Here is a 144,179-nt window from a genome sequence, read left to right on the forward strand (position 1 = left end):
AATATTGGAGCAAGTGGACCAGACAAACCTGTAATTCATTGATGTTATGAACAACGGTCAATGCGCTGTTGTGAGTAGGCTGCGACTTTCAACATGACTACGAGATGACCACTAGTGACTAGTTGATTTGGTGATCCGGGGTTATTATACATCCTGCAGTTGAGGAACTGTGACAACAGCATGAAAACTTGTCACTCAAACACACTGACCACGAAAATTACCTCACAGATCATTTTTTTCTGATCTCAACATAGACTATTGTTATGGACTTAATCGTCTACTGTACAGGCTTATTTAAATAGTGAATCCATTCAAATCGCAATGTTTTAAGCACAGGAACCAGTTATCGCTTTAAAAGTAAAATATCGATCTACACATACGCATGTAATATATATGTCTTTAGATTTATGGTCTATGTTTTACCAACATCGCGAAATCGGGCTTCTGAGAGTGCCCATTATCCCTGTAAGCGCAAAACGTAAGTAATTCTACATCTACAAAACAAAAATAATACACTTTCCATGGCTGTTAGAAATCTGTATTGCTAAACACCAAATCTTCACTGATAGAAATGAACAAAACCTTCTAAAGAATAAGAACATTAAATCACGCGATTTGGAGATTACGCTTCGCTGGGAGCACCTGTCGACAGAGTGACCTCCCTTCATTCCAGGATTGTTTACAAATGGCGACTCACGGGGTGAATCGATGGAAGGACACTGATTTGTTTTCTTGTTTATCCCTGTGATAAGGATCAAACACCAATGTCAGCGATATAGATGGATTTAAGGTAGTTTCGGTAGGTCATTTCCATGAGGAAATCGTAAAATAGGTAATTCCTTTGCCTTATCTGATCTCGTAACCAACGAAAGTGTGTGGTTGATTGGTTTGTCCCTTCTATTTTAATGGAGTTAATGAAAGTGTTGTTTATTTTTTTTAACGATTTTTTTTTTAATTAGGATTTTGTTAAACGTATCTCCAAGTATTATGAAACTACACTCGTGAAAAATGTACAGTATTTTATAAATATGTGTACAAATTTAAAAAATGTATTTAATTTTGGATTTTAACAAATTAGGTAAGTTTGTGGTTCTGAATTCTAAAAGTAGGTTATTTTAGTAGTTAGATTTTTTTCTTTCAGTTTGTCAAAAAGTATGAATGGCATGCATAGCTAGCTAATAGTCAGTGAAATTGATGTAGGCCACAACATGAATGTAATTCATGCAGGTAAGCCTATAGTTTTCTCCACTTCGGAGTGTATGTACACAGTCATACCAGAAAGAAATAATATTTCTGATGTTGTTCTAGGACCAGAGACTGAACATTTGCTGTCATATACTCTCCAGTAAAGAACCAAATCACATCCTGGATTGAGGCTGACTTCAAAGTGTGATTGACCAACATTTCAAGATGTCGATGCGTACAAAGATCCGTGGTTTCACAGCCTGGGTGAACCTTCGCACTATGTCCAGCAACAACCTGCTGAATAATGTCCTAATGGACTTATTGACCGGCACACACATGAAGTACCTCATTGAGAGCATCACTGGCAGAGACTTCAAGAGGCTTGAGAGTTTTGATGGGTATGATACACATTGGTTCAGCTCTAGTGATTAATGCTTAGCTACAGGTGTGCATCTAGACATTTCAGAAGTGTGGTAAATAACCATTTTGGGAGCACTAGTTGTTGGTTGAAACTGAAAACTTGAAGGTCTGGTCTGTTTTTTTTTCTTGTGGGTTTACATTATTTACAAAAGTTTACAAAAATATAATGATTTTATAGTTTGAGCAGGGAAAATTAGTTTGTATCTTATTTATATTCTTGAGAAAATATGACCGCATATCCACAAAACAAGAAATAAAATCAGTCTTGCCTTATCTAATTATTTTTAGTAGAAAGTTTTTGACTGAATGGGGAGAAATAACTTATTGTAATCATCTTCTGAAACAAGCATGTCAGGTGTCTTGTTCAAAAGCTACCTGCACTACCTTGACAAATGCTTCCTGTTACTGATGTGTATATATATTCGACACATTTTTATGTCTTGGGATTCTTAGCTATTGTACAAATACTAGTGGTTACAGTGTTTGCTTGTCATGCTGAAGACCCGGGTTTGATTCTCCACATGTTCAACAATGTGTGAAGCCAGTTTCTGGTATCTGCAGCCGTGATATTGCCAGAACATTGCTAAAAGCAGGGTAAAATTAAACTCACTCACTCGCTCACTGTATTTGATCTGTTTCAGGCTGAGTCAGCAGCAGAAACAGACTCGAGTGGAGTGGGTTATGGAGGAATTGAAGAAATGTAATGTCATCCCATTTGATACCTATGTGGACTGCAGAATGTTTGCCATGAGGAGTGCAGATCATGTAAGTCAAAAATTGCTTTTATCCAGTCTTTGAATGGCATAAGCAGTGTTCCTCACTTTATTTTTCTCTTTACCCAAAGCTAAATACAGTTCTTCGCTTGTTTAAAACCATTATCAAATATGTATATATGAGCACAGTAATTATGCTGCTTTCAGATATATGTTATCTTCTTTGTCACACTATTTGAACATTTACCTCGTTTCTTGATATCAACTGTTTTGATGTGCAATGTTTGAAGCTCATTTCTAGTTTCCCCTACTGTCATATATGTGACATGAAACCTCACTTCCCCCTCCCTCCCTTCCTCACTCACTCACTCACTCACTCACTCACTTCCCCCTCCCTCACTCACTCACTTCCCCCTCCCTCCCTCCCTCACTCACTCACTCACTCACTCACTCACTCACTCCCCCCTCACTCACTCACTCACCTCCCCTTTCCTCCCTTCCTCACTCACTCACTCACTTTCCCCTCCCTCCCTCACTTACCCCTCCCTCAATTCCCCCTCACTTCCCTCACTCACTCACTTCCCCATCCCTTCCTCCCTCCCTTCCTTACTTACTCACTTCTTCCTCCCTCCCACACTCACTCACTTTCCCCTCCCTCCCTCCCTCACTTCTCCCTCCCTCACTCTCTCCGTCCTTCATTCACTCACTCAAAGTCAAATGACATGAGAGAAGATTCTATATAACATCCAAAATCATTCATCTTTCAATTTGTAAATGGTAATAAACAATGTCATCATTGTAAATAGAAATGTTAACCATCTTCTGTACAGGTGTCAGATGAGTTAGTGTTGTCATTTGATTGTGACATCATGGCCACTGGTGATGTCACAGTAACCTGGAAAGTATTGAGATACAGTTTCATGGCAGTGATATCTCCTATGAGATATAGTGAAGTATCACTTATCTGCCATCAAGTGACTTGTTAAACTTGCAAAAAGTCACCAAAGCTAAGCATAGACAGGACCCAGTCAAACCTTGTATTAACATGTCCCCAATAAAACAACCACATTGTCGGTTGGAAACAAACAAGGTTACAAAACATAGCTACATGAAGATGGACCGTATGACTAACTACCCCTGATAAACAATCCACTTTTTAATCATATTTTGAAATGCAGTGTTAACTCACTTATATCAGATCACCATATTGTCTTGTTTTTTTTTCATGTTCTGTTTTATATATTGATTTGTGTTGCACTTGCAAGCCATTCCTGTACAATAAGACAAGATACGTATCCATTTATCAGGTGTTTGAGTTGTTGTGGCGTCTATTGAGCCATGACATCTGGTTTGTGTGGGAGAGAGCTGAATACCTTCAACATGATGATAGAGACATCTTGACACAGGTGCCATTCAAAGTAAGTACAAACAGTTAGTGTATGAAATAGCGTGTGCCTGGCGGCCCGCTGCTTGCTAGTTACATGGTGCGCTTACAACTCTATTTTATAGCCAGCCCTGTGGGCCAGTCCATTTTCCATGGGTATATATTTTACCATGTCTCTGACTATAGGTGATATTTTGAAAATAGTTTACAGTTGTGTCTGTATGTATAGTTCATGATCAATCAAACTGTACCTTCCATAGATCAGCCTACCCTTTTATCTAACACTAAACGTGATTGGTCTAAAGAAAGCTCTCAGCGACCAAGTCATTTTTGTTAACTTTGCTCAATGCGCATGTTTACTTTTCACAAGGCGAGTTACAAATCCCCTGTGCTAATTGCATGAAGAAATGTAGAGACCTTTCTTGCCTAAGATACTGACCATTCTGACTTTGCCTGTTTATCTCATTCACATGGCAGTGACACTAAATGAATCAAGAGGGACCACCAAGTTATGCTTTGTAAAAATTGCTTTTGCATATGTATAAGTTTACCTCTCTATGAGTAATTCTTTGGTAAGAGTATTTTTACACCTTACCTCAGTTTCCTGTTTTCAACACAGGGCTGGTTACATGTTCACAGAGCCAGCAACATTTTTCAGTTATCGGCCCTGTGGCCTCCCTGGTATTTTTAGGAGTTTCATTCACTGACAAACATCTTCACACTTTTACTGTTAATATCACAACTGGGGTGTCTGTGTTTTTCTATGACTAACTAAAGATTGAATGGCTACTGTATGTGCAGCAACTGTTCCAGTTGCCACTTTGAATTCTACCTTATTAAAGGCCCACTCTTGAATTAATCTTCCAAGATATATTGTACCAATCACAAAGATAAATCAGAGATTTTAGCCACTCCTTAGGGTTGTAAAATTACAGATTCATTTAGAAACACTGATTTTGGGTAACGAATAATCTTTCCAAAGACAAAGATTGGTTGGCTAGTTGGTTGGTGTTTAACATTTACCCAAAATTAAAAATATTGGTAGATATGAAAAAGTATAGATAGCCACTTGAAATTGGAAATACCCTCTTAATTTCAGAAGTGTGGGTATCACTTATCTGGAGCTCTGAGGGGGATACACAGATAGTTACTTTGGACTCTTTTCACTTTAACCTGCTCAGTCCAGAAACTGTACATTCAAGAAGGTTTTTGTTTGGTTTGGTTGTTGTTTAACGCTGCACCGAGCACTATTGCAGCTACATGCTGGCAGTCTGTAAATAATTTGGAGTAAATTCCAATAACCCCTGCTCTGCTGTGATATGAGAGTGTGATGTAATTATGTTTTTTTCACAGTGGACTCCAGAGCCTCCCCCAAAGAAAAAAAAGAAGACGAAGCTGAAGAAGTCTCTTCTCACTGGGTTTGGCTCGGCATCATTTGTGGAAGAGAAGATACCAGGGGTAAGTCTGGCAGTGTAGGAGATTCCTGTGGAAACTGATGGGACACAAATTATGTAAAGTTGTTACTGACATTTCTATGGTTTAATATCATACATGCAAAATACAAGAATAGCCTGTCTGTCTGTCTGAGTGAGTGAGTGAGTGAGTGAGTGAGTGAGTGAGTGAGTGAGTGAGTGAGTGAGTGAGTGAGTGAGTGAGTGAGTGAGTGAGTGAGTGAGTGAGTGAGTGAGTCCAGTGATCAACACCATGAGCATTGATATATGCAGTTGAAACACAATGACATATGCCAGTCTCATTCAGAGATCCTGTTACGATCACCTCTTACGACAAGAATGGGTTACTGGAGGTAAATTCTAACCCTGATCTTCACAGGTCTAACATGTCAGAGGCCACACACCTAATTTGTTTTTTGGAATTTGACTGTATGTGATGGTAATTTTGCTGGTAACACCTACATTCAGACATTATGTATGTTCTTGGATAGATCGGAGCATCAGATTACCCTATCATCTGAAACAATACAAATGGCGATGCAGAGTTGTGTCCCTTTGGTACGTTAGGAAGATGTGTTCCTAGGCTTGTCAATCTCATACCCTTGCTCTTCAGTTTCACCACATTGCTAAACACCAGAGACCTGCATCACTTTGGACTTTCCTCGACCATTAAGCTCCCTTGATGTAATGTAACCATGGTAACAGGAATATTGTTTATAGTGGTGTTCACCCAGGTGACTCACTGTTGTCTTTCAGGCTGATGAACCAGATGAACAGTGGGTCAAGTATCCCAATTCCGACTTTATGAAGAACTTCAAGAGAAAGCGGACAGCTGGCAGATACCCAAACCCAGATAGATGCATTCTTGAACTTGTTAATGCTCAACTGAAAGTAAGTAACAAAAATAGTAAGCATCAATGACTCTAAATTTTTTTCATTGCATTTTCTTTTGTATAACTCTGCTTGGCGTTGTTTGTTGTACTTAGTTTGCTTTCTGATGGTGCACTGGCAAAAATATATCTGTTCACATAGGAGGTACATAGTGGAATTTCTGAACCAAAAGGTTTTGTGATCGTGTTTTTTTTAATGGGCACATATTTTATGAAATTCTGCATTCACTGCATGACAAAATATGCCCCCAAAATATTCACAAGCAGATACTGTTCTTCTTGACAGTGTAATGGGAAAGCCTCTTGAACTTGGTGTGCTTTGAGGCTGCAAGAGTTGTATTGTCCCCAGCGAGTTGAAATTGATAATACAATGTGCCATGTAAGATTGCCATTGAGCATCTGAGCTGAATATTGATGCATTATACAAACATTAGCATAATAATAGTAGTAAGATTTTCTTTACTCTGACTGATTATAGAGGCAGTGACTAATTAATACAAATTGATTCATTGTTTTTTAGGAGTCCTTATCAATGAAATGCATGCTATTGGTCATTGTGGTGAATAAAATGAAAATATATGATTTTACAAGTAACCACATAAACCCATGTGATCAGTGAAATGTGCAGTTTTTCTCTGTCGACATGAAGGAATCTTTCACTAATGATTTAAATGGATTGCACAAAATGAACTCATTATAGACCGGATCTCTATGGATTCGTGCAAGAAGGAGCAATCACCTTTAATCAGTAGGGGAGAGGGGTATCACTTGAGATCAGTGTACATGTATGTTTATGTTGGGGAACTCATGTATTTAAAAATTTATGTATGTTTAGATATACTGAGGGAAAAAATGAACTCACATGAAAGCACAAGTGTTCCTTTATTTGTTTCCAGGTTTCTTTACAAGGTATTTTCGATACATAACTTGAGAAGAAAAAACACTTGTCTTTTCATGTGATCCCTTAATTTTTTCCCTCAATATATATTTTCAAGTTACCATAATAATATCATACAAGACATATGTAAGAATTAGTTCAGTGTACCTGGGGCTATATTATTTTTAAGACACATCATAAAGACAAATGGCCTATATGCTCTAGAAATATATGTTGCCACCAGATTTAAAACTCTTTTTACTGAAAAAGAAGACAATTTTTCTTGGGAAACTTTACCAATCACTACATTCTAGTATTTTTACTCAAGTTTTCCCTTTTATTTCAGAAAAGTAAAGAAGGAAGCAATCTGTTTTGTTATGTGAGTGAATTGTAATCTTCCTGAAGATACACATACACATTATATGAAACCATTCTAAATCTTATCTAATGATTGACTCAAAAATTGTTCTAATAGAACATTATAATGAAAAAACTGTACTTTCATCAAAGTAGACACAGTTTTGTGTATGTTATTCATATGTTAAAGATGTTCATATTTTTCTTGTGACTACAGCTAATTTGTTGTGGAATGAATTATTTTTGGTGATGGATTAACTACAGCAGTGTGAAAGAAAGGTGCTATTGATTCTCTGCAGAGTGTGGATGATCTAGTCGACAGCCGAGTGCTCTGTATCCTCATCAACTCCTACGTACCCAACACCTTCACCACTGACCTGCTCCTTAACGACAGGTGAGAACAGTTTACAGTTTTAAGAATAAAATGTGAAAATAACCCCCATTTTATAAGAAATATGGCATGACACTCACTTTGAAGTGAAAGAGAAGCAAATTAATAACTTATTGAAAACTTATTTCAACTGTCCCATTGATAAGCATGGTATGTATAACAAAACTGATTAGAATAGAATAATGTTGATCTTTTCTGAATTTGTGAAGTTAAGTTTAAATAAGTCTTAAGCCTACAAATATAAACTACTTTGGTGAAGACAGTCTGAGTTGGGATAGATGTATCCTGAAATAATGAAGGCTTACTAGCATTTTTAGCTGAAATTCGTTCTTTAGCTCTGTTCATGAAAAGTGTAAAAACAAATGAAATAAATTGCAGTGACCAGGTGTGTAATGAATCAATGAATCTGTGAATTACATTACATTTGTCCTTTATGAAAACTACTGACAATATTCACTGGCTGTAATTTGCATCAAAGTTAGTTATTGACAATTTCAACAGATGTCCTTTAGTCTGTGATACATTGAGTCTCTGGTTGTCGGTTGAAGGCCTTAGCAACATCATGGAACATGTTGGTACTAAACCTGCTTCCAGCATTTTGGTGATAAACCAAGAAATAGTTGGCATGGAGCAGTGTTTGAGGATGGCTTCAGACGCAGTTTTGAATTGTGACAGCAATATCACTGCGAGTTCAAATGGCTTCTAACATTGTAACCATGCTGGAACTGAACCTTGGTCTTCAAGGGAACACTTGGAACTCTAGGCTCGGAGTAATTTGTGTCTCTGTGGGGTATAGATAATATCATCATGGACTGTGAAATGGGTGGCTTCAAGCAGTCAGTGTTGATGGCTGTACTTGGCAATATTACAGCTTCACCACTTGTTCTCAAGCAGGGAAATGAACCCGTGTCTTCAGCATGACAAGCAACAGTTTAATGACTGGGTTTGAAGTGATATGTGGGGTATAAATATTAGATTTAATAAATAATAAATATTATATCTTATTTGACATCATCATGGATTGTTTTAACTCGGTATGACAGAACAAGTGAAGATAAATGAAGGAGCTAAAGGAAAACATCATCGCAACTTTGTTTGACTGGGCTTTTGAACAGCCTTCAGCAATATTCCAGTGGTATCTATCATATAGAACACATATTTGGAGTAAGAAATAGATCCTTAAATCTGACCAATATCTCAGTCATTGTCTCAGAATTCCTTCATGTATTTGCCACAATAAGCGCCCTGGGTATTTTGTAACTTCACTAAGAGGGGTGCTTGTTAAATCCATAATCAGAATTGAAAAAGTATTATAATTAAGTCATGTCAAATTTCAGTGAAACTAAAGTTCCTTCTATATCACTTACTCCTTGATCATATACCCTTTATGTTCTGCTATTTCAGTCACAGATATGTAATATTCACAACAAACAATGGCCAGGCATATTTTTTTATCAAGGACAGTGTACATCTGAAGCTTATGGTTGGTCTGTGGGTTGATGATTTGGTTTGGGGAAGAAAGCAAATAAGATACTCTGCATTGAGCTCCTTCCATAAGTAAAACTGTATAATAATCTTAGAAGTCATTACTGAACATCTAAATCTTTTGCCTACAATATATCCACCAGCAGCTAACACAAATGAGTTTTGTTATCTTGACAGGTGGACAATCAACATAGCCCTGAGAGCTGGAGAGAAAATGTTCAAGTTTGAAACACCATTTGACTCTGAAGATTTGGTAGAGGTAATTATCGGTCCTTACAGAATTGTTGATACAGTTATTGCGTGTAGTGCATCACTTGCATCTCTATGCTGATGTAAAGACTGGGACAAGTGCAAATTGTCTACAAATTGGTCCTTATGCTACCTTGTTTAACAAACAATCATCATGTTGTCACTTGCTGGTAGAACAGCCAGGTAGCCAACAAACGTATGGTAAAAATGGGGGTCATCTCAACCATTATCTGTTTACCACTTTGAACGTTCAGTAGGATTCAGTGTTGCCGCTTCCAGAATCTGTGATTGTGCATTCAGAATTGGTGTTGTTGTTGTCCAAATCGGTGTCGCTGTTGTCAGAGTCTACACTAGTGATGACTGGCTTGATGGTGGCACAATCCAATCCACTTTGTTCTAAATAATGTCTTTCTATTTTATTGTCAACTTTCTCATCTCATTTTTGTCATGTTTCCTGATGGTGTGCACTGATTGTTGAACAATTGTCTGTGCATCCCACGGTTTAATTGTTATCCAAATATTTGAGTATTATAGGGTTTATATTGCAATGATAGTTTGGCAGTTGCAAAACTGAATGGCCATGTAGTTGTGTTTGTCATACAAGGCAACTGACAGGATCGAAGGGTCAGACTTGCTGACTTGGTTGACACATGTCCTCATTTTCCAATTGCATAGATCGATGCTCATGCTGTTAATCACTGGATTGTGTGGTTCAGGTTCTATTATGTACAGACCAGTGCCATGTAGCTGGAATATTGCTGAGTGTGGCGTTAAACAGAAAAGCATTGCAACCAACAATCACTGAAAACATATTTCTGTTTCCAGGCTGAGCCAATGGCAGTGTGTTCCTATTTCTGTACGTTCTTCATGCTGGCGTACAAATACCGCCAGTGCAAGGCCGTGATCGACAGAGTGGTGAGTAGGACCTTGTACCTCATGATACGTACAGTCATCTCTCTGTAATTAGTCCTCTTTTTATCCAACAATTGACTTTATCCGATGCTTCTGTCGGTAACAAATTGAATCACTTAATATCTTTCTATTCTGACAGTCCTGCATTCCGACTCTGACTGCCCAAATTAACAACTGACTGTTGTAATCAGTTGGCAATCAGTCCTGTTAATCTGACAGCAAGATCAGCAATGCATGTAGTTTTACTGCCAAAATATGTGACTATGATAGAAGTAAAAATATGTGAATGTGTTAAAAAATACAATAATTTGATACAGTTGCGTGCATTATTCAGTAGTGTGCTGAGATAACTGTAAAAGATATTTGCAATATGTTCACAGAACTGGATCAACCAGTTGATCCGCGAGTGTAACCATGAGCTAGAGAAATTCCCTGCCAGTGTGACCAACATGGCTGACCTACAGAAGCGGACGGGCATTAAAGCTAACATTGAGGCTCACAAGGAGGGTAAGGTTCTGTGCAGCTACCATCACTCCAGCACTGTTTATTCCAAAATAGGATAAAAAACAGAATAACAGAATACAATGTTTCCCCATAACTGTCAGTCAACCTGTTAATATTTTGATAACAATTCTTCACTCTTTGTTGTCGCATTCTTTCGTAACAGGTGACTAACAGGATCGGATAGTCAAACTGGCTGACTTAGATAACACATGTCATCGTATCCCCTTTGTCTAGATGGGTGCTCATGCTGTTGATCTCCTGGATTATCAAGTCCAGCCTCAATTATTTACAAACTGCAGCTGTGTAGCTGGAATATTGCTGAGTGCAGCTTTAAACAACAATCAATCAATCAACTGTCAATCGTCCTGTGTCGGTTTCTAATGATGGTTTCAAATTTGTTCTAAATATTCTTAAAGAGGGGACTTATAAGTTGTTTGAAATCTGTCAAGAGCTGTGATGGTAGAGTAGTAAAACATGTCTGAGGTTGAATGATTTGACTATGTGGACCATACTTGTTGTCAGTTCAATCAGTAGTGGTGAAACGATATACCGAGGTATTAGTAGACCCGCTATATTTTGACTTTAGTTCAGTATACTGTAATGCAATAACACAATTGAATATTTTCACCCATTTCATCCCATTCATCCTCACATTACTTTAAATCACAAAATTTTTGTGAGCGTGAACATTTTTCATGACGCAAATTTGAGCTCAGATCAAGATTAATGGCAACCTTTGTTTGCATATACAGTAGGTAGGACTTTCAGGTGCAGTCTGTTTTTGAGAACATTTTTGCAAGTTGCAAATATATCCTGACACTAAAACACCTGATTTGTGGTTTACAGTATGTTATTTACCAATTTCCATGTTTACCCCAGCTGTACAGAAGACACTGCGCCGCTATGACATGCAGTACTGCAAGGATCTGGTGCAGCATGTAGCCGATGTCCGCCTGCAGGTATTAGAATGCAAGATGCTTCAAGTATTTTGATTGGTATCATGTCATGCAATGTGTATGAACAATCTCATTAAATCTAGATCTTAGGTCTCTAATATAGAGTGAGCAAGGACTTATCAATGAGTGTATATCAATAATGTTTTGGTGTATTTATAATTGAAATGTTTACCTTTGCCATGCATGCAGGAGTTTTAATCTAGTTTATGAAATTATATACCATTGCACCACAAAACCACTACTGCATCATGTGCAAGCTTGTTCTATTGTCGGGGCAGTTCGCTCGTCACGCTGAAGACCCAGGTTCAATTCCCCATATGGGTACAATGTGTGAGGCCCATTTTCTAGTGCTCCCGTCGTGATATTTCTAGAATATTGCTAAAAGCGGCATAAAACCAAACTCACTCACTCACCCACCCTCTCACTCACTGTTCCATTCTCTGGCAAAGTCCTGTAAGATTACTGTAGAAACTATCGTAGGCAAGTTGTTCGTTTATTTTTCTGTTCCTATTTTTTCGTGTGGTTGGCATTTCTTCTATAGGGCTTGAATGGTTTATATTTAGTAACATCTATTTCCTAGTGCTTGGAATTGTAGTCAAACATTTTTATCCTTCTGTAATAGACTCACTCTGCCCTTGAATTTGTCTTCAGTAACCCATGCTGGCCTCAAGAGGCGACTAGGGCAGGTCAAGCTCGCTGACTTGGCTGACACTTCTCATTGTATCCCAATTGCTCATGATGTTGATCTCTGGTACAGACTCGATTATTCAGATTTAACCAGTAGAGTGCGCTACAGAGCCTGTGCCTACAGTGAATTGTTTGTAAGTGTCCTGATTCCATATATTCTTCATTTTTAGATTCACAAGGAGATACGAGAACAGATCCGTCACCGTTTTGACAAGCTCACCATCCCTCGCAACATCACCATCAATGACCTCTGTCTTTCTTATGTCATAAACCTGGTGAGATTGTAAATCTAACTGACAGATTACTTCAATGATTACATGAGTTCTTCTTGTAGCTACCATCATGTTCAAACCCACTCAGAATACAATACCATAAAGTGTCAACAAACGTTTTAAACAGATGATGGGGACACTGTGAGTATATGACATTGTTGATGCATAATTGAGACAGCTTTTATATTGAAGAAGTCACCTTCACTTTATATAAACTAAAGATAGCTCCGGATTGGCAGTTTCCACAAATTTAGTGTGCCAGAGTTCAGAACTTCTCTTGCACTCTTGGTCAGAACTAGGCTTTTCTTACCAGTGACTTACCATAACACTTTCAACAACAAATAACACCAGATTATTGTTGGGTTTTTTTTTGCACATGGCTTAAACAAGTTATATGTAGAATACATGGCAGGCAAAGGAATTCCGCGAAGGGTTTTCCTATGAATGTTTGAGGATTTCCGGCCTGGAGTGACATCTTGTGCTAAACATAAATGTCAAAATCTGTCATTCATATACTTATGAATGTCAGTTTGAACAACATTTCCTTCAATGGAAACTTTTAATTAAAAAATATTTTTTCAGTTACACTTTACATTCTGCAGTGACTAGTTCAATATTGCATGGTGCTTAACATTAGCTTTGCAGTACACACCTACTTTGAACCATTGGGATAGAGTGCTGCTCTACATTGTCTGTGTGTAGAGAAACAACAGCACAAACTCAACCAAGTTGAGTTTTCTAAAAGATGTTTAACTGGACGTTATACTGGTTTATTCATGTGTATTTCTTTAGATTTTGAAAATCTTGAGGGTTCTGTTTTTCTGCCAAGCACGATACACAAACTTTTTGTTGTAAGATTTATGACAAGGATTAAAATAGTGTTGCTGTCTCAAGAAGTGTACATACTCGTTTCCCCAGACTCTCACGAATGGTTCTGGGTTCTACATGATCGAACAGAAGGAGCTGCTTACTGAGGGGCGCAGACTGGTGCTCAGAAATAAGGAGACTGGAGATTTTATTGATGACTTCACCAGTAAAAACAAGGGTAGGTCCGGACTGCACCAGTAAACAGATGGTTAGGGTGAGATTTCACCAGTAAAAGACTAGGATAAAGATAACAGGTCTAAAACTCACAAGTAGCCATAGAGGTAGCTTGAGACTTCAACACCTTATGACCTTATTTACAAATTCATATGGACCAGCCAACCAGGACCTTATTTGTGACTTCACTCGTCAAAACAGGGTAAGACCAGTTATATCTGTTGAGCAGTTATCTTGCCTATCCTTTACCTTGACTCACCTCAATGTTTTTCAGAGTCTGTCAAGAAGTTTCTCCGTCTCCCTGATCTGAACGTGGTGGAGATTGATCCTGCCAAGTATCCCAAGTACGAGGTATGAGACCATACGTAAAGTGTGAAGACCAAAGTGTGAAGCTCTCTACACAAATTCATACAATTTTTACATTGGCTTTTCACTTCATAACACAATGAACCCTCAAAATATATCGACAATCCTGAAAGTTTTAACAAACTGAAACATCTTCCAACGTACCCTGTTTAGTAATAACGTATGAATTTGGTGCTGCCATTAGTCAGTGAATCCAGCACAACAGAATGCTCACTAGTCCCCTTGTTTTCAGGGAAAAAACAATTAGATTAAATCATCAAATTACCTGTGTGAGGAATCATTTCACAAATTAATTGTTTCAGACTATTAACTCTGAGCCAATGACATTGATTGGACACTCTCTAAGAATACCCATACAAGAAAAGTCATCAATATCCCCTGCAATGGCATTATACTCTTCATGAATATGTCTACTAGTTATGATTATGTCAGATGTTTTAGCATGTATATAGCAAAGTGGAAGGAGAATTTTACTAGCATAGCAGCTATCACAGTCAGAATCTGGAGCTGTTTGGGGCTCACCATCCTCCGTCTTATATAGATGTAAATCTGTCTCTTCATCATCTCTGACGTCCTCAGATTTCAGGGGTTGGAGAACCCTCCTCAGCCATCTGTGGTTTACTTTCAACCAATGCTGAATCACAGGGGTCACACTGTAGTTACATAGGACCTCTGAACTCTGGCACTTCAGAACTGACCAATGATGTTACTGTTTACAATTTAGATAGTTTTTTGTAATAACATGCATTTCACTATTTGTTTATGTTTTTTAGGATGACATTGTCTGTAAAATTAGCAAGTCATGATTCAGTAAACATAATCAGCTCCTGAATTATCACTAGCCATGTGAACCAGCTTCAACTTTTGACAGGCCCAAGCAAAAGGCAACTAGCATTTTGCTTGGGGGGCAGGCAGTTATTTCGAACACTGCCAAGAGGTCTATGAGGGATGCAATGTTTTGGGTTTTTTTAATGAGTTGTGATGACTCTGAGTCACATGTTTTTAGTGTCTCATTCATGAAAACTGGGGTCCTATGTAACCACTTAAGTCCATGAATAGGAACAGGACACTCTCATTTTGTAGAATTTCTGTGCTTGAAATTGAAGTTAGAGACAGAAATTGGATGTAGAAATCCTGAAATTGAATAGGAGCTATAGGAACACTGGTAAATTCTGATCTGCATGCTACAAGTGAATGAGTTCCAATGATTCAAGTAACTATTGGCCAAGTACGTAGTTCAAGAATTGTAGATGGTCTTTAGTGATGTCGTCTGCTGTGTTCCAGTTTTACCTGGAGGCCCCGAGTCGCAACAAGCAGCTGAAGGCAGGAACGGTGTTCCTGTACCAGGTGTTCCCCGGAAACACCATCGCCTGGCAAAGGATGTTCATCCGAGCTGCCAAGGACAATGAGTACAACATCGTGGAGAAGATGATCTCATTCTTCAAGGGAACGCCTTCCTTCATCAACTGTCGGGAACCAAAGACTGGGAACACAGCTCTACACTGGGCCAGTCGGAATGGCCATTATGTAAGCCGTAATTACTCTAGTGAAATCTTTAGTTCTCTACCATAACATCAAGTCAAAGATTCATTAAGGTACACCTGCAGAATATCGGATACCTACCAGCTATATTGTTAAGTATCAAGTCACCCTAACCCTATCCTTAAACCTTACCTTAATCCTAACCAAAGTTAAACTTGCTTTCAAAGATGGCAGAATCAGCTATATGGTGGTGGTCTGTAAATAATCAAATTTGGACCAGATAGTCCAGTGATCAACAGCATAAGCATCAATTTATGCATTTGGGTCATGACAAGCTTAGGAACATTCTTTATATCAGCATTGGAGGAAAGGATTTTACACCATCGAGTGTAATTTAATAGGAATTAAATTGGCAATTTCTTGTGACATATTCCTGACAAAGAGGTCTTAGCATAATGGTCATCGTAAATGTATACATGTAAAATAACAGTTATGACTGTTCTTGTGAGTGAGTGAGTGAATGAGTGAGTGAGTGAATGAGTAAGTGAGTGAATGAGTAAGTGAGTGAGTGAGTTTATATTCCAGGTATATTTGGGCAGACTCTTCTGTTGCTGAAATCATTTGGTCAAGAGAACACGGCCATGTTGAGGTGACATTTCTAAATGCAATAATATCCAACTGTTTCAGGACATTGTGTATCTTCTCCTGGAGAGTGGTGCCAATATAGATGCCAAGAACAACTTTCGATGTACACCGCTCAACTCTGCCATCGAGGGCTTGCACAGGAAAATCTCCAATGTAAGTGTTTTTTGTAAGGTTCCATACATTTAGCATATACTAGTCAGAAAGTTACCAGCTGGATTCTGAATAAGAATCTGGTATAAGGTCTTAACAGAACAGATGCGTCTTGTCACATGTGCAGAAGTACAGGTAATTGTGAAAATATTGTTTTCTGTTTCTGCTCTCTGGGCCAAGTATCAAATTCAAGTATCACTCAAGAATGAACAAACTGACTCACTCATAGACTGACACACAAATGAACAGATAAATATATAGATGGACGAATAAATGAATAAACACTTGAATAAGTGAACAAATGAAACCACTCATAAACTGACTCACTCATGAACTAACTCATGAACTAACTCATGAACTAACTCATGAACTAACTCATGAACCGATTCATGAACTAACGAATGGATGGATTGACAAACGAACAAACGAATGAAAGCCAACAAAGGAAATCACTCTCATGAAGTGACTCACAAGCAAACAAATGGGTGAACAAATGGATGGAATGAATGAGTGAGCAAACAAACAAAACCATGCACTCACAAACCCACTCACTGTCACTGTATATGATGTTGCAGCTGCTTATAGAGTGGGGCTGTGACGTCCACTGTAAGAACAGCCGAGCACAGAGCCCACTGGAATGTGCCAAGAATGATGACTTCAGGAAGTTCCTTATAGGTGAGTGTAATAAGACCCAGAAAATCTCTTCTGGCTGGCCTTGGTTTTATTGAGTTATATGACCAATAATCTTTGAGAGTCACAGCAATTTGCATATTCAAGAAAAAATGATGTTCTATGCTTGAAGATGTTCTTCCAATTCACTATCCACAAAACATGAACTTCAATATATATGTCACTGTTGAAAAGCCAGCACAACACAGTCAGTTCAGTTAGTAACATTTCTAGAGGTATTGCTGCTGTTGAGGAATATTGATATCAGACTGTACACACCCTATACACAGGACTGTATGACCACTACTCCACCATGGTTCCAAAGATCATGAACGGAGATGTACAGGCACTGGACGAGGCTATCAAACAGCATGTGACTGGCGAGAGGGAGTTTGTCAGCCTCACCAGCAGGTAAGGTTATGTCACAGAGTGTAGATTAGTGCTGGTATTGGCAAACAACCCGTGACATGACATATCACGTTGCTAAAATTTTAGTTCTCAGCAATATATTGCCAAAGTAGTTTGCACTGAAGCTGTGATACAATATGCATCCCAGTACTAAAATCTTTAATTCTAACACCAACTATAAAACACCTACAGATCAAAACAAAACCATGTTAAAGTATTTTGTCAAATTCTGTCCGTGTTGCTCAATTTTTATTCAGAAACAAGATAATTAAGTTTAAACACAGACTTTGAGAATGTTAATATCATGCGAGCGCTCTGTCTGACACAGTACTGGACGCTAGAATTTCCAAGAACACATTTACTTATGAAGGACAATGAAGAAAGCATATATTTTTATTATCAAACAAAAGATAGTCTTTTCTCTTGACAGATATTGTGATTTGGCAATATTCAAACTTAAACATCAATGTGTCATGGCATTTTTGATGTATCACCTTGGGATATATGACAATGTAAAACTTTATATCGATTGACTGTATTGGTGGCTCATGGATCGATGCATTGATGCATATCAATGAATAGTCACACCACTAGTGTGGATGTATCTATCCTTAACTCTGAAAGCTGACCAAGCTCCTATACAGCACCTGTATAATCTCTACATCAGAGTTTCATTGAACGATGCTGTTTTGTAGCCTTGACCTGCAGGGAATATTGTACAATTATATACTGGTCATGAGGTCAGTACCTGTTTTTGTGGACCTGCTAAAAGTAGTACTGACCAAGGACGAAGTCTACAGTTGTTTAATAATGCAGTTACTGAAAAAAGCTTATAAAATCCAATACATGTCCATTTAGTCAAGAAAAGTAATTTTATTGTCACTACAAACCAATAACGTTATGTCAACAATACTCTGACATGTAAACAATAGAATAACATAATAGCGTGACATCACAGAGCTCTCAAGTCTGTATGACTTTTGGTCAGACCAGGGTTGGAGTTAATATGCTTTTCTGTTGATGGTCACATGACTGCCTGTAGACCAATCAGGTAGCAGGAAAAATGTTTTTATGTCCTTATGTAGTAATGAGTTTAAATGATTGGGAGATGGTCTGTATTCAGAAGCAAATAACCAGAGACTGGTCATTTATCTTCACTACCTATATTATTGGGATAGATGACATAGGATGATTGATTTCACACGATGATCGATTTTATCCTGAGCATTCTGAACTAAGTCCAGTCGTTTCTTTTTTTATTGCAGTCTTATATGCTTGATTCTGTTTTCTTGTCAAGGATCGGATTCAAAAACCAAACTTTTTGTTCTAACTGTTACGGTTAAAAGTACATATCTCACTTTAATAATATATTGCATTGATTAACCTGTTAGTCATCTGATTATAACACATCCAGTAATTGATATGGATACCTGGGTCCAACTCATAACCTACCTGTCCCAGATATCCAAGTTACCCATCCCAGCCCTATATATTCAAGGTGCTGTGTTGATGTTATCCTGGCCAATGGATCTATTTGCTGGTTTCTTCTCCCTGGGCAACATACCGCCTACTACTTGTGAGGCACTAGAATGTCTACAGTTTCCATCTGATCCAAGCGCCTGAAAATGATGATGTCACTTCTGTTTAGATGCATCAACGGCAGCACTCTGCTGCACACCGCAGCATACTATGGCCATCAGGCTGCAATAAAGGAGCTGCTGCAGCAACGTGTGGACATCAATCTCCATGACTACAAGGGTGCCACACCCCTCCACCGTGCCAAGGATCAGGACACCATACAGGTATGTCCATCACTCCTGCAGACAAGTGTTACTATGGTTACAAACTGTTGAAAGTGAATGAGGGGCTTCAGCAGCAAATATTTCAAACTTTTGTTGAGTTGTCATTTATTTTTAGCATGTTGAGTAGTTGATTGTTCCTGGACAAGATAGTATTTAATAAAGACTGCTATAGAGCTCCTAAAGTCTCTCTTCTACATTCAGCAGGAAAGACCACTCCACCGATTGCAAATGGCAGCTAAAATGAGGGACGGTGTGATAGCCTACTGGTTATAGCATTTGTTTGTCAAACAGAAGACCCGGTTCGATCTCCTACATGGGTACAATGTTTGAAGCCCATTTCTGGTGTCCCATATTGCTGTGATATTGCTGGAATATTGCTAATAGCGATGTAAAACCAAACTCAATCACTCAACTAAACTGAGGATCAAATATGAACTTGTTTGTCATTATATACCCAGACAGGGTTGATCACTGCACTCAGCTACTGATCATTAACAGAGACTACATTCCACAGATGAAATATGGCATAAAACACCCTTTACTCACTACAAACATACCTCCAGTGCATAAGACATATGACTCTTTCAGGAAAAGGATACATGGTGGTGCAGACTCTCATCCCTTTGTTATGCAAACCAGTGATTGTGGGATTGTGTGAGTTAGTTTAGATTTACATCGCTTCTAGCAATATTCCAGCAATGTCAGGACGGGAGACACCAGACATGGGCTTCACTCATTGTACCCATGTGGGGAATTGAACTGTGATAAGCTAATGCTTTCACCACTATGCTCTGTCCTTGTGGGATTGATTCCAGCTCAGTGTTATGTTATGTTCTGAGGTGTGTCAGCACCCTCCCATTCTTTTTTTAACCAAAGTGGTACCAACTTCATGCTTTTTTCCAAGGGCGGTAGGGTAGCCTAGTGGTTAAGGTGTTTGCTTATCACACCAAACACTTGGGTTCAATTCCTTAGATGGGTACGATCTGTGAAGCCCATTTCTGGTCTCCTCCAGTAGGAATATTGCTAGAAGTGGTGTAAAACTAAACTCACTCACACACTCAACTGACGTGGCATGACACACCTGGAACACTGCTGAAACCAGCCTCACTCATTCATTTTCAGAAAATTGTTGTATAGTGTGTTGTATGAATTATGCAATAATTTGAGTGTGTGTTTCAAACTATATGATATTTAAATTTCAAAAAGGTTTGACTTCATAATGATATCAGTGCAGTGGGGTAGCATAGTGGTCAAAGGGTTTGTTCATCACAGTGAAGAACCCATTTCTGGTGTCTCCGCTGTGATATTGCTGGAATATTGTTAAAAGTAGCATAAAACCATACTCACTCACATCAAAATGATCTCTGTCACAAATGTCATGGTGTCTTGCAGCTGCTTTTGGAGCACGGAGCTATCATCAACGCCGAGGATGCAGAGGGCAACACGCCGCTGCATGTCAAATGTTACGGGGAGTCCGAGAAGCCCACTGAGCTTGGCTGTATTGAGACTCTGCTCACCAAGGAAGCCAATCAGATCAAGAGAAACAACAGGGTGAGTTGATGGAACACAGTCTGAACCACTGGTTTGTCTTTTAAAGAGTTGATTATGCCGCTATCATACAACTACCATATTGCCCAATATTTTACCTTACACATAAATTTGGTTTTCTGATTGGCAGAGCACTCTTCTGTTATTATCAGTGTACCCTGCTTACAAGCAAGTAGCCCATTTTCTGGTGTACCCCGCCGTGATATCGCTGGAATATTGCTAAAAGCGGCGTAAAACCAAACTCACTCACTCACTCACTCACTACAAGCAAGTAACATTTCAAGGTACCCCACTGGCAATTCTGAATTCATTTGGTACTCATGGTAGTAATCCTTTGTCTTGAATAACACTGATTCATGTATGATGTGTGCAAACAAAAATCAATGGTAGGGAGATAACTTTAAATCTGTTTTTCTTGTCATCTGGAAAATCTAGTGATTGCTACAAAAGGTTTTGTGCCCATGTTTCAAACAATTTTACTGAAGCAATACCTGCGAGAAAAACAGCAAGATGCAAGATTTGAATCATTTAATTCACACAGGTTGGCTGAGTGTAGATCCTTCAAACAATTCAAAATTAACATTGAGGTGTTTGGTGAGATAGATACGTTGTTCACTGGTCCTTTGGGGTCAATGGGTTGATGTTCTTCTTGTGACCACTAAACAACTTGTATTGTGCCTTGCAACAAAGGAACAAGGGGGTAGTCTAATGGTTTAGCTGTGTAAAGCTAAACTCACTCACCTATACCAGCATTTATATAAGTGCTTGTGGTTCTTACAGTCACAAAGTTGGTTACATTTTGTGTTCTGTTGTCAGGGTCTCCTGCCCATCCACTGCTGTGCTATGCAGGGACGTGTCGATGCAATGCAGATGCTGCTTCAGTTTGACACCTCAGGTCAGATCACCAACACACTCAACAGCGAGGAGGACAGGCAGCCACCCAGTCTCCTCCACCTTGCCATCGCCAACGACTTTGTGGAGTGTGCTCACTGGTGAGTGAGTGAGTGAGTGAAGATTTAATGTCACATCAGTAATGTTTCAGTCATATTGTGACAAGTGAGTGAGTGGATGGGTGCTTGCTTGAGTGAGTGAGTGAGTGAGTGGGTGGCTGGGTGAGTGAGTGAATGAATATAGTGAGTGAATGAGTGAGTGAGTGAGTGGGTACTTGCTTGCTTAAGTGACTGAGTGAGTGCTTGCAGTGAGTGCAGTGAGTGAGTGGATGAGTGAGTTTTAACTGGTATTGTAGCAGTGTTCTATCAGGAAATTTTGTTCCATCTTGTTTTGTAGTCCTTTGTTGTCTGTATGTTGTTTATCCTCCAGGCTGTTGGAAAGCGGCTTTGTATTCAAGGCAAAGGAGACAGACATCTTGATGAGGAGGATCTTGACAGAGCAGATCAAAATGTGAGTCAGTTGAAGGGGAAGGTCATTCTAGGCCATGTATTAATTATCCCTGCTATGAAGATTGCCTTGTAAGTCCAGGTCATAGTAAAAGTCTATGTACAGGTAATTTCTTGCCCTTCTGCACATGGAGACATGTTTCAAAGTATACAAAATCTGCCCATCCCCTGTTATGAGGGTGCTGCTGTACAATGTGATCTCAGGGCTAAAGTGATCGTAGCTCCTGTACCTTATGACTGTCACAGCACTGAGCCTGACACCCAGATCATTAAATGAATCCCAGATTTCATTCCATTATGACTTAGCAGATTAATTGACTTGTGCAGGTTTTTTTTCATGGAATACTGATGTAACACCAATGCAATTTATATTTATATGTGCTGTAATTTGTTGTCTGGTAGTACTTATCACGAGGCCATCTGAGCTCTGAGTTGTGACCCCTGTTCATGCAAGGATAAAATAATACTGAAAGCTATCTAAAACCAAACTCACTCATTCTCTCATGGTTGCTTCCACCTTACCCATGCTCAGTTGTAACTATCAATATTATAATATTTCAACTATGACATGTGATACTGTATGTCTGGAAGTTTTGATTTACTGGTTGATGATGACCGCAGTGATTAGGACAGTGCTATAGTGACAATTCTTCAATAGTTACAATAGACTCATCCTTTTGTTACAGTAACAGCCGAGCTGATGCTGTCAAGTTTCTCCTGGAGTGTGGTGCTGATCCCAACCCTCGATATCCGGGTGGCAACAGGTGATGGGGGTTCACATATGATACATATACATTATATAAGATGTCTGGTCTTATCTGCCAGAAAATTGGTAATCTGATCAAACTAAAATCTTCAGAAAATTATGCCTTGAGCAAAGTTCATGCCTGCCCATTAAAAAATCATTTGGACAAATTTGATTATTTGTGGGAAACAGAGAAGAATCATAGCTTTTGAGACGAGATGAAAAAAAATTCATTGTTTCAGCAATGTTTAATACTATGCATGTTTCATAGCGAACCTATTCATTCAACTGACAATTTGCTTTAAGGTTTTTCTAGTTTTTGTTGAACCAAAAAAACGTCGATATTTTTTTGGTTTGTTTCCAGAGCACAACTCGAAAACTATTCAATATCTTACAGCAAAATTTGGCAGATGTTTGTAACAGACCACAAAGTGGTGCATCTTGCTATTTACAATGTTTTGGCATTTTTATTTTTCCTGGTTTCCATGGAAACAATTCTGACTTAGTCTCAAAATGGAGGGATAGGCTTCATTTCCAGAGCACAACTCGAAGAACCATTTGATATCTTTCAACAGATCTTGGCAGATATATGGGACGGATCTTCAAGTGGTGCCTTTTGCTGTTTACAGATATATGGCATTTATATTTTACATGACTTCCATGGAAACGATTCAAACTTAATCTAAGAAAACATCAAGTAACTGTCAGATGATTTGTCCTTTCAAATATGTGGAGGCCGGGGGATATGTCATGTTCTGATAACAGTTGATGTTGCATGTTGCAGTATTAGTTTGTGTGCAATCAGGTCTAGCAGGAACTACTTTTTGTAATTGCTGTACTTAGATGTATGTTTATGTCCTCAAAGAGTATATTTGAAGTTCCATACATGATTAGATGGTGGTTTCCAGATTTGGGAGTGTGTAGTTACAATTAGCCATGGATGCAAAATGTTTGGCACTATGTCATAAAACCCATGAAGGTTCCGCTCATGTACTTCCACCAAGCTTAGTAATAGTGATTCATGATATTTACTACTCTTTGAGGTTCAAACAATCTCCCACTTGTTTTGGTATTGTGAACATGTGTGAGCTTTTCGGAAATATTGTCTAGAGTTATTGAATGACAAATGTCAACATGTTCACAACATGAAATTGGACATGCAACTTACTGTGTTTGGAATGAGAAAAAATGTATATACTGATGATGAGTTTGATTTAATATTGTTATAAGCTATTTTTTTCATATATAAATGTAAGGTATTAAAGACCACTCTTAGTTTTAAACATTTGAGACATTAATTACAAGATAGGCATTTTATTGAAAAGAAAATATCTTTCAGTGAAAGTGAACAAGATAAGTTTTATGATTTGGAAAATTTTAAATGAATTTCTGAATTCTTACTTCTTGTTCCCTTATGAAGAAAAAATATAGGCTGAATACACTTGAACTTAAACTTGTAATTGTTTGAAACATGTAAGTGTGTTTGGTGAGTGAGTGTGTTGTGGGGTCTTTTGTTGTTGTTTTGTGATTTGTTAGAAAAAAATCCTGTTTTCTTGTTGTCAAACAAAGGTCTCTTGCAAAGGACCTAATATTAATTGCATTGAAACTTTGCTGGCTAGTAAACACTATTCATCTTCCCGCCCCCAGTGCTCTGCATTATGCTGCAAGTCTCTCTGGCCCAACTGATGTCCTCGAGATGTTGCTGTCATTCGGTGCTGATGTTGACAACACTAACGATGAGGGCAGTACACCGCTGTTTTTTGCAACACAAGGCAACAACCAGTTTGCAGCCTGTGTTCTCATAGGACAAGGGGCCAACGTCCGGCAAAAAAATATACAAGGTGTGTCTCCCTGTTCCCGAGACTTACAGAAACTCATGGTTGCACTCCACATACTGCTGAGTGTGGGTGTTGTTACTGTTTAGTAATATGCCAGCTATATACTGCTGACACGCATTAGATGAGCCTGCGCAGTAAACGCGTATGTGACAAGTAGGCTGGGCAGGGAATATAGACGAATACACTCGACTGCTACAGGTACATGAGGTAGGTCGGGGACTAAGCACGTGCAATACACGCTGACGGAGGCGTGAAATCAATACCGCTACTGTTAATAATGTGTCTTCTAGAGAGATTTCGTTTAGCAAGACACGATTCGCGCGAGGAAATTGAACATTTTAGTATTTAGACGACAATTTGTTTCCCTCTTGTTTCAAATGGAATGTTCTGGAGGGCGTTCCCATATATGCAAAATGGGGTCATTTGTCAGGTGGCTCATCTAGTACTTGTCAAGCAGTAACTGAGGTTGACACCAGAAATTAGCTTTATATATATGACCCTTGTTGGAGATATAATCCAAACCCTTCATTTTCATATTCCATAACATTATTAGCATGTTTGGTATGAATTTTGTCAACTGACATGAGAATCGAATCGAATAATTTTTAATTGAAAAGTTAGATTGTTTCAGGCATAGTTTTAGCCTCAAGTCTGAACTGTATTGAATCTAGAAAACTCATTATAGAGCACACTTGCAGATCCCCATTTTTGCAAACAAATTCAAGTGCACCCCACTGTCAGTTTGTCCATGTTTTGAAATCAGGACTGTCTAGTTTTTAAACTCTAATATCATCTTGGTGTGCGTAATATTTATTTGTCTGCAATCTCTGTCCAAGGTCTGTCTGCATTTGACAACATTGTAGACTTTGAGGAGTGGATCGAGTCAGGCTACTTCACTGACGAAATCAGAGCAAGGCTTCAAGGTACGCCATGTCTTCAAGTCTTCAAGATTGTCCATCATGTTTCTCATGTTTCTCACTAGTTTTGGTATGAAGAAAAGTCATATTAACAATTCAGTGCTTGGTTACATCAGAAACATAATTATCCTGTGAAGTGAACTCTCAGTGGTTACAACATTATACAATTATAGACTGGTGATGAGGTCAACACCTGTTTTTATGGACCTGCAAAAAGCAATATTGATCATGGACAAAGTCAATACATGTATTGCTTTTCATGGGTCCATAATGTTAGGTATTGGCCAAATTCACCTGTCTGTAATTGTTTTATTATGTAGTTACTGAAAGAAACTTCTAAAAACCAAGACATGTCCATGTAGTTGGGAAAAGTAATTTTATTTTCACTACATTATCTCCACAATACTGTGACATGTAAACAATTGAATGACGTCATAGCATATTTTTAGTAACTCAAGTCAATATAAGTTTTGATCAGACCTGGCTTGAAGTCACTATTCTTTTCTGTTTATGGTCACTTGACCACCTTTAGACCAATCAATTAGCTGGAAAACCATGCTACATAATAATAATAATTACTGAACACTTCCGGGAAACACACTGTTTGATTTTCATTGGGGAAATGGTTTTTGGTTTTGAGATAATTTTTGTTTCCAAACTCCTGCATTTTTATATGAAATTGATCTACGGAAGTGTATTGAGAAGAGACAAAAGAAATAGAGATTCCTATAATGCAAAGAATGTTAAAAAACTTCAGTATATCTGTAGGTTGATAATCCTTCCATGCACTCTCTATCATTGAACCTTATACAGAGGAAGTTGTCAAAACTGGCATCTGCCCAATCCGGCAAGTTGTCAGCCTCATTCTTGGCTTGTACATTTATCACCAGCTCTACAATCCGGTACTCTGTCTAAACTGGATTATTTCTTCAGTCCTGATGAGTACTGATTTAGACAACTTCCTCTGTAACTATAAGTTGTTCTCCTATGCCAGCTGTCAATTACACAATCATGTTTTTGCAGCCTTTAGTCTGAAACATGCAAGGGACCTGATCCGAGCGATCTCCAAACGTGTGAAACCCAATCCAGTTATGATGGCCCGACAGGACCTTGCCCGGTCGGCTGCCCTGATGTCCCAAGTGTCCAGCAGTCCCATAACCTGGACACGGTCCCAAGTCTCCATCCCGTCAGCCGGGTCCCAGAGAAGTCTTCTCCCTCCCATCACACCTGCCATCACCTTCTAAACAATATGTTGGGTTCATACCGTTACCATGGTTACAAGATTCAATGATTGATGAGGAGACTGTCTTCATAAACATATATTTAAAGTTATTTACAGGATGTGAAAAAAGTAGATAGTGAGTAAATGTAAATATTTTAGCATATCATGACAAGGGTTACCAGAATCAAACCCAGGCATAAGTTGTGATGAGCCTATACTCTGCTACCCCACCATCTAACACAATCAAAGAAACTAGTTTCACACCAGAGTCCTCTGTAAACCTAGAACCTGTTGCACCTAGGAAATACTGTTATTGTTATAATATGTGTTAATATTGTTTGGAAATATGTGTGAATGTCTCTCAAATAATCTCACAGTAGTGTATTGACCTTTGTGAATAGTTGTATGATGCAGTGTTTGCAATGCTTTAATTTGCCAGTTGGTCAACAGGGCCTGCAGTTGCCTGAATGAGACCTGCAGGCCCGTTATGTTTAAGTCAAACCAATAAAAACAAAATAAACCTCACTGTTCCACAAAATCAGTTAGCAAAGCCTGTGGTGCAAAGAGACATCTTTGTTTGTAAAGACTGGTGTTGACGTTATTATGTGCAAAGTGCTGAAATACCAGGTAGTAAAACTTCAAGTTATCGTAACATGATGGATCAGGGATGACTCCAGAACGTTAATAAAGAAAAAGGGATAGAACCCAGTTGAAAAAAGACTGATGTCTGAAGGCCAAAGGGCCTGCCGATATTTATAACTGCTGTCCTGATACAATAACAACTGGCACTGGGCCTCCGGGCCGGCGAATATTTCAAACACTAGTATGTTCTTCTATCTACATGGTAACATGCTTGGGGCTCAACCAGGTTATTCTGTTCAATATGGCACCATGTCTCATGTATTATAGAGCTGATATCGTTTGTTTATAGAATTATATGCCTTTATATATAATTCTACCAGCGCAACCATAGTGGACTGATGACAGATTTCTATATGTCAAAGGCCTTGTTCCACACAACCAACACAAAGCTGTGACTGTCTGAAATCACTTATGGACGCTAACAGCTTCCATATAAGAGTACCCTTGCTATATATTGAATGTAAACAATTATTACTACATCAAAAATTGACACACGAGGTGTTGTTGGTGTTTGCCAAACTGGTTTCAATCACAAGTTGTGCAGGATATCCATAAAGATTGCTCTGTTGGGTTCACATGAAATAATTTTCCCGTAGGGGGAGCGAGTGTTGATTTCATGCTACATTGCATTAATTCATTCTAACATTTTAACTGAAGTATGTAATTCTTGAGGAATACAAAATTATACGGTACCTTCCCTAAGGGCTGATGGTATTATTGAGAGAAATGCATTTTACATTTTATGTGTAGCTGTTGTGTGACATAGTGCCTTTAAAGACAACCTGCAGCAGCGTCCTGGGACCTGTTTAACAAATCAATCTTAGCACCATTAGTAATGCAGGACAGTGTTAAAAGATGGGAGTTACAGTCATCTTAGCACTAAGATTACTTTGTGGAACAACGCCTGTATGTCATATACTTGCATGTCCGAAGTAATCACTTTGACAGGGTATGTCAGGTACATTGTGTATCCACTGCCAGCATCTCTGGATTCTGTGCAAGATCTCTTTAGCCGTGTGCTTAATGCTATATATCCAGCATTGTTATATACAACTTAATTTTGGCTAAGGATCAAGTCATCTTTAGTCATAGGTGTGATCCTCACCAAATATTATGTAATTTACTCAACTGCTGTACATTTTGCATGCACATGTATATAATTAATATGTAACCTCATGCTTTGCTCAATGTGTGTATGTATATATATAATTAATCATTGAATATTTTATCAACAAATTTACTGTGATTATCTAGGATATATATATTACAATGAAATACTGATATTTTACATATTTTAAATATATATTGAAGCAGGGCAATGTATACAAGCCCAAATACAAATATCATTCCTTCTTGCCAAATGTTGAGTCATGTATTAATTCTTTACCAAAGATTATGCATGTCTTAGAATTTTGTGTTCTGCCTAAAAGTATTTAAAGTTAAATTTGAAAATAGAATATATATTCCATCATTTTCAAAATTATTAGTTCAAGCACTGGTAACATTTCCATACCTACACAAATATTATTCGTCTTTCAGTTGCCAAAATATTTTACCATAACTAACCAGGATTTCAATGTTACCATGAAAATCCATTCAATCTGTGTATGTTTCTATATAACCAATTGTTTTAAACTGAAGCATTAACTATAATGAAAAAGTTTAACTGTGTAACTGATAATTTGTTCAGTGTGAAATGTCTACACTGTAACTACAAGATACCTTTGCCCAGCTTACTCATCTCTCTCTCTCCCACACCCACTGATGATCCTGGCTGATGGGATATGTCATTACTTTGTCGTTGAATTGTCTTACAAATTTCCTGTTCATCACACACCTAGCTGTGACTAATGGACATCATCCAACATAAAGTTTTGTAAACTGTTGAACTGATATCTCTACTCAACCTCGTGTTCATATCTGTTGTACCTTTCCAAGAGTGCCTTCAATGCACCTTCAGTATTCCTTTGAGTAATAAACTAGGTTTTTTGCCAAGCACGTTCCTTGTTTGTGGATCTGCTGAATCCTGCTCTACTACACTGCTATGTAATTGGTTAACGCTACACTCAGCAATATTCCAGTTATATGGCAGTGGTCTGTAAATAATCAAGTCCATGCCAGACAATAGCATCATAGTCCGTTTGGCTCAAAAGCGGACTCATGAATTGCAGCCTAGCTCGAAAACAAGAGAAAGACTGTGTGAATATTTTAATGATAGTTTGTTAAACAACTTTTTTGGTATTAAGACAAAACTTCTGCAAAAACCTCACACAGTTGATATGTTTTGATTATGATCAATGTTTCATTGAGTATGCTATGCTGATTAGTTTTCGAGTTACACTGCAATTCATCGGTCTGCTTTTGATCCAAACGACTATAGTATCATTTGACAATGTACTTGGGTAAATGAGCTGCCCAAGAGACTTCACATTTAATTTTTGATTAGTGTATAATACCACTAATATTAATCTTTTTAAAAGGAGACAAATCCACAGTGAGTTTAGTTTTACACTGCACTCAGCTACATGGTGGAATTCTGTACATAATCAAGTCTAGACCAGACAATCCAGTGACCAACAGAATGAGCATCGATCTGCGCAATTAGGAATCGATGACATGTGTCATCCAACTCAGCGAGCATGACCATCCAATCCTGTTAGTCACTCTTTCGACAAGCACAGTCGTCTTTTGTGGCAAGCATGGGTTACTGAAGACCTATTTTATCCTCGATCTTCATGGACCCCAAATCCACCCAGTAAAGCATACTCAGAGCTACATAACTGCCATAGCAAATAGAATGTTATTCTCAACTATCTGGGGAGTATACAACTCAAGTGGCCAGTAGAAACTCCAAGGAGTCAATGTTATAATTTAGTCTGACTTGGTCAGCTGAACACAACCATGCACATCCACAACCATGAGGACACGTATGCAAACCCTAACAATCAGGGCACTGGGGTAGCCAAATGAAGAAGGAGTTCACTCATCACACTGAAGAACTGGGTTTGATTCCCCACATGGGTACAATGTGTGAATATCTGGCATCTGCCACCATGATAAAAGAATACTGCAAAAAGCAGGACCCATCCACCAGCCTTCCCTTACAATCAACAAGCAATGTGAGAGAGTCCCCACAACAAGATTCCACTCTTGAAGTCTTCTTATGACTAATACTGGAGGAACCTGTAAACAACAGTCCCAAAAATTCCTGGAAGCACATTTTGAAACTACAATACAAATGTGCCGCAGTAAAAACAAAGACACTGATTGTTACTTTTCTTGTTTTATGATCAAGAGATGACTTTTGTACAGAGCAAAAAATGACTACAAGCAAAAGGGAAACATAACAAAATACAAAAGATATGCATATTTCTAAAACATTTTACACAAATAACATGGACAATGTTCTAATATACAATGGAAAAATGAAGGTTAAAATGTCACTTCCTAAAATCTGATGAAGCAAAGAATTCAACATCTCTTGTACCCATGCAAAAATACTTTCCTTTACATAAAAGCACATTTCTGAGCAATATGAATGGAAAGTGCCCAGGTCATGCTGGTCAAGGCCAATTAAAGGTCATGGTTATGTTCTTACCGAGTCAGCAAAATGATATAGGCATAGTGTCAACATCACATCCCTCAAAGTAGCAGCAGCCTCTATTGTGAAGCATGAAGCCTACTGCTGGAAAAACATCAACATCTTCGATGGCATTCACTCTCATTGTCTTACTGTATCCATTTCCGAAATATTTGGTCCAGATGGTGTTAGAGAGATGGGTGACCTTGGAAAATTGACCGTTTTGAAATATTGAGACCAAAACTGACAAAATTTACAAATTACAACAGACACCAAGGCTTTGCTTCATCTTGAGTTTACGAAATGACAATTAAATGGAAAAATGGTGAGAAATAATCAGCCACCATAAACACAAACCATCAACTGCTGTTCATCCTCCAAGAGATTGGTCTTGATGTATCAACTATAAGCATTACCTTGTCTATACAGTCTCCCACTGGACTCATCATCAATGTCAGAGGTGCATGAAAATAAATCTTATATATTACTCTGCCGATCTAGTATTATCTGACAATACCTGGTTACTCTTCATTCAGGACATAGAAGGAAGGTAAACTGCTGGAGATGGGAACAAGAGCAAAGCAACTCTCAGAGTCCATGATAAAAGATAACTGACTTGACAGTGAAACACAAAAATGCCTTCTCTTTGGTAGAGACAAATTTTTATTTTCATTGGTTCTCATGCATTACCACTATAATTAGTAATCTGACTGTTCTGACTGAAGAATTCCAGTATTCATTTAGATCACTCTATTTGAATACAGGAATGAGAACAAAACATAAGCAAATTAAAGAGTAGTTCTTACCTCTTGCCAGTGGCTTCATGAGAATACAATCAGCATCAGTCTCCTCAGGATAGGGTTGAACACATGAACAATTTTTCAATTCAAGGACAATTTGTATACACTGTGTGAATCTGTAGAATTGCCATAACAGATAGACAAGGGATACTGTTGAAAATGTCCACACATTCTGGAGTTATTAAAATTGAGACAAATGATAAACCTAATTACTCATGCTCAGTCTTATTGCCTTGAGGCACACTTACCTTTGTTGTTTGGTACAAGGTTGCAACCAAGATCTACAGACATGTATGAGCAGCTGGTACTTTAAGGGTTAGGGTTTTAAACACTCACCATCATCCTTAGAAGAAACCATCTCCTACCTGGAGCTCTCTGCCTCCTTGACCTCACAGCACAAATGAGACACATGCAGTATAAAGATGAGAAAGGTATATACTCACTCACAGTTTTTATGGAACCATCTGCAGTGTTAATTGGGGACAATTACATACGTTCAGTGAGACCTTGTAACGGAAAAATCAGACCCCCACAAATATATGCAGTTATCTGCAGTTTGAGACAAGGATACTGATGTAAGTGCTGTAGTTGGACTGTAAATATTACCCACTGTAATGTAGTGCTAACCAAGTCTCACTGTGTTGGATTACACCGTCACAAGATCAGAATCCAGTCACTGAATTGTCCTGTCACAGAGTCCCACTACCAGGTCTTGCAACGAAATGTCTCGACCCTCACCCCACTGCGAGTTACAATATGTTAATATAATACAAGAAATTTGCTTCATAACAACATAATGAAAATGTGGGGACACTTGCTTCACAACTACAAATATTGTTATGTTATCACGGTTTTGAACAGTATTTCAGTTGTATCACTGCCTATCTGATTGATGAGGATAGAAATCTGAGGTGATACAGGTCTTAAAAACCCACGTTGATGGACATGGTGCTGAAAACCTTAGATATCTAGATTCAAGCCTGTTGCCACAGGTATCTAGAATGGCAAGGGACACTCTGCATAACACATTGTGCAAAACTGACAGGCCACCAATCATAGCTTCAATACTGCTGACAGGGGCCAAAATCAACAAATACGTGGTCAGTTTTATCAAGACCGATACCCCGGAGTCTCTGTGACAGGCTACCGAGTGACTGTAGACTTCCCTCCCTACCTTCCAGCTGACCATGTTGACACGGTTCCATAGCACCAGGAAGTCCAGCGTTAGTGAGTGGAGACAGTCAATACAAGGGCCCTGTTGGTCAATGTCGGTCAGGGTCCATAATAGCTCCCATCAGGACACCTTCAGTGGTCACCGATGTGACACATACGTACATCGAAAAAATGATTCTGCACAGCTACATCTCAAAGATGCAGCACCAGCATATGTAACCTAATCACTCACTACATCATTAAAACCTAGTTTTCAGTGCCATGACAAAATCTCAAAGCAACAAAGATCGGCCGTAACTATGACAATCACTCAATAGTGAGATGTTAGAATTATTGTGAAAGGATCATACAATATGTACAAAAGTGTGACTGGATTACACAAAATTTTGGTAACAATATCAATGAGCATTCTCAACATACAACTGGGTTTCTCAATTTGTATATGGACAAAACAGTCTGTGATCATAGAACAATCAGGCACTGTCCCATCCTGGATGCATTGGGATACTGGATCTATCTCCAAGGCAACAGGCCCTGTTGCCAAGGTAACACTATAAATGTAATAAACGTGTGCAGTGTAATAGTCTAGACAACTATCATCAAAATGGCAATTTTTCCCTTTGGGGACATTATGTTCATGAGCATGACTATCACTAGAAAACATCTCTATCTGACAAGACCATCAAGTGGTTTTCAAAGAGAAATGTCGCCTGTGATGTCTCCAATGCATTAATTGGTGTTAAGTCTAATCATAAAATTACCAACAGGATTCTTATAACACATCTTTCATAGTTACAGATATAACTGCATGAATATGTTCACTTTCTTGAGGAAATGTATTTCACGATTACTTATTCTAAATACAAAACCTATGGTAATTGTTTCTCCAAATTACCAGTAATCACTATGACAGTAGTAAGTGTTTCATATCAAACTGGACATGCAGTGACAACATCCCAAACCATTCTATCCATTCTTTTCTGAAGGATTTAAACAAGATTACGCCGTCAAAACTGTTTAAATAGACATAAGACAAACATCGGAAAATTTGCGCCTTTGAAGCCACCCTGCTGCCTTGATATTGAAGCTGTAATGTACTGGGCCATGGCTGTGAAGTTCCCGGTGACACTTTAACTGTGTAGATTCACTATCATGTTGTCATGTAGTATGTAGAGGAGGAGGGGAAGATCAGTGCAATCGGTTGTCGTGACTACGCATCTGTCTTCTCCAGTACACGTCCATCATCTTCTCACCAGCGTCTGTAACCACGACCCCGACCTCGGTTAAAGCCTCTGTATGATCCTCGTCCACGACCTCGACCTCCCTGGCCTCCTTGACCTTGACCTATGTAATTAGATAGAGAATTAGTTGCAGTCACAAATGAAGAAAATCGACAACAGAGATGGACAATACAATCATTTAACAATACAATACATCGGTCACAATTACCTTGTGGGTAGGTACCTGCTTTTTCACTAAATTTTCCACCTGGAGGAGAGTACAGTTGTCTCCCTTGTTTGTTTACTTTCTTTCCTCCTGACCCATCTGAGTCAAATGTGATAGGAGTGATCCTCTTCTGGCTGTAACATAAAGGAATACACATTTCTTACGTTATAGAGTAAACACTAGAAGCAATATTTAGGCCCAAATTCTGGCCTTATCCCTTGGATCACAAACTCCTCTCACTTAATGTGATCCAGCATAACACCTATCAAACTGCAGTGATTTACATCAACATGCCTCCTTAACATTAAATGATTATATAATTCAAGAGAAAGAATTTTTTCTACTTAATATAAAATTTCAGGAATTAACAGTCCTATGCTGATATCATGTTGTGATTTCCATGGAAACGGAAAGCATCAACTGATGCTGCTGCTAATGATACAGAGTTTCAGTAAAGATACACACAAATGATAATATTAGTGAAAAACAAGAGAGGTTGTTTTGGCCCATAAGTGAAGCCATAAAGTGATTTAGCTGTTCAATGTAGTGTTGCCACAGATGAACCTTTCACAGTTGAAGGAATCAGAGAAAACAAAACAAGAGGTTGTTGATTCTGGAAGGCAAACCATAGCAACCTACTTACCCAGCAGCTCCATTGGCGGCATTTGTAGATGCAGGAGCAATTTTCTGTTGACCAATAAACAATCTCTGTTACACACAAGTAAACACTGACATCAATGATATCTTGGTTTATTCAATGCACAAGCAGCTGGCGGGTGTATATTATTTGATGAATTAAAATCAACAAGCCACAAGAGTCACAGACATGTGACACTCAGTGCATGAGGTCATCTCTTAGAGTGTTCATGATTTCATGTTGCTTCTGGCAATATTCCAGCAACAAGTCGCATGGGACACAAGAGATGGGCTTTGCACACTGTCCTGGTATCTTTGGCATGATGAACAAACACTTTGACCACAGATCTATCCAAATACCCCTTGACACTTAAGACCAGCATTGGATGATGCTTGAATCCTTTCATACGTTGGATTTGTGAAACATGCCTAAACTTTAGTTGCGGGAGTTGTTGCACAACACAATCTTCGATCTATGAATATCACAAGTCTGGGTGAGTTAATTTCATCTTTGTGCTAATACTGCTTTGTGCAATGACCCTCTGGACAAGCTATCATCATAAGAATCAGATTTGAACATAAATAACATATAATTTCACCACAATCACGATTTGCTCAATCAGAGAATTCTACTAATATTCCCAACATTCGTGTGATCAAGTGAGCCTTCACCATGCAGCGAGTATGCTTAGTTTTATGCTGTTTATTTGCAATATTCCAGCAACATCACGACAGGCAGGGGGTCACCAAAAAAGGACTTCACATATTGGAACCATGTGGTGAAATGCTGTCTCCAGACTTTAACCCCTAGGCTCCCCCACCAAACCCCCTTCACCACAGATACTACAGAGCTACAGTTAATTGAAGGATCTTACCGTGATGGGTCTCCAAGAAAGGGTGATGGTAGCTTTGAAAGATGGTGGGTTGTGGAACAGATCCTTGATCAGTGTGTTGATGTTAGAGGTAATCTTCAGTGCCACAACCTTGATTTTGTTCTGGAAACACGATACAGAAAGGTAGGGAAATCAAGTTACAACAAAGTCAATACATGATAAATACACATCAAGCTCCGTGGTCAAGTTGGCTTAATGCTGCTTAATCTAAGGTAGTATTCACGAGAGCAGTGTGATTGGTTTAACACTGCATTGAACAGTCATCCAGTTATATCACTGCAGCTCAATGTGACATGAAGGCCTAAAGTGACACATCTCACATGTTTCCCAGTGTTGTAAAACAAAAATTACATGTATAGTGTTGACAAACCCACAACTAACTGGGGTTGTAACACACATTTACAGCGAATTGAAACACATTTAGACTGAATCACCCTTACTCCTGAGGCAAGACTGAGGCTAAGATGGGATTTGAGCGCGCTCGCACGCACGCACGCACTACAGTGATTATAAAAGGTCTTCCAAGGCATGTGGAAGTTGCCCATCAGCATCATACTAAAGTTCTGTTTCATATCATTTTGAAAATATTTCCCTTATACTACAGTGTGTGAGCTAAATGTGCAAGGAAAGCAGATTCAGACTCTTACCACTACAGCAAAACCCCCACGCCTCTAGGTTCAGTGCTGACTATCTTGGAAACACTTGGGCAAACCAGAATTTGAACCAGTGATCACAGACTTCTTGTGCTCCTTGGGCTCACAGTGAATTGCAGTGACCCCAACAATAGATTGTACAAGCTATGTGCAGCTTGTGACTCACCTCCTCTGTCTTGAGCGTCTCTCCAGTCTTGCCCTGCAATGCTGCTTTCAGCTGCTTGATGTAGACCTGCACACCCCGGGCAAAGTACTGCAACCTACAGCACAACAGACTCAGTGTTAACTCACCACGTCACGTCAGCCAAAAGCATCATATACTACTCACAGTTTGCTAAGGATCAAATCATGGATTCAACAGAAACCTAGTATGTGGGGTCACATTTGGTTTAAATATCAAAGCCTATTGTAAGCGTGGATCTCAGTTTTCAGTATTTCACTGGATCTTGTGGATCTCAGACCTGCTGTTGACAGGCATTGTTTATTTCTCAAAGACTTGTCCCATGACTTGCAATTGTTGACAGGGCGACATGAAAACCATTTTATGAAAATGAACCTTTTTCAGAGATGCCAAGCCTATTTTGGGCCTAAGTGTAATACTGGATGTTACAAAGGGTAATGTAGACCCAATAAATGTAATACTTGTCTTCCGGTTGCGTCAATATAGTGCACGTTTTCACAAAAGGAATATTCTAGACAGAAATACATGTCACCAATCATTATGAAACTACATGCATAAAATTTATTAAAAAATTATTGGTCAGGTGACACAAGATACTTTAGTTCCTTAAAAATTAATTGGAATGAGCGTGGTTCCAAGAATAAGCGATTTCTTTCTGTGTAAGGTCATTTCTAAACTCCCAAATTAGTGCATTACAAAACACTTCCTTGTGAAATTTTTTCCTAAAACCAGTAGAAAAGCATAATTTGCGCATATTAAGTCTTATGGCATAATTAAATGGTCAAAAACGTAATAATCACACCAAAAGCGTAAGGGTTGGTATCTCTGCTCTTTGTGGAACCAGAAACATCAGAATTACAAATTATCTGTCCACCATGAAAGAATACAGTCAGTCCCTTTTTAAAACCTTAAGATTAACACCATATATTCACTCAAATGAACACATTCTGGTTATCCCTTAATGGTTTTTCAGTTCACTCATTTCCATGCCAAGTTAAGCATGTTTCTACCTTATCTTGAAGTCTTTCAGCCTCTCTGCATTGCCTTCATCTGTTAAAAACTCTGGACTTTTCCTGGCCAGTTGATGGAAAGCATACATTAAACATTCCACAAAAGAGAACTTGAGCTTGGGTTCCTCATTCGACGATAACTCATCATTTTCCTCTGATGGTGGCAATGGCATATATTCCTGGAAGAGACATTTGACAAAACGTAAATGTACACATTGTTTGCAAACCCCTCCAACCCCCCGCCCCCAAAATTCATCATTTAGGCGCACCCCACCCCACCTTCTCCAAAAACCTACATCTGCCCCTGGGTTGTTTAATCAATTTTTGTTTAACTCTGCACTTACCAATATCAAAAAAGTCTGTAAATAATCCAGTCTGGACTAGAAAATCTAGAGGTCCACAGCACGAGCACTGATCTACACGACTGGGATACAATGAATGTCAAAGAAATCAGTCAGTCTGACCTTCCAATCTTGCTACTTGTCTCGGACGACAAGCACCGGTTACTGAAGACTAGTTCTGACCTGGATATCCATGGGACATTTTACAGCGGTAACATGACTAACATTGAGGAAGAGTCCTTAAACTGTATTCTATTGTTCAATCAAGAAAACATTTGGTCACCAATACGGCTGCTAAAGAGTCTCAGATTATTACTCACCAGTAACCTGTCAAAAACCTTTTCTAATCGTTCATCAATTTTTTCTATGTCCCCACTGAACTCTGAGATTTCTGCAAAGAGTTTGAGCATCTCCAGCTGAATGTTGACATCTTGCTCAGGACTGGCCAGGCTGGACAGGGAGGGAAGCACGTTGTCACAGATGTAACCAACAAATGCCTTGGAATGAACATTTTTCTGTAACATCAAAAACATGCCCATTTCAATACATGCACTTGAGTGTCATGTGCTATAATGTTGGAGGCTAAATTCCGATATCCAATGTCATGACAATAAATGCAGAAGCTCAGATTTCAGTACAAAAGTGGCACCATACCAGGCTACATTAGTTGTCTTACAGCCTGGGGCGTAAAGGAAAGAAAGCGAGGACATGGTTTTACCATGCATAAAATATTCTATTAGCAGGTGCTCTGTCTTCCACTATGTGGTCAGGAAATTACACAACATTCCTTCTACACTGCAGGTAGACATTTTACCCACTGAACTATGCATGTAAACATTCCATAAACAAGCATCCTGAAACTGTCCCATTTCAGGTATTTATTACTTGTGTGTATAAGGTAATCATGAATTCAGAACCTAAACAGCCTTAATACTCCATCCCTAAGCCAGATCTACAGTTAGTTTGGATGTTCAGTACTTACAGAGAACAGGGGGATGGCAGTCCTGACACACTGCATCAATCTGTCTACACAATCTGTATCTGTAACCTGCAAGGTGAATTACACATGGAACAAACATGAACTCACATGTCTATGTCCACAAACACATTCAAACATAGAGACAATCTGGATACCAAGTATTAATGAGCAAAGAAGTCATGAGCCATACAATACTGAAGAAAAATTAACAACATCGTCTCTTATTTAATTATAGTTTATCAATAAATAATTATTTATAAAGTAAGGTCAGTATTGAATGTCCCAACTAAAATACCACTCAAAGAAGTCATGAGCCCTATCAGTTGAATATCTCCCTATATATGACATTCTCTCTACTACCTCCAATGGTTGTCCGAGCTCGGCCTGTTCAGTTACGATGTCCACCAGCTGCTGCCTGCCCTGGACAGTGCTCATCACTCGCAGGTTCCGCAGGATGTCCATCACAGCAATGAACTCGTCCTTTGTAACATCATCCAGTACCTGCAGGAAAAGCAGTACATACTGACTTATTTTAAAAACTATTAAAGGCCATCTTCTTGTGGGAGAAGTGATTTCCAGCCAACTGGACACGTTAATAATGACCTTAAATAATACTGGTTTGCCATCTGAAGCAGCACTCAGCAATATTTCACCTATATGACATCTACTTATTGAGTATATTTATAACTGAGCGTGGACTATGACTATCACAGTGAACAATGATCCAAGTCATAAGGCTACAATGACAAGCCTTTAAAAATGACACCGAGACTGCCCTGTTACATATGGTTACAACCAACATAGGTTGTCAGCTGTCTCTTTAACGTTACTCCCAAAAGCACTTCCATACATTCTGTATTCATTGCATGATAAGTCCATAATGACCAAAAGAAGGGAACGGGTCTGTAATTGTTATCCAAGGGGTATCACCATGGCCCTCACCCATGCGTTAGAACTGATCTTCAGCAACCTGTGCTTGTCGTAAGAGGTGACCAACAGGATCGGGTGGTCAGACTCACTGTTTTGGATGACACGCCATTGTAGGCTTAGATCGATGCTCATGCTGTTGATCACTGGACTCTCTGGTCCATAGGGGGCAAACAAATCCCATCGCCCAACATCCGGGACAAGTCAGTTTTCATTTCCGGCAATCAAATAATGGCATCTTACTTGTCCATGGGCTACTATGTAATTTCTGCTTACAGTCCAAAAAAACTTGGATTTCATTTCATATCTGCTCAAAATATAGCTGTTAACTGTCACGAGAAGAAGAAGAATTATAAGTCATCTTTCTTTGCTATTTATCACTTCTAAATAAATAGTCCACTAAACATTAACATCAAATACCATGTTGATTTATTCTTTAACAATTACATCATCATAATTATGTCATGGGGTGTATATCATAAAAATCAGGGCATGTGGAAAAAATCGAACAAACCTGTAGGGGTTAATGATTCTTTGAAGAAAGTCCTCCTTGGGGTACTTATATGCATTTTAATGTCCTTGGTGTAAGGCCATCTGCCTCCCAACATTCTGTCAGATCACATTTAGCATGGAAAGTAAGGTATGAGGTGACAGTTTAGAGTTACCTGTTCTTAGTGGATGGGTCCATTCTGGACCTGGTGGCTTTGTCACTTGCCCTGTGTGGCTTTCAACCCTTGGTCCAGACTCAATTATTTACAGATTGCTAAAACATGGCTGGGATATTGTTGAGTGCTGCATAAGCAAACCAATCACTGGCAGAAGGTGAAGGGGACATAATATTCCCTGTCCCTATAAATCTCTGGTCAGTCCTAGTTGTACAAAGTTCTTACCTCCAAGCACTACCCTGTCCACCAAACAAAACACCTACCTTCTTTGCCTGTGTCATGATGAACTCTTCTGCCTGTTTGTCCATAGCTTCTTCTCCCAGCGTCTTCAGTTTCAGCACCAGGAACTTGATTGCTCGATCTCGCACAACATCATCCTCCTCATGGTCGGCTAGAATTTGACTGAATATGCCCTCCAAGGTACCTGTACAATCATAAACATCACCAGCATGATAATCTGAGTCCATCATGTTTAAATGTTATTAAAATGGCTAAAATGTTCTAGATTGTTTGCCATCAGTATTCTTATTGCTCGCTAGTGCTAAACAAGTGTCATCAGATTACAAATTCTTCCGCCCTCCCCCCACCCCCGACACACCCCACAAAGTCAAAAGAACAAATCATCTGACAGTTACTTGGTTTTTTCAGACTTTGCCATAAGCGTTTCCATGGATATCATGAGATGAAAAATATAAATGCCACAAGTCTGTAAATAGCAAAAGGCACCACTTCAAGATCTGTTGGATATGTCTGCCAAGTCATGTAGAATGATATTGCAAGGTTTTCAAGTTGCGCTCTGGAAACAAAACTTTTGAAATTAAATTCGAATTCTTTCCAAGGAAACAGGGTAAAGTGAGAATGCCAAACATATGTAAATAGCAAAAGGCTCCACTTTGGCATCTGTCTCGTATATCTGCCAAGTTCTGTTGAAGGATATTTAACATTTTTTCAGTTATTCTCTGGAAACAAAGCCCATCCCCTCCAAATTGAGACAAGTCCAAACCCAAGATAAATAGATAAAACAAAATTTTGTAAATTGCTAAAGGCGCCACTTTAGGGCTTGTTTCATATATCTACCAATTTTTGTTAAAAAATGCTGAACGGTTTTTGAGTTATGCTCCAGAAACAAAATGATTATGGATGGACAGGCGAACAAGGTGTTGACTATAAAATGTGGAAAGTGTTTATTAATAATGCACCTTGAAGTACTCTAAACAAGTGTCTTAAGTTGGACAACTGAACCAATTTGGTCAAAATCATAGCCAATCTCTTTCACTTCAGTGAGATTATTACTCAAACAGATGTGTATTTCTGTAGCCTGTTGGCAGTTCTGCCACATAATCTAAACCATTTATTAGATATACTCCAGAATATTTATTGATTTACAAAACTTTCAATCATGAACTTTGTCAAAATAGCATAGTCCAGAATAGGCTGTCTCCATTTTGAAACCTGTGTTGAAGTGCTCCCAAAAGACACTCTCAGATCGACTTAAGATACTTCATTGAACATACTTCCCTAACTGTGTTCTGTGGTGGGATGAGGCTTTTTGTTTAGCAACAGTGAGCAACGACTAATAACTGATCTTAAACCTACAAATGAAAGTACAATCACTCATGTCAGTTTCAAGGATTTGAAATAATTAATCTCAACATATGAAAGGGCCACAGAGCAGATAATCAGACCATTTAAGATGACTGAGCAGTTATTGTGCCATGCCTTTAACCCAAACAAATCCAGAAAATCCAGATTTGAAACTACATCATGTACATGGGCCCTTTTATCAAGATGTGAAAAACAAAGTAAATGTGTTCATAATCAACAGACTTCTGTCAGTTCTAACGAACCATATGTTTGGTCCCAGCTACATGCTTCAGGCCTATATTTTAGTCTAAATGATTTATCAAAATACTGTGACAATTCAAACTGCTAGTCGCTATGCGTTTATAAGAATTATATGTTACTGTACCTAAATAAATAGCACTAGTATGAATCATTTTAGTGCAATGCTCAATGTCAAAGAGTGAGTCAGTGAGTTTAGTTTTACGCTGCTTTTAGAAATATTCCAGCAATATCACAGCAGGGAACTTGAGAAATGGGCTTCTCAAATTGTACCCATGTGTGTAATCGAACCTGGGTCTTCGTCATGACAAGGAGGTACTTTCACCACTAAGCTACCCTACCATCACACTCGTCCGTGTCTTAACTGACTAGTACCAGACAAGAGCATTGATAAGTTTCAGTTTAGGTATGTGTGTGTATGACTAGTTTTCATCAATACAATAAGCCAGCATAGCATCTATAAACTGCATTGGATGAATGTGTCCCTCAATTTATAAGATCTTTAGAAGGAACATCTGTATTACAAACCTTTGGTATTGATGGAGAAGAGGGAGTAAAGGGATGTCTGTACATTGCTCAGCTCGGCTGAATCCTCACATGCCAACAGCTGAGTGAGAGCCTCCGCTATTTTCGGCACATGCTCAGGGCTTACTTTACACAGGGACGGCAAATCTTTGATGGCTTGCTTTCTGATCTGTGCACAAACCAAGAGAAACAGAATTTAAGACAGTCTCAAATGGTGTAAGTAATGCTGTAATCAGCAGAAGTTTTACTGATTTTTAGGAAAGAAGAAGTAAATAATAAAGATCTCTGTCATCTCTAAAACGCACAAAATGCAAACATTCTTGATAGAAAGAATCCAATCATGTAATGGAGGACAAAAGGCACTGACCTCACTGACAACCGACATGTTGACAATTATATGTCTTGTATGTCACATCAACAAAAACATCTTGTCGGCTGATTCCTGCTCTCTATTGCGTTAGTTTCTACATTTCAGTTAAACATGAAAATTATAAAAATACCAATTCTATACTCCACGGTGGTCAACATATTGGACCCAAGTCGATGTAACATGTGATCAGATTGGATAGTAAGTGGGAGATAATCCTTGTTGTGATTTTTTAGCTTCCAGGGGATTTTGTGAGAACCGGGATATAAGCCTGGATAAGAACAAATGTTACACAGGAAGATATGACAAGAGTAACATCTGTGGGAAGAGAATCTGACTGTTTGTGAGATACGAGCAACAGTTTACCATTGATACCCCACCCAGACATAGTAAATGTTTCATTAAGCCAGCCTTTTAGTTTTACCTCCATGCCAATGATAATCTAATTGAAAGCACAAAAGCATCACATGATGGATGTATAATGTTGACATTAAACTAACTACTTAAACTAGTGTTCAGTAATCTGGAAATACTTACATTGACATCACTATCTTCACACAAATCAAACAGTGCATTGATTGCTTTTGGAGAGAGATTTGGGAAATATTTGAAGAATCTTGCGATGAACTGTGATGCTAATCTTTTCTCTCCTGCTGCACCCTTGACTGCATCCAGGAAGGACATGTACTCTGTAGTGTGCTGGAAATTACATGACAGTGTATTAACACAGGCATGTCACAAGGAACAGAACAAGTGAATCTTTTTTTAAAAAAATAGCATTGTACATCTACATTTGATGGTGTTGCGTTTAATTTATTTAATCAATATTAGCCTGTTACTCTAAGTAACATCTCAAAAACTGCAAAATTTTTTATAAAAGAAAAACATCTCAAGAATGAATGTTTATCGACTGGAGCAATGGTTTATTTAAAATTCAAACTGCACAGCACCAACAACAATTCATACAGTTTTTTTTTTCACACAGTGATCACACTTTCACCATCTTGTACTCCACTTACAGTTTACGATATCATTGTTTTATCAACATTAGTCTAACACTTCGAACCACTGAACAACAGACATACCCACGGAAGACTATGATGGGAAAACATTACTGAATTACATTTTGTAAAGAAGGATAGTCCTCAAAGACACAACCAAACGTACATATACGTCTTTGTCATACACAAACGGGATTGTGCTTCATGTGACTGACAATACTTTTATCAGTTATAAAATGAAAACTTCATATATTCATTTCAACCTGAGATCCATCACCTAGAAACTATAATGCTTACAGGAGAAAATGTTGTCTTCCCTTAACTGAAAGCAAAAGCAAAGCATATAAGCTTTCGTGGCTTCTCCATCACTCGCAAGAACAGAAATAACAAAAACTCAGAATTTTACCTCTCCGGCTTTGTCTTTAGCGTCTGCTAATATCCCAAAATTCTTATACAATTCCTCTACCGACACCATTTTAAAGTTTTAAAGCAGTACACGTTTTATCGACGAATTTGTCTCAACGCGTCAAAAAATCATGCGTGCCGGATGCGCACAGGAAGTCACAAATTTAACTTCCGATTTCAGTTGTTTTAACCGGTGTCATTTTTGATAAGCGCACCTTATTGTGCGCTTTACAAATAACACTAGACAGAACCCGTTACAATTGCAAAAACATATACATTTTTATTCTTGACGTCTTATATACGATATATCACACCTAGCAATCATAGTTTGATATTTTTATGACAAAAGCGAAATCTGTATCATCTGACCTACACATGTCACATGATCAAAACATGGCGCCAGTTATGTAAGTGTGTTTTGTCAACTCGAATTCTGTTGTGGGCTGTAAACTTTATGTGTCTGCATTGTCACAGGCGTCAACTTCGACTGCAAGACCTTTGCATAAAGGTTAGTCCATGTGCAAAAGTACTGCTTATTCTTGTTGACTGTTGTGTATCTACTTTGCACAGATCTTGGCTACACCCTACTCTTCAACATCAACAGAATTACAAAGGGACCCCAGAAATAACATTTACTTAGAAACTGACTTTATACAGAGGCTGTTCATAAAGAATGCAAAATTAGATATCAGTGTCTCCATCAGATTGTTCACAACTTAAAGTAAAAATTATTTGCTCTTGGATTTTATTCACATGGTCTTTGATTAAATTTCATTGTAAAATCGTTTATTTTCAAAGAAACTATCATTAATTTGTTCACTTGATCAAAGAAATATCCCCTCGGCTAAATCACAGATCCACACTACTTTGATACATGGCATGTGAATCTATCAGAGCATGTGTCATCCCTGTGTTATCCGTTGTGAGGAGGTTTAACTATTAGGGATGTCAAGTAACAAATTTCATGAAGCGATACGTACCCGACGTCCATGTCACGATTCAGTATGTATAATGATGCCTACTTTCATGGCATTATTGCGTATACATGGTTACATTCTGAGCATTAATACTTCATATGTCAAAAGATTAAGAATTTTATTCTCAGAAATTAAAAAGTATTAATTGCTCATCTTTGTGCATAAAAAATAAGCATTTATAAGTCTCATAACATCACAAATTGCCAGATGTAATCGATACATAAGCTTATTTAAGTTTATACTTTCAGAACTAAATATCGATACAGTTTTGAATGTACTGATAATAGTATCATCTTTTAAAACGTTTTGATGTATCAATGTATCATGGCATCCCTAGATAATATTGCTGAAAAGGTCGCTGTCAGCACAGGCACTATGCATACGTATGAGTACCCAAGATGCATTTCTTTTGTACAAATGCATACAGATACAGAAATCTCAGTAACATCTGTGGTGCCTTTACCAACAAAGGCCCCTTCAGGGTTACTGTTACTTCTTTGCATGTAGATAGAAAATCCTTACATTCTGTGATCAGATACATGTGTCAAATACTATAACATGATTTTGAAGTTGTACAGCTATCGTAAACCATTATTGTACTATTTATGTATATATCATCATCCAGTAATGTTAGCAGCAGCTACCTGAACCCCTTATCCATTCATAATATTCAGCTTTCATGATGTCATCTCAGAGAGATAATGACAGGCAGGGACGGTGGTGTAGCCAAGTGGTCAAAGTGTTTGCTCATCACTCTGGAGGCCCAGGTTTGATTCCCCTCATAGGTACTAAGTGTGAAGCCCATTTCTGGTGTTTTCCACCATGATACTGTTAGAATATTGCTGAAAGTAGCGTAAAACTAAGTTTACTCACTCACTCATTATGACAGGCATGTTTGAAAAAGTGTACCACTGTCTCTGGAATAGGATGAACAAATTAACAAATCATAACGTTACAAACTACAGCCAATAGAAGTTGTGTACTGGTCACAAGGGATCATGGGTTGATGTACCCTTGATGTTTGTTTGTCAAAGACATGGAATGTGAGGCAAATCTTTTCGTAGCCATCACTAGATATTGCAGACGACACAAGAAAAACAAGTTTATCTCCTTTCCATTGATTTCCGTTCACAAAACATTGGTAATTTCCATGTATCATGCATGCCTCAATTTTATTTGAAATAAAGAAGTACTACCAGAAAGTATTGAATGAGTTGCCATTGGTAGTGGGGTATATTGCAATGTACCTCGCTTGTAAGTAGGGTACACTGAAAATAATAGAAGAGCGCTTAACCAATCAATGAACGACAATTATGTGTGAAGCAAGATAAAGGGCTTTGTAGCTTTTTTTCCCAAGTTTTCTTCAAAACTGCTCATTGAGTATCCATGTTGAAATGGTAATGTAAATTAAAGAATGATTAAGCTAAAGAAACAAGAGATTTAACTCACATTCCAACTGCATATATATATATACTCACACGCAAAAGAAATGCAAGTTTCTATCTGAACTGAAGAACCAAATTTGGACCCCTAATTTCATAATACCTTCGTTACATAGTGATGCTTGGCGATGCTTGGAACATTTTCTGTATCATTTTATAAGATCAGTGTGATCACAACAAGACGAAAACGAATCGCCAAAATGCACCACTCAAATGAAGATGTGGACATGATGCACACTTCCCACGTGGAATTGAATATGCACAATTTTTCACTACCCGTAGTGGGTATAAAAACCGCCAAGAACTTTGGCATATCCTTCATTGTTCAACAATGCCGCGACTAAACCAACATGAGAGGAATCAGGCTATCGGACGTTTACACGCTGGAGAGTCTGTCCAACACATTGCTCGGCACTTTAACGTCAACATAACAACAATCTACCGTCTCCAGCATCGCTATAACACAACACAGTCAACCAATGACCGTCAACGAAGCGGCCGACCAAGGGTCACGACCCCTAGGCAAGATCGTCTCATGACACGGCAACACCAGCGTGATCCTTTCTTAACAGCAAGCCAAACTGCTCGGGATACTGTCGGGACACATAATCAACACATCAGCCGTGACACTGTTATCCGACGGCTGCGCGCCACCAACCTACGATGTCGCCGACCAGCACGTCGTCCAATACTCCGACCACACCATAGACAAGCAGGACTTCAATGGGCACAGGTTCATCAAAATTGGCGTCAGCGTGAGTGGAGACGTGTCATCTTCTCTGATGAGAGTCGCTTTTGTGTGTCACATGCAGATGGACGGGTCAGGGTTTGGAGACGTCAATGAGAGCGTTTTGCTGACCGAAACATGTTGGAAAGGGATGCATGGGGTGGTCCTAGTGTCATGATTTGGGCCGGAATTGGACTTAATGCTAGGCTTGGACCAATGTGCTTCCAGAATGTGGGTCAAGGTCGAGGACGCGGCATCACAGCTCAGCGTTACATTGACCAAGTCATCAGACCTCATGTTGCTCCATTTTTTGCCCGACATCGGAATCACATTTTCCAGCAAGATAATGCTCGTCCGCATGTTGCAAGACTTACCATGGCCTTTCTTCAACAGCACAACATAAACGTCATGCAATGGCCGGCCCTTAGCCCTGACCTTAACCCCATCGAGCACTTGTGGGATGAGATTCAGAGGCGTCTCCACCAAGTGCAACCAGCGCCTGCAGCTGCTGATGACCTGCGTACAGCTGTACTGGAAGTGTGCAGAATGATCCCAAGGGCCTTCACAAATCGTCTGATCAACTCTATGTACAGGAGATGTGTGGCAGTGATCAATGCTAATGGTGGGCACACCAGGTATCAAATGACGTAATTCAAATGATCGAAATCGGAAAATGCAATTGCTGACACAAATTGTAAAGACCTTATTGAGTATGGATACCAATGAACTGTGTTTGCTCAAATTTCTGTACATCTGACTCCACTCGTATTTGTATACTTAACTGTTGAAAAAGAAATACAGTGATGCTACATGTCAGACTTGCGTTTCTTTTGCGTGTGAGTGTATATAGACACACATATGTGTTTTATACAGATTAAGGAAGACATTCAGAGCTACAATCACTGAAGATGGTATCAATTCCTAAGACCAAACTTTCTGGTGGTCTGGAGATTGCAAAGATTCTAAATGGAATGTGGCAAGTGTCTGGTGCCCATGGCAACATAGATCCCAGCAAAGCAGGTATTATACCCTTCACAGTTTTTCACATGTTGTTGTCATTTGTCATGTTTATTGTGTTTTATTGCATTCAGTTCAATGTAAACAAGTTTATTTGTCTTACTTCAGTTGCTTAATTGGTTATCAGCTAATGGGCAAATTTAAGTATAAGTAATATGAAGAGTAACAGGAACACTATGTACTCTTATTTTGAAACAAGATGGTTTGAAAAATAAGATACATCTGTTGAAAGATTGTGTGACAATACGTGTTGCCTCAAGAATCACAGAAGTGAGTTTGTTTTTTCTCTTGCTGCAACTATACCAAATGTCTGCCACTGGCTTCTGTTATTTCTGTTAGCCATGTTATAAAGGAACAGTAGTTAAATGAACCCCGGTTAAATCTCTTCAGAATAAACATGGGAGTATTTTTACAACAAATAATTTGTTCCATAACAAACAGAAGAAAAATCAGCTATTTGTCTTCAAGTTTTAACTAAAACAAATAGTGTCATGGAAAAATGCATCCTCGATATCTCCAGATTGCACCTGATTGGATGAAAAGCCAGCCAAGGGAGGTAATAAATTTATCGGGCAGAGCCGTAGATGCATCCAGGGTATAGTGGAGACTTTTCGGAACGTAGACCCTGGAGATATCGAGGATGGGAAAAATGTGCTTTTTGCAATTTGTTTGTGTCCATTGAGTGTCTACGTGTGCAGTTTGAAGCAGTCTGACTTACAAGATATAATGTCTCCAACAAAAATCCAATCTCAATCAGTTTACAAAGATTATATACAAATATTGATTTCAGTTGAGGAAATGCTCAAGTACTTTGATGCTGGCCTCACAACCTTTGACCTAGCAGATATATATGGCCCAGCAGAAGAGATATACGGAGCCTTTGTACAGAAGGTAAACTTGTTAATGAGTAACAAACAAAATTTTCAGTCAATTATTCAGCCAAAATCATAAACATGTTCCCATTTAAGAGATTTATTTAGACGTTTTCAGAAACTGATATTGGGCATCACTTTTTCAGCAGATGTCACTACAAATCACCATACTTGAATTTAATTTGCCAAATACATGCTGTTTTAGGCATTACTAAATGTTATAGCTTTGTAGAAATGATGAGGAGCAGTGGGGTATCCAAGTGGTTGAACTGTTTCCTAGCCAAGTAACCTGTGAAGATCCCAGGGTAGGCCTTCAGTAACCCATGAAGATCTGGGGTAGAATAGGCCTTTAGTAACCCATGAAGATCTGGGGTAGAATAGGCCTTCAGTAACCCATGAAGGTCTGGGGTAGAATAGGCCTTCAGTAACCTATGAAGGTCCGGGGTAGAATAGGCCTTCAGTAACCCATGAAGATCCTGGGTAGAATAGGCCTTCAGTAACCTGTGAAGGTCCGGGGTACAAAAGACCTTCAGTAACCCATGAAGGTCCGGGGTAGAATAGGCCTTCAGTAACCCATGCTTGCCATAAAAGGCAACTATGCTTGTCGTATTAGGAGACTAACGGGATCGGGAGGTCAGGCTCACTCTCTTGCTTTGACACATATCATCAGTTCTCACTTGCGCAGATTGATGCTGATGCCATTGATCACCAGTCTTGTCCACACTCGATCACCATATAGCTGGAATATTGCTGATTGCGGTGTAAAAGTATCCTCTCTCTCACTCACTCACTCACTCACTCACTCACTCACTCACTCACTCACTCACTCACTCACTCACTCACTCACTCACTCACTCACTCACTCACTCACTCACTCACTCACTCACTCACTCACTCACTCACTCACTCACTCACTCACTCACTCACTCACTCACTCACTCACTCACTCACTCACTCACTCACTCACTCACTCACTCACTCACTCACTCACTCACTCACTCACTCACTCACTCACTCACTCACTCACTCACTCACTCACTCACTCACTCACTCACTCACTCACTCACTCACTCACTCACTCACTCACTCACTCACTCACTCACTCACTCACTCACTCACTCACTCACTCACTCACTCACTCACTCACTCCTAGCCAAGCCAAAGACTCAGGTTCCCCATATGTTTGTATTCAATTCTGGTGTCCCCATCATGATTGTGCAGGAATATTGTTAAAAGGTGAGCAGTTCAATATTCACTCACATGTAGAGATGACTTTGATAACATGGCCAATGTAACCTTTTCCAAACCTTGATGTCAACCTTCTTAGTGAATACTTTCCATGTGTTCCAGCTTGCCAGCCAGCGAGGTGCTGATGCTGTTTCCAGGTTACAGGGCCTGACCAAGTTTGTGCCCCGACCAGGCCCAATGTCTCGACAGGTAACCATGTTTTACTCTGATACATATTACCTGTAATACTTTGGCTAATTCTAACACAGAAAAAGAAAAATATATACCAGTTTTTATGGGGGAAGTTAGTTATTCGAAATGAAAATGAATACATCATGATGAATCAGCATTCCATTAGACAAAGTTTAGGCAATATTTTCAAACAAGCATTAAAGAGATTTGGCCCTAGAGCTTTGTACCAATATCAGCGGAACCTGTTTATTTTGTATAGGTAATCTCTTAAAAGGAATCTTTAATTCCACTGGATTTGGAAAATATATTCACCTTCACAATGTGGCACATATCTGGCATATATAAGTCATTGGCATCAGGAGAGGCTTCTTACATTCTGTCATGGCTACATGCTTCTTTAAATGTGCAGTCAGGCTGTGTAACTCAGAACACTTCAATTTCTCTTCTAAAAACATTCAGATAGCGAAACATATGGACAGAGCGCAAACATTTCAAATTGTGTTACAAGAGTGATACAGTGTAAGTTGATATTTTTAGATTGGGATGTTGATTTAAAGGGACTTGAAATTATGTATGTGTTTGAGGAACTGTCACCTCTGGAGATCCAGATTAGAAGTTGTCTTTGGGATCCCATGCTGTCAGAGGCGACGACTGTGATAGGGTGGTCAGACTTATCTGACTTGGTTAATGCATGTACTCCAATTGCATAGATCTAGACTCCTGTTGTCAATCAGTGGATTCTCAGGTCCAGACTTGATTATTTACATACTGCCATAAACTGCTGGAATATTGCTGAAAGAGTTGTCTCCCTTTGGTTGATCTGCTTATATGGCATTTTGGAAGTTGATGAATAGTAAACAAAGATATGATACTTTATGGCTAACTATTTCTTTATTTGTTATGATGCGGCATTTCGGTATAGCTTCTTATACCGTTGTCAAGCATAAGAAGCTGTATCAAAACGTTGCATCATAATGAATAAAGAAGTTGTAATCCATAAGGGATCATATTTGTGCTTATTCCCTTCCATTGTATACTACCTAATTGTCTTTGTGTTGGCAGACATGAATTGGCTGGCATGTATAAGATGTTATTTCTACCATTAACAAAGATCTCATTTGTTCAGCTGTTTCAGCTGTTTTACTCAGTGACAGCGGTCTGTAAACAATCCATTTTTGTCCAGACAATCCAGTGACCAACAGCTTGAGTATCGATCCAGATCTTCTCAGGTCCATAGGAATTTGAAAAGTATATTCTGTTCAGTAACCATACATTAAGAAGGATTTCTAAAGTTATGATACCAATGACAGCTTGTAACGTCAAAAGAACAGCACACTGGTTTACACTGCTGGAATCTTAACATTTCATTCTTTTCCACCCAGCATGTAATGTCACATCCTTTCTGGAACAGATGTTCCGAACTGTACATGCTAGCTTCATCAAACTTGGTTCATATGTCAAGCATGATCCCCAAATGTGCCTTTTGGGGATTAGACCCAGATATGAATTTCATTTGTTGCATTTTCCATAGAAACATGACTTAGACTGTGGCTTCTTGTTCAGAGCAGATCTCCCAAACTTCAGCTTTTTTCAAACTTCGTACACGTTTGCCATCTTCACCATGATCCCAAGATGTGCCATTTGGGGATTACACTGGTGCGTAAATTGTTTTGCATGTGTTTCCCATGACAAGTTTGACTTGGACTGAAATTGGTGTTTGTGCTCTTTTCTGAAGCAGAACTTAATAAAACCGTTCACTATTTCTTCACCAAACTTGGCACATCGATAGATCTGGTGGTATACTGGTACCTTTTGGAAGGTTTGGATTTCTGAAAAAAATATTTTTTGCATTTCCATGGCAACAAGTTTGACCTCGACTTAATTTAGTAGTGTTCTTTTCCAAAGCCAAACCATAGAACCTTGTAATACTCTCCTTCCCCTCTTCCCCATATTGATATGCTGTAATCATATTTGGTAGACATATTCATGAAGAGTATTTTACCATTGCAGGGGATATTGATTTTAGTCTCAAAAGAGAGGTGTGACTTTGAGAGCACAACAGGAAAACCATTCAATTTCCACCTCCTCAAGACTTGGTAGATATATCAAACATCAGCTAAAGTGGTGCCTTTTGCTATTTGCAGATTTTTGGCATGTATATTTTCATGATTTCCATAGATTTGGACTTAGTCCAGAAAAATCCAATTGGACTGAAAGTAACTGTCAGATGATGTGTTCTTTCAAATGCTGTAAATCGACAAATTTCCCTGTCATCAGTGCTTTGTGTGATCAACAGCCCAGCAAGTTCTTTGCCGTGTTTGTTTTCCATGTCCTCTTTTTGTAAAAACTTGCAATTAAGCATCACAAGAAAAGATTATTTATCTGTTTACCTCTAATTTACTTTTGCAAGGCATTGTCCTATATGCAAGGATTAATATTACCATGTGCAAATGTTTTGATTACAGTGCTGGAAATAGCAATCATGTGTGCATATCTATTTACTGTTAACTACAGTTCATATCAAGACATGAGTAAGCACAGTATATCAGTGATTGCTGTGAAGTAAATACATCAGTAGGGAATTACTGGCAGGCAAACATCTGGACTTCTTGACATTGGTATGTAGTGAGTTGAACTTTTATGCATTAATTACCATTATTGCTATGTGAGTGAGTGAGTGAGTGAGTGAGTGAGTGAGTTTTACGCCGCACTCAGCAATATTCCAGCTATATGGTGGCAGTCTGTATACAATCAAGTCTGGACCCAAACATCCAGTGATCAACAACATGAGCATCAGTCTGCACATTTGGGAACCGATGACAAGTGTCAACCAAGTCAGCAAGCCTGACCTCCCGATCCCATTAGTCGCCTCTTACGGCAAGCTTAGCCATCTTTTATGGCAAGCATGGGTCGCTGAAGGCCTATTCTACTTCCGATCTTCACAGGTTATTGCTATGTATTGATGTAATTCATTTCTTAGTGTACTAAACTATTGTGCCCAATAATGTCTTTGTGAACAATAGCGGTATGACCACCATGTTTGATCATGTAATTTCCATGGACCGTGACTAGAGATGTCATTATTCCTTTCAAGTTTTGCACCTGGAGGTCATTCGCAAAACTTTCCTGAACGCAGAAGTTTGTTGATTTACGGTATGTTGGGCCGGGGGGATTTGTTATTTTCTGATGACTCTGTTTATAGTGCAGTGGCCCCATCACTGGCCATCACTGAAAGTGTGTGCCTTGATGTCATTTTATTTTACATCCTAAGCCTCAGTGGTAATACTGTCATCAGTGATGTGATGTTGGCAGGTAGTGGAGGGGGCCATTGCTCGGTCTATGCAACGGATGAAGGTCTCCCGCTTGGACTGTGTCCAGTTTCACTGGTGGGACTACTCTGACAAGAGGTACCTGGATGCACTGAAACATTTGCAGGATCTCCGGATGGAGGGAAAGATAGGTACTGTATCTTTAGCATTTAAAATATGGGGCAGTGGGGTAGCCTAATGATCAAAGCATCAGCTTGTCCCACTGAAGACCTGGGTTTGATTCCCCACATGGGTACAATGTACGATGTCCGTTTCTTAACCATTTGTTAAAAGCATTTCAGCTAAACTATACAGCAAGTGTTTGGGGAAAATACAGTTCATTATTTTCTACAGTTTGTTGTAAACATAGTTTACTGTTCCCAATATATGTGAGATTTTCTTCACTCTTTGCATCACTTTTGATGTGTTAATAACCATACAACTGTCCACTGACAGACTTGGTCCAGGTATAAATAACCTACTCTCTGAATGTTCTCTCCTGTGAAACGGTGCAGACAAACTTTGACACAACTCATTTACAAAAGTCTAGGAAAAAATAATCCACACAATCAATGTTCTCACAGGTGAGGTGGCACTGACAAACTTTGACACAGCTCGTCTACAAGAGATCATTGACCATGGAGTGACCGTATCCAGCAACCAGGTCCAGTTTTCCCTCCTCGACATGCGACCAGCAACAAAGATGGCACCGGTCTGCGAGGCAAACAATGTCAAAATACTAGCATATGGTGTGTTAGGTGAGATGTAATTTCTACTTTGGTTTAAACCTCTATAGGTCTCACTCCTGGAATGGCTTCCACTTTTTTTCATTCATAGTGCGGTTGAGGTGTGCACACAGGTTTCTACATTTCTGCGTTCCAAAACACAAAGACATATTGAAGTAAGTTCTTAAAGGCAAGCAATGAAAGCTGTAAATAAACAGGTGTGGACCAGACAATCCAGTGGTTGACATCATGAGCATTGATCTGCAAAACTGGAATGAAATGACATGTGACAGCCAATCCAGCAAGCCTGACCAGGGGAGAGTCTCATGAAATACCACACTTGCTGGGGATGATGATGAGGGAACATTTCATGATACGTTGTGAAGTTCTATTACATTGTCTGGACATGGGGAAGGTCATCCAAACATTTGGGGAGGGTCATTGTTTTCGGTACAATAGGGCATCCAAAGTCTCTTGTTCACTGACTTTCCCTTAGTAGCCAATGGGAAAAAAACCCTACTCATTGTCTAGTTTATTGACATCACCTTGATTCAAAGGATGATAACTCTTTCAATATAATAGAAGTGATGTATTTTCTTTGCTGATTCCAAGCTCACAGCTGTGTCATGTGGAGATGGAGCTAAAACAATTTGAAATTGCAATTTCATAAAAGAAATACCTAAATTCTCATGCATACATTTAACTATATGGATGTACTATATTCAAAAGCAAGATATTGATGATACTTTTCTGCATGTTTTGTACAACTGGCAATCTTATTCAGTTTTTTTGAGTTAACCTTTAAGTGTTAACACAGCTAGTCCAACCTTAAATTGATAAATTATGTAGGATCCAACATGTAGAAAATATTGGCACATGTACTACCACATGTAGAGACAGTCATACAATACTGTTTTCAGTTTTATGAGAAATGCTCTGCTGATGCATGAACAATATGTCTTCTCCTCAAATTCATATCTACAAAGGGTAGAAATACTGCATCAGACTATTCACTACAAACTGGTTTTGATATTTATCAGAAAACAACCGCATTCTTCGAAGCATTGTCTAAAGATCTTACAAATAATGTTCAAAATACGACACACACCCCTGTTGCCGCAGAATCTTTCAAAAACTATATATTTTAGTTATACTTTTTTTTTAAAGATTTGGTAACGATTCTAGCACCATTTAAAGAGGGGAAATAACCCTTGCTACCTTGTACAACATGATACTGCATGTTAACAGACACAAGTTTCACTGAAGGTTTAGCAGACGTGGGTTTACGGTGGCTGCAAATCTGAAAGTCTTGCACTTTTCACATTGACAGGATATTCTTAGGAAATATATCTTTAAGTAATTTTACGTTTGTGTTCATTTTTTGTGTGAGAATTAAGATGTCCCTTTTGCATCAGTATTAGTTCACAGCTATATGTTAAACTGACATGTTGATATTGTGTCTGTATACAAGCATCACAGTTAGAATTGGCCTTCATCAGCTCGTGCTTGTCGTTAGAGGCGACTGCATGTCGGGATGGTCGATACTTGCTTTATGTATGTAATGTTTTCTCAGATTTATGCTCATGATCTCAATCACTGGATTGTTTTGCCCAGTCTGACATTGTATAGTTGGAATTTGTGTGGCAAAAAAACCACTAGGGCCCTTATTCTTGAAGCGTTCATATCCCTAAGAAATCTTAACTTTGATTGTTGCCTGTGTGTTAAGAATGGGCTTCAGAAATTTGCAGAGCTATGAACATTTCGAGAATAGCCAACAAGTATCTTGAAGAGTTTGTTTTTCCAGGTGGTGGTTTGATCAGTGAGAAGTACTTGGGGAAAGCAGAGCCAAAGGGTCGATCTGTCCTCAACACTGCCTCCCTCAGCAAGTACAAGAACATGATAGGTGAGTTAGGTACAATGTTTGAAGTCCATTTCTGGTGCCCCCTGCCATGATATTGCTGGATAATTAGTAATGTGATAGCAAACTGAGCATGCACAAATGCGTGGAAACAGGTGCTTTATAGATAGTATTGAAAACAGTTAATAAATCCCCAGTGACGCTGCTCTATTGTCTTGCCCGGTTCTCCTTTTACTGAGTAAATCATTGCATGCAAGCAGTTTCAGAGGCATTCTCCAAGAGCTATTGGTTTTTCTCCAGATTTGCCCGCATCCCAGGGATTTTCTGAAGAGTATCCCTTGACTTTGAATAACTACTTTATTTGTAACTCTGTCTCGCTATTAATGAATACGATATAAAAATATGAAGACTTCCAATATATTGTGTCAAATCCTGGGCTCACACCTGCAATCATTTGCTTACTACCTTGGCGTTTTTATCCTCTAGGCTATGAAGAATGGCAGTGGGAAATGAGATGGTTTGTTAATATGAAGCACATGTTTCTCACAAGACAGGTAGTGCAGACAGTCCACATGCTGTACCCACGTAAAGTGAAAGGGCAAGGCTAGGTATCGGCTGCTAGCCGCATCCCAGCCACTGGCGTACTTTTTCAAACAAAACCACAGTGTCGGTTTTGATCCTTTACATAACATACTACTCACTCACACAAATAGGACTGGCTGCTAGTAGTCTGTTGCTAGTATAGATAGATGCAGAGAATGGACGAAGAAAATATTTTGAGGGATGCACAAAATAGTCATTGTACCCACAACACACCAGTGACTTTGCTAAGCATTTGGTTGTTCCTTTCAGAGTGTTAACTTGCATCATTTCACCCACGATCAATGATTCATTTCACACTCTAAAGAAATTATTAACACATTTAGTTCTGTACACTATTATTTCACAGTATCCTTGTATTGCCTTCAAAAACCCTTAGAAGTAATAGAAACATGTTTGTGAGTTGAGGGAAAATCCTGAGTCCATCCTGGCTGTAAGAGCCACCTAGTGTTTCAAGTAGTCAGGATTTGTTGATTGGATGTCAGCATACCATGACAATGTGTATGAGTGCTCATAATATCAGTCACTTTTTTGCCTGGTCCAGGCTCAATTATTTTCAGTCCATGGTCACATGGCTTGAATGTATATCAAGTGTATTGAGTGTATATTGACTTAGTGTGTGATAAAATAAGTGTTAAGAATTAATGTATATTTTGCCTGGTCCAGGCTCAATTATTTTCAGTCCATGGTCACATAGCTTGAATGTATATCAAGTGTATTGAGTGTATATTGACTTAGTGTGTGATAAAATAAGTGTTAAGAATTAATGTATATTACCCTCATTTGTATTCTATTCTGTTTATTCATTTCATAATTCAGATATTTCACATAAAAAAAATTCTTTTAAAATAAAGGTTGCAAAAATACATTTTTCCTAAGTTTTATGTTGTTGTGACTTTTATATATAACCTCTGATTGTTAGTTTTCTCACTAGTATTCATGTTTGTCCCAACTCAGTCCACCAATGGTTCTCTTGAAAGAGTGAATATTGTTTAATGCCACAGTCCACTGTATATTATCTGTATCATCGGCCTATCGCTGGTCAAGTCAGGACAAGACAAACCAGGGACTAAAAGCATGAACAATATACATACTCTTAGAGACAAGGGTATGCCATGAGCCACAGTACCTAGCCTGACCATCCATAGCTTATATAACTTTATTTAACATTATTAAGAATACGATCTGTGACATATACTCTTCAAATAAAGTTTGTGATCTGAAATGTCAATCTGAATAGGAAGGTTACTGTTGACAAAGTTTTGAAACACTGACATGCATGGGATGTTATTCTTGAATTTGACGTTTTCAAGGTCATAAATCATTGTAGACCATTAATTTTGACAGTCATCTTACATCACTCAGTTGTTAATCTTTGTTCTAGCTGTTTTTTCTTAGAAATCAAAATCATACACATACAAATTTCAAGTCATACACCAATCATATGTCAAGCAATTACTAAACAAGCAACTATGGTCATAATAAGAGGAGACTAACAGAATGGATGGTCAGGCTCACTGACTTGGTTGACACGTCATCGGTTCCCAGTTGTGCAGATCGATGCTCATGCTGTTGATCACCGTAGTGTCTGGTCTTGATTATTCTTTACCAACACCATAGAGCTGAAGTATTGCTGAGTGCAGTGTAGAACTAGACTAGCTCACTCATTTTTATTCCCCCGCAACACGTTTTGCGGGGGTAGTAAAGTTCACCCTGTCCGTCCATCCACCCGTGCACATGTATCTTTTCCGGAGCAGAACTTTAAAATATTTCTTCACCAAACTTGGCACATAGATAGATCTGGTGGTGTATTAGTGCCATTTGGTAGTTTGGGTATTCTTAATAAAATATCTTTCACGTATCAATGGCAACAAGTGTGACTGAAACTGAAATTGAAGGTAATGCGGGGGATATTGATGACTGTGTCTTCTTGTTATCTTAGCAAAATTGATGGACTTCGAGATATCTCCCAGTTGTTTCAGTCATTAATTGAAACTGAAGTTCCCCTGTTATTAAAACATTAGGGTAGGGTGCAGGGCCCCGTTTCACAAAACTCTCGTAAGCCTAAGATCTCGTAAGTTTTCTCGTAGCCATTGTGCCTCCTATACTGTAGCATAAGAGATGCGAATGCTACGAGAAAAGTTACGAGATCTTAGGCTTACGAGAGTTTTGTGAAACGGGGCCCAGAACTGTGTGTACCATTCTTGTACTGGTGGTCATTATTCTATTCATAAAGCCTTTGGCAATGGTCTGATATTCTAAGAATCAATCACTTACCATGCTGCATGATTTTTTTAATAATGTAACACATTTGAGTCAATGTAGATTAAAAATATTTAAGTAACATTGGTGAAATTAGATGATAATAGGCCTTGTGTCGTGTATGTTGCTTTCCTCCAAGCCCCAGGGGCTTTCCATGCTTGTGTCAACTGCCTCATGTTTTGTTATTTATGTTTTCGGACCACAGGGTGCTGAACGTATCTTTTGTCAATTTTACCCTGCATTGTTCATCATTCTTGTCTAACCTGTCAAGTCTTTCATGGAAGGCTGAATGATATGGCTAATTGTGTCTTGTGTTGAACTGGTTCAGTCATGCAGAGTCTGGACCGTTTCCTCTTCGTACCAGTACAAAAGTAAGAGTTTTAGTGACGTTTGTCACGTCAGTAATTAGACAAAACCCTGTAACTCCTACATGGTGAATAATTATGGTTTTGTTTGCTGCTTTGTTTGAGTGAGTGAGTGAATGACTTTAGTTTCACGCCACACAATATGGTGAGGGGTAGTTAGGTAGCCTTATGGTTAAAGCATTTGCTCATCAGGCTGAAGGACCAGGTTCGATTCCCCACACAGCATCAAGTCCATTTCTGGTGTCCCCTGCTGTGATATTGCTGGAATAATTTTAAAGTGATTTAAAACCAACTCACTCACTCACTCACAAACTCACTCACTCACTCACTCACTCACTCACTCACTCACTCACTCACTCACTCACTCACTCACTCACTCACTCACTCACTCTCACTCACTCACTCACTCCAGGACGATGAAGTGCGTGTATTAAATAGCTTCGCCAGTATGGAGGTTTATTGCTATCCTTTAGTCATTATGTCTCTGCAACAATATTCATGAAAACAGGTTTAGGTTGCCCTTTTTTTTAATCTGTAATAACACAGATGTGAAAAGAATGCCAGTAAAAAGAAATCATGTCTGCATAATCTGGGAAGAAAGCTTTAATATACGTCTTGTCTGTCCTTTCATCCATCTGCCCATCCATAATCACATTGTTAGTGGAGCATAACTGAAAAACTGTTCAATATTTTTCAACAAAAATTGTAGTTATAACAGACTGAGTCTAAGGTGGCGCCTTTTGTCATTTACATATTTTTTTGGTCATTTTACATCTTTTTTTCTTTTTTTTTTTTTTTATTTTTAGGTCAGACCTATTATATTTCATGTTTTAATATTTTAAGGGATTTTGGCAGGGAAAAAAAATATAAATATAACTTCCAATCAAAGTAATATTTATTCTAAATACACAAAGTAATTTACTTTTGCCAATTTATGAAGTGAATGTGGCTTGAAAACCAAGAAACATTTTCTCGTGAGTTTACGTTTTTAGCCAATAGAAACGTTGGGATTGTATGCACAGTATGCACATACAGAATTTTTGAGACGCATAAAATACAGTGGCCTTTACAATGTACCGTCAATGAAGTAAAGTTAAGTAAATCAACTTTTCAGTTAGTATGTAATGATGATCAGAATTTAACAAAAATATCATTTTCCCTAGAAACTAAATAAGTATATTTTTTAATGTCATAGTACTGCTTTATTTGACTTACTATATACCCAAAATTTGGAATGTTCATTTTTTGACTATTTTTTATATAATGTCTTTAACAAGTAAAACAACAGCATTAATAGGATTATTATTTCTTCCTTTGATTCCTAGCATTATCTTTGAAATTGTGAAATTAATGTGAATTTGAGGGATTTCTACATGTCATACATTTTTACTTTCTAATGGTGCAGTAATGTGAAATAACTTAAAAGGACAGATTGGATTTGGACCAACATTTTGTATTCTCTTTATATGCAACTTAGAAATATACAACAAAAGAGCCCGTTTTATACCATCACAAGTCATTACCCTCATTTTTCTTGGTTTCCATGGAAACGTTATGGACTTAGTCCCAAAAAGGAGGGGTGGTCTTTGGGTCTGGAGCATAGCTCAAAACTGTTCAATATCTTTCAACAAAACTTGGCAGATAAATCAAACAGAACTTTAAGTGGTGTCGTTTGCTATTTACAGATTTTTGTCATTTTTATCATCAAGTTGGACTTTAAGTAACTGCCAGATAGTTCGTTCTTTCAAATTTAATGGGTCTGGGGGATATGTCATCCTCTGATGACTCTTGTTGAATTTTAGGGCAGACTCGATTACTCTTGATTTTTCAACAACTGGTCCAGTTATTTTCTATCTATGATTTTTTTCTCTCTTGCTCATTTGTATCTGTAAATGTTGACTGATGTGTTTTCAGATACCTGGGGTGGATGGCCATTGTTCCAAGAGCTGCTGCAGGTGCTAGATCAGATTGCTAAGACTCACAATGTATCAATTTCCAACATTGCCGCCAACTACATCCTAGCACAGCCAGCAGTCGGGGGCGTCATACTGGGATGTCGACTAGGAGTGCCAGGCTGTGAACATATTGATGACAACCTGCGAGCACTCACTGTTAACCTAACAGACTCTGATAAGCTTGAGATTGACTCTGTGTTGAAGAAAGGTCGAGACCTGATGGCAGTTATTGGTGACTGCGGAGACGAGTACAGATGATGTGTAGAAAGTTTTGTGTATCTCTTACAGCTGATATTAATGTGAATTAACATGTTATCATTATTTATATTATATTTAAAGAGAACTAATATCACATGTCATTAATATCAAGACTCACCACTGCACTGGATTCATCAAAATATGGTCTTAGTTTCAAAGATGTGATATTCACTGTCTCAGCACACTTTAGACAACAGCCACCTACACTGGACACACATCATCTGAATGTTTGGGTCAGTGAGTGAGTTTAGATTTATGCCGCACTCAGCAGTATTTCTCATATATGGTGGCAGTCTGTAAATAATCGAGTCTGGATCAGACAATCCAGTGATAAACAGCTCGAGCATCAATCTGCACAATGGTTAACCAATGACATGTGTCTGAGTCTGACCACCCGACCCTGTTAGTCGCCTCTTACGACAAGCGTAGTTGCCTTTTATGGCAAGCATGAGTTGTTGAAGGCCTATTCTACCCCGGAACCTTCATGGGTCAGGTGAAACAAGAGGATTTCTATTATTTCTATCAGAATTATATACACATGCACAAATGTTAAGCGCCAACCACCATTTTTGTGATCTGCTACTTTGGTTACCCAATGGTAACTATCATAACGAGATTTATGCTGTCATTGCTATCAATAGGTTTGATTATGTTTGGCAACTAAATGGGTGATGACACTGTGATGACGAACCGTTTCCCTGTCAATGGCCCTGCATAACATGCCAGCATTTTTCATGCCCATCACCTGTCATCTCACCGCGGTAGTTAACTTTCTCCCCACAATGACTGATATTCTAACACAAGTGAAAGGAGAATCTTAAAACAAACAGGTGAAACCAAGTGTATGAAACTTGATTTTCAAGATTCAGATGGTAGGGAAATGGAGTTACATGTGCACAACATTTTCTTTATCATATCTTGACAATCTTAGGTTCAAGAATCTGTGGGAGGCTAATTCAGTCATAAACATTTATAGTTTGTGTTTCTGATCTTCAGTGGTGAAATCGAGACACTATGAAAATAGTGGTGCTTAACTTTTGTGCATGTGTATATCAGTTATTTACAGTGTTCAACTTCAATATAAGGCCAGACACGCCCACAGAAGCCAGGAAGACAAGGCAGAAAACAGCGCTCATATGGTTGGATGTGACATCATGAACCTTTCTTGGTTGATAACCACCTGTCTCTAGAAGCAGGAAGTGTCTGGGAACAAAGTAGATGAAAGCGTCAACAGTTCACTTTATTACCTGTATTGATGCTATCAACAGTGTGATGCCAGCTCGATATGCTACTGACATATAATTGTAACGATTTAGCACTACTGGCTTTCGGGATAGGGACATCTACCATATATGTATCAATCACGACACCCAATTTGGGACAGACTGGAGAACAGGATGAGGCGATTTTAGCTTTCGGAAGAGTTACCATGAAAGTGACGCAATATTGTAATTATATTGTAAACCCATGTGAGTCAGAATCTTCCGGGACGTTTTTCTGGTTCTTTATCTCCGCACTAGGCAATGTTACAGGTGTGTGACTTTTGATATTGATGGTCTGTTATTAATCCAAGCTTTATCAGACAATGCAGTGATTGGCCTCAGAGACATCAGTTGTAAGTGAGTTTAGATTTACTCCACTGTTTTCTATCTCACGGTGGGGGACACCTCAAATGGGTTTGAAACATTGTGTCCACATGGTTAATTGAACTCGGGTCCTCTCTGTGAGGAGCGTACACTTTACCCAGTATGCTACCCTACCACCTTACATCAGATGTGCTTTGTGTACTGGAATTGGTAATCAACATTCGTACCAGGTGTGAGGGTTTGATGCCTCCTTATTGCCACAGTTTCCTATTACGGTTTCCCTAAACACGCGGGAACCGGCCATCCACAAAGGCTTTGTCACCAAGTGTCGGGGATTTAACCGCAAAATGCAATGGAAACATGCAGGACCAGTCATCAAGAATCGGCGTCTTCTGTCGCGTTCCCCGCGTCTTGCATTTTGAGGAATGGGCAGTGAGTGAGGATGGCTTTACGCCGCTTTCAGCAATATCACGGCGGGATCACCCGAAATGAGCTTCACACATTGTAACCATGTGGGGATTCGAACCTGTGTCTTCGGCGTGACGACCGAACACTTTAACAGCTAGGTTATCCTACTACCAATTACAAGGAAATGGCGTAGCTTGAACACATGCGGCTCAGACAGATGTTGCTTCATACCACGAATATATAACGATACATCACACATCCTACACACACATGCTTTCTCTCACACAAACACCCGCATGTGCTCGCGCGTGGACACGCAAACACACCCCACTGGAACTTGCATTTAAAATGCCTCTTCCTGTTGCTTAAGTAAAACACAAGGGGTGGCCAGTCGTGTATGTTCACGACCCTGGGGTAAAATCTGAAACACAGTTACACACCTGACAGAAACCAAGAATCGTGATATAGTATATACCGAGATTCGAACCCATCAACAGTAAAATGTACTTTACTCCGCATCCGTGAAGATACGAGTTGGAACTGTTCTTCAGGAACCCATGCTTGTAAGAGGCGACTAACGGGATCACGTGGTCAGGCTCGATGACTGGGCTGACACAAGTCATCGGTTCCCAGTTGCGTACATCGATACCCATACTGGATCACTGGATCTGACATAGACTCAAATGTTTACAGACCGATGGCATTAAGCTGGAATATTGCTGTGTGCGCCGTTAAGCAACTATCAAACCAAACCCAAACTGAACCCATCGCATGGGATGGTGTTCCTGAAAACTCTTTGGTGAAAGTACTCCGAGGAAAAGAGCCAAAGGAGTTGTATGCTCCAGAACAGCCAGACAAGACCATTATGACCTGTACTAAATTGGGCTATCAGAAAAATAAACAGTTTCATGATGGGCATAAAAGTCTTGTAATAAAAACAGAACGACGCTCCAGTACACATGAGCAGATTGTCTAATAAACACTCGGATGAGTCCACGCACAAGTGGACCATTTGTCTGTCAATAACTGTTTGTATGACAAAGGTTCAAACATGTATTCATATAAATGTGCCATTTTATATGGGAAGTTGTTTATGTAAGATGGTTCAATCATGCAAGAGTCCTCTTTGCCATCTCTAGTAGTATAAAGTCAAGTGGACCCGTGGACGTATCGAGGTAGAGTAGGCCTTCAGCAACCCATGCTTGCCATAAACGGTGACTATGCTTGTCGTAAGAGGCGACTAACGGGATCGGGTGGACTCGTTGACTTGGCTGACACATGTTATCGGTTCCCAGTTGCGCAGATTGATTCTCATGTTGTTGATCACTGGATTGTCTGGTCCAGACTCGATTATTTACAGATCGCCGCCATGTAGCTGGAATATTGCTGAGTGCGGCGTAAAACTAAACTCAATCACTCAATCACTTACTCTTGTGAACAGTATGGAAACCATAATATCATATAGTAAACTATAATATGTTAATTTCCTACCGTGCCATATCCGTTGTTAGTAAGTAATAGCATTTTTAGTTGCATTCAATAATGCATGCATTAAGTGAGTTTTGATGTCTAAGGGTTGGGGTAGTCTGTTTTGCGAAGCCCATTTCTTGGCATCCTCTGCCCTGATATTCTTGGAACATTACCAGTGCGGCGTACAACCATACTCCCTCAGTCACTGAAATGCGACGATGGTTTCAGATGATGACGGCATATACTCCGATGTGTGGTATGTGTTCCAAGAATTTGACATCCATAAAACTCTGTTCCCCATGTATATCGACCCGTGAAGGTCCCGGGGTAGAATAGGCCTTCAGCAACCCATGCTTGCCATAAAAGGCGACTCAGCTTGTCGTAAGAGGCGACTAACGGGATCGGGTGGTCACGCTCGCTGACTTGGTTGACGCGTGTCATCGGTTCCCAATTGCGCAGATCGATGCTCATGTTGTTGATCACTGGATTGTCTGGTCCAGACTCGATTATTTACAGACCGCCGCCATATAGCTGGAATATTGCTGAGTGCGGCGTAAAACTAAACTCACTCACTCCCCATGTATATCACGTATCAATGCCATTCGAAGGCATGTTTGGGCTGATATCTAAGTCAGAAGGTTAAAGCAACAAAATATGTTTGAAAGTAATAAATGATCCAAGGATGTTGAGTGTTGCATGGTCGATGCAGGACAGTGTAGGATGCACCCACGATTTCTCTTTGAATTCAGATCAGATGTTCTCTGACATCGCATCTTCAAAGCACGGTGATGGTAGTAGCAAGCCAGGTCTGGTCCTTGTCGAGGAGAAAAGGACAATTTATTCATTAGAACCTATTAATTAAAACCACTTACTTGGACTACAGGCATTAATAAGCTGTTTGTACTTGTCAAGTGGATCACGTTCTGTTGATCTCGGAGCTCTTTGGATCAGTAAAGATCCGGGTTAGTCTTCAGCAACCAATGCTTGTGGTAAGGTGTGACTAACAGGATCGGGTGCACCATGGTCAGTTTTGCTGACTTAATTGACTCATGTCAACGGTTCCCAATCGATGCTCATGATGTTGGTAACTAGACTAAATGGTCATTGACTGAATGGTCAGTGAGATTGTGTAAAATATGGGTTCCATGAAGACATGGTCAAATTCCTCAGTGTGCCTAAAGTTGGAACAACTTGTGGTCAACGTTCATTTGCCTTTGCAGGCTCATGTTGGAACTCTCTTGCTCAGATGATCAGCTTATCAGGAGTGAGTGAGTGAGTGACTTTAGTTTTACGTCACACTCAGCAATATTCCAGCTATATGGCGGCGGTCTGTAAATAATCGAGTCTGGACCAGACAATCCAGTGACCAACAACAGGAGCATCGATCTGCGCACTTGGGAACCGATGACAAGTGTCAACCAAGTCAGCGAGGCTGACCACCCGATTCCGTTAGTCGCCTCTAACAACAAGCATAGTCACCTTTTATGGCAAGCATGGGTTGCTGAAGGCCTATTCTACCCCGGGACCTTCACGGGTCCTGGAAACATAATCAGGGATTGGAACTTAAGATCACAGGGTCCTTGTGGGTCCAGGGGACGTAACTCTGTAAAACGAATTCCTTCTACACTTAAGACGAAATAAGTGCGTCAGAACGGGATAAATAGTGTACAGCCCACCTGCACCTAATTGCCAGGTAAACACATCACGTAAAACATCCCAGGTAAAGGATACAATTGCCAGGTAAACTGTCCATGTTGGGCGGAACATGCAGGTAATTGATGAAGCGCAACACTTTACTGTAATCTCTAAGGCGATCTCCGACCTCCCTTGTTGTCCAGGTAGGAACATCAAAGAGGCCGCCTATAGGTGTTTACTCCCAGCAGGCGGGTCCGTGAGCTTGGTCAGCGTGACTCACGCAGGTAGACGTCACCCTTACTTCCGTGGTGCGTCTCATGTTTGTTGCACGTGTAATGGAAATGTTCTCCTGTTTGTCGGGTGTGGTGGCCGTGGGCTGTCACGTGTATTGATGATAGTTTAGTAAACAACTGATGTTACGGTTTACAGTAGCGCACCTAGCCTGCTTGTCTGTCTCATCTGAACCCCGTGCCACAGAAACCGATAGGTAGCTATCTAACTGACCCAGCCAGTCTCCGAACTAGTCTAGCTCAAGTACTTTGCGTAGCTTTCTGGCGAAGTGTAAATTAAAACGGCTTCCTTTACTTTGTGTGGTGGCGAGTAGGGTGGTTCACTATGGAGGACTGGTTTCGAATCCCGAAAGGACTCCGGGCCAGACAGTACTAGACTATGTAATTTATTGAGAAAGTTTAATTCAGAGTATATCATATGTTGCGTTTAACCATTTTCTAAGTTCGTTTTGGTACACAGGGCTTTTTTAAATCCCTATGCCACACATTAAAAGATTTGAGCTGAAGAGCAAGATGTATTATGGGCAGAAGTCCCGCCTTGGTTGATACAGGTTTGTGTGTTGTGGTGTTGGATGACTTTAAACTGTTTCATAGAAATACTTCGTTGTTCAAGTCGAAATGGATTCATGTTGGAACGTTCTTCATGTCTTGGAACCAATGAATGTCTAACAGAGTTATATCAGGAGAATATGGCTGCTTTTGTTCGTGGCAGTAACAGCAAAATGAGTTGGTAATGGCGCATTGTTATTGATGTCTTAGTGTCCATAAAATTAAGTATTTCCCGTTTGTTGTCTTGCCTTTTAGGAAAATTGTCCCACAATGATTTTGTCGACCACCCCGATACGGTGGACATGCCTTTTACAACTGATGGAACGGTCTTTACCTTCTGTCGTTGTGGTGCCCCACATGGGTACAGTGTGTGAAGCTCATTCCTGGTGTCCCCTTGCTTTTGCTGGAATATTGCTCAAAGCGGCTTAAAACTAACCTCACTCACTGTGGTGGTGGCGATATTAGATGCTTCCTCCGTTATTATGTTAGTTCCAGATTTGTCTTCTATGGCCTCAAAGCATTGCAAGAAACTTTCTGGTTGAGTTTCAAACTGTTAGATTCTGCCTTGTGCGATATCTGGAACCCAAGGTGCCTGATACTTTCGTCATTGCCAAAGTTACCGTGGCAATGGAATGTATTCCCCTGGACAATACCTACTGAACCAGTAACATATGTCACAGTCAGAGTCACAGTCATGGTCATGTTGAGTATTCCCGGGATCAGTTTTGGTATTTCTGACGCCCTTTGTGATCATCCTAGAAGGCTGTACTCATCTCGCTTAACCTCGATGCCCCCAGCTCCTAACCATGAATTAAAACAAAAAGATATTTTCCTGTGCCCCGTTTCACAAAACTCTCGTAAGCCTAAGATCTCGTAAGTTTTCTCGTAGCCATTGTACCTGCTATACTGTAACACAGGAGCTACGGATGCTACGAGAAAACTTACGAGATCTTAGGCTTACGAGAGTTTTGTGAAACGGGGCACTGGTGCTTTATCTTCATAGATGACCGTTAGGCTTCATCGATTTATCTTTATCACTGCAGATCCCCCTTGAATGTCCACTTCTGATTGGTCAAACAATGTGCTCAGTTATAAGTTTATATGGATATACTTCCATGGCATTTTATGGCTACAGCAAAATATGTTATTATTATTAGTGATTTATACTGAACTTTGGGGTGCAAGGACCTGTGGCTGTTTATACAGATCAGGACTTACCGTTACTTTACCAATGTATATCACAATCTGACAATACACCGACTATCCGACCTACTTTTGTTTTGTATCTGTATGTCGAGCACCGGGAAACAAGAACCATCTTTCAATACCGTTTGGTGTGGCGGGTACGTGGGATCAAATCACGTACCTTCTTCATCCAGCAGCTCTTTCCAACATACCACAGTGGAGGACCACGATTTCTTCAGTCCAGACAGGAACCCGATGCAGTCCAAACAACATTTGTTCTCATAAAATAATAGATAGATAGATGATAGATAGATAAAATGTGTGAAGCAACTTTCTGGTAATATTGCTGAGGGCGGCTAAAACATTTCACACACACACTCATACAGCATACGGAAAATGAACACAAGAATGATACTTCAAATTGCTGCAGCTGTTGAAATGGCATGTCCATTATAACGTCTGGTAAGCTCTGCCTCGGCGCGTGACACATTCCTTTTAACCGTGCACCTGCAGGGAAAGTGTTTATACCCTCTCTGTGGGGAGCTTACGGCTCAGCGGAAGCACAGTCTTATGTTTTGGCCGTAACCCGTCTTTCTGTGATTAACAAATCAAAGCTCCACCGCCAGTCACCGTTGAGGACAGACATCTGCAGACTATATATTAACCCAACAACCAGTTTGGAAACAGTGGGTGATTTTCCTAAAACATTTTGATGAAAGCTCCTGTTTTTCAAATTTGGTTCATCCCGTATGAAGAGGAAAACAGCAGTGTGACATTTCCTACATTTCTTTTTATGTTGTTATTTTACATCTTAAATGAATGAATATTTGAACATTTCTGGCATATCCACGGGACCCAACTCCAAGAAAAAAAAACACATTCAGGAACGGTTGGGTCCATCGTGTATGGAGTAGCCTGCAAAAAAAATCTAGAAACATTAGATTCTATCCACCGCCACCGATTCTATCTATAGGCTCTGTCTTGGAACCTTTTGGACCTCTCCGGTAGACAGTCCACATGCAGAGGCGAACGGACCCTCCCTTGAACAACCCTGCATTAAATTTGCACTGCAATGCATCACTACATTGCGTTCAAATGAGTCCAATCCAACATGCAATTGTGTTTTCAACTCTTTCTATGAAAACGTCTTCCCTAAAGTGTCAAACCTGGTTCAACCACTTGGAATCAGAGTTGAAACACACATATTTGCAGCTTAAATTGCTCTCAATATCATATCACCTTACCAGTTTCTGTCTTCGCACCCTGGCAGATGGTGAAGCCACAGATCGATCTTACCCTCACCAAACTCACAAAGTCAGAAACAAACCCTTGGTGTTCCAACAGAAATACAGCTAGCTACGTTCCAAATATAACATCCACAGATCCATTTTCACAGACGGATCCATGGATAATGGGCAAGTTGCCAGTGCTACAGTCATTAGATCCTAGACTGTCTCCTCTAAAACTCCAGACATTTCCATCTTCACCACTGAGGTCAAAGCTATCTTACAGCTTTGACCTATATTAAACACCAGAACCACTCGAAAAACGTCATCGTTTTACCGGATTCACTATTTTGCCTTCAAGCACTTCAAAATGTTACTTAAAGTCACCATATAATCCTGTCCATTTTAGAACTTTACAGTGATCGTTGCCAGGTGACGTCGGCATAGCAGGTAACACAAAAGCTGATGCTGCGCTACGGAAGATCTTGACAATCCCTTATCTCCATTACTGATCCTCTACTTCAAACCCACTATAAAAAGTTATACTCTTAATCTTATGCAAAAGAGGTCGGACACCCAGGTAGGAATAAACAGACTTCACGAACTGTAGCCAACAATAGATTATTCCTACTTGGGTTGTCTATCAGGACGTGATGAAGTAGATTTACGACGATGTCGTATTGGCCACAGGAATTTTGCTCAAGACTGTCTGTTGAAAACGTATGGGGATGGACCTCTCACGTGTGTCTCTTGCGATGACGTGTTCACCATCAAGCATATATTGCTTGTGTGTGTGGCCTTTTCGAGTGCAAGAAACTCCCTTTATGATGCGAGAAATCTGAAAGATCTGTTTTCCGGGCATCTGATTGTAAATTACCTGAGGGAAGTTGACATGTATCATAAATTGTAGGGTTTTTTTTAAAGAGAATGGCTTCTCCTGTTTCTAAATTGGTAGTGAAAAGAAAATATATGTTTTTAAAACAAAACAGTTTTGGACCATGGACTCAAAATGGTAATTAATGCAAAATCGTTCTCGTCTCTATAATGCTGGAATAATGCCGATGTGACCTAAAGGCCAATTCAACTAAACTCAACTTTGTGGTTGAAACAATAGTCACTCACTAAGACATATCTTAGCAACAAGCATGAGTATGTTTTTTCACATATTCTAGCAAAATCACAGCAGTGGGCTTCACACATTGTAACCATGTCGGGAATCGAACCCTGGTCTTTGACGTGACAAGCGAACGTTTTAATCACTCAGCTACCCCACCGTTCCCTTCACAACAACGTTTGCAGCAACTCAAGCTCAGTTTAAATCACAATGCCTAACGCTTCCCTGAAACCACCTGTTGACATTATAGTTTGCTTACAACACGCCTCAATAAGCACAGTTCCCGCTGTGTGACGGTGGCCGGTAAACAGTACAGTCAGGTCCAAACCAGTGAGTGAAAATATGCCGCTATTCGCGCCATTCGGGCACCATGACCTGCACTGAGGATGACGGTATAGTTTATTTGTTCGTTTGTGGCTTAACAACCCACGCAGCAATATCCCAGCTATATGGACCAGAAAGTCCAGTGATCAACAGCATGAGCACGCACCTACACAATTGGGATACGATGACATGTGTCAGCCAAGTCAGCGACCCTGACCACCCGATCCCTTTCGTCTCCTCGGACATTAGGTGCTGAAGACAATTCTAAGTCTTCACTGTTATCTTCACTGGTAACAGGATAGGGTTATTTTCCAGGACACCATGTATATAGGTATACACCTTTATAAACACATTTTATCACAGTGCCTAACACGTGTTCCAATATTCGTAGTGCAAGGACGAGCAAAATGTAATATAGTCCAAAATGCTAGCCACGTGGTCAAGGCCTGGTATCACCATTCTATAAATGTGTTATAATAAACGTGTTTCATAACTTCGGTGACAGGCTTTTATTATCGCCATGTAACATGGATATTTTTATGAACGTTACAAGATCTGGATCATGTCATCTACCATTTATAGCCTGGCTTATATTTGGCGCAAGCGCAGACTAATCACGTAACTGCTCTGACATAACTTTTGGAGAGTTAGAGATGAGTTCATGATGAATGAAAACCACGGTTCGTAACATACTCAACACAAGGGTACATCATATATATTATTATTATATATATATAATGTCTGCATTGCTCCAGGTTCTTTGATTCATGTAACATTTGATCTGAAACAAATGTCTTGGCACTGCAGCTCTCCTTCTTAATGTAGAATTTCATTTCTTTCGCCTGGAATGAGTGAGTTGTAATATTGCTGTCGGCAATGTTCCAGCATTATCACGCAGGAGACACCATAAATGGGCATCACACATTTTACCCATGTGGGTAGTCGAACCCATGATTTTAACCACTGGGCTAACTGCTTCGACCATTACTGAAACTGAAACATTAAAAAACCAAAAACGCTGATTCTGGTTTGAACCCGAGCAGAAAACATTCGCCAAAACGAAACATGGTTGCGATAACAACCTAACTGTCCGAAAACTTCGTACATTTTTCAAAACGTGAAAAGCTTTATTGTGGGACATTGGTCCAAATGCACGGCATGACTGTAGCATAAACACCGATGCTAGATAGAAAAAGTCCTCGTAAACGATTACGAACTGTTTGCGTCGGCACTTTCCTTAAACCAGGCACTGCACCTGCAATTGTTGTTGGTGAGATAGTTCGATTCCGCAAATGACCCAGATGTACTTATCATTATATCACTGTATCGCTGTAGTGTTAATCCGACGACTACCACTTCGACGTCGAGCTTTGGTAGAATTGGATTGTTGATATCGGTCTTATAAACAGCTGATGGTACCCTGGCGAACAGTGAGGTGACGTGTACGAGAGATTGAGATTCCACATCCTCCAGACGTCCAATGGCAATGTGTCGATTTACCGCAGTCAGCAAAAAAGGATATTTTTCATACAAGTAATCAATGCCAAGGGTCGTCTAAATGTAAAACAGCATTATACAGGAAATGTCCCTATTTACGATTCCTCAGACATTCAAAAGTGCACGGGCATATGGCGGACCACTTTTTCTCAATGAAAGTTGCATTAAGTAACCAAGGCTGCTTTTTACACATTCGTACCATGTACACTAACCAGCATCACAATAGTGCCATTATAACAATCAATCATTGATTTTGAAACACATTTGTAATTTAATAACCAACAACACTTATGCGTTTCTTTTTGGGGAGAGCATACCTATTCTGAGATATGTCAACTATAACAGTGTTTCAGTTCAGTGTGTCGGAGGAAAATCATAAGTGACTCATATCTTGCACCGCCCCCTTTTTCTTGAAACCTTCGTGCACAAAGACGGTGTTTACAAACAAATACGGTATTTGAGCCGCCAGAGATCTTCGAATCCTTTCAAGGTTAAGGAACGCAACTCTTCAATAGCGATGCCTTTGTGTGTTCGGTCATGAGTCTGAATTGAAACTGTCAGGTTATTATGTCTTGTCATTACATCACAGCTTATTACCACAATATTAAATATAGCCAGTACAAGTTAATACCTCTTATCGATATGTCCTGCCTATTTTGGTGGATAATTCTATTAATTATTAAGATATTATCTTTCGGGGCGGCAATCTGTAGGCAAGTTATCGCGAGAAACGGCGTGACATGAAAGGCGACGCCAGTCTTATTGAATGGCTGATGATACCTTGGTATGTGTTCAAAGGATTTTTGTCACTTATGAAACACTCAAGGCGCTTTATTGCCTGTAATACGATATTACACATGACAATGTAGTTGCCCTATCTAGCAGGGAAGCGTTTGCTGATGGTCATAATTGTATGGCCACCGTTAATGAAATGTCATCTGAAGAGCTGCTCGACTGAGCTCAGACCGGAAGTGTCAGCGGTAATCAACACGGTATGTACTGAAGCATCTATAAATAAATACGTATGTCGGTATAGTTCACGTAGTTAACTAACTGGAACGCACGTCCATTTGACGTCCAGCATTTCCATCATGGACCTGTGGCTATGGAATCATGTCCAGAAAGTGCAAATTAGATGAATAGAATTGAAAAAAGAAATTTCCAAACCATATCAGTTCACGGAGGTAACACATCTAGAATTCCCGGCCGAGTTGAATGAACATTCGGGATTCTCCGATTGGAGAATCATGTAACGCTAAAAAGTCCCAAAAATGTATGAAAACCCTTAGCAACAAAACAGGATCATTCCCACGACTGCACTGTTACAGTTATTAACAGATTTATACCGACGCTGTAGCAAAGATTTCCTGTGACTTTAACGCGTTTTTTTTCAAGAATATCGGTATCTGTCGGAATTACATGACAGGATCATTCAGCTCATTATCGTACCAGGACACACCCACAATTTCTTTGTCTGATGCTTACTAGTGTACCCATAATCCAAACTTGGTTCCATAGGATGTTTTGTCATCAACTACATGACTCACAACATCTAATGACTGCAAGTCCTATGGCAGATGTACATTTTTTCATTGAATGTAATCGTGTTTGATATCAAATATATCCACACTCGTTGAAAAAGAAACAGAAAACAAATATCCCCGGCAAGCCTCGGATATTTGTAACTTTATCAACTCCTGGTGATATATTTGATATCATATCAACACACACTCGGGTGAGATTCTCTGTCAATGACAATGAAAGACCACAACTGACTGATTCCTTAATTTCTAAATACAGATTCTAAATTAACAGAACCATTGCATTCATCAAAATGAAACGGTACGTCAGTTTAAAATTACTCTCTCCAATTTTCTCGAAGCTGAAGAATAGCATTTGTGATTTTGTTCATCAAATTATGTTTATCGTGTCTCTTCTAAGCCCAAAACACACACATTGGACCATTACTTAAGTAACAGTATCAACTTGGGTATTTGACTCTCTGGTCACTTTCTACATCTCTGAAGGTTAAATACTATTGCCCTCTTGATTTGTGCCGTGTGATAGTCATGCATTAAGCTGTTTCCAGTATAGATTCCGGAAGGCCTTGTCAGTTCAGATTTTAAGGGATTTCACTCGTCGTCACTCGCCACAACTCGCATGTTTCCGTATCTGTCTCTGTCTCGTCCGTTGTCGTTGGCTTGTGTGAAATCAACTCCATGTTTGGACTTAACATCTGTCTCACTGTGGGTGATGTAAATAAATGGACAATGTTTATATAGTTACATGTAACGCGATTGATAAGAGTGAAGAATTCAAAGACACACTTGCGTCTATTTTCACTGGGGAAACTACTAGTTTGACTGGAAATTGTTTAACTGCAATATTGGTCCTGAAGGTACCATCCTCGGTTATCATGTGAATGACATCTTCATCCTATTGAGATATATACTGTTCGATGGACACGTCAATATTTTTAGCTGTCGAATGGAATCACCCTTTCCTTTCACCAAACAAGCGGTGATATCGCCTCTACTCGCCTCGATGGACGGTTACGTGCCATCGCTAACACAGCTGGCAGCATCTGGGACCATGAGGACATCCTTTCTGTGTCTAAATACCCAGAACATCTTTCCCAACTGAACATTTATTCATTACAGTCCTCAGAATTGAGATATTTCGAGAGCTCAATTACTTGTGTGAGGATGCAAGTCTGCATATTGATCTGTGCGAATCATTTGATTGCATGACGATTTCAAACTTATGATCTGCAGTATTTGAGCGCTTTATTTGTACTCTAGGTCGATGAAAAATATTTTTAACAATATGCCTCCTTCTTCCCACCCATCCTCCACACCTTATCCCCCACCCTCACACAACTTTCGCCCCTCCCCTTTCCACCGCCTTATAATGCAAGACAACACGTCTTAGACTCTCATGTTCTTATTGTAATGACCCAAATTGTGTTTTATTTCATGTTTCCATTGTCTATTATAATTATATATAAAAATGTGAGTAATTATTCATTCTTGAGCAAGTGTGGTTTTAGACTTATTTAGATTTTTAGTAACTTGAATATCACTTGGGGGGGGGGGGGGGGGGGGAGGGTCGTGACATAAGAAATGAGTTTCACACATTGTACTTATGTGAGAAAGACACGTTAAAACCAGATGGCTCAGTTGTTAATGGCGAGGATGTTAGTGACGTCATTTACGAAAAGGCAACGTGGTGGTGAAGGAATTAATCTGTTCAGAGGAATGAATCGGATATCAGTGCCCTTATCACATTAATATCAAACTGAGGTAAACAAACCTAAATCTTTCAAACATAGGCTGGCTCTCCGTTGAAGTTGCATGAAGAACGCAACGTCATAGAAGAAACGTGACGTCGAAGCATTGTCTATATCATTACGTCAACATGACAAAGTGATATTTTGTCATAGGGCATCACATGAAAAATATTAACCCCTATATTTTCGCTCTCGTAGGTAATATAAAATACGGTACACTCTGTAGTTAGGACCGGCTTCGCATCAAAGGTAAACAAACGTTCACTGCTAGACAAAATACACAAACCAGTCAACGGGTTGTTTATGCAAGGTTTATTGACCAAGCGGACTCAGGACTCAGTCCGGATTATAGAGCAATGTTTTCACGCGTAACAAAGTGTCGGCCCGAAATCCGAAATAATCAGTGTCCAGTATACAGAGCTTTTTTTACATTATGACAACAAAGAAGGATTACGTCCGGAACGTAAGTTCAGTCTGGTTTATACAGCAGTCCGAGAAACACAGGGTCCGAGTTGGACAGACTGCACTGTAGATAAATTATACTCTCAGTAACCGGGATGTCGATTTAATCCCACATCAGACATCTTCTTACAATCGCCTTCGTTTTCTTAACGGCCCGTAATGTCAATACGCGCGCAAAACTTGATCAAATAGATACACTTTGAAAAAGAAAACAAGGATCTTTTGTATGCATATTGTCACATGAGATTCTTGTTGAGAGCCATGACGTCATTCATTTTTTTTTCAATCGGAAAAACCTGAAACTGTTACAATTCATTATTAATAAACATCAATAAAGCAACGTTCTGATTATTTACGAGTGTTAGTTTTACAATGTCAATCATGATGCACATAAAAACATGAACGTTAAATTGAGCAACTCTTTCCAAAACGAATGCAGATTTCAAAAGTTAAATAAAATCCCCGCTCTTTTTTTAAAAGATTTCTTACGTGTCTCTTAAATTTTCCAGATAACTCAGTCTGCAAAATATATTTCCTAACAAAAGCATCCTTCGTAAATCAATAAGTTCGTAGGAATTGACATTTTGTCAAAATAAAACACGATATTAGGCATATTGCAGACAGACAGCACGGACGATGTAGTCAAAACATTGTAAATAGCTTTAAAAGGCAGGTTAGATGTAAATATATTTAGGAATGTGTTATAGTGGAATACAGATTTAGTGTTTTCTGTTTACGTTTGTTTACGCCGTTTACGGACTCACGCACACAAAAGCTATTATTTCTTGAATAAATAGGCAAGCACAATCTCACGATTATTGAAACATGTTTAAGATGAATATGCTGACATTAGTTTGTATGTCAAGGTGCATGTACTAATAATCTATTTTTTGCAAGCTGTGCATCACTGGGCATAAAAGCCGTTTCGATATTATATACATGAAATATATCAAATTTATTTTTTAAGAAATAGTTTGGTTTTCCCAGGACATTTCATGGTCATTTAAAAAACAAAACAAATCCTAACGCAAAAATTGAAATAACAAAAGTTTGCTTTAAAACTATTAAACATTCTGTTTCTTCAGAGAATTCGCACGAGTTCAACATATATGTGGATGCATAGAAGCCGATCAGTTACCTCCCTTCTCGGATGTGACATCATACTTTTACATTATATTTCTGAAAAAGGAATAAAAGTTTCGCCTCCTTTTCTAACGAACCATCGATGCATTATTCGATAAATACATATTTCAAATTAACAATCAGCCAAAACAACGTAATTTGATTCGACTCTTGTTTCTGTATATAGAATAATCGGATCTCCAAAACGAAGCCATAGTAGCCCATAACTGCAATATATCTTACAACAGAATATGAGGCGCTAAATATACCAGGATAGAATGTAACGTTGACATATTTGAAAATACTTATTAAATTACATTTTTGGAACTTCCTTGTGGCAACGGGGCAAGTCATGTGGTTAAAGTGCTCGTTGGTCAAGTTGATCCCATAGGATTGAAGGAACTTGAAGGCCTGGGTAAAAGTTCCAAACCATGCTGGATTAATGATGACATCGACACCACTGCTTTCATAAGATAATAATACACTCCTGCCAACTAATTATTCTTAAAATGCAGTGTTAGGAACTCCTGAATATTAATAGAAACAATACGATACTGTGATAATACTGAATGGCCTTACAAAATACTTACGATAACAGTATTATGATTTTAATGCCTGAAAATTTAAGGAAATACAAATGCTTTATCTAGATATCATCAACTTCTGACGGGTTACTGATAACAGTATTTTGAAAAGATTTTAAGACTTCAAAATCTAAAGTAATATCAATGATTCATGCAGATATCACCAATTTCCTGACGTAGACAATGGGTGTGCGCACCGCTGACTTTTCACGAAATACCTCATAGAAAATAGAGCTTCGATGTGATATTATAAAACGCAACATTAACCACCCACATCCTCTCCTGCTTCAACCATCAGCGGCTATAATCACCTCATGCACAAGGCGAGTCTCTGATCCTAATTTCAGACCAGATCAAAGCCAGGTACTTGAAGATCGATCAGCTGACAAGTTCTGTCATAAAAGTATTCTCACCTGTATACTATGAATCTACTTTTAATATGCATGTCGTGTCTCTTTCTCCACAGACTGTGGAAACAGCACGAGGACATGTCAATAAACACCACCGATAGCTAAACACAAGCACGGGATATATGTACCCCTCGTCACGGTCAACTGCAATGACGACAACGGATGTTGATTGTATTTCCACGTATGAGGAATACAATGTCTTGAAGCTATTATATACTAAAGAAGCACAAATGTGTGTAGTCTATTTCCAAGACCCCGGAGAATTGATTAAAGAGGAGCCCAACTTAAATCTAGATTGAAGGGGGGGGGGGGGGGGGAGGGGGTGTTTCATGTTCACTGCATCAGAACTGAAAGCATAAATGTCTGAGGTCCTCCTTTAGATATTCCTTTTTGATTGGTTCAATAATGGGGTCATTCGAAGCATCATTGACAAAAAAATTATGTCCGATGCAATACCCAATTTTGACATGTACCATACACCCCCGAGTTAATTCAGGTGAACGATTGACTAGACTTGGTAGCCCATGTTTACAATGGGTGACACTGGTGGGGCAGGATACACTGACCATTTCGCAAACACCTGGTATCTCATCATGACAATCACTGGATTGTCTGTTTTAGACTCGATTTGAATACAGTCGACATCATACAGCAATGGCGTTGTAACAAATACATAGTCGTGATACATTCACACCTGTACAATCACCTCTGCTGTCAGCAGAGCTGCAATAGGGTGGAGGAAGGGTTTTATCGTTTTCGTTAGACCATTTACACCTAACAAGTAAACTATAAATTCCATGAACGCCACCGGGGAATGTCTACCTTCATACCATTCGAATGCAGGTATACACGTGGGCATATAATGCCTTTTGAGTGCAGTTAACTTAAGCGACTATAGCTGATTGTATGACAAGGGTGTTAAGTCAGTTAAGTCAGTAATTAGTTCGTCTGCTAGTCGGTAGGATGACCGTGAAACGGCTAGCCTCCATAATGAGGACATTAACGCTCAGCGTTAAGCTGATAATATAGATTCGTTGTAAACGGGTACCTCGAGTTTTAGGACGTGCTGCATCTGATGTACGGATTAACCTCTGACAATGCATGGCTGAAAAGTAGGTTTTGTATGATGACTCATTCTCAATGGATTCTAACGGGATTGCCCAACCAATAGAAACCAAATGTTTGGAGGATGCGTTCAAGGATCTTATCGACAAAAACACATTGTCCCAGAAAAAAATGAACAGTCGTATTATGTTTCGGACCGTTCGAAAGATATTGTTTGTGAACCTTAAAGAGATTTTGTTTAATCATATGTATTTAGGCTCACTGTTGTCTTTGAATATGTCGATAGTTGAAGAATATCGAAAGGGAGGTCACTTGATGTGGTCATGGCGAGATGCACATGTGTGAGCTGGTGACAAAAAGGTGAATAAAACCCTTCCAAAGAGCATACAGACACCAATACATGAGTCAAGTGTGTTTCGGAAGTATCTTGGGTTAGGGCTGTGCACAATGGGGATAACTACCTACATTTGGAGAGGTTGGATTAGGCTTTTTCTATACCGTGGAAGTTCAATTATCAAATTTTACTCCAGTATACGCCTAGCTACAGGTACACGCTTGTCTGTTCGTCTGTTTGGTTGTTGTCTCTCTGTTGGTTGTCTGTGGGGATGTCGAACCCAACAGCGAACCCAGAGGTCATGGCAGTCAAAGAGACTATGGACAGATGTCACAAGAGATAGCGTGGTTAGTTTTACGCGGCACTCAGCAATATTCCAGCTACATGTCTGTTAATAATCGAGTTTGGACAGGAAAATCCTGTGATCAACAGCATACGCATCGATCAACGCAAATGGGATAATGATAATTCGACCGAACGAGCGAGCATGGTCGATGCTGGACAGTGTAGGATGGACCCACTTATCCCAGGCATGACGACAGGACAAGACAGGACAGGATTGAGAAATGCCTTAAAAAAGTCCCGTATATATCCCTTTTCGATGTCACTACAATGAAGATAAATATCTTAAAAAGAATCAATTTATCCCATTTTGATTGCAATCAGTGAAGAAAATTATCTTGAAAAAACATATCCCATTTCACCCACCATTTAACCTCCCATTTCCCATTTCGAGGACGGGCGAGTGAAGACAAAATGTTTTAACAGGTCCCGCTTGTTCTCCTTTTGATGGCAGGACTGTGCAAAGAAATAAGTAAAAAAAGTCCCTTGTTTTCCAGTTTCGTTTGCATCACAGATCAGAGAAATATCTTTAAAAGATCCCGTTTGTTCTCGTTTCAGCGTTAGAACATGGCAGAGTAACATTTTATTCCATTAATTCACAATTCGATATAAACATAATATTATGTTATTCACAAATGGGAACGTGTTTTGGGAAAGGTACATGAGAAGCAATTCATGCGATGTATAGTTTGTTGCGTTTTACAGTCGAAGCAAAATTATGACTTTTGACTTTCAAAATTAATTGTTTTTTCACCAGTATCTGAACTGGAACCAAAACTGTATATGGGGAAACCACACGATCGATTGCTGCAGGTGATAATATCAGCGTGGTGCTTTCGAAAAGTCTCATACAAGACAGCCTCCGTAAGTCAGTCCAGTCATACTGGCATCCAACTGACCATTACCATGCAAGGAACATCTCCACAAACTGGCCAGATAGACGTGGCATAAAATAGCAATTTGGAGTAGTGGACCAGTATCAGTTTATACTGAACAGCAAAAGAAACGCAACTCTGTTTTTAAGTATTTCATGGGAAGACATAAACATGTTTTTCGATATTTGCGTTTCTGTTTTGCTGTTCAGTATGCCATTACTATTCATTGACCATTAACGTTAGAGAATAATGCATCTAAAAGTAAGTTCATGGTATCCGACTTTGTTCTTGATCATGTGATAGTAGTAAATTGATGCGAAATATGTGCCTCACCTTTAACAAATAATATTACAACAGCCTCATAATATCTGTTGGATGAGGACGTGACGTTTTGGTTTCTAATTTAAGTTGATGTGTAATCAATACAGCGCACACGCAAGAATAAAGAACATCTTACTGTGTAGTGCATGCTGGTTTGTGTTGTATGAACTTAAGAATAATAATCATAATAGCCCAATGAATGACAATCACCATATTTACATGCGCATATTTCGTGAGTTCTGCAGACAAACTGATAATAAAACCAAACATCAATCCTTAAAATTAAAAAAAGCTTATAGTTATTTCAATAGTACTACAATATTTGTTTGTTCTATTACCGGCACTGACTACAACATAATTTACACATAAAATGCTTCGACGAATGCCATGTTAACACTCAAACCACTTATAGATTTAAACCTAAATTCACCGAAAACATTCATTGACGCAAACGCACCTTGAACACCTATGAACTTCATGACAAGCCCTTCAAAGATAAAAATGCATTTTCCCGACAGATTCCAACCTCACCTATAAACTTTGACAAATCAGTATGGAACTCTTTTTTCTAAAACAAATTAAACCTCAAGCCGTTTTCCTAAAATGTCAAACGATTCTTGAACTTCTTCTCAAAGTGGTGACTGCCATCGACATACCATCAAAAGTGTAGTTCTCATCTGAAAGAAATTCGCCATATATACAAGCCGGAGATCACATGGAAATCTTCAATTAAGAGGGTGAAAGTTTCAATTCATTTCTTTTAATCCGTTAAATAGCCTCACGCATAAGCACAATGGGGGACTAAGACGAGGAGGATTGGGGATTCCTGGCTGGCGGCAAATCGGGAGGGTAATATCCGATTCCCCGGGGTGTTAGATTGACAGACGGTCATCGCGGTAGGGTCCTCCCCACACACACCTGACTCCTTAGGCCCACTTGGTATTAACAGGTTAGCTTAGTGAGACATTATTGGAAGAAAATGAAACCTTTCGACCCTGTGCCTCACTTAACGCCATTAGTAGCCGTGAAGGTAGAGACCTGTGTGGACAATGAAGCATTTAAACATTTTCCACAAGCAATTATCGGCAGTGACAACATTGATTTATCACGTGTTACTGTGTTTTACAGAGGCATTTGTGCGTCGGGAACCACGCAAGCTTGGTGTATTTGCACATGTGTTAAATTGCCCGGTTTCAATCAATTAACGTCGGCATCTTCTGATTGCATTTATGTGTACAAATACGTGCTGTCAAATGCCAGCAGGTTTGATTTCATGACAATACTTGATGGAATCATTTATGTAAAACATACCCGGTACTCTGGGAAATTACGTATACTTTGATTCATGTTTGTAAAATATTCAATCCTGAGTAGTATTTGAAACGACTGAGTGCCTTTCCGCTGAATTCGCAATTTTACAGATCTTGTAAAATACCAACTAATAAGACTTAGTTTGCCGTTGTTAATTATAATGTCATTATTAATGATAGATTGTACTCCAATCAGTAATAAGAATGTGTCTCTATTTCATAAGGTAGTTTCGGTGAGGCAGCCTATTGGTTAAAGCGTTTGTTCGTCAAACCGAATACCCGGGTTGATTTCCTACATGGGTACATGTGGAAGTCACTTCTGGTGTCCCTCACTGTTACATTGCTGGAATATTGTTAAAAGCGTGGTAAAACAATACTCATTCGCTTTTCAAAAGGTAACGACAAAGTATTGCACATACATATTGCAGACGTATATTTATCACACTCTTTGTGTCTGAGGCAATTATAGCTTGGGTTCTCCTCGACGTTCAACCATACAACATGGAAGTAAAACCTTTGAAATTTATCACCATTACAAAGCTGCTTTGCTCCTGTGTTTACTGGGCCTCTTACACTTCTTTTGAAAGGCAAATCCAAATCATATTTTGACACAAAATCTCAAGATGGTGGATGTTAGACACACGGAACAAACACAAGTCGCCTGTCTCCGAATGCAGATTTACCGAAATAGAACTCGATGGCACAACACACACGATGTATAAGCTATTACACAACAAATAACAGATTGTGTCCATGATTAAGATGGCACAACACACACCTTGTATAAGCTATTACACAACATATACCAGATTGTCTCCATGATTCAGATGGCACAACACACACGATGTATAAGCTATTTTTTACATACTTATCAGGTAAGAAAGCCAACAATGCCCACGTGAGTGGCGCTTACTCAATTTCTCTCATAACACAGTCTACAAAAAGTAGAGATGCGAGGTCAACATACGGGCGGTAGGTCACCCAGGTCACGAGATGACCTGGACACGTCATTCCCTTACTAGAGACGAGCGAGTCAAGACGTGTTGCTTGGCCGCTCTACTGAATTCTAGTTAAGTGTGTGCTTTGTTTATTGCATTTTTCTATCTCTCTCTCTCTCTCTCTCTCTCTCTCTCTACTATCATCATTCTAGTCGCTTTTAGGTGTTTTTCGTTATCTGCGACTAGCTGATTTTTTCATTCTTGCCACCAGTTTGTGGGTCGTCGGCCGTCGTCCCACTTGCACGTGCTTCACGGGTGTCCCGATTGTGTCTCGGTTCACGCTTGTGTGGCTCGTGCACTCGGACCCTTGTCGGGCTTCCGCGTTACTCGCTGGCGGATAGGCGGGTTGGCGGGTTGGCGGATTGGCGGATTGGCGGACCTTTCGCCTTGACGGAGAGGCGGAGGACAGGCGAACCTTCCGCCTGGTCGGACCATTCGCTTGTGACGTGCCTATCCTCCTCGGATAGGAGTTTACTCTGCCGTCACCCCTCGGCAGCGTACCCTGTCGTGCGTTCCACCATGGTATTCGCCTCCTTCTGCACTCAGTGCGGCACTAGGAAGTCGGCTAAGTGGGATCCTCACACATTGTGTAGGCTTTGCAAGAGTCCCTGCGCTGCGGATAACACTTGTGCAGAGTTTGAGGTCCTCTCTGAGCGGGACTTTCGTCAGTACCTGGCAGTACTTAGGAAGAGCGAGAGGGAGTCTCATCGGAAGAAGGCAGCGCCTTCCGCAGGTTCGCCAGTGTCTTCGGCGTCATCTAGACGATCGGTGCCTCGCTCTCCCATCCGCCCTCCTTCTCCCTCCGCATCAGAGGAGTTAGTTATTCACGAGGAGGCGGAGGAGTTCGACTCTCAGTCAGGAATGGAGTCGGACCCCATCAGGACTATGCCAGAGGGGAGCGCTACTCGCTCCCGTTCCGTCTCTCCCTCTCGGCCCCTCCTGAGGGAGGACGTAGCCGTATCACCGGAGGGGAGGAAGGAGAAGAAGAGAAGGAAGGAGAAAAAAGCGAAGAAGTCTCGTGACAGGGAGCAGGTTCGCTCAGAGAGGCTTCTCCTTTCCGTTAAAGGGTTAGTGGAGTCCATCCTTGATCAACGCCTTGGTCCGCCCACATCGGCACGTTCCGCGGAACCCTCCTCTCCGCTCCGCCTCCGGAGGCGGACGCCTGTTCACTCCCCGAGGCGCTCTCCTTCTCCCAGGTCCTCCCCCTCTAGGGAGTTCATTAACACAAGAGACCCTCCACTTATTCCTATCCTCCCGGAGGAGGTGGGGGATGACAGCGACCCTGTCCTTCCAGAGCCTAACCCTCCAGTCTCTGACTCTGCGTCTAGACTGGAGGCAATTGCGGAATACACCGGTGTGGTGTTGGCGGAGGTGGACGATCAACCTTCTGCCGCTTCTAGGGCGAGAGGCGAGTCTTTCTGCCCTGAAGACTGTGTTCTCTCCCCTCGGAAAGTCCTCCCTCCGCACCGCTTCCTTGAAGCAGCCGCTAAGGAACTGAAGGAGGCTGTTGCCACCGCCGGACCAGGTCGCCTTACCCCTCAGCTCCTCCTCTCAGACAAACAGAGGATCAGGCTTCCAGTGGCGAACTCGCCCATTCCTTTAGATCCTCCCTCCTTGGATCCCGATATCTCTCGTGTTGCTTCTGCTGGGGTACCCCACAAGGTGTCGGACAATCACCTTATCCATTTGGACAAGGAGGCCAGATCCATTGTGGGGCTGAGCAACTATGTTGCTCACGCCTGCCAAGCTATGGCCACTTTCGCCAAGGAGGCAGGGATGGAACAGGGTGAGGAACCTCTGTATAGGGCATTTGGAGCGGTAGCTGGCGGAGTGGCACAAGTCACCCTGTCGGCTGCTAGGATTTCAGCTGCCATTACCAACCTCAGACGGGAAGGCTTCCTGGGGCGCACTAATCTCCCTCCGGAGATTAGGGACTCCCTCCGTCACGCCTCAGTGTCGGCAGACACCTTGTTCGCGGGGGAAATCCCAGAAGCTCTCCGCACTCGCCATGAGATCCAGCAGCAGGACCTAACCAATCGGATCATGACGGGTGGCGGACCCTCAGCAGGCTCCACCCCCCGCAAGCGTCAGGGAGGTCCTCCAGCAGACCAATCCACTCCTAGGAAGCGGACAGGGAAGGTGGACTTTCGGTTCGGAGGTCGTGGCCGAGGACCCACGAACCAGTCCAACCAGCCCAGCCAGGCTAACCAGGGATTCCAAACCCCCAGCAAGGGCACTCTGCGGAAGCGGAACAAGGGCAAGTGGACGTCAAAGAAGAAGTGACTCTTGGTGCCCGCCAATCCTTCCGCCACCTATCATTCCTCCATTCGACGGACCCGTTGGCGGCCGCTTGAGCCTCTTTGTCCCAAACTGGCGTCAGCTAGGACTAGACCCATTCGTGTGTCGGATCCTGGAGCGTGGCTTCCGCATCCCGATCTCCTCTCCGCCCCCTCTAACCTGCTCTCCGGTGGAACGTCCGATGGACTCGGTCAGGTTCCAACTCACCTTAGAGCAAGTGGAGTCTCTAGTCTCCAAGGGGGCAGTTCAGGAAATCCCCCTCCAGGATCTGACTCCCGGGTTCTATTCCCCCGTTTTTGTCAGGCCCAAACGCAACTCGGGGAAATGGCGGCTGATTCACGACTTGAAGGAGTTCAACTCCTCCTACCTCGAACAGCCGCCATATTTTCGACTCTTGACTGTTCCATCAGTCATGCGGTTACTGGAGCCCTCGGACTACATGGTGTCCCTCGACCTCCAGGATGCGTACCTGCACATCCCCATTCACTTGGCGGATTGCAGGTACCTCCGTTTCGTCCTGGGGGGCAGGCACTTTCAGTGGAATGTCCTCCCGTTCGGGATTTCCTCTGCCCCATGGCTGTTCACTCGTGTGACCCAACCCATCGTCCAGTTCCTCCACGAACTCCAGGTCCAATTCCTTATGTACCTGGACGATGGGTTCGCTCACAACCCTTCGCCCTCCATTCTCGAGGCGCAACGGGACCTCGTCATCCACCTCCTTCGACGCCTAGGGTGGCTAGTGAACCTGGAGAAGTCGGACCTGGTACCAACCACCTCTCTCCAATACCTAGGTGCCATACTGGATACAGTAGCCTTCAAGGCTTTTGTACCCAAGGAGCGGATAACCAGGCTAGCGCCCCTGATGACTCGGGCACTATCAGAGCCCCTGTCCCTCAGGCAGTGGCAGCGGATATTGGGCCTCCTGACGTCAGCCCAGGACCTAACCATAAGGGGGAGGCTGATGCTCCGACCTCTTCAGGTGTTCCTCAACGAGCACGTCAGGGAGACCCACTGTCTTCACCCAATAAGTCTCCCACCTCACCTCAGACACTTCCTCACCTGGTGGCAAGTGGACGACAACGTCCTCAAAGGAGTTCCCCTAAGGACACCTCTCCCGACCAGTCACCTTTTCGTGGACGCCTCCACCCAAGGATGGGGCGCTCACTTGGGGTCGGACCAGACGGCAGGTACCTGGTCGGCAGCCCAGCAGGACCGGCACATCAATGTGCTGGAGTTGGACGCCGTACGACTTGCAATCCTCCATTGGTCCGTTCCCCTCAGGCACCAGACCTTACTGGTCCACACGGACAGCTCAGTCGCAGCCTGGACGATCAACTGTCAAGGCTCCACCAGAGCCACTCCTCTCCTAGACCTGACCCTCCGCCTGTTCGAACTGGTAGACAGGCTCTGCCTGAGCATCCGTGCAGTTCACATTCCAGGAGCCAAGAACGTCCTGGCAGATGTTCTCTCCCGGCCGGATGCGCCTCCTTCGACAGAGTGGCAACTGAACCCGCGGACGTTTCAGTCCCTCTGTCTCCAGTTCGGCAGGCCCATGTTGGATCTGTTTGCCACCAGGCTGAACTGCCAGCTCCCGATCTATGTATCCCCCGTGCCGGACCCAGCGGCCTGGGCCGTCGATGCACTGTCGTTAGAGTGGGAAGGGATGGACGCCTATGCCTTCCCTCCCCCAGCGGTTCTAGCACAGGTAGTGGCCAAGCTTCAGACCACCAAGTCCATCAGACTGCTTCTGGTGGCTCCCATGTGGCCTGCCCGGCCCTGGTTCGTTCCCCTTCGCAGACTCTGTCTGCAGGATCCCGTTCAGATCCCTCACCGGAGGGACCTTCTCATAAGCAAGCCAAGCGGCCGTGTTCACGAAAACCCTCAGGTATTCGATCTGCACGTTTGGCTTGTATTCAAAGGGGGCTCAGGAACAGTGGATACTCCAAGCGAGTAGCCTCGGCCTTGGCTTCCTCACAGAGGAAAACCACGCAGAAGCTCTACGACTTCCAGTGGGGTTCCTTTTCCTCCTTCTGTGAAGACAACGGCGTGGAGGCCGGTTCTGCCACTCTTCCCCAGATAGCTGATTATCTGGTTCACTTGCGCAACGTTCGAGGGCTCAAGGCCTCTTCCATTAACACCAATCTGGCGGCCATCATGTCCGTTATAAGGAAGAGGTCGCCGGGACTGGACATTTCTGTACTGAGGGAGCTCATCAAGTCTTTCCGACAGGCGGAGGGTCGGCGCAAGCCGAGGGCTCCTGAGTGGGATCTGGCAGTGGTCCTTGACCACCTCAAGTCAGATTTTTATGAGCCTCTGGAAGAGGTTCCCCTCCTCCGCGTCACGGTGAAGACCACCTTTCTAGTGGCCATGGCCTCGGCGGCCCGAATATCGGAGCTTCACGCTCTTCGGGCGGATCTCCTGAGATTTGAGGCCACGGATGGAGGATCTGCGTCCTTGGGCCTCGCCCCCGACTTCGTTTGCAAGAACCAACAGGCAGACGAACTGGGACGTACCTTCCACATCCCTTCCTTAGGGCCGTTGGTAGACCCGACGGAGGAGGGAGCACTCTCTCTCTGCCCTGTCAGGGCTCTCCGAGTGTATACCGACCGTACCCGCTCCCTTAGGCGGGGGCGGCGGAGGCTCTTCCTCCCTCACTCCCAGAGGAGCAAAAGGGAGATTGATCGGAGAGCTCTTGGGGTATACCTTCGGTCGGCCATCATAGAGGCCTACAAAGGCCAGGACAGACCTCTTCCGACTCGAACCAACCCACACGAGATCAGGGCCGTCTCGGCCACCATGGCTTATCACCGCAACATTGCGGTGGCGGACATCATGGCGGGCTGCTTCTGGAAGTCTGGCTTGGTGTTCGCCAACCACTATTTACGAACCCTCTCCAACGAGGATCTGGCGGGCATTTCAAGGCTAGAACCCCAGGTCTTTGCCCAGCAAAGAACGGGGGGTCCTTACCCTTTAATTCGGCGCGGGGCTGCTCCTCTTTAGGCGGCCTACACTCCCCCGCCTCTCGTATGGTGCCAAGCTGGGGACCTCAGCTACACACCCTTTTTGCCTCAAATAAACTTTTCTGTTGCTTCTCTCCACTCCTTCAGTGTTGAGTTGTCTTTTCTCGTGTTGGGTTTCCCTTCCGGGGTTGTCGGCCGATCCCTCCTCCTTATCGGAGATGTCCGGACAGCGGTTGGTGTCCTACCCGCCCTCTAGTGCGGAGGCGGATGCCGGTGGATCGCTCTCCTCAGGGTTTCTTGGTTCCTCTTTACGTAAAGACGCACGGGCGAGGTCTCGCGTCCACGCTCTCAGCCCTCCGCCTCTGTGCCATTCTGGGCATTGTTGGCTTTCTTACATGATAAGTATGTAAAAAATATAACATTTTTTATTAAATGTCATTTTTTATACTTACCTGGTAGAAAGCCAACAGTCGGGAGTTCCCGCCCAGCCTCCCCTCCTGAGGGTTTTGTTGTCTGCCTCGCTGGGTAAGGGAATGACGTGTCCAGGTCATCTCGTGACCTGGGTGACCTACCGCCCGTATGTTGACCTCGCATCTCTACTTTTTGTAGACTGTGTTATGAGAGAAATTGAGTAAGCGCCACTCACGTGGGCATTGTTGGCTTTCTACCAGGTAAGTATAAAAAATGACATTTAATCAAAAATGTTATATTTTACAACATATACTAGATTGTCTCCATGATTAAGATGGCACAACACACACCTTGTATAAGCTATTGCACAACATATACCAGATTGTCTCCATGATTCAGATGGCACAACACACACCTTGTATAAGCTATTACACAACATATACCAGATTGTCTCCATGATTCAGATGGCACAACACACACCTTGTATAAGCTATTACACAACATATACCAGATTGTCTCCATGATTCAGATGGCACAACACACACGATGTATAAGCTATTACACAACATTTACTAGATTGTCAACATGATTCAGATGGCACAACACACACCTTGTATAAGCTATTGCACAACATATACCAGATTGTATCCATGATTAAGATGGCACTACATACACGATGTATAAGCTATTACACAACATATACCAGATTGTATCCATGATTAAGATGGCACAACATACACGATGTATAAGCTATTACACAACATATACCAGATTGTATCCATGATTCAGATGGCACAACACACACCTTGTATAAGCTATTGCACAACATATACCAGATTGTCTCCATGATTAAGATGGCACAACACACACCTTGTATAAGCTATTACACAACATATACCAGATTGTCTCCATGATTCAGATGGCACAACACACACGATGTATAAGCTATTACACAACATTTACTAGATTGTCAACATGATTCAGATGGCACAACACACACCTTGTATAAGCTATTACACAACATATACCAGATTGTATCCATGATTCAGATGGCACAACATACACGATGTATAAGCTATTACACAACATTTACTAGATTGTCAACATGATTAAGATGGCACAACACACACCTTGTATAAGCTATTACACAACATATACCAGATTGTCTCCATGATTCAGATGGCACAACACACACGATGTATAAGCTATTACACAACATTTACTAGATTGTCAACATGATTCAGATGGCACAACACACACCTTGTATAAGCTATTACACAACATATACCAGATTGTATCCATGATTAAGATGGCACAACATACACGATGTATAAGCTATTACACAACATATACCAGATTGTCTCCATGATTCAGATGGCACAACATACACGATGTATAAGCTATTACACAACATATACCAGATTGTATCCATGATTCAGATGGCACAACACACACATTGTATAAGCTATTGCACAACATATACCAGATTGTCTACATGATTCAGATGGTACAACACACACGATGTATAAGCTATTACACAACATATACCAGATTGTCTCCATGATTAAGATGGTACAACACTTAGCTTGTATAAGCTATTATTAAACATATCCTAGATTGTCTAACTGATTTACACGGTACAGCACATACGTTGTATAAGCTTTTACACAACATATACTTGAAGTAGTGCAAACTTAAATGCAGCATATTATGCATCGTCAGCTTGATTTAGATGGGAAAGCAGAGATACCATGCAAGGTTCAATGTTGATAGATTGTTAATTAATACTTCCATAAATTTGTGACGTCATTTTATTTTCTGCTCGCTCCATTATTTTTCAGGAATGGACCTATGTGAACTCTCCATTCCTTAATAATTAGTATTTTTCAGAAATAGGGGGTTACTCGGACATTACTCACTACATAATACAGTGGGGACAACACAAACGTTACCTAAATTTCAATACAACGCATAGTGGATTAAATCACTCTTATCAACGTGATTTCCGTAGCACAAATCAACATTCCGCAAGCTTCAATACAGAACATAAAGATTGTGAGCTTGCTTTGGAAGGCACAACACAATTTTTCTGCACGAAATGTAGCGCAGGGTGGATTGCCAACAATATGTGTATAGAACCACACAAAGGATGTGCGATACGCTCACTAAAGTTATTGTCGAGTCCATGACATTATAGGCGTCCTGAACTTAAGAGTAATTTATTTGGGACTTTTGAAACATGCTTAAAATAACATATACATATGCTTGTATAGGTTTGTAGCCTTTGAAAATGACAGGAGCCGCTGGTTTGAGGTTAAACTCTATGATTCGTCCTTTTATGAATCCTACAGAAAATACGTTAGATAAACGTTAAAAGAATGTCAATGTTTTAACGGAGTAGAAACATGAATAATAAATACATTCTCTGGTCTACCATCTACTCATATTAGATTAGAAGTTTTAGTAAATGTTACAGAAGTACATTAAGGGATCTATTTTTAGAAGAATTCCTTTAATTCCTCTTACGCGTGCCTATTCACGTGTAAAGCATTGTGATATTGCACATATGTTGAAATCATATGATCCGCTTTGGGGAAAAGCATGCACCTAATCTCTTTATCTCAAGCTTAGCTCATGTATATCACTTAGCGATATCACATCATCAGAACAGTCGCTTCAAACAACTTTCACCCCCTATCCACCGATGCAGCATGCAAACACGGCCATGGATACCAGAATACAATGACGTTGCACCTTTAACACCCTGGACGCGTCAGACATGGCCTCTTGACGTTTACCGTTAACCGTCAGCCATTATCTCCCATCTCAGCGTCAGCGGCCTGTATAGGGGAGGATGATGATGCTTTGAGATGTAGAGAGAGGGGGAGTCGAGGGAGTCAGCACAGGTGTCATCCTTTGATGTTATCACTAGGAGACGGGAATATAACATCTATTTATGTAGCGCACTTACTGTTAATACCGGCAGATTATAGGCGTGTAACGCGTAGCGGACATTTTGACGAGCCATCCACAGATCGTTTGATTTCCGATGTGATCTTCGATCGTGGTAATTTGGGGTATTGAAACCTTCTGTTAGACTGCTTGCCGTGATTTTGTAGTCGCGGGGGAGGTGAGGGTTGAAGGTTCCACAGTCCGCAAGCTTGGGTTCATTAGCCGTTGGGAGGCTTGTGGTTAAAGCATTTTATCTTCACGCCGAAGACTCCGGTTCGATTCACCATATGGATACAACCTCTTTAAAACATGATTAGAACTGTCATGCAGTTTTTATAAATTTGGTAAACAGGATTAGAGCCGTCGTGCATTTTGTAATAAATGTTGAAAACAGGATTAGAGCCGTCGTGCATTTTGTCATAAATGTTGACAACGGGACAAAAGTCGTCGTGCATTTTGTCATAAATGTTCAAAACAGGATATGAGGTGCAATGATGTTGTCATAAACATTGTAAACATTATAAGAGCCGTTGTTATAAAATACTGAAAACAGAATAAAAGGTGCAATGCTATTGTCATAAATAATGACAGGATAAGAGTCGATATGCACTTGCCATAAATAATGAAAACAGATAAAGGTGCATTGTCCCAAATTTGGAAAACAGGAGAAGAGGTGTATTACAGTTGTCATAAATAGGATAAGTAAGAGCAGAAAACAGAATAAGAGCCGTCGTGCAGTTGTCATAAATGTTAAACAGAGGATAAAATTGTTTTAAGTGTTAGAAAACAGCTATCAGGTGGGCATAGTCGGATGGCCTGTGCAACAGAGCAGACAACCGACAATCACCTTGCAGTGTGAAGAACTGGGAACCAGTATTGTTTAAGAATCTAATACAGTAGACCGGGTAGCCAGCCTCAGTGACGTAGCCATCACATGTCATCGAACACTGCAACGTCAAGTTTGGACAACCCAAATTTGTTACTGTGTTGTGTCTATCACTGACTTACTGTCCTGTTAAAGTTGAAATATTGATCACTTTGCCAGATTTAGGAACAGATGCAATATTTTGTGGCACCGAGGCATAACTCATGGAGATGTTAAGACGGCACGAAAAGCAATCAAATGCAAAATTGACTACCAGGAAGCAGTTCAAGGCCATATAGTGCAACTGATGATGACATAAAGGAGTTGGTCCATGCCTCCTTTGCCTAATACATCCCCGAAGAAGTATGGCGAGTGTCTGAGGGAGAGCCGCTAGAGGATGGGTAATGTAAAGTGATTGAGGTACCATGGGTGAGGCTGAATCTGCCCTCTGCCTCGTGTTTTCGTAAAGCATCATGCTAGTCCATTGCTCAATTCATGTTCATGAACAGTTGAGTCTGTGGGTTAGCCTTATGGTTAAAGCGTTCGCACGTCACTCCGAAGACCGGTTCGACTCCCGTTTGTCACCACTTATGACAACCAGTTCTTTATGGGCTCATTTACCTACAGGCCATCCATTCAGCAACAGTATACAGTGAATGAACCACGAGAGAAATTGTCATTTCATAATGATATATAATAAACATCGATCCTGTGAAGCAAAAGCCTCCCCGAAATATAAGTTACAGTCTGTAATCGACTGCCCGAACATTAACGTGGTTTACTAGTATCGTTGAATGGGGTTCAGTTACGAACAAGCGGCAGTATGGTGCGATCGTTTAAATCAAAACGTGTTTTAAAGCTGAAATAGGAATAAAGATGCATAACTCGCACGTGTGATACGTGCCCAACCTGCTCTTTGACGAAGACCCTTCCATATTAATCTTACAAGGTCTTAGCGAAGATGGTGTTCAAACCATGCAGCAAAGTGCTACTCCACTCCTCCAGCCATGATGGATGAGGTCATCACCCGTTATTGCCACTCATCAGATCGCTTGCCTTTCCTTACTAGGTGTAGGCGGGACGTAATTGGCAAATCTGACCTCAAGTCTTCGTGAACTTGGTAACTTCGGGGAAGAGAACGTTTCTAGGATCCCTCGATGTAATGATTTCTGTGGTGGGAAGACATGGCAGTGCACAGCTTAGGACGACTTATCCTGGTTAACAGTAGTTGTTATAGCGACATTTGCAGCCATCATGGCTTTTTGTTGCATTCATTACAATGACTTGAAATGTCAGCAATAAGTCCTTAAGTATGTGTGCTCAGTTGGTATGGTTGGGACAGTCCCACAATGATCATATACACATTTAACATAACCACAATGTGATCTTGAATAACCTTTATGAAGGTGTAAGCTTATATGTAGATGATCATGGGACCTCTTACTCAATGCTTTTACTGTAGACAATTTACTTCATGACCGCATGGGGTATGAATACACACGTTGCACGGTGATTTGTTGGTAAATTATTCATTGTTTGCGTGGCTAGCCTAATGGGTAAAGTGTTTGATCTTCATGCTGAAGACCCGGGTTCGATTTCCCACATGGGTACGATTTGTGAAGGCCATTTCTGGTATCCCCCGTTGGGATTTTGCTGGACTATTGCTAAAAGCGGCGTAAAATCATACTCACTTACTTACTCACTCACTTAAAAATTTAAACAATATGTGTCCGTGAGCTGTGGCTCTTGTGGCTCTTCATATTGATAATCTGTTGTATGAACTGATAAACAACTCCGAATAACCCTTGAAGGTACGGGTTAGAAATGATCTTCATCAACGTTGCGTAGAACGATGTTCATGCTGTTGATGACTGGATTGTCTGGTCCAGACTCGATCATTTACAGACCGTCGCCATGTAGCTGGAATATTGCTGAGTATGGCGTAAAACTAAACTCACGGTGGTGACGTGCTGCTTTACCATATGGTCTTCACTAATATAAGCAATTAATGAAAATAACATAACCACCCGCGAAGATCGGTGTTAGAATTGATCTTCAGCAACCCATGCTTGTCGTAAGAAGCGACTGACGAGATCGTGGGGTCAGGCTCGTTGACATGGTTGACACATGCCATCATATCCCTATTGCGTAGATCGATGCTCATGCTGTTGATCACTGGGTTTAGCTGACGCACACTTGAATATGTACAGACTACCGCCATTTAGCTGGAGTATTGTTGAGTGCAATATCTGAGATAGAATGACACAGGTAGTGGCGATGGCACTGGCAAGTACAACCTCGATCTCCAGAGGCTTTATTAAACATTATCACCATCCTTTCCAACAACTAAGTGTTTTATCAAACTTATTTCTTGGCTTTTTCAAGCAAGTTCTAATCGAAACCATTCTCTGCCATGGACAACATGTCTTTTGCCGAGGATCATGCGTATTTGATTAAGGTACTTTCTTGGAATAAACATCAGTCTCCTCAGAACTATATGATGTTTCACGTATGTTTCGTCCAACTTACACCTGACCTGACTTGAAACTGGGATCAGTCTACAATCGCCAATAATATAAAACCATCACCATCGTACTCTCCGACCTTTGGAGTTACATAGTTCAAACCAAGACTGATACGGTCTTGTTACTCTTTTTAAGGGAACTATCGATGAATGTATTCACAGTCCTCTTGGTTTAGTGGATAGAGCATTTGCCAGAGAGCACGAGGTCGTAGATTAGATCCCAGGCGCCTTTCCTACAATGAGATTTGTGCATATTAATGGTATTTGTTGTTATCTTGCCTGGTGCTCGGCGCTATGTAGATGGAACAATGACTGGTCGGATTGGACCAGTATACTATTTCTGCTTCGGTTATGCTAACGAAGCCCGTTCCTTCAATTCAATACATCACCGAAGACGATTGAACCTCGGGTTATTGGAAATATGGTCACTTCGGTTCCTCGCGTTACGGATATTTATTTACGCATTTTACATCATTTGTTCAAACTTCAGCTTATCCACTTAGATAACCAGCAAATCTGCTGCCACCATTAAATACCGTTTATGTCTTACCGACAGTTCCTAAGAATCTGAGTTGTAAGCTTAACGCTGAAGATGATTTGCATTAAATGACAGGCAAATAGACAAAAAGTAAGGAAATGAATCAAAAAGAAGCCTTTTAAGTATTTTATTGAAATTAGTTGTCTTAGGTAAGACAAAAGAACCATATTGTATGTGAAGGCGTACTCGAAGAATATAATAATCCAAACCCACCTATCGATTCTCAGGCACTCTAAAATATTAAATAATTAACTTGAAGTATGGACAAGATTACAGATAGAGGTTTTCATATGGTGGATCAAAGTCAGTGTGTCGAGATAATAATCCCATACTTGTAAATACCATTCAGGAAAGCTATGCTAACAGTCCTGTAACACTACAAGCCCTGGACCACATATATAATAGCGTTGACCAATTGAGAGTTCTATACGCAGTGTATTAATAGACAATACACCCAGAATGGCATTTCTCATGCTTTATTTAATAATGTAGTTACCCAGCTTTTAATAGACTTGGCGCATTAACCACCCCTAACATCCGATATCCAGTAACGATTCACTGATTGGACTGAAAGGAAAGCATCCAACAGTGCATGGCTATTTACTCGAACCATAATCAATTGTTTGTGCAGGATTTCGATGGTTTGACCTTTAGTGGGTTGTGATGATTTGGTACGACAGGTGACTAATCGCTTGGAAAATAGGACCTTCTCATGTGTTTGCTGGCGAGCCTTTTATTGGAATATGACAACGAAATCAGATGACGTCGGCGTTGTACGGGGGTGAAGGAGGTATTTGATAAGGATTTATTGACAATATCGTTAGATTTAAGGAGGAACACGTCCACAGACGTTATGGTCGTTGGTTGAACAGATGTAGAAAATCCTCTATTCCTGTAGGATTGTCCACTCCTACATTTTTGTACGTTGTTGGTAAGAGATACAGTTGGTACCTTCATGGGTGCCCAGACAAGCAGATCGGAAACTTGGGAAAGCTACTAAGTTAATAACAGATGATGACAACATTCAAATAAAATAACATTTGCGCTAACCGTATAGCGATGCCTGACCATGGAGTCATGGTTTGCACCAAGGTTTGCACTCGATGGTTTCACTCGCCTTTTATAGGAGTAGATAAATTTACATTGATACTTGCACCTAAGACGTAGATATATCATACTCACATTGATATTTGCACCTAAGACGTAGATATATCATACTCACATTGCTATTTGCACCTAAGACGTAGATATATCATACTCACATTGATACTTGCACCTAAGACGTAGATATATCATACTCACATTGCTATTTGCACCTAAGACGTAGATATATCATACTCACATTGCTATTTGCACCTAAGACGTAGATATATCATACTCACATTGCTATTTGCACCTAAGACGTAGATATATCATACTCACATTGATACTTGCACCTAAGACGTAGATATATCATACTCACATTGCTATTTGCACCTAAGACGTAGATATATCATACTCACATTGCTATTTGCACCTAAGACGTAGATATATCATACTCACATTGATACTTGCACCTAAGACGTAGATATATCATACTCACATTGCTATTTGCACCTAAGACGTAGATATATCATACTCACATTGATATTTGCACCTAAGACGTAGATATATCATACTCACATTGCTATTTGCACCTAAGACGTAGATATATCATACTCACATTGATACTTGCACCTAAGACGTAGATATATCATACTCACATTGCTATTTGCACCTAAGACGTAGATATATCATACTCACATTGATATTTGCACCTAAGACGTAGATATATCATACTCACATTGCTATTTGCACCTAAGACGTAGATATATCATACTCACATTGATACTTGCACCTAAGACGTAGATATATCATACTCACATTGCTATTTGCACCTAAGACGTAGATATATCATACTCACATTGCTATTTGCACCTAAGACGTAGATATATCATACTCACATTGCTATTTGCACCTAAGACGTAGATATATCATACTCACATTGCTATTTGCACCTAAGACGTAGATATATCATACTCACATTGATACTTGCACCTAAGACGTAGATATATCATACTCACATTGCTATTTGCACCTAAGACGTAGATATATCATACTCACATTGATACTTGCACCTAAGACGTAGATATATCATACTCACATTGACACTTGCACCTAAGACGTAGATATATCATACTCACATTGATACTTGCACCTAAGACGTAGATATATCATACTCACATTGATACTTGCACCTAAGACGTAGATATATCATACTCACATTGCTATTTGCACCTAAGACGTAGATATATCATACTCACATTGCTATTTGCACCTAAGACGTAGATATATCATACTCACATTGATACTTGCACCTAAGACGTAGATATATCATACTCACATTGCTATTTGCACCTAAGACGTAGATATATCATACTCACATTGCTATTTGCACCTAAGACGTAGATATATCATACTCACATTGCTATTTGCACCTAAGACGTAGATATATCATACTCACATTGATACTTGCACCTAAGACGTAGATATATCATACTCACATTGCTATTTGCACCTAAGACGTAGATATATCATACTCACATTGATATTTGCACCTAAGACGTAGATATATCATACTCACATTGCTATTTGCACCTAAGACGTAGATATATCATACTCACATTGATACTTGCACCTAAGACGTAGATATATCATACTCACATTGCTATTTGCACCTAAGACGTAGATATATCATACTCACATTGCTATTTGCACCTAAGACGTAGATATATCATACTCACATTGCTATTTGCACCTAAGACGTAGATATATCATACTCACATTGCTATTTGCACCTAAGACGTAGATATATCATACTCACATTGATACTTGCACCTAAGACGTAGATATATCATACTCACATTGCTATTTGCACCTAAGACGTAGATATATCATACTCACATTGATACTTGCACCTAAGACGTAGATATATCATACTCACATTGACACTTGCACCTAAGACGTAGATATATCATACTCACATTGATACTTGCACCTAAGACGTAGATATATCATACTCACATTGATACTTGCACCTAAGACGTAGATATATCATACTCACATTGATACTTGCACCTAAGACGTAGATATATCATACTCACATTGCTATTTGCACCTAAGACGTAGATATATCATACTCACATTGATACTTGCACCTAAGACGTAGATATATCATACTCACATTGCTATTTGCACTTAAGACGTAGATATATCATACTCACATTGATACTTGCACCTAAGACGTAGATATATCATACTCACATTGATACTTGCACCTAAGACGTAGATATATCATACTCACATTGATACTTGCACCTAAGACGTAGATATATCATACTCACATTGATACTTGCACCTAAGACGTAGATATATCATACTCACATTGCTATTTGCACCTAAGACGTAGATATATCATACTCACATTGATACTTGCACCTAAGACGTAGATATATCATACTCACATTGCTATTTGCACCTAAGACGTAGATATATCATACTCACATTGATACTTGCACCTAAGACGTAGATATATCATACTCACATTGCTATTTGCACCTAAGACGTAGATATATCATACTCACATTGCTATTTGCACCTAAGACGTGGATATATCATACTAACATTGATACTTGCACCTAAGACGTAGATATATCATACTCACATTGCTATTTGCACCTAAGACGTAGATATATCATACTCACATTGCTATTTGCACCTAAGACGTAGATATATCATACTCACATTGCTATTTGCACCTAAGACGTAGATATATCATACTCACATTGATACTTGCACCTAAGACGTAGATATATCATACTCACATTGATACTTGCACCTAAGACGTAGATATATCATACTCACATTGCTATTTGCACCTAAGACGTAGATATATCATACTCACATTGCTATTTGCACCTAAGACGTAGATATATCATACTCACATTGATACTTGCACCTAAGACGTAGATATATCATACTCACATTGATACTTGCACCTAAGACGTAGATATATCATACTCACATTGCTATTTGCACCTAAGACGTAGATATATCATACTCACATTGATACTTGCACCTAAGACGTAGATATATCATACTCACATTGATACTTGCACCTAAGACGTAGATATATCATACTCACATTGCTATTTGCACCTAAGACGTAGATATATCATACTCACATTGATACTTGCACCTAAGACGTAGATATATCATACTCACATTGCTATTTGCACCTAAGACGTAGATATATCATACTCACATTGATACTTGCACCTAAGACGTAGATATATCATACTCACATTGCTATTTGCACCTAAGACGTAGATATATCATACTCACATTGATACTTGCACCTAAGACGTAGATATATCATACTCACATTGCTATTTGCACCTAAGACGTAGATATATCATACTCACATTGCTATTTGCACCTAAGACGTGGATATATCATACTCACATTGATACTTGCACCTAAGACGTAGATATATCATACTCACATTGATACTTGCACCTAAGACGTAGATATATCATACTCACATTGCTATTTGCACCTAAGACGTAGATATATCATACTCACATTGCTATTTGCACCTAAGACGTGGATATATCATACTCACATTGATACTTGCACCTAAGACGTAGATATATCATACTCACATTGATACTTGCACCTAAGACGTAGATATATCATACTCACATTGCTATTTGCACCTAAGACGTAGATATATCATACTCACATTGCTATTTGCACCTAAGACGTGGATATATCATACTCACATTGATACTTGCACCTAAGACGTAGATATATCATACTCACATTGCTATTTGCACCTAAGACGTAGATATATCATACTCACATTGCTATTTGCACCTAAGACGTAGATATATCATACTCACATTGATACTTGCACCTAAGACGTAGATATATCATACTCACATTGCTATTTGCACCTAAGACGTAGATATATCATACTCACATTGATACTTGCACCTAAGACGTAGATATATCATACTCACATTGATACTTGCACCTAAGACGTAGATATATCATACTCACATTGATACTTGCACCTAAGACGTAGATATATCATACTCACATTGATACTTGCACCTAAGACGTAGATATATCATACTCACATTGATACTTGCACCTAAGACGTAGATATATCATACTCACATTGCTATTTGCACTTAAGACGTAGATATATCATACTCACATTGATACTTGCACCTAAGACGTAGATATATCATACTCACATTGCTATTTGCACCTAAGACGTAGATATATCATACTCACATTGATACTTGCACCTAAGACGTAGATATATCATACTCACATTGATACTTGCACCTAAGACGTAGATATATCATACTCACATTGCTATTTGCACTTAAGACGTAGATATATCATACTCACATTGATACTTGCACCTAAGACGTAGATATATCATACTCACATTGCTATTTGCACTTAAGACGTAGATATATCATACTCACATTGATACTTGCACCTAAGACGTAGATATATCATACTCACATTGCTATTTGCACTTAAGACGTAGATATATCATACTCACATTGATACTTGCACTTAAGACGTAGATATATCATACTCACATTGCTATTTGCACTTAAGACGTAGATATATCATACTCACATTGATACTTGCACCTAAGACGTAGATATATCATACTCACATTGCTATTTGCACCTAAGACGTAGATATATCATACTCACATTGATACTTGCACCTAAGACGTAGATATATCATACTCACATTGCTATTTGCACTTAAGACGTAGATACATCATACTCACATTGATACTTGCACCTAAGACGTAGATATATCATACTCACATTGCTATTTGCACCTAAGACGTAGATATATCATACTCACATTGCTATTTGCACCTAAGACGTAGATATATCATACTCACATTGCTATTTGCACCTAAGACGTAGATATATCATACTCACATTGCTATTTGCACCTAAGACGTAGATATATCATACTCACATTGCTATTTGCACCTAAGACGTAGATATATCATACTCACATTGATATTTGCACCTACGACGTAGATATATCATACTCACATTGCTATTTGCACCTAAGACGTAGATATATCATACTCACATTGATACTTGCACCTAAGACGTAGATATATCATACTCACATTGCTATTTGCACCTAAGACGTAGATATATCATACTCACATTGATACTTGCACCTAGGACGTAGATATATCATACTCACATTGATACTTGCACCTAAGACGTAGATATATCATACTCACATTGCTATTTGCACCTAAGACGTAGATATATCATACTCACATTGATACTTGCACCTAAGACGTAGATATATCATACTCACATTGATACTTGCACCTAAGACGTAGATATATCATACTCACATTGCTATTTGCACCTAAGACGTAGATATATCATACTCACATTGATACTTGCACCTAAGACGTAGATATATCATACTCACATTGCTATTTGCACCTAAGACGTAGATATATCATACTCACATTGATACTTGCACCTAAGACGTAGATATATCATACTCACATTGCTATTTGCACTTAAGATGTACATATATCCTATTTACACTGACATTTGCACTTAAAACGTAGATCTACACATCCTATTTACCTTCACCAATCGAGAGAGAGAGCGGTTTCAGAACCTAAAATACATGATAAACTGGCTCCGATTCCTAAAATGTTTGGGACTATCAATACTCGACTTCAACGCTTCTATTCTCCTAAAAATAGATTACCAATTGGTGTCTTCCAGGGAAGAGGCAGTTGCAAGCAATATATTCTATCAAAGCCAAAGGAAATATGGTCTTAAAATATTTAGAAATGTTCATGCCAAAACGTTCTACCCATTGTAGGCTTACCGCTATACTGGAAAGGAGACAACATGCTGGTCTATATAAAAGGTTGTCATGGATCTGTCACAACCTTATGCCCGTTCTAGAAGAACTATCACTATGGACAACTATTCCGCTACTCTGAATCTGGCCGTGAACCTTCAGAAGGAGCAACGTTTTCTCAATGGAACTGAGCATGCAAACAAAACATTTGTACCTACTTCTACGGAAACGAGCACGAGAACTGAAATCATGTATTTCCAGCTTTCAGGATGATGTCGAATGAGTCAAAGAGAGTCCAAAGCTGTAATTTTGCTCTCAACCATGCACAACACTCTTGATGTCAATGTCCAAAGGGATCACAAGCTAGAAATGATATTGTTCTTCAGTGAAACTAAGGGACGTGCGGATTCCCTAGACCAACTTGCACACAGATGTACTGTCTGGAGGAGACCCACAGATGGCATATCGTGGGTTTTTTTATGAATAGCTGTTATTGTTGCTTAACAGTTCCCGGGAAGAATCGTCTCAGCACTAAACGCTGATCTCAATTCAACCTCCATGATTCACAGGATCTATACTTTGGGACCAGAGACACAATGACTTATCAATTTGTGGACCTTTTGCGGTTGGGGTCCAGGTGGAACCCAAACTGATTTTATATAACAATTGGGCTTCCATATACATTGACACATTGACACATTTACACTATCACTTAATACATAGATATAGGCCATAATCATTGATACTTGCACCCCAGACTTGATGTCGCCTATTTATATTGGCACCTTCACTCAAGACGTGGTTATATCCTGTATCCGCTGACACTTGCTTTCAAGGCGTAAATACATCCTATATAAATAGACATTTGCACTAACAACTTAGATATATCTTTATAAGTTTACAATTGCATAGTTACATCTGATCATCTAACGACGATCGGAACATATCTTTCACAAATGAATTTCACACGTCGTCATGCTTACTTCACATGAGTGGTCATTTTTTGTTCTACACGTATTTACTTGTTTGTTTATTGTATAACACCGCATGCGGCAATTGTCCAACCATATGGCGGCGGTCTTTTAATAATTGGGTGTGGACCAAACAATCTAGAGATCAACAGTATGAACGCTAATCTACGCAACTGGGATACGATGACACCTGTCAACCACGTCATCAAGTCTGACTTACGACAAACATGGGTTAACTGATCTCCCCGGGTTTAACTGAACTAACTACATGACGGTATCGGACCAGAGATCACTCTTTAAGCAAGATGGCGATATCTAATGACATGCTTCGCACAACCACGTATTGCCTTATATGCAATATCAATTTGCACCAGCGACACGGCGATATCTGACCAACAAATCCTTAACCGACATCATTACACCTGATGCTTAGTAATACTGTGCACTAACGACGACAATTTATCTTATAGAAATGACACTTGCACTAACAGCGTGACAATATCTGACAAGAGGTCACACTTTGCACCCGAGAGATATTTGTTCGGCGGTCACTGTCATCACATTCAGCCCATTATGTCAATGAGTTGCCCAGAGGTGACAAAAATATTTGTCAAGTGTAACACCCAACATGAACCATCTATTAATATAATTAAGCAATACGTTATAGATATTTGCGCTTTGAAATGCTCCCCTGCAAAGGACGGGCATCAAACCAGAAAAATGTATGTGTGTTAATAGCCAGTAAACCCGATCATTCAGCACACTCAACGGCCATTTATAAGCAGTACATGCTTTAAGCCAATAACACATCGATTTCTTTGTCTGGGATAGCCACCCAATTTTTATCGATTTCTCTAATGCTTTACGGGAGGAAATAGGACCAGTCACCCCTTGTAATCATGCTAGTTCTGACCCGATTAACATGGACGTGTCTCTCATTTAATTAATGTATCAATCAGTGATAATCTGTGTTTTCGAAATCGTCCCAAAATCACAAAAAGTCGATGGATGATGAAGGTGACTTCTTCTTTGTTCTCCATGCCATCTGTAACTGATGCGCAGTTACAGGTATACGGGGTGCATTGTTGTTAACATGGAGTTATTACTGCTACAATCACGTGTTGTAATTAACATCTAATAACATACGTCGACTTGACTTAAACGTATATTGGTACATGGTGTAAATCACATTATGTTTGTTATTCCTTTCGACATTTGCCTCATTTGTCTTCCCAAATTGTGTATGAAATTTTTTCTTGGACATTTTGAATCTTTTCCATGAGGATGGAGGCTGATGGTTATGTTGATGGATTGTGGGTTACATTAATTTTTAAATCCTTTCCATCGCGGGACTCGTGTTAGCCTATTGTCAAGTTGGAATTCCTTTTTCAGTGGGGTCAACAGGACAATCTGATAGTGATAATGGGTGTACTGGAATGTTTCATGATACGTTGTTCGTGTATGTGTCAACGGGGGAATGTGTGTGATGTAGATTGGAGACTAATCGTCTCGGGTCCACACATATTCATTGCGAACAATCTCGATATTTTCAAACTGCTCACCTGAAGTGAATTATATTGAATAAAATTGAAAGTAAGTTTTAAATGCAACGATGTAACAAATGCACCTTATTGCTAGTTTTAGAATGTTATCGTCTTGCTTGGTTCATTGCATTTGACTTCATGGTGAGATTTGTTTTCCAAAATGTGACCCAAGGCGTTACAAACAGACCATTACTCGACTCTTGCAAGTGATAGCGTAGCATTGTAGAGCAAGACATTCTTACACCTGGTGTCTTAACTGATTTTTTGCGATTTGTTCATGTAATGGTAACAGCTACTTCCCCTATTCACACCCGGGAATAGTTACAACTGGGTTTTCAGTTGCACTGACATTCTCCGTTTGACACATTTCTAATTTCGTTGACTGGGTTTTGTTTAACGACACTATGTAAACTAATGACGGCATGTCTGTTGAATGTGGGAGAAATGTCCGAAGCAATGCAGGTGTATGCTACTACCACTTGGTGAAACCCAGGGGCATGTTGCTGACAAACATTCTTATGAAATCAGGAAAATCTTATGTATGGCCAAGACTTGAACATGTTGTGTTAGGTCAAAAATATTTCTTTCATATGAACATGATGTACACGTGTCGAGGTTATTTTAACCTCAGTTTTGATTTCACTGACGCCATTTGCTCTTTACACTGTTGGATATTTATGGGACCGAATTTGAGCATTATCACACACGTGAAAGTAGATACTGCCAAATATAACGGCTTTATGAACATTTGTTCTACTTTGCAGTGGATTTACCCTGATGGTGATCTGTGGTTTATCGACACAATACCAGCGTTCGTGACTCTCAGCTTAGTCACGTAGCCAGCACGCGTGACCTTCCTCCAATACCAGAGATATATACACAACAAAAATAGAAACGTGTTTATGTTTGTTTTTGTGTGTGTTTGTGTTATAACTCTGGACACAAGATGGATAGATGGTAGACTGGCGAATGGTACATGGATTGTAAACAGATGGCTGATTTATTTGTTGTTAAACGGCGCAGTATGCCCACTATATGGCTGCCGTTGGTAAATAAACCTATCTGGACCAAAGAAGCCAGTAATCAACATCATGAGCCGATCCAAGCAAATCTAACGCCAGGTTAAACCTGTGCTCTGTTGGTCAAAACAATCTTCTCTCTTAAAGTCAACCTTATCCCTACGATTGCAACCTTAGACCTTTACTAAGGTTAGCCTCCCGTTGCACGAAACAACCTTAACTAAGGTTAATCTTAAGTTAAAGTTGATAACTAAGGTTGGTCCGACCCAACTGTAGCATCTCTAAGGATGCGAAGAAAATTTGGAGGTTGATTCTATTTTATATAACCGGATTGAGAGAAGTTAGATGAAGCAGAGAGCGTACAGAGACAGATCGAGTCAACTGGTCACGCTGAATTCACTTGGTAACTAGGGACGCTGTCATTACTCCCGCGCTGAAGAGTTCAGCCTTAGTTACGGTTACGGCTAAGGTTGGAGTCCGAGTTAAGGTTGCCCTAAGGTAGTTTTGTGCAACGGGCGTATCTTTTAAGGTGATCGTAACTCTAACCTTATTGTTTAAGGTCGATCTTAGCTAAAGTTGTTTTGAACAACGAAATACTGGTCAGTATGGTATAATATTATTATAATATTATATATAGCGCTATATGAATATCCAATAATAATACAGAATTTGAATTCCACCCGTCCGTAAGTACCTACGTACGAACGTGGATATCTTAAGAACCGTTAACTAGATTCTTTTCGTATTTGGTGCGTAGCTTTATCACAGTAAAAGAAAGGCCCCATTCAGTTTTGGTGACTTTGACCTTCTTTTTACGGTCACAAAGAGACTTTAACGTTTTTTCCTTGTCAGCGAGATATCCCAAGAACCGTTCTTCAGATTCAACACCAAGTTTCATCTAATGAAGGTGCAAGGTCCAGTTGTGAGTTTCAAGTTTCAAGCTCACGGTGACACTTTGAAGACTTCAGCATATTAAACTACATGTCAGCAAGATACCTCAAGAATGGCTCACTGTATGTTCCTTCCAGACATTCAAGACTTCCCTTAAATGTTTTTCAACAAGCAATTTCTATTATTACTATTTTTGTGTATTTCACACACTAAGACATTCATGTCAAGGTCAAAGTTTGAGTTGAAAATATTTGTGTGTTTGAACACCTACAATGCAAGATTTCACGAGAGGTTAACTGGTCATGTTTTTGTTGATATGTAACTTCAACTTAACCTACGACCTCCATTTTCATTACTTTTTAGATTTGATTTGATAATTTAAACCGGGGGATTATGTCACCTTAGTGGCAACGCCTGTTTGACATAATGTTTACGCATCAAAACACGCTACAGCTACACGATCCTTACATACGCACGCACGCAGACATACACGTACGTACTCACACACGCACACACTTCTTCAGGGTAACCCTAAGGAATGATATTTTCCTGCTACTGCTCCAAGCTGCTCGTTAATTATTCCAAATTTACCAAATTTATGCTGAACAAAATATCATCACGTCAAAACTACGTATTCAAATATAGCATAATGTTTGTGCCCGATATAAGCATATGATATAAGACCACAATGATTTTATCACCCTTACGATCCATACCAATTGTTCATCAATCAGAGCACAACCGACAACACAAATGTGCGTTATCCGTTAAGTCGTATCCTAATGGGTACGTAAGTAATATTACTGATGCAACAATCCCAGTAACCATTTAAGCAATGTTGAAATAGTATCCCGGTGAACCAGCTATTATCTCCGAAATGCTTGATAATTGCTTAATGAATATTTACCGAAGGAAAGCAGTACACGCAATCTGGCATTATATTCTACTAGCTTTGTGTAATCAATCTGCATAATTTAATTATGTGGCTAAATTAACCTCCAAGTGAAATCCATCTGTTTGTTATCTCCATTCTAAAACAACCTTTTCCTTCCACCAGCCTGAGAGTTAACTGGCGGTGTGCGGTCAGACCTGATGGTTTATTTAGCTCATTCTTTCTTGTAAGCAAAGCTTTGGTTACTTCTCACGGAAACTATTTTCTGTAGCAACGGACTATTTGTTATGATGGCATCACTACAAGTACAGTTATTGCTTTGAAGTGTTGTATTGACGAAGGCCCTAGGCAGCAGTGGGTACTACAAGATGGTTTCCTTTGATATTTACCTGACAGGTATGTCGGTGACGAAGTTATGGAGAATTGTTGCTCAAAGTGTCTGTCAATGTACAGTTTCATATTTTTGTCATGCATATCTGGTGCAGAAGCATTATGTAGGACTTAACTAAAGAATTATACCAGACTAACCAGTAGTATTAAGTGGGACTTAACTAAACTGAAGTATTACATCAGAATAACAGTAGTATTATGTGGGACTTAACTAAAGTAAAGTATTATACTTGTATCAGACTTACCGGTACTATTATGTGGGACTTATCTAAACTGAAGTATTATATCAGACTAACCACTACTCTTATGTGGGACTTAACTAAAGTAAAGTATTACATCAGACTAACCAGTACTATTGTGTAGGACGTAACTAAACAAAAGTATTAGACCAACTAAGAGATCGACATAGTTTCAAGCTTTAACATTTTCATCCTATGTTTATTTGTATACGCGCTCATCTTGCATCATTTTCCATCTACCCCAGAACCATCAAATCCATCTTTCTACTGTTAGATCATAATTTTTATTATCCATCCATATTTTATCTATTATCACCCATTACCATTACAACAATTACTGTAAATAATCGAGTATGGACCACACAATCCAGTGATCATCAACATGAGCAGCGATCTGCGCAATTGGGATACGATGACGTGTCAGCCAGGTCAGCGAGCCTAACCACCAGGGACTCCTTTCACGAAGCAAACTTTACTAAGGTTAACCTTTACTCCCATTCTTTAACACGGCAATAGGTTACTTAAGTAACTTAGGCACTTTAGTGAAAGGAGACCCTTATCTCGTTAGTAACCTTAACAATCATGGTTTGCTTAAGTTCAGTTCTAACCAGGATCTTCGTTGGTCTCAATAACATGCTAGGTGGTGTGTTAGATTGTAGTTGGAAAATCCAAAACCCATGTCTCCGATGCATATTGAAACCTGCAAGTAGGTTCATGATGACGGCAAAATCGGAACCCTATCAGTAATCTGATCACACGATCAGAAGACATAATCACAACACCGTCAATCATTCCATACACACACCGACCACACATAACAGAACCACGTATACCCTCCTTATATCCTGACTTTGTTTACTTCTAAACTCAGCATCTGTTTGAGTCAACATGATCGTAGACATTGATCACGTCTTCATGGAAAGTCGATTTCGTTTACCAACACTATTCGGGGAGAATTGTTTGGATCATGGATTTCTGGGAAATGCCATTACGAACAGCATAGCGATAAGAAGAAGTATGCACAGTGAAAGAAAATGCGAGACCACAGACACCTCAAGACCGTAGTCTACTCGCTCCAGACATGAAAAATATTCGTTCGACTTACATCAAAGAGAATCCCCAAGCAGTTTAAATAGAATGCTGCCAATTAAGTAGACGAGTTTCGTATGTGGATCTCGGCACATAGGAGAATATTCTTCTCACAAGAGGTGACTAAAGGTGCCTATTTGAAAACAAGGCTTCTACATGCCTGCCAAGATCTTCATTTGTTTGTTTGTTGTGTAGACCCGCACACGGCAATATTCTACCTACATCAAAGAGAATCCCCAAGCAGTTTAAATAGAATGCTGCCAATTAAGTAGACGAGTTTCGTATGTGGATCTCGGCACATAGGAGAATATTCTTCTCACAAGAGGTGACTAAAGGTGCCTATTTGAAAACAAGGCTTCTACATGCCTGCCAAGATCTTCATTTGTTTGTTTGGTGTGTAGACCCGCACACGGCAATATTCTACCTATTGTGTGACGGTCTGTCTGTTAAAATGACCACATGTATTCGACCTGAAAGTCACGTGCCCAGTATTACACTACATATACATGCCCCAAAACATTTGATAAACCATTGTGATCAATAAAAGTAACTGTTTCATGCCATTGCAGGTAGTCAAATAATCGCAAGACCTCACCATCACTACAATGTCGATAGAGTGATCACAACGGCTTTGGACGACCAATTAGTAACGAGTTTCTGCTGAGACCAGACTGTGTGTATTCGTTGTCCACTATGGCTGCATAGACGACCAACCCAGCCCAACTATCCATAATTATTCAACTGCATCCCTGAGGCCTGTCAGATTTATCAGATGGTTTCATCGAATCCTTGTTCTCTAACAGGTTATGGTTTCAACTTTAGCAGTGCCATACCGGTCGTCCTTGGTGTCTAGGCGGTGGGGTAACCTAGAGGTTAAAGCGTTCGCTCCGCACGCCGAAGACCTGGGTTCGATTCCCAACATGGGTACAAAATGTGTTAAACCCATTTCCCCCGCAGTGAAATTGCTGGCATATTGCTAAAAGCGGCGTACATCCCGAGTCACTCACTCGCTTCTTGGTTTCAAGGCGGTAATTATACAGGGTCTTTATAATTTAAGTCTTCTCCCATAATACGTGCATACAGGTCCAAGCAAACATAAACCAAATTCGCTCACTCACCGTTATAAACATAATCATTTCACTGAAAGTGCTGTGTCGGCATCGCGGAAACAGAGGCCCTGAAAGCATATTTATTTACTCAAATCTTCAGTCTATATATAAAGTTCTTCAGAGGAAAGATAAGAAATCTTGATTCACTTAACTACTAAGTGGGTCCACTGTTATGATTGATCGCGACTCGTGTGGCAGTGGAAGAAATGTCTGTGTCGGCATGAAACCGTAACTGATGCATTAAGTTAGAGCATATTGCTTGTAGGAAATAGCCCAGGCAGACCAGTGGCTCGCTACCGAGGCTAAATAAAGTCTCACAAATTGGGAAGGGTCGACTTCGGCTGAGGGTGTATTCTGATAGTCTACGTGTTGGCGAGTGAGTCTTGGAGATAATGCTCTCCTCTCAATCGAAATAGACGTTTGGAGATGATTCTTTAATGGACTGACTTCCTGAAGGTTGATGTTCGAGAAGTCAGTTGATGAAATGCAGCTCTACATCGTTCATTCACATATCTTTATCTCTCATCTCTCTCTGTCTGTCTTCCATTTTATAATCTAACGTGTTATCTCATGATATGTCACGTTCTCGCGTCTTACTGCGTGGCACGTTTCTGTGTGGCATTGTAAACACCTCAGTGACATTGAACTCGATGGAAACTAACTGATATTTTACTTGCTGATACGCAAACTGTGTGATAGTTCACTTGCTAACGCGTCAATAACACATGTCTCACATGGCAAGACATCACTGATATCTCACTATCTGACACCTCACTAACTTGCATTCCAGTTGTTGACTCTTCACTAATAGATATCGCACTTGCCATCGCCTCATTAATTGAATATATCACTTGCTGATACTTCACTAACTGATATTCCAGTTTCTAACTCTTCACTACCAGATATCGCACACAATCTCACCAATTGACATCTCACTATCTGACACCTCCCTAACTGATGTTCCAGTTGCCAACTGTTCCCTAACAGATATCACAGATTTCGTACTTGCTGACAACTCGCCGATATCACACTTACTGACAAGTCACTAACTGATATCAAACTGGCTGACAACCACTGATATAACACTCGCTGATAACTCACTAACTGAAATCCCGCTTGCTGACGCCTAACTTATTGATGTCTCACTTTCTGAAGCCTCACTAACTGATATTACAGTTGCTAACTCTTCACTAATAGATATCGCACTTGCTGACATCTCATTAATTGATATCTCACTTGCTGACACTTCACTATCTCAGGTCTCCCTGTCGTGCCTCCCACTTTCTGACAAACAAACATCTCACCACCTAAAATGTAAATATAGATATATCTTACTATATCTCTATCTGACATTCCATTTCACCTTTTAACATCTTTTTTGACGTCTTTGTTTTGCGGGTTGTTTTGCAGTTTGTTTATTTGGGTTTGTTTTAATTCAAAAGTGATACCAGTTTGCCAGGCAGCTTGATATAATGATCATGACAGTGATTCCAGCCTAGGAACCGCAAGATCGCGAGTTCGAATCTCAGTCTCAGTGTCGGTTTGTCTTTACTAAATCTAACGTCAACGTCCCATCAGGCTTTCTCCTAACCTAATAGGACAGTGGTTAAAACCTTCTCTCGTCAACCCACCCACAAGATTCCACTGCAACGAGGAGACACAAACTATTCAGGGACAACGTACAAACTCTTTTTATCGTCTATTTGACGAAAACATTGCCCACTGCCTCACACCTTCTATTCTGCTCCACAGTCCCAAGTTGATGTTTGTCTGGTCCTTTTTCTCTGATAGACGTTCGCGTCTAGTTTTTACGTCTCGAAGAAACTACGTGACATGGGCATGTGAAGCTTGGGACTCCTTCTGTCCACGGAGGTATTATTTCCGAAAGACGTTTAATCTCATTAAAGTCAAATATTTTACTCCCTAACGATTCCTGTGCGAAATGCGCGTCGGCTCAAAGTCAGTTTTGTTTTTGCCTGTTGTTTATCGCCGCCTTTTCCAAAGACTATGACCTTTGTCTGTAAACAGTCGAGAATGAACCAGACTATCCAGAAATCAAGAGCAAGAGCATTGATCAACGCAAGTAGGATAATGCGTCAACCAAGCAAGAGAGCCTGACCACACGAATCCGTTAGTCGCCTCATACGACAAGTATGGGCCACTGAAGATCAATTCTAACCCGAATCTTCACGAGTATTCTTAAAAAATCGAGTACTGACGAATGCACTAAATACCTGATATGAACATGCAATGATGGCATGTGTCAACCAAATCACTCAAGCTTGACAATCCAATCCCGTTAGTCGCTTCTTACAAGCATGGATTGCTGAAGAACCAGTATACGAAGCAAATGTGATACATGTTATTTCACCTTAGGCACGTGAGTTCTTTCGAACATGCATTTGTTCAAAAGCAGGAAATGGGTACCCGGTGGGAAAAGTCATGTAACTATCACTTTTTAGCGACACACAGGCAGCTTGGGTTATCCGGGGTATTGATAAACTTTCTGCTTATATGCGCTTCGTGTATGAAGTTTTGCGCTGTAGAAGTACACATTGTTAACCCAGATCTTCACAGGCCATCTCTGGAAGGTTGTGTGTTATAGTACCCACCAGCAATAACCGATTATACATCGCCATGAGAAGACAGCGAGCATCCCTTGACCCTTGACTTCATTTGAGTAGTATAAACATGGAGATCGGCAGGCGAGGCACTGCTTCCTGGCTGGCTGTTTATTTTCTTAGAGAGACTAAGGCGTTGAGTTTGTCGTCGTCCACCAGACTACCTGAGGCACAAACCGCAAGTTTGGTGCCACGGCCTTGCAGTGTTACTGACTGCGGTGTAAAACAATCTCTATGTGGACACTCTGGTAGTGGAGCACTAAAACTCCAGTAGCAACACTACCGTATATGTTCATACAGACAGGGATGGGACTTTGTTAATCTCAGCCTCTGCAAATTTGGGAGGCAGCCGTTATCTCATGCATTTGTGAGATTTTGGTGAACCTATAGCTAGGAGCAAGTCTTAACGAAGGCGATATCTTAAGACCAACATATACAACAATAGTAACGTATATCCCTCACAGAGTTTAGATATTTAGATCTGTACACGAAGTACGAAGTACTTCAACCTGTACAGTCATACTTACGAATTTCATGGTGTAATAATCTCACGGTATGTGATTGCATTTGTTACACACAATAAACTGTATGCTATCTCGTATTTGAAAAGCTTGCCTGGATATTATTATACCAATATTCCATATTTCCACACTTAATTGTGTCATATTTCCATATGGCAAAGATGGCCCTTAACCTAACTCGTCCTTCCGGCTGAGGATCATGGACCATTTCCACAGTGCCATCTTGGCGCAACAACGCTGTAATCATGCTCTAAAAGCATGGGAGCTACCATGTTCCAGGCGACAAAATGGCTGTATGCAACCGGCCCTGTTTATCCAGTTCAGAACGACTGTGCACAAAAAGTGAGTTCGTGGAGTCGCTTTGTTGCTTCTAACATGCCCGACTTTCCAATTTTGGGCCATCTTCACTTCTAGCGTTAGTAATCGACATGATGGTCATCACACAATATAACTTGTATATGACATACACGCTTTCTCCCCGCGACATTCACCAAACCTTTATAAATATGTCATTCCCCGGGTTGGAGTACTGAAACATACAGACCAATTGGTTAACAGGATTGGTCAATGTAGAACAACACATCTGTTGTCCATGAAGAACCCTGGGATACTGATGAACATTTTGTCAGAAGAGATAGAGATAGTTAAGTTCTGTAGAATTAGTAAACTATACAAAATCTGTTTAATGAATGTCATGAACTTGGTAATGCAAGAAATGGACACCCGATTCCAAACACGCCCATATCCATTTCCACCCCAACCCACGCATGACACCCCACTGACCAAACCCGACCTTAACGATGAAGTTTGGTTTGCGAAATAAACATTCTTCTTCCACGCCCACAACAGGAAGACTTCATGGAACCCACCCTCACGAGACAGGAAAAAACAGCCAAAACAGAAAAAGATTACGCAGGCAAATACATTTGTCAGCAGGTGCAGTGAGACCTAGACGAGTGTGATTTCAAATTATTTATCGTTTCTGTCCACGTATATCTATGCACCTGTGGTGACTTTAAACGATTTTACAATATCGATCTAACAGATAATTGCGATCAATGATAAAGAATCAATAACCGATCATATCTGTAAACGATGACATGATGTTACTTCTCTCAGCATTGTCGATTGATGCAAATACCATTTATTCCATGCCAAACTACCATTCACGTAGCTCTATGCATGAATCTGTGTCAGACAGCATCACTGACCATGGAAACATGACGCGCGTGCTTTACAGAACTTAAACAAATCACTTACGCTAATTGACATGATGAAAGAAGTGAATGCGTTGCGCCAAGAGTTTAACCATTCATCCAGGTACTTCTACAGGGACATACCCTAAAGTAAAAAACTAAAAGACTGATAGCCCGGCCAACATCAAACCTTCTCCATGTGCACCAAGGGAATGGTTAATCATTGATTGGTGCGCTTAATCCCCCGCCCGTGGGAGGCAAGATTTCCACCCGTTGAGAGCGGTGCTTTGGGCCGGGCCAGAAAGGCTATTCGCTTAACGACTGATAAATAATAGCCACCGCAGAAGCACTGCTGTTTTCGCCAATGTTTCAACGCGTGGGCAGAAAACAAGCGCCGTCTCCCGGGTGTGCGGAATCTACGCAGGCATATTAATATTCAAAACACCATAGCGGGGCTAAGTTTTGGCGGCGGTTTGGGCAATAGTTGGATGAACATTTAAAAGTGCTTGTGATCAAGGTTCGTCCATTTTAAGCGCGGTTGTAGCGAGGAAGGGAACCAGGGCCGTGTGAACCTCACCATGATGCAACTCTACCATCTGTGTTGGCTTGGACTATTAGTAATTATATATACAGGTAAGCGATTATGCTTTATACACTTCGCTCTGCTCTTCTTTTCTTGGTGACAAGGGAAATCGGATGGAGGATCTCGTCATTATGTTACATTCTTGAATTAATCTTTCTTGTCATCGTCATGTGCCCATATTCTAGTATATTAAATATTCCTCATGTTTTAGTAGTTTGTCGGAGTACTATGTGTACTTATGCATACAAATGGCATGACTTTATACTCGCTCATATAACCCTCAACAACTGTTCTAGGAGCCTCTGAGCTTAAAAAGGATCAACTAAGCTCACATTACATATTTACGCCTTAATGTCATATTTACGCCTTAATGTCATATTTATGCCTTAATGTCATATTTACGCCTTAATGTCACGTTTACGTACTGCAATATAGCTTTAAGGACAACTATGGAGAGATTAGTTTGAACGGAAAATTAATAAGAAAGTTTTGCGACTTTAAGAAAACACTGTTATCACCCATAGTAGTTTTTAGATGGACGGGTCTGCAGATTCATTACTTCTTTTAGTGTCAGTATTATAGAAGTTGGAGAGTAACATATGGACAAGCGTTATGAACAACTTGTTTATTCTGAATATTATCTAAGTGTCATGACGGCCACGTGTATACCGAGTGTTAATATGCACATTCGGAAAGTTTCGCTTAAGTAACAAAACCAGTGTTCTTAAAGTGTTCAGCAGCTGTTCTGATTGATTTCTAGATGTTCTGGAAATTCAAAACGTGAAGAAGATAACTAGTCTCGATTATCGCACTGATACAAATGAGTGATAACACAGATATTTCAACTGTTACTTATATAAACAAATGATACCAATTTTGGACAAACTTTTATTAACACACAGTCTGAACTGAACTGAACTTGAACATACAATCATCAGGGGCGGATACAGCTTTTTGAGAAAGGGGTGGGTGGGTGTGGGTGTGGGTGTGGGTGTGGGTGTGGGGTGCACACTGTTGAGAAAAGGGTGATGCGCACTTGAATTTTACCTGATTTCAATGGACATTTTACAAAATTTCAGGACAAAACGGCGCATACACCCCCGCCCCTGGATGATCATATAGGTATTCGTAGACATGTACCTCGTCAACAAAAGTTGAAGAAATGATATACTGATAGCAATGAAATGCTAATGTAATCATGCAGTTATATTTATTTATTCGATTTTAAGATTTAAGGTACCTTCTCATGAAACGCAATGTTTCAACTCTTGTATATGTTTCATGGATATGAAACATTCAAAAATGTTATTAAGTTGTTTTCTATTGTAAATAATCGCAAATATCGATAGGTCACCGACGTGGCCTCAAACATCACTGTTTTGATAAACTGATTTTATTCTTATCTTGATCTGCCGTGCAAGAAATGAATAAATGCATACATTCAATTTCATTTACTAGAGATAATATACAGTGTAATGCAGGCCAGACTCTCGTATTATCATCAGAAATAATTACGTTTCAACAAGTTTGAAAGGTTTCCTTAAAACTTAATAAGTCTGTCCTTGTCTGCAGCTTCGTAACACTATAATGTCTAAACATACAGCAGGTGACGCCAGATTGGTGGACATGTCATTCTGAATTACAGACTTAAATGAACCAGATGAATGAATACAAAACTCGGAAGAAATATCGCGTCATCGAAGGAACCAATGACGTTTTTAGCGTTAAATATACGTGGAGCAGAACCGTTATCAGATTTGAGTTTGAGATTGGTCTCTTGGTATAAACTGTATATTTGATTACATGTAGATCAATATCTGTTCCTTGGCATCACTTAAGGAGGACGTTCTGAGAGTTGACTGCGTATATTAAATCATCTGTCCTACGTAATTAATCTTAAACTACTGTTGTTACTGTTTTTTTTCGTAGATATATCATTGGTATTTAGGATAACTTAATTACTATCCACAAAGACGTTTGAATGCGATAATTGATTCTGAATTAAGATATTTTAGAAAAATGGTATTTCCAAAAATAAAGAAATGGCTGCTAAAAGCAGAGTCGGTGAGACGAACCCAGCTTTATCTGAAGCATATGTGTTTATGAATCAATATTTAACACTGGTGACATCAGGTGGGGCGGCGTATCATTCCCTACAAGTCACACATCATAAACACTTGACAAGGCAAGTTAATTGTTCACCTGAAAATGCAAGAACCTTTTGAAACTTAAGACAGAACAAACAAAATAGAATTCGCGTATAGGTCTTTGTCATTTTCGTAGAAAGAATTGAATAGAAAACTAAATTTTGGCGACGGTCTAAGTGATTGCGTTTTCAGATATTTGATTTCTCTTTATCACGTTCTTCTTTATTTATTACTGTTAGCCCCTATAAAACATACATAAGATATAGCGAAAACAAACAGCAAAGACTACCCAAATACACCTCATTCATATTTTGAATGAAAATACGCCTCCACGTAAAATGTTCCACATTATGACGTCTGACATACTAATATCAATCAACCAGTCAAAATGTACACGTATATAGCACTGGATCATTAATTGCAGCTCAAGAGCGCTTGAAAACGTCAAGGGCCCTGATTCATACATGCTGAAGAAATGAGTTTTCAGCAATGATTTAAAAGTGCTTAGTTCATTAGTGCTCACTTCAGAATATTTCTCTTAATTTCCTTGTCGATATGGTACAAACAGAAAAAATATTAGATAGGAGAGGTGAAAATACGCGATAGAGGTCACACAAGAAAGCTGGGCTTGCATCTAAAACATTTAAGAATTGAAACAACTGTTGTTAAATTTAAGTATGTTTGACCTTCACTTTCTCCTGCAATAATGTTTTGAAAGATACAGGCGGCTGGGTTCAGTTAAGACTATGCAAAGAGCAGAATACGCCACTACATGGTTCAATTAATTATAGTCGTGTGGAAGACAAACAAAATCACTTCATTTTCCACAATAACGTGTCTAAGATGCCAAACTACAATTGTGTATTATGTAAAATTTCCATTTATAATTTTCAAAAGTTGTCATATATATCCAGTGAGCTGAACTCCATGACAGTAAATATTTTTCATACAATAATTCTAGCTTTCAGAGTCAAATCTAGAATTAAACATATATCATGAAATCAGCTGAGATGGATAGCTTCTACTGCCCCGAAGGTCTATAATCTTGCTTATTCACATTTAGCTGTAGTGAACATATTGTGTCATTTTGGATGACCCCGCACCAAGCATATCCTAGAGATTCAACATGACGTCAACAATGATATGCTGTGACGTATACTGACGACGTCACTTAACTGTAAGTTTCAATGCTATGACGTCAGCAAGCATATCTGTTATGACGCATAATGTTCTAGAAACCCCATGCAATTAGACCTAAACTGAGCCGATGTCAAACTTAGAGCCATACAAGAGATGGTGTCATTTGGTTAGTCTTTGGCTGTGCAAAACAAATGACATATCGCAGTAAACGTTCGTTGAAATGCGTATGTGCATTGATAACAAAATCCCACAAGTTGTTATGAAAGTAATGAATGAGCGTATATGAAAAAAAGCAATACTTGGTCATTCCGTGCATGCTGGAACTGGTGTGCAGAAGAAGTGGACACATGCCTATAAATGGCGTCTTGGAACGTTTGTACGGTTCTGAAAGTATTTGATTCAAATATTTGAACACGGGCAAGTCTCTGGTCTCTGCTAATTTTCGCTCGAGATGTAGGGAATCTCAGTACAAATATGTGGTGTAACACGGGGTAGTGATTTACCCACAGTTAAATGTGCTCTTCAAGACGGACCTAACAAAATGGAAGAAAGGCTAGGTGTCTACCAGCGGAACATATCGGATAATTTTCTTTCAAGCTTTCCAAGGCTTCCGGACTTTTGAAGTCCGATTGAAAGGGTTATTCTGCATCAAACCTAATATATCAACTCCCGGTGATGAAGAATAGGCCAATAGCACCTCAGACGCAGCAAAATCAAAGGCTTGGTCACTTGTATTATCACCCACTCGTTTGTTACGTTGGACTTTATGGGACACCAAACGTAGATACCTTTCTATTCAAGATAACTATTTCATATTCCTTGATGGATCACGTGTAGCATTCCGCAGTGCCTGTAGTCTATCATTATGATTTTGTGACTCACCAACAAGCTTGTTGTGGGTGTCCTTCCTTTCAGTGACAGCAGTATCATGCATGATATCGTTCATGCAGACTCCAATTAACAGTTTTTATCATGCAATCGCTAGTCTTATACGCTCATAAACCAATCCAATAAATTGGTACCACGATCTGATAAACATGCAAATGAGGTCGCTCATCTGGAGCTATTTTCAACTAGTTTCCTCACACATTTTTTGTCTCTATCTTTAAAGTATTGATTAACGCTTCTTGGTCTAAGATGAAGATTTCTTATTGTGTTGATGTGTTAGTTGATATAAATGAAAATGGGATGCACTGTATGATATGGGTAAATACAATGGTGCTTTACTGCATTATAAGGGGAACACACAGTGGTGCTGAACTGCATAATATGGGAAAACACAATGGTGCTGTACCGCATGGTATGGGTAAATACTCAGTGGTGCTTTACTGCATGATATGGGGAAACACATTTATTGCTTGATATGGGAAAACACAACGGTGCTTTGCTGCATGATATGGGGAAACACATTCATTGCTTGATATGGGAAAACACAACGGTGCTTTGCTGCATGATAAGGAAACAAGCAGGGGTGCTGCGCTGCATAATGTGGCTAAGCACAAAGGTCTTTTGCGGCATGATATGATGAAACACTCATTGGTGCTTGACTGCTTGAAATGGGTAAACAATGGTGCTTTACTGCCTGATATGGGGAAACACTCAATGGAGCTGTACTCGAAAATATGGGAAACACTTAATGCCCCTACACTGCACGATGCCTCACTAGAGCCGATCCTTTGGCGTCCCCATAATTAACTGTTATTTTGTCACCGTGAAAGGGGGAGTGAATGAGTGGGCTTTTACGCCGCTTTTAGCAACATTCCAGCAATATCACGGCGGGGGGACACCCGAATGGGCTTCACACATTGTACCAATGTGTGGAATCGAACCCGGGTCTTCAGCGTGACGAGCGAATGCTTTAACTACTGATCTACACCACGACGCCCAGCTTTTATAGGGATACTAATTTATGACGCTTTATTGTCATTAATAACCGTGAATGTTTTAGCTGATATCTGAAACCAATTGTATGTATAGCTGTCTTTTCTTGTTTTGCAAACTAATAGTTTTGCACCTGTTAGGCCTTATATTTTCACTGTTGTCATTTATATTGACATTTATTGATACAGACAGAAAGTCAATACAAAGTCGCTGTTCGTTATGTGATTGTTACTTGTGAACTAATTAATCTTTCGTCAAGCATTTGCCAATATTTATCCCACTCCCAGTACTTGTGGTATAATATTTAATAAAACTTCACTTTATGAGATCACTTCACAGTGTCACGACAACCAAGGTGTTGTTGTGTTTTGATAAGGGTGTGGCGCTAACGGGGAGTTGATGCAATAATTCCAGGCCTTTCTTTCCAAACAAGCACAGTCATGGCCGATATCACCCACAATCAAATACAAAGGCTTACATGGAAATTTGGCACTTGATTACTGAATGATATGACTGCATGACAACTTTCTCCGACCGAAGGCAATGTCGGTAAAAATAGTTATTTGGTGAGTGAAAACGCCAGTGAAGCAGTGGCTGATAACATGAAAGCATCCCTCAGGTTACGGTGACACACGCTGCAACGCTGTAGTCGCCGTTCCTCACCATCAGTCCTACAGATGACAGGTAGCAAAGAGTCTGAAGCATTAGCTCGTTACGTCAAATATCCTGTTCGATTTTCCAAATGGGTAATTTGTGTAAAGTCCATTTATTCAGCTTTCGATATTAATGGATATTGCGTATAAACACTTTCACTTTCACTTTCACTTTCACTCATACCTCTCGTCCTTTATTACATACTTTCCTATCTGTGACTTATTCTGCCCAGAATCCACTAAGCTGTATAGCCCGTTTACATTTGTTTTTATGATGGTTTATCAAACTGGACGGAGCCATAAGGTCACAGTGTTGCACAATCGACATTCATTTTTTATTTAAAGCTGCACTTAAAAAATATTCCTGTTTTGAGGCAGCGGTTTATAAAATTCGAGATTCGTCCGAAACCGGTGACTAACATCATGAGCATGGATTTGAGGAACGAGGACACGCTGACATGTGTCAACCATGTCAGCGAGCCTGACCATCAGATCCCGTTAATCTCTCGTACAAGCATGCGTTGCTGAAGGTCTTCATGGATAGAACTAGTCGTCTAGCTGGAGAATGTACATGCCAAGTGGGCAGCGTACGGCACATAAATGGTTTATACTGCCAAAGTAGAAAATATGCATCGTCAACACTTCGCTGTGTTAAAATTCTGAAAGTGAGTTTGGAACTTTGAGGCAGTGTCCATGCCAAGACTATCAAATCTCCTCCCCAGCCTTCATAATATCGTACGTCTGACACACATTCTGGGGAAGGGACTGTGTTTCAGTGAATTTTAAGTAATCATCTTGTCATCTCGGAGATGAAAACGTATTTATTTGAACTCGTCAGAAATACATGAGCGGCATATTAGTGTTGACAGTGTCTCCACTGATGCCAACTGGCTGCATGTGTGAAGGAAAGAACATATTTTGGAAAACTGCAAATTAAATGTACTAGCATGAGCAAAACACGTGTCCCTAGGGGGAATACACATTTATCAAACTCCTACGCTGATGAAACCTTAGGAAGAAAGATAAATCCTGGCAAATTCGCTGACTAAATATCACAACACAATGCACCCGGTAAAAAAGTAACCTGCATTCGATTATTTTATTTCCGATTCTGTGCTGGGGCGTTCCACTTCAAAGTTGTGTTTTGATATAAAGCCTCACGTTGCACTCTGTATCACTTTATGTGGTTAACTAAGAATACAATTTTGATTTTTGAATTAAGACGAGAGACCGGAATCGTTTACTGGTAAGCAAGACTCTTCAAGAAGGTACAATATAGACAGGTAATTAAACTGTAGAAACCTACAGCTTGATAAAAAGCGTAAGCAAGGGCATCAAGTTCCCGTGCAATAGTGTTTGTTATGCTTCAAGGTAGAGGTTCATAGTAGATTGTTCATATTCCAGGCACAATGTCGCTCATACGCAACAAACACAGTTACTTGAGGACCGTTATTAGCATCATCAAAATAAATAAAAGCAGTTCATTCAATATTCTGTTGAGTGGAAGTAAAATAGCCTAAGGTTTTATTACCTGAGAGTCTTGTCATAATTCATATCACATACAATGATCTTTATGACTCCTAATGAATGCATGGCAGTGATGATCAATATTTCAAAAAAAACCCGAAACTATATAAATAACAAATTATTGAACAGATCAGACACAAGAAGCTGGTCCTGACGTCAAGCGGACAGTAATCAGAAAAAATATATCTTTTAACAATGCTAAAATGATAAACAATACTTGACCTTTAAGGATGAGGCTTTGCAACGTGCTGCATATGTCGAGACCGCTCTAAATGATGGCAAATACATGAAGATAAATCTCGCCAAATGATCGCCATTTTAAGCGTGGTCTCCGCTAGGGTAATTACGCGAGTCCAATATCCGCCGAAGCTCGGCTAGTTTTCCCAATAGTATTAGGAGCGTTAGACTCGCACAACCTGGCAACAATGAACTCGATAAGTCGCTCTTAAGTAATGCTGATACCCTAAATTTGCAGGAAACTCTCACAGACAAATAAATACTACTAAATTGGATTGTAATGGATGGATTGCAAGATGCGAGATATTTAAGGATGTGTTTTCTATCCACTCAGTGTGGTTGTTCCCGACTGCATACTCTATATCGCGATATATCGGGGATGTTATTTGGTATAAAAGTGCATGTGTGTATATATATGTGTATATATATATATATGGGCCTTCTTGGTCTAATGGAATCCACGAAATTATATATGATGAATGAATGAATGTCAACTTGTGCCTCACCACTTATCTGGAACCACATTGAAGAATAACGTCATTTGAGCATACCAGGGACCTATGAGCAAATTGTTTTCTTCCATATTTGACATTACGTCTGTTGTCGTCTGTGTGAAAAGTCTTACATGTTTTCCATGGTGATGACGATGTCAATGCTGTTGATCACTAGATCATCTAGCGACCATGCTTGTCATGAGAGGAGACTAACGGGATCGGGTGGTCAGACTCGCTGACCTGGTTGACACATGACATCTGTTCCCAGTTGCGCAGATCGATGATCATGCTGTTGATCACTGGATTGTCTGTCAAGACTCGACTATTTACAGACCGCCGCCATATAGCTGGAATATTGCTAAGTGTGACGTAAAACTAAGCTCACTCTTTCACTAGAATATCTAGCCCAGCCTCTGATATTTACATGTATTGCAGACTGCTGCGTTGGAAACAAGCACCCAACCGTCCCGATGATTTCTGATTGAAATGATTAAAGTTACCGGCATAAAACAACCGCAACCGCAACCGCTACTGCTAATTCTACTGCTGTCGTTACTGCATGTGCACTGTCACTACTAGTGACTTGACAAAACTATTACTACTCCTGTAAAAGTGTCCTAGGAAAGTGATTCATGTGTTCGCTCGCTGGGCCGAAAACGCGGGTTCGATCCCTGAAATGCTTACAGTGTGTGAATTGCGTTTTTGAACAACCAAACCCCCTCCCCTGCCCTTATCTGAACCCATAAAGCCTCGCCTCTTCCTGGCCTTATTTCATCAACGTGTACGGCTCAGTATGTATCAACTCTGCCAATACTCCACCAATATCACTGCGGGAAGCCGGCTTAAGGAAATATTTCGCCTATAAATCTCCTTTACCACCAGCAGGTGCTTTAGCGCTGGACGATCCACCGACCACAACGTCCTCTGAAGAATTTCAGAATATTTTGATTTAAGTGTAAAATTGATATTATTTTAATTAATATTGCTTAAAAACAAAACAATAATCAATTTCAGTTTCTCTTCCTATTTTGCTACAAAGGAACGCTGACAAAAGTCTTCTTAGCAGAACATATTGACTCGTCAACGGTGAATTTATGGCTATTCTCATTTTGCTACGAAAGTCATTCCGGTCCGAGAGCATTGTTAATTCATTAAACCTGTATCAAGTACCGTGTAAGGGTTACAACACACGGTGCAAGAGATATTGTCCAGTTTTCATGTTACCAGGTACACAAAGTGGTCGGCAAATCAATTCTATCAACATGCTATCGACTGGCCTGATTTGTTCTTAATTACAGATAGGGCATTGTCAACAGCAGGTATGACGACAGGTTGGCCATTAAAGTGTGTATATATTAGGCTATTAATCATTGTGACAGCTAGTGGACATGGGGAACGGATATCACACAAGACATTGATAGCGACGTCTTAATTACCGTTTCCCTTATGTTCTTTGAACTCTTAATATTCCACCACTGTTTGAATGTGTCCTAACAATTATTAAGGCAAACTGTGTATAGTTAATTAACATTTAAATTGACAGTTATTGGGCTTTAAATCCACTTTGACGTAAATAACTCTTAAACAGATCAACAATTGTAGCTGATTAATACGTATTTGAACGTAATTCATTGCTGGTGTTCTTAAGGCAAGAATGCTTACTCATCGCAAACACCAGGTGTCATCACATGTGTTTATTCATATTGTTTTCACTGTTCTTTTGCCATTTGAGTCCAACGGAGTCTGTGTCCGTGGATATTCGACACAGGTTATTCGCTTTTGTTTATATCGTAAAGGATGGTGAGTTACCTATTCAGAGCGATGACCAATCACGTCAAAAAGCCAGGGTTCGATTCCTCAAATGGGCACACTGTGTTAAGCCCACTCCTGGTATCCCCCGCCATGATATTTGTTAAATGCGGCGTGAAACATTTTCAATTCTTTAAACACACTACTTGAATTCATTATTGATAAAGACGAATGGGGTGATGACAAGGTGAGACAATTCATGCTATCAGCCACTGACCCATACTGGATAATTTAACCATATGAAAATACACTGTAGGAATTCTGTGGTGTTCTATCTGACCTATTTAGTCTACTAATTAATAGTCATCTCGTACAATGGGACAGTCTCATTTCGGGTGTCCCCCGCCATGTTATTGCGAGCATAATGCTGAAAGCGGTAGATCTGTAAATAATCGACCAGACAATCAAATGATCAATAGCATGAGTATTGATCTCTGCCATCGGAATACGAAATGTGCCAAACACCCGATGTCGTCCATCGTCTCTTGGGTTGCTGTGGACGACCAAACCTTCACTCACCCTCTCACAAACCTCCTCGCTCACTCACTCACTCACTCACGCACTCACTCAGTGTTCGCATGGAGGTTTGCTGATACGACACAATATCACAGCGGTCCGATTCTCATGTGAATCGTGTACGCCCGTTTACTCCACTTTTAGCAATATTCGTTGTATGACGTTGGGGACTTCACGAGGTCGGCTTCATGATGTGAAGACTCAAACCCGGGCTTCGGCTGGATGAGCAAATACCCCCGCCAAACCGAAATGTTACAATGGACATTGCCTCATTTACTTATAATTACCATTTATATATGAAATTGTATTTACATAATTAATCTTAATGGTTTTGCAAATGACTAATAGCTTATGTTTTCTTTCAGGAAGCTGCTACGCCGCAACAAGCGATGACGAAAGTGAGGCTGAGACCAGCCATTCGAGAGTGAGGCGGAACGGTTGGAGCATGTACAGACTGGGCAGAGGTCTACAGATGCTCAGATTGGGTAAGCGAGGATTGCCTATGATTCGACTGGGCAGAACACCATCCAGCGACACCGCACTGACACCAGAAGAAATCCGATACCTACTGACTTCAATGATGGACGACTCAAAGACTTTATCTAGTCGACAAGTCCCGGTGCCAAGGTACGGCAAGGACCTGGACTACCAGACGGCGTACGAACAGAGTCTTGGCGATGACGACGACGAGAAAATTATGCGACGCTCTGCGAATCCCCTCGAAATAGATGAAGGTCTTCCGCGTCTGCGTCCAGCACCCCGCGGAGGTCGCTTCCGCCGTTCTGATCTCTCGCAGTTCACGAGACTTTCCGAGAAACTCAAGGAATTACAGAACCGTGAGAGAGCGGTGGCTCTTCCAAGGATTGGACGCTTTTCAAAGGAAAGAGCAGTGCCTATCCCAAGGATTGGCTGAAGTAGACATGTACACGAACCTTAATTCTGAGGGTGCATTTACAATATGTAATATTAGACTACAGCTCAGTGAACAAACGATACTCACACTGCGATATTATCCGATACATCGCTCATAAACCATTCCTTATGCATATGCATATGTTTATTTTTTCTTTTGATGGTATTCTCTAGCACTGAATAAGTCACAATCACAGAGTCCTTTTGTAGATATGGTTAATTTCCTGGTGCCAAAGTCTGCCATTACCCCAGCCAAGAGACGTGTCGTAGGTTGAATCAATGTTAAAGAAACTCTAGAGTTTGTATCATGAACGATTTTCCACTCGTGAAATGAAACTCAAGGGAAACATTTTCTGAATGTGAATAAAAAATTGTATTTTCATTATGTTGAGCTGCGATTGTTTCGTTCGGACGACTGTCAATACGTTTGCCTGACATACTGGCGATTACGTAAAGTGACACAAATCGCCAAGGGTCCGTAACTACTTGACTGCGGTTACCCGCACCTCACACCTCCAGCTTTCCATTTTACAAACAAAGCATTTCCTGAGTATTTACACTGGTTAATACCTGGCCAAACTGATAAACACAATGCACAGAACGTGTTGGATCAACAGGCCACACCTGGAGTATTGTTTATCGTACACTATATACTAATCAGTTGAAGTAAAGAACGACATAAGATCATCATCTGAACCTTTCCACCTGGTACATCTGTCTCTTCCACGAGTATCCGTTATTTCTTCTTTTAGCGGTTATTAAGAGAAATATATACTACTCAAAGACGACAGAGAACACAAATGACTTCAGTTAATTGTTCATGTCATGGAGGGAATTTAAAATTTGAAAATGGACGGAATTTAAAGTTTGCAAAAAAAAATGAAACCGATTAGATGTTCTTTAACCCTTCTTCTCTGAGTAGTTGAAGTCACCATCAATAGCCGAAAGAACTAAAGGCAGGCACCAGAAGTTTACATATCACGTCATCATTTACCGACGATGTCATCATTTACCAAAATGGCGCTGCATCGCTTGATATAGACCTTCACAGCAATGTCGTGGTCAGTAAATACTGTCTTCGCTTTATCAACACGTACATAGCTAATTAAGCATGCATTCTGAAAAGGAACCCTTGACATTTATTAATAATTTAAGCATCTTTAGGTCAAGATAGCATCGGCGATATTGTGTTGTAAAGAAAACCATACTTTGATTTTAACATCTGACTGGCAAAACAATATAAGCAGCACATTTAATTGTTTGTGATTACCTTTTGGTTTTGGTTTTGTTGATTTATGATAAACAATAAAGGGTAGATAAACTCTCGGATAAAGCATTATCTCGATGATATGCAACATAAATCTAATAACGTTCTCAAAACGCTAACAAGCTGAATACCTGGTATCTGTCAACCAGTTCAAACTGACAAGACAATACCAGCTTCACTGTCGGTTACATTACCACTAATGTATTTTGTTTGCTTCAGGTTTTCGCTACCATGAACGGTGGGTGTATACTTTCATGTCATTTCATGAGTTTTAACATACCGTTAATAACAACGAGGAATGTTTAGTCCAGTTCTAAACACATCCATCATTGATCGGCACGTGCGCTTCCTGGTGTACACACAGATTCCGTCAGCTCCGTACATCGTTATCATTTCTAAGAACGTAGTATTTAAGTAATAATAGAATAAAAAGTAACATCTTAGGATATGTTTTTTGATTGTCGATAAAAACCTGGCCGAAAAATATAATCCTTGGATATGTAATCTTGCATACGAAATACTAATAATCACTTAGAATTATCGTGTCTACCTCGAGACATTTCACCATTGAACAGACTGTCCGTAATTGAAGTCTCTGCATTTGCGATTGAGCAATGAGAAAAATGTCCTTTGTGATTCAGAATCCGCCATTTTGTCCGACAACGCCATACCTGCTCGACAAATTTTAAAGCATATATTCGACATAAACATCAGAATCCCGATCCACAAAGCATTCATAACGTTACGATCTGCCGTAAGTGTACACTTTACCACAGACTTACGACCTGTCGTAACTCTACACTTTACCACAGACTTACGACCTGTCGTAACTCTACACTTTACCATAGACTTACGACCTGTCGTAACTCTACACTTTACCATAGACTTACGAATGTCGTAACTCTACACTTTACCATAGACTTACGAATGTCGTGACTGTATGAACGCTTTGTGGGTCATGACCTATAACTCACGGAAATGTGACCCGATTCCTTAATAGAAGTCTGCCGGTGTGTTTTGAAGCAGTTGTACAAGTTGATTAAGACTAATTCATCCGCTGTTGTCGGAAGGTCCATCTAACAGACGCTTAAAGTGTTTAGGTCATGGATGTCAACTTTCTATAATGAGAACCCCGGCATTTCGGAATATTGTCTTGCTCAATCGGGTGATGACATATATTCCGAAACATGCAATTCATTATTCAGAAGTTTGATATTCATAAGTTCCCTTTGAGTGTAATACTTCTAAATGCCATTCAAAAAGTCCATCTAGTCTGTTTAAAAAAACATGTCGAAATCCTAGATAGCCTGATTATGGACAAATACATCAACTTCATCAAACATGAAATAAAAAACAATCACATAAAATTAACTATTATGTAATGATAGTATCAAATACCTTTTCATAATCACGTCATAATTACGTCATCTATATTTATTTTCGATAATGTAACAACATGGAGTCATATTGCCTCGCAACGAAGTAGGTGATCAATATGAAGCGAATGTAATTAGAAGTAACACGACAAAATAGTTTTATCGACATCCATGTTCCTATGGGTGATGTAGCATTGACGCCAGTGATGTTCCTGACAACGCTTCAAGCTGCTTCTAGGCTAATACACATGGGCAGTGAGTTAATCATATCCGTTTTTATAACAAAATGTCGCTATGCAATTGTTTTTGTACATCAAACGTGTTCTTATACAGAAATCACCTGAGCAATATTCCAGCTACATGATGGCAGCGTCATCGAGTTACCAGACAATCTAGTGAATGATATCTTGAGCATCGACCTTCGCAGCTTCGCTATGATGACTAGCATGAACCTAGTCAGGACACTTGGCTGTCATATATATGTCATTATTGGCCTCTTCCGACAAGAACAGTCACCTCCTACAAGCATGGATTGTTGAAGAACAAATCTGAGCCGGATCGGCATGTCGGAACCTGTAACGTCACACGTAAAACCTATAACCTCAAACGTCAGACAGGTAACGTCAAATGTGAGACATGTGACGTCAAACGTGAAGCCTGTAACGTCTATCAATTCCACTATGTATCGCACGAGGAATTAGCTTCACATCTGAAATATACCCAAGGACGGTACTAAATCACATAAGCAAGAATTCTGCGTCCGGAAATACACATTGATAACATTGATACTTAATCTTCACGAATCATGAAAACTGTTAAAAGAGATGAACACTTAAACAATACCCTGTTCCTAGTGTTCCTTACTATGGCCAACATAAACACAGAGCGCGTTTCAATTTCCAAGTGCGCGTTTCGATTTGTAGATTGAAAATATTACAGTAAATGGTTTAATGGTTGAGTTTGAATAATGCTAATTCAAGAACTCTGTATTCACAAACGATATATCAGAGTAAGAAAAGGATGGGTACTCTTGTGACAAACAGATGCTGACAATTAGAACATACATTCACTATGATAAGACCATAATTAATGGAATATAACCTGACCTTCTCTTCTGAGACGAGGTTTCGCAAACACCTGCAGCTGGTGTCATCAATGATTTCTGTATCGTACCATAGAAACAAGGATACAGACACGCTTCCCTGCATTTTCTGCTGACGCAAGAGTATCTACTAGCTTCTATCAAAGCCAGGTTTCTGCTAGGCTTTAAAAATGACTACGGAAATGGTCCCCGACAACAGAAATACATCCAAGCTTACAAACAACTTTCTTGAAGCTCTGTTGCTGGAAAGAGAATTACCTGCGGTTGTTGCAGCACTCTGTTAGGTTAAGCTGACTTACCGAAAACAATACATAAAACCAGAGTCCCTGGTTGCGCCTTCACGGGATTCATATATGAGCACGCTAAAGGTCAGCTACAGTTACGATCTAGTCGCACATGGCGGGTCCCCTCAATTGCTTTTATCTTGGTTTAAAATATCGTAAACGTGAGATCTATTCATTTCTACACGGGGCAGAATGTATGCCCTTGCATTATTTATAGCATCATAAATTACCATGTTGTCTAAAATGAGAGGTAACACGGCAAGGTAGCCATGATAGTTTATCCTATCTAGTAGCCCATCTCCCAGACCGGAAGTAGTTCCGCAGTGAAGGGAAAACGACACAGTCACTGGGAGTAATTACCGCCATCGGTGTTCACGCGAAGAAAATACCTTCCGTTGTGTTGAGAGTTAATTACAGGTGGGCAATATGGCTCGTTTGATGTCCGATCTTAATACCTTCAGGTTGAAATGCCTGGGTATTTGGAATAGGCTGTGAAATCTCGGGGAACATATTCCGTGTCATATTAATTGTAGTGTATTTCTTATCGTGGTATACGACTGATGAAATAGAGATGACCACATGTCACCAGATGTACTGTCTTATGTGTTCGAGGTGATTACGGAAGTGCAGGTGCATTAGCTCTTCGCGATAACATAACGACATTCTGCGTATACGTCACATCAATACTGCCACGTCACTAATGCCAAACCAGTCAGTGATAAAGCACCATTTGTTGTGGGTGTATTGGTGTAGATTAAAGATTGTAAACTGGCTGTTTCATGAATCTGAATCATTCAATACCATGACCTTTTAGCGTCAAACTTGTACCGAAAGTCAGAGACAGGACTGGCATTAACACTTTAGGATTTGCACTGGTCTTGGAATGTATCTTTGCAAACACCAGGTGTCATCAATTATGATGATTTTGACAATATTTGCTCTTACGTTGCCCGTATTGCCTAGTGCAGTCAAGTTTTGTTTTTATTAATACCACAATGGTGTGATTATGTTATTATGTTCTCCTTAACATTGCTTTTTTTAGTGATGCTCAAATAACTATACGAAGCTACATCTTTACTCCTTCGGTCCTTGCTGCTATGATTTCCATATGGGTACAATGTGTGAAGCTCATTTTTGGTGTCCCCCAGTATTGCTATTGAGTAAAACTAAACGTACTCACTCACTGCTATGGTTCTTGATACCAAGATGATCTTTCAAGCTATCAAATGCACAAACGGTCGAATCTTCAAAAGACATTTTATCATTGAGAAACTACCGGTTTCGGTAGTACTAACGTCTTATCATTGACAGATGTTGAAATACATGTATACTACTCACACTTTGCTAAGGATCACAACAATACATAGCTTTAATTAGATTTATTACTGGAAATTGTATTCATTTAAAACTGATTAAACACTATAATGATGACCCCTCTTTAGGCAATCAGCCACTTTAATCTAACCTTATGTACTTGATCCATGAGTAACGACAGAATTGGTTTTCACAGAATGGCAAAATGGAACCAATCAACCATTTTGCACGTGAGAAAGGGTTCATGACAAACACACAGCGCATGTCAATAGCAGGTATAAGATGCAATGACATGCTGAGTATTGCTGAGAAATATCCATGCTTACTATAAGCTTACGTATTTCAACCACATTTGACCCTATGTAATAAATTAGTTTTCTGTTGAATCCATGATTTAATCCTTTGCAATGTGTGAGTAGTGTAGATCTCTCGCGCGTGTTTGGAGTTTTAAGAAGTCTCCAAACGTTAAAAGAAGCTATACTTAGTTCGTGTGTTTATAGCATGTGACAGTTCATCAAACATCAGGAGACACGCCACTGTTCGAGCAGCTCACAACACTACTCAAAGCGCGACATTAGTTATGTCCAGCTCTGTGTGCGGCCACCATTCGATTCAGTGATTGCTTTCATAAACATACATAATGGCGATGGAACTAACAAGCCTTTGGACAATGCCCAAGAAGCTTGGCATAATCACTGCAGATACTTTGGCCTTGGTCACGTTTGTCGAGTTCATCTCATAAATCCTCCACTGGTTTGACTTCCGGTGACCGTGACCAAGGTTTATATCCTGTGTTTTAAGAAAAGAAACACACAGACTCTTGCTAATCAGTATAAGTATCTCGACGCCAAACATGGCGCCAAGCACTTGCTAGTACTGTGTGATGGGTACTGACATAGCTCACACATTTATCATTAAATGGTAAGTATGAGGCTAGTATTGTGCGATTGACGCTGACACAGATTACACATACATGTATGTCTTTAAATGTAAAGGGTGATGTTGATACTGTTCGACTGATACTGACATAGATCACACATACAATTTTAAATGTAAAGGGTGCTTTTCGTACTGTGTGACTGACACTGACATAGATCACACATACAATTTTAAATGTAAAGGGTGCTTTTCGTACTGTGTGACTGACACTGACATAGACCACACATACAGTTTTAAATGTTAAGGGTGATGTTAGTACTGTGTGACAAATACTGACATATAGTTCACAAATTAATAGTTACTAGTAAACGTTAAGGCTGGGTCTTGAGCTGTGTGACTCATAACCATTAATGTTTCGATATCGTAACTGAGATAGGTGTACTGGGATTAGTAGATTGCCAGGTGTCAGATATGAATCACAAATCACTTAACTGAAAATATTTTCTGCTGAAATTCAGAAGATTATAATTTGTGTTCCACCTTCTAACGCGTTACGGAAATGATGCTTAAAGACATATCAATTATACAGAAGATTTGTATCTGTGAACAGAGACGAGATGTTAACCCTGTGCGCGGAAGGAGTTCTCTGAGGTATGATTGTGCAAGATGGCTGTAACAAGTGTAATTAGAAGCAACAAACCCCTTTCTACATTTGCTAAAAGCAGAGTCGATGGTACTATCCGTGACGATGAGCATATATTTTTTCAGTCATGAGGAGAATCTTGACATCAACATGTAAAGCAGCTGGAGGCCAAAGAAAAACTCTTAGAAGTGGTGAAGTATGAGCAAATTTGGACGATCTAAAATTTAATATAACCCTGACTGCGGTATTTCGAAATGCGTGGACTCTGTAACACATGTGATATGTTATTCATTACTATGAATCAACAGAAGCAACGATTATCCATATAGGCGTGTACTAATATAGTAATATAGAATGCTATGAAAGGACCCAAGGATTGTTTCCGGAACACGGACACAAATGATCATTTACCTTCCAGTAATTATGAGTAAAGTTGCGGCGACTCATTTCCCCACGAATAGCGCAACACGGACACTCTTTATTACAAGCAGACAGAACCTATAATACAGTAATGACTACCCTGACTTTTTGAATGAACCTGAAAATGACAGGTAATTTTAAGTCCACTTGCACCGAGACAAAATCCTACATCGAATTATGCCAGAGTGTGCCTAAATACTAACCGTTAATGAAATCCTTTTAAGGTAATTTTAGATGTAGCAAATACTGCAATTTGGTCAGAAGTCATTTCCTTCGTAGCGGTAGCGCGTTCAGTGTTCCCAAATCCTAGTTGTGGCTTGTTGGAAACAAACATTGAACAGACATTGATTTACATTCAAAATATCCTGGAATTGTCATCCCTTGAATTATAGGGAAGTGTTTACAACTGCAGGGACGGCAATAACGCCAATATCTGGGATATTAATAAAACGTGACACATAATCCAGTGGTTACTGCCATGCGGGCAAAACTTTGTACAGATGCATGCAGATGTAAAGTATAAACGTGTATAAAGACGTGAGGAATATATATATGAAGAAAGAGAAAAGCTATGTAAGAAAGAAACTGCGGGGAACTTATCGCACATCGAGACGTTTCTGGAGTGTGTTGAATGGTAGAACAAACAATGCCAACTATCCTGTATCACTAGAGGATTTCCATGATTGTTTCAAACATTAATGAATCATTGATGATGATATAGGGCCAGATACTGACTTTGATCAATCTGAATGACACTATATTTAACGAGGAAACATCACCACTTGAAACTAATGCAGCTTTACAATAAACAAAAACAACAACAACAAATAAATAAATAAATAAATAAAAAAAATTATAAAAAAAACCAAGTGAAACAAAACCCCTGGGTTAGACTTTATTCAGAATGAAACCCTGACTTCAACCTCGGCAAATCCATTGAATTTTATAAAGAATATTTTAATGTAGTACTGGGAAGCGGAGTATTGCCTGAATCATGGTTGAGTGGTATCATTCGACCTGCTCATTAAAAGGTTGTAATCGTACACTTCTTGTAGACCGATATCGATTTTAAGTTGTTTTGGTAAATTATCCACCAGCATTATAAACGACAGGCTCACCAAATGTTGTGACAATAGCGCGATAATTTCACATGCTCAATCTGGTTTCAGAAAAGGCTCTTCCGCGATGGATAATGTCATCATTCAGAATCGTATTCATAAAATGAAAGAGACTAATAACAAATTATTTTGCCCCTTTGTAGGCTTCTCGAAAGCTTTTGTTGAAGTTTGGAGAGTTGGCATTTGATATAAATTAAGACATACTGGTGTGAAAGGGAAAACTACTAACCCTCATTAAAATTTTATATAACGATATCAAATCATGCGTAATGGCCCATGACGATAAATCTCCGTTCTTTCTCAGGTTTGTCTGATGTCAGGCAAGGGAAAATTTGTCCCTTCTACCTTTCTCAATATCCCTTAATGATTTAGAGTTACATTTAGACAACGAAATGGAATACAACTTCATTCTAACATTAGAAAAATTACGGTACATTTCAAACTGCATGTACTTCTGCATGCTAATGCCACATTCCTTCTTGCAGACACACATGATGATTTACGAATTGCCCACAAATACTTTGCTACGTATTGTGCAACATTGAAACATAAAGTCAATACTGATTATACTAAAATAGTGATATTAATAGTGAAAAATAGTGTTCTGGATCAATTTACAAAAACACGAACATAAAAAAACAACAACAACACACACTCACACACAAAAAAACAAAAACAATTTATCTCTGTGATCAGACAATAGCGATTACCGATACATATACATATTTAAGAATATTTTTACGTAGAAATGCTCGTTTGAACTTAACCATTCAATACGTCGCAGAACACTGCATGAAAACATCTATAGCATTGTTTTAGCCAACAACGCATCGCTCACCTAGAAGATAGTGCTTGTTCCTTTCGTATTCACGTTTCATATAAAAAACTGATGTCAAGCACCTAAAACTTCAACGATCAAACACTTATCAAAAGTTATCAAATATATATGTTCTTGTTTTCAGTAATCCCTGTGTATATTCCCTATTAAATTCTTGCATACTCTGTAAAGTCTACATTCCATTTTATGTACTCATGTACCACCGAAGGGGGTTCTATATTGAGTAATAAACTCTGAGAGAAGTTAAAGTATGTGTTTGCTGTGCATAAATTTAGGTTATGGAAAAAAAGAAAAAACTTTTGACGTAGTGATCTATAGTTGAAAGAAACATATTTATTGAGCGTTTCCTTAAACTTCGTTGATGGGTATTTTAGAAGTTGAGGGGATGAAGAATGATGATAATTTTATAGATATGCAACTTCCTTATTCTCTGAAAGGCGACGTTTGGGATACGGAGAAAACGGACCCTTACAAAAATCGAGAAAATTGTCAAAGCAGGACAGAACGACCTCCGAACCCAGAGAAAAATGAATCTGTGCCTGGAGAAAACGGCGAACATAGCTGCATCAAAGGAGATTTTATGATTAGATATATCCTAACTAATAGCGATTAACTTCAATTGCGGAAAATCTCTTACAAATTGATATTTTCGTCTTTTTAGTTTTGATCGCCATAGCTGTTTAACCTTTGAAAATTGATTGGTTGTTTCGATGGTCACAATGGATAAGCCAAATTGACAGGTAAGATTAGTGAATGACAGAAGGAGGATGATAAGGTAGTGTTTATATTGACGAGCAGTTTAGTAGTACTAATTCACACTTTAGTTTTTGTTTTGTTTTAAAGATTTGAATTTTTTATTTCTAGCTATGAATTTATATCTGCGATAAACTATTTGTTTCACTGTCTTTCTGTGACAGCTGTCTATAATCTATCTTTAATTATCCGGAAATTATAAGTTGTTTTTAGACACGATATGACTGAAATATTGCAGGTGAGACTTCAAATTCAGGTCAAGATATCCAGTCACTCCGCTACTCCCTGTGCACTGACGGACGTGTTTGAGAGAGCAAAAACATACCTCCACCGCCAGTTTGTTTATTCAATAATTAATTGTTGACGGATGAAGGCGAAAACTCGTAATAATCCTTTCCGGTCCTCTGCCATTGTTGAGGGGTGATGGCAGACACGCTTGACACTCATCAGCCAGACAGCACCCATTTTATCACTGTAAGAAAGAAATGAAATATTGTTATTTGATAGATATGGTTCTTATTTCTTCCAGATATTTCTTTAGTACATATATCATCGTATTTATTATCAATAACAAGAAACTATCAAAAAAGTAGCATTACAATATATTTTACTTTGTTCAGAAATAAACAGGTGAAGAGTTATAAATAATACATAAATACAACTTGTAGACGTACAATATAAAATTTTGCCATGACCATGGTATCATTTTTGCTGCCTTCTTATTCTTATTACGATGTTTATTTACAGATGAATAAAAGTAAAATAGAACACATGCAGTTTTACTGTTTTATAGAATGGCCGTTTTCTCTAAACCCAGAGGCCGTTTTCTTGTGAGCGGTGACCGTTTTCTCGAGTTTTATCCTGGCAGTTTTTGCTGGGGTCCGTTTTCACTATAACCTCGACGTTTCGACATTGATTTATCGTTATCATCATTTCGTTTCCTTAAAATTCCTCTGAACAAAACACCAGATCTGGATGATTTTGCTCTAGAGGATGGCTAAATACAAATATGTTCACTTTACGGAATCAGTGCAGTGACATAAAGAAAGACGACTGGTATAAGGGGACTAGTATACTGCGAGACATAACCATGGATATAGCCATGTTTGATGATAGAAAAATAAGCAAACACGTTCTCTTGTTCTATTAATATTTACATATAGTAAAGGAGCGAGTTTGGATTTAGTTAGTCCAGCAATATAATGGTGGGGGACACCTGAAACGGGCCTCACACATTGTAGCCACGTGGCAAATTGAACCCGTCATTTAGCGTGACGAGTGAACGCTTTAACCACTAGACTAGCCCACGTCGACGATGATGTGTTAGATACAGGGAACATGGTGTCTTAAAATATCTTGGTGCCGTTCCTGATATTTTGGTCAAAAACAACCCTTAAATATGTACTTCCATATGTATACTCATTCTTTTAATTAATTGTGTGTGTGTGTGTGTGTGTGTGTGTGTGTACAGACAGACAGACAGACAGACAGACAGACAGACAGAGAGATAATTCTCAGCATCGGATAGGTCTAGAAGTGTGGTTCATACGATGATATCTGTCAACCAAGCCAGCGAGCCTGACAACACGATACCGTTAGTCCGATCTTACGACAAGCATGGGTTATTGAAGATCAATTCTAGCCCGAACAATAGAATATGCCAGAACAAACGTCACATATTCCGTATAAATGGGACAGATGTATTAACTATTTCATTTATACAAACAAACAAACAAACAAACAAACAAACAAAATGTGCTTCATTTGTAAAGTTCCACGATTCCAGTATCTGACTGACGACAGGCCCTTTAACAGACTTAATATTGCTGAAATGTGAAAGCGGCGCAATGCACGCGTTTGACACGAGTGCACATTTATCTGAATAACATATAGAGAAAATGCTCGCACAAGAGTCTATCCCCTCGTTACCGACAGACAGGAACATCAATTCCAGTATGATCAATGTCGCATTAAACGCGAAGGCGTCTAAACTCGGTTGTTGATAAGGTAATACGACGCATCAACAGAAACCGAACGGATCTTACACTAGCAGTGTCGTCCCTGAGAGCGAATCTTGTTCCCCTGGGTGGGGCGTATAGTGCAAGGGGGGCGATTGGCATCTGTGACCCTGATATCAACAATAATGACGATATGATTGTGTTTGTATTTTAGTAATCACATCGGTGACACACCATTCCTAAACCCCATTTTCCGAATAAACCTTTAAACACGTAACAATGTTCCACTTAGCCCTCATAGAATTTGTTGATCAACATATTTCGCCCATTAAAGAAATATAATATACTAATTGCACTCAGGGGTGAATGAACCAATAGACAAAGCAAGTGAAATTGGATGTGAAACCTCATAAACATCGCAATTAAGCGTAAAATTGTGTGTACCTTGGAACATTATGTCTGTTTAATGAAGGGAGGCACGCCACTCAAGACGATATGGTTGGCAGCATCCCTGATTCTCACGTGAAGCTAATGAATCTAGTGGCAAAACTGAGCCTGATTCAAAGAGTCTGTGCATCCCTAATGTATAAATGTATCTTATTCCGGCTGAGTACATTTTTTGACACATAACCGAAATACGTTTTGAAGAAGATGCTTGCAGCGGTGAGGTCTAACCCAACTGAAACTAATTGAATTGGAAGCGTCGTTTTCTCTTCTCATGTCTCTTTGCGGGTATGGCAAATAAATGCTGCTGACAAGCATATAAACATGCCTTTACAATATTTATCTGTTCCTGTATAGAATGTGCTCCACCAACCTTTGTAATGCCTTTATATTTCAGTTTGTTTACAAATTCAGTTTGTGTCATTATCTGTACTGTCAAGTTAGTGGGTTGTTGTTACTGAAATGTTGGTGAAGTGTCGTGGTATGTCAGTCGTTATAAGTACTTCAAGGTGAGTTAAGTGTCTTCAGCCTTATTCTAACGTAACGTATAGTGTAGGTGTTATGAAGAATGTGTCCTGACTTGTGTTATTAAAAACCAATGGTCTGACGCGAATACTATACTCGTACCACATTACTCGCCGTGACAGGTGTTAGTAAAGTATCGTAAATAGGTTAACCATTTTGATCCATATTGTACATTGAGTTCGGTACTGTGTATCGTAAAGTGATTGAAGTTCCGTACCAAGTGTACATTCGTAAATTACTCGATACGTGTTGAAAGGTGAAATAAATCATTAGAGAAGTGACATGACATGAAAGCACACTTTCGAAATATAAATACACATGGTTTACTTGCTCAAGTTTGGTGATTCATATTGCAAAGAGAGTCCGATCTCATCATCTCTATTGTAAAGTGAGACAGATTTCATGATCCGTACTGCAAAGAGAATCAGGTCTCCTGCTAAGTATTGTAGAGATAATCAGGTCTAATGATATGTATTGTAAAGCCAGTCAGGCCTCATGATCTGTATTGTAAAGCTAGTCATGTCTCATGATCTGTATTGTAAAGCTAGTCGTGTCTCATGATCTGTATTGTAAAGCTAGTCAGGTCTCATGATCTGTATTGTAAAGCTAGTCAGGTCTCATGATCTGTCCGTATAAGGCGACTATGCTTGTCGTAAGAGGCGACCAACGGGATCGGGTGGTCAGGCTTGCTGACTTGGTTGGCATATGTCATCGGTTCCCAATTGCGCAGATCGATGCTCATGTTGTTGATCACTGGATTGTCTGGTCCAGAGTCGATTATTTACAGACCGCCGCCATATAGGTGGAATATTGCTGAATGCGGCGTAAACCTAAACTCACTCAGTCACTCACTCATGATCTGTATTGTAAACCTAGTCGGGGATCATGATCTGTATTGTAAAGCTAGTCAGGTCTCATTATCTGTATTGTAAAGCTAGTCAGGCCTCATGATCTGTATTGTAAAGCTATTCAGGCCTCGTGATCTGTATTGTAAAGCTAGTCAGACCTCATGATCCGTATGGCAAAGTGAGTTTAGTGTCAATATACATGTCGAAAAGTGAAGTAAAACCGTTTGGAATATAACAGCACATATCAAAATCAAAACACATTAAAGAACAACTAATCTCAATTTTTGGTACTCTTTTTACCACTGCATATGAAAGATTTCTGGTTAGTCATAAACGGAACGCCATTCTTTTTTTAAAAAACTTGTGATTAATATATACCAAGAGCTTAAAAGTTGCTAAAAAGCCGTCTGCTTCTCTCTCGCCCGCAAACGAAAGAACGGACAGGTTACGTAACACAGTCGCCTGAGCCCTGCGGTGACGTCATAGAAGGAACGATTTTCAGTTAGTTGTATAGAAAATGTTGGGAGCTCGTCATTTTGCTGATTTCTCGACGTCACCAAAGACATGCCGAATTGTTGTGTTGCCGTTAATTGCTCCTTAGGGTCGGGTGATGGTGTCACTATGCACAGATTTCCACCGGACCCCGTGGTTTGTGCTTAAATTGGTTGTTTGTGTGTGCGAAGCGAGCGTTGTGGAAGCCTGTGGTATATACTAAATCGGATGGTTCGCCCCCTACCACGCTCCCAGGAAAAATGGAGTTCAAGTTTCATCGAGTTTATAAACTAAAGACTGCTTACTACACATTGCTGACCAAAAGGATTTTGTATGAATATAACGCTTTCTTCCTCGGACGCGAGGTTGTGGTCGAAGTGACAATATTATCATAAGTAATATTATATCGACCTCCGCCTCGATTCCAAGAGTGAAATTGTTATGTTATAAGCATTGTCATGTAAAATCCTAATGTCCATCAATAAAATATATATTGTACTACCAGTGAAAAGTAATTTTGATTTCGTAAGTTTGTGAAAAGAAACTTAAATTATAGCATTTATCTTCAGAGAGGGTGCAGCCTTTCTTCAGAATGGTGAAGTCACGGGCTAAAAGTCCGTTAGAATTATTGAGATTATGGTTTGTTTTCATAAAGTTAGAAAATCCAAACTACTTTTTACTAGTAGTTAAATATGTATTTGAATCATGGCCAAAAGGATTTTGCATGACACAACTTGTAACATAACGACTTCTTCCACGGAAGCAAGGTTGGGGTCGAAGTGACATTCATACCGCAAGTAATATTAT

At 39.9% G+C, this 144,179-nt stretch overlaps 5 protein-coding genes across 8 annotated transcripts; 4 read left to right on the forward strand and 1 right to left on the reverse strand.

Annotated features, from left to right (window-relative positions):
• Positions 1–1,410: 1,410 nt before the first annotated feature.
• LOC137261647 (uncharacterized) lies at positions 1,411–27,483 on the forward strand. The gene is made up of 26 exons (XM_067799426.1): positions 1,411–1,583; positions 2,247–2,370; positions 3,626–3,736; positions 5,056–5,160; positions 5,910–6,044; positions 7,267–7,299; positions 7,577–7,671; positions 9,331–9,412; positions 10,228–10,317; positions 10,695–10,821; positions 11,698–11,777; positions 12,632–12,736; positions 13,652–13,778; positions 14,049–14,125; positions 15,425–15,667; positions 16,310–16,420; positions 16,993–17,092; positions 17,377–17,497; positions 19,143–19,296; positions 20,689–20,847; positions 21,661–21,836; positions 22,165–22,245; positions 22,928–23,005; positions 24,634–24,827; positions 25,661–25,747; positions 26,765–27,483. The coding sequence occupies exons 1-26, from the start codon at positions 1,411–1,413 to the stop codon at positions 26,983–26,985; spliced, it is 3,189 nt and encodes a 1,062-aa protein (XP_067655527.1). The 3' UTR covers positions 26,986–27,483.
• A 3,389-nt stretch (positions 27,484–30,872) lies between these two features.
• On the reverse strand, positions 30,873–45,200 carry LOC137261218 (apoptosis inhibitor 5-like). 3 transcript variants are annotated; one of them, XM_067798929.1, is made up of 13 exons: positions 45,031–45,200; positions 44,161–44,322; positions 43,260–43,425; positions 41,153–41,313; positions 39,658–39,798; positions 39,301–39,366; positions 38,639–38,833; positions 37,978–38,156; positions 36,953–37,046; positions 36,116–36,235; positions 35,248–35,291; positions 34,608–34,738; positions 30,873–34,502 (listed from the first exon to the last, which is right to left on the reverse strand). In XM_067798929.1, the coding sequence occupies exons 1-13, from the start codon at positions 45,097–45,099 to the stop codon at positions 34,408–34,410; spliced, it is 1,623 nt and encodes a 540-aa protein (XP_067655030.1). In that variant the 5' UTR covers positions 45,100–45,200; the 3' UTR covers positions 30,873–34,407. The 3 variants fall into 3 exon arrangements, with proteins under 3 accessions (XP_067655030.1, XP_067655031.1, XP_067655032.1); XM_067798930.1 differs by having other exon boundaries at positions 34,310–34,496; positions 45,031–45,195; XM_067798931.1 differs by lacking the exon at positions 30,873–34,502 and having other exon boundaries at positions 34,652–34,734; positions 35,244–35,291; positions 45,031–45,174.
• A 202-nt stretch (positions 45,201–45,402) lies between these two features.
• On the forward strand, positions 45,403–62,903 carry LOC137261869 (uncharacterized). Of its 2 annotated transcripts, none has more exons than XM_067799675.1 (8): positions 45,403–45,537; positions 49,049–49,195; positions 49,983–50,083; positions 51,415–51,501; positions 54,796–54,943; positions 55,376–55,549; positions 57,321–57,419; positions 62,516–62,903. In XM_067799675.1, exons 2-8 carry the CDS (start codon positions 49,084–49,086, stop codon positions 62,812–62,814), a joined length of 1,020 nt encoding a protein of 339 aa, XP_067655776.1. In that variant the 5' UTR covers positions 45,403–45,537; positions 49,049–49,083; the 3' UTR covers positions 62,815–62,903. The 2 variants fall into 2 exon arrangements, with proteins under 2 accessions (XP_067655776.1, XP_067655777.1); XM_067799676.1 differs by lacking the exon at positions 45,403–45,537 and adding an exon at positions 48,772–48,810.
• Positions 62,904–87,689: 24,786 nt separating this feature from the next.
• Positions 87,690–90,508, forward strand: LOC137260717 (uncharacterized). Its single transcript, XM_067798301.1, has 2 exons — positions 87,690–89,287; positions 89,428–90,508. The coding sequence occupies exons 1-2, from the start codon at positions 87,690–87,692 to the stop codon at positions 90,506–90,508; spliced, it is 2,679 nt and encodes an 892-aa protein (XP_067654402.1).
• A 26,980-nt stretch (positions 90,509–117,488) lies between these two features.
• LOC137261131 (myomodulin neuropeptides 2-like) lies at positions 117,489–129,493 on the forward strand. Its single transcript, XM_067798825.1, has 2 exons — positions 117,489–117,845; positions 128,565–129,493. Exons 1-2 carry the CDS (start codon positions 117,791–117,793, stop codon positions 129,110–129,112), a joined length of 603 nt encoding a protein of 200 aa, XP_067654926.1. The 5' UTR covers positions 117,489–117,790; the 3' UTR covers positions 129,113–129,493.
• The last annotated feature ends 14,686 nt before the right edge of the window (positions 129,494–144,179 follow it).

Source organism: Haliotis asinina, chromosome 14, assembly GCF_037392515.1.
Source record: "Haliotis asinina isolate JCU_RB_2024 chromosome 14, JCU_Hal_asi_v2, whole genome shotgun sequence".
Lineage (NCBI taxonomy): Eukaryota > Metazoa > Mollusca > Gastropoda > Lepetellida > Haliotidae > Haliotis > Haliotis asinina.

Bases quoted from the DNA above. Each gene is read 5' to 3' on its own strand.
- LOC137261647 (XM_067799426.1), top strand. From the start codon at position 1,411: ATGTCGATGCGTACAAAGATCCGTGGTTTCACAGCCTGGGTGAACCTT. The intron at 12,737-13,651 runs GTGAGATTGTAA...TCGTTTCCCCAG, and splicing joins TTTCTTATGTCATAAACCTG to ACTCTCACGAATGGTTCTGG. The intron at 20,848-21,660 runs GTGAGTTGATGG...TTCTGTTGTCAG, and splicing joins AGATCAAGAGAAACAACAGG to GGTCTCCTGCCCATCCACTG.
- LOC137261218 (XM_067798929.1), bottom strand. From the start codon at position 45,099: ATGGTGTCGGTAGAGGAATTGTATAAGAATTTTGGGATATTAGCAGAC. The intron at 39,799-41,152 runs GTAGGTGTTTTG...CTTTTCCTGCAG, and splicing joins TCATGACACAGGCAAAGAAG to GTACTGGATGATGTTACAAA. The intron at 34,739-35,247 runs GTAAGTAGGTTG...TTTATGTTACAG, and splicing joins GCCGCCAATGGAGCTGCTGG to CCAGAAGAGGATCACTCCTA.
- LOC137261869 (XM_067799675.1), top strand. From the start codon at position 49,084: ATGGTATCAATTCCTAAGACCAAACTTTCTGGTGGTCTGGAGATTGCA. The intron at 51,502-54,795 runs GTAACCATGTTT...TGATGTTGGCAG, and splicing joins CAGGCCCAATGTCTCGACAG to GTAGTGGAGGGGGCCATTGC. The intron at 55,550-57,320 runs GTGAGATGTAAT...TTGTTTTTCCAG, and splicing joins ACTAGCATATGGTGTGTTAG to GTGGTGGTTTGATCAGTGAG.
- LOC137260717 (XM_067798301.1), top strand. From the start codon at position 87,690: ATGGACTCGGTCAGGTTCCAACTCACCTTAGAGCAAGTGGAGTCTCTA. The intron at 89,288-89,427 runs GTTCGTTCCCCT...TTGTATTCAAAG, and splicing joins ATGTGGCCTGCCCGGCCCTG to GGGGCTCAGGAACAGTGGAT.
- LOC137261131 (XM_067798825.1), top strand. From the start codon at position 117,791: ATGATGCAACTCTACCATCTGTGTTGGCTTGGACTATTAGTAATTATA. The intron at 117,846-128,564 runs GTAAGCGATTAT...GTTTTCTTTCAG, and splicing joins ATTAGTAATTATATATACAG to GAAGCTGCTACGCCGCAACA.